Genomic DNA, 144,179 nt, shown 5'->3' on the forward strand with positions numbered 1-144,179 from the left:
AACAGTAAGTCAAAACCAAACCTGGTATGCTCTAATTCATAATTTGATTTTCCTGTGGTACTTTATTTAAAATACCACGTTATGCCCTTTTGGCGGTATCGCAGAACACACTTACCAGGTAATCTGAATACTGACATTCATATAAACAACCCCTGAGAAGGTACCCAATTCATAGTAACCAATTTTGTTTTGTATTTTACTACATGTGATAAAGTGTTACCGTCTGCAGTAAAATGAGTTTACAACCTGTTCTGCATCGGTCTGTATGCCAATCCAAGAAACCAGAATACATCATAAGTACTCTAAGGCTAATTCAAATTTCTCTTTTGTTCTTTATAGAAAATTAGAATTATGCAAAATATCAACAAAACATGCAATGCACAGTGTTTGCACATACCATTTTCTGTGACTCAAAAATTTAAATTAAACATTCACAAATACAACTCATCTGCAGTTGCTTTCCCCACGATAAATGAGCTTTTTCACAATGGACTTCGAAACACTCTCTTGCGATAGATGCCAACATTTCAAAATGTTGTTATCACAGACTTTGAAAGATAGCAATTACTCTATGCAGCTCACTGCTTTCAGTTATATTTACAACTTGCTACTAGGCAGTGAAAAACACACGGAACAACTAGCCATGTTTGTATGAAACACAAAATTCCCCAGTCTGCAATTGGCTGTAAACTATCCTTGTAAAAATCATTCATACACTTGCACCTCAATTTACTAGAAGCTTACCAAGGATAATGTTTGATTCTTGGTGCCCCCGTAAAGCAAAGCCAGGATCCCACTCAGCTGCCAGGACCCCTGCACGGCAAGGTTCCTTTTCTGGATCACTCCTCTCTCAGTAAATCTGTCAGAACTTCACAAAGTCATTTCCCCAGCCGGCCTGACTGCGGTTGCAGTAGACTTCTCGCAAGGGAAGAGGGCTCAAGCTAGTGAGGGCCAGCCTTCTGAGACAATGCATCGCCAGAGAGCCAGCCTTCCGAGACAATCCTTTTTAAGCCCTCTGACTATCACCCCCCATAACGTATATCTGGCCTACATAAAATATAAGAAGCCACTTCCTCATTTTGTGATGTCATGTGTCAAAACCACCATCCTTTGTCAATCAGCAAACCCTCTAGAAATTTCTGGTGACACGTGTTCATCTTGTCACCTCTGCACAGGGATTCAGGCAGGCAACGGATGCAAATTGCTACAATTCTCTGTGCATTTTCCTGTCCTGAATATTTTAGACAATAAGCTCACTTTGAGTGAAACAGGCTATATGTTCCCAGCTCGTATTCCTCACTGCAAAGAAACTTTTATTATGCACATTTTATTCTGCACAATGTATTCACTTTTAAATAATCAGCTGGCTTGTAATCAACATTTTGCATCACAGGGCTCTGAATTGCAGGGCTGAACTGAAGAAGTTCCAGCCCTTTAAGATGAGGTAGCAATATTCAGGGATGAATGCAGAGATTACTAAAACATCAATAATCAAAATGACTCAGAAAGTAGGCAAAAAAGATAAGTGTTTTAATGTCAATTATCTAAAACAGGGAGTACTACGAATGCCATCGGAAGTATCATATCACGGTCTCAACGAACTTCACAAAAAAGCACACTTTTATACTAAAATCTTGTCATAGATGACGTACAACCTGCGTATTACAAACGTCATCCTACGTGGCAAACTACAAAACCTACTAGAAAGCATGATTGGGTCTAAGGGAATATTTACGTATATGTTCCACACTAGTCTAATGGGAATAAGAGAGGTGATAGGTTTCTCAACATCAGGTGGGGCAACTAAGACCTTCCCTTAAAACAGGTCACTATCAACGTCACTAAATACACAACGTCCAATTGGCTACTTAACTATAGGGCTCCTAATCATGCAGCCCTCTATCATTGGGTGATTTCTAACCTCCGACAGCCCCCTTCCACCCACGCTAGCAGCACGCAGGCCAAATTGCCAGGTACTTGGTGAGCTGGTCATCACCATAGCTTCTCACCAATAAGAACATCATCCATCATCACCTCAGTGGTCTGCTGTCACTTAGGCCTTTTGAACTTGTCCTTGAAAATGTTCTCTGTTCCTGCAGAATACAGGGGAGTAGATATACACTCATCTCACGTGCGTAGGTGTGACCATCATGCTCGTCCGACTCCTTCCCTCCACATAACTGAAGACCACAAAATTGAGCTAAGGCATATTAAAAAGGACTATTTTCAAATGAGCCTCTGAAGTCTTCTTTGTGAGTATCCGAGCCTTCAGAACAGGCGGTTCATGCCTTCACAGATTGCAACTAATTCTTGTTCCTTCCAGCCGGAAACAACCTTGGCTTCTTGGCTCGTTCAATCTCGCCTTTCTGAATTTCTCCTGTATTTCACTTATTTTCTTATGGCAACGCACTTGGAAAAGAACATCTTTTCTTCTTTTGGTCCGGGTCTGCTATAACGCGCGGTGGACGACTCCATTTCTCACTCGTACTTTATACATATATACATATACATTGGCGCTTGCCACAATCTATTTTACTATAAAGCTAGCCTCATGAAAACTTTGTCTGCTTGCATTACTTTGCATCTTTACACGTGTGAACTGGGTTTACTAATTTCATCTTTTCCGTAGCATAAGCTTCTTCATATTGAGCCCAAGATGTTGTTTATCTTTGATAAGTTCTTGATGCCTTATAGAATATCCACATTCTCTCATCTCTGCATCTCTTCTATGTACGTCATCCCGACTCTCGCATGACATCAGCAATCTGCTCTCTGTGCATTCGTCCTTTTCCTTCTGGGTTTTTATTCAAATAGCCATCATACTGTCTTAAATGCAGGTATGGTTTTATCAACAAGAACCTTACCTCCAGGATTCTCTTGGGTATATGCACTTCCCCTGGTACTGCTCGAGTTTCACACTGCGGTATCCAACATATAGGCAATATGAGCGAGGTGGTTGTGATGGGGTACATAGCTCCTTCTCTACACTCATCGACCACTCTCCCCTCACCCTTCATATCCAGACATCCTTGTTTGAAGAAATGCTTCTTTTGGACCCATATCTTTATGACTCCCCTCAGGCATCCAGCTGTCTTCACATGCTCGCTCATCCTTGTTCCAGGTCATAAGCATGCACTGTCCACTTGGACTGGAGTAGATCCATATTCCCACATACTTCCTATGGTCTTTTGGATACAGGAATTTCATTCCCTCAGGTGTATGAATACAGGCCTTCACAAAGTCTCTGATTTCTTCATCTGTCAAGTCCTTGAATTTACATCCTGACTCAACATTGATCATGATATTCATCCCTATGGCTTTCTTTGCTGTCTTCTTGCACTGTGTGATTATTATCTTGATCACACACAATCCTAGCAACACCAACAAGATCAGTGCTCCAAGAAACTGGAACATATCTGCCATTCATTGTGGAATCCAAGAAAAGAATGCTCCAAACCAGCTATCATCAGCAATATCTTCTACATCCTCTATCATCTGGCCATGCAGTTTTGTCAGAATGTCTATGCCCTCTGTCAAGATGCTATTTTTGTCATCATGGGAAGGTATGAATGTGAAACATTATTCTCCAATTTCTGCACAAACACCTCCATCCATAGCTGTAATCGTATCCAGGACACATCTGTTCTGAAGAGCCATCAGTCTTACAGCTCCCAATTCTTCCTTGACAGCATTGAATCCTTTTATGGTCATGTTGATCGTCTGCAGCAATTCACATCTGGTAATCTGCAGCCATTTGGTATTTGTTCCAACCTGGATTCTCGGCATGAAGATCATTGTAAATACTGACAAAGTCTGACTGAATAGTCTGTGCTCATAAGGAATAGAGTCAAAAGATTCTATTGATTTAGCTGAAAAATAGTTCTCTCGCTTCATTCTTCTTATCAGATCTACAGATCTCTTCTTCCTCAGGTGAGCATCTGCTTTTGGTAAACTGTCAATGCTCAAATCACTTTTTGGAATCACTAATTCTGGAACATGAACATGTACTATGGAACATTGTCCTCCCCAATCCTTGGGCAGCTTCATATAAGCCTTGGCTCTACAAGCCCAATAGTGATCCATGATCACTGCTGTCCCGATGTTCATTCATGTTGCTTCAAAGGTTTGCCCACATTTCTAATTCTCTCCAACCTTTCTGGTGCCATTATTTCTGAAACACAGCTTTGCACTCTCCAAGGGCTCTATCTGCAAGGGTCCTCCTCTGTCAGGTCCGTAGTTTAGCAAGTGTTGGCCACAGTGACTTGCATGCCACTTGTGCATTCCAAACAGTCGATTTAGGATGGTTAGTTATCATCCAGGCTCTGCAGATAACTACCCCTTCTTCACTGATCCCCAGACCTGCATTTGGCCTCTTTTTTTCCATATCCGAACGTCTTCAGCAGTCTTTCCTTGACTCTCAAGTCTTCGATTTACTTCCCATCTGATTCTTGCTCCTTTCACTCCAGGCTCTTCATACCTTATTACATGATTCTTGGTATGGGCCCTATTTCTTGTCTTCATATCCTGGACATAATTGTCTTCATCCGGATCTGTCTTTTCAGTTGCCCTTTTGAGATAGGCATCTCGACCCCTAAACTGGCCTCTTGTATGACAGAAAGCAAGGTGTGATAGACAGTGTGCAGCCAGAACGTCTTCCTCTATGGCTATTAAGATGTTAGACTTTCCTATACTATAAGGCAGGAGTGCACATACAAAGCATTCCTCCTTTGAGGTACTCCTTCCTACTTCTTTCATATGCTGATACCATATGCTATTCACACAATGCACTGCACTGTCCAGATAATCATTTAGTTTGGTATCATCCCCCCTAATGCTTCTTTTAGGTCTCATTTTTCTCCCATGAGCCTTTGTAATCAAATTGTGAAGTATTTCAGTATATGTTCTTCTTACTGGACCAATTCTAGTATCATTTGTCAGCAAGCTAGGTGTGTCTACAAGTGCCACCTGTGTAGGAGAAAGTTCTAAAAGCTTCTGCCTACTTTAATACCATCTCCTGGCATCAGCAAAAATGGCCATATATAGTCTATTAAAGCCTACGTACGCGACCTTTCTTAGATCAGGCTTAACTACCTGCAAATCTGCGTTTACAGTAGGGATAATCACATATGGTCTTGGTTGTTTAGTAGTTGCCACATTCGTACCTTCCTTGGGCACAAGATGAACAGGACCTTTTGCTTTATTGGGATCAAAATAATATGCAGTGCGTACTGTAAGCGAAAGAAGTACCACTATGAACAAAATGCATGAATAAATCAAATACAAATAGGTCCACTTCTTGCAGCAATGCCTCTTGCCCATCGTGGTCATCTATCGATGTCATTCACTATGTTGGTACTACTGCTGCCGCCCATTCTTACTCTTTTTATGGCAGGAAAAAATGACATTTATTGGGGCAGCATCATAAAGTACTCAGGAAGCTCTTCGATCTTCTCTACAAGCTCCTCGATCAGCTGGCTGATTACTGGACAATTTACTGATTCCTGACATACACAAAGGCATTATCTCTTTACTAAACATAATGTGGATATTTCTCCAGCAGGTAGTAGAAGACAAAACAGTATTTTCTCCATGTCCACACTCAGAAGCTTCATCCAGGTCTCGGTGTCCTCTCGGAATAGCAATTCACCTGCACAACAATGTCCCTTAGTAACTGATTAAATGATGCATTATTGGTTGGGTCTCTCAGAAAAGTCTGGTCATCAGTCGATCACTCAACGAGATGTGGGCATTCCTCTATAAGATAATAGAAGACCATACCTGTTACTCACCAGTCGGGGGGAGTACGTAAGCCAGGGAGCCAGGACCTCCAAGACGAGAAGAAGTTGATTGAAGAACTCGGTATGGAGCCTCCAACCGAGCCTCCTCTCTGTGAGGGAAAAAAGACCTTTTCAATGATATGACACCTCGCTGTATAATATAGCAGCCAAGGTGACTGATCACTTAAAAGAGTGGGGAGAACGCACCGCCACGGACCCAGCTGAAAGAATAAAGACAGCAGGTAAGTAACAAAGACACCAATATGAATCACCCTAAAACCCACACTAGATGAATACCTGAATTAATATATCCAGACTCCCATAGAGTATTCTGGAGGCCACCCAGTGATGTAATGAAGAGTGTCCAAAGTTAATTAACAAAACAACGAAAGTGTAAAACAAAAAATTGGGAAGGTTAGTAAAGGGTACTATACCCGGGCGGCACGAGGAGCGCACAATTTACGGGAAGGTGCACCTGCTGCAGAGCGTCCGGAGTGCACTTGTTATCGGGAAGCAGTCCAAAGATTAGCAACAGAAGCGAATAGAGGCAAAGTACAAAGTTATGCAGTGCGTAGCAATGGACTCAATATCTTACCACTGCGTGAGGAGTGCAGAAAAGGCCGGCAGCAGGCGGAATGCTGGTAAATGGGCAGTCTCCTAACAGGCAAGCGGGTCCAGTACACAGGTGAGCAGCGACGAGGCAGAACAGTAGGCAGGCAATCCAGGAGCAGGCAATGAGGTTGTGTTGACGGGCAGACAGTAGCAAAGCAATGGAGGTCCAAATCAGTCCGTTTTCAAAGCAAAAGGTCCTGGTACACGGGAACGACAAGTTAAAGGAATAACCCAAGAAGGAGTCCGTAAACGGGAGCTAGGGTCTGGTACACAGGAAGGCAATAGTCAGGGAATAGCAAGGACTTCAAAAAGATGCCGAAGTAACTGTAATCAGAAGCCGCGAGCAACGGGTTACTGCTCCTCATATTCCCAAAAGGGGCGTGCCCGAATGAAAGTGAGGCACCATGTTTTGATTCTGAACTACACTGAAGGGGTAGGTATCATGGGTAATGTAGTTCACTTTACGAACCGTAGATGCTGTTGCAGCAATCTTCCAAGGCAGCTGCCAGCAAGAATAGAAAGGAGCCACAAAGCGCCGCACACCCTTAGGGAGAGCTATTATTCTCCTCACAGATCTGGTTGATTGATCCGGCGTAATACCAGGCACGTGTGGTGGAGCCCTTAGGTGTGACAGCATCCACCCCCAAAGGCGGCGTGGACCCCCTACGGGCATGGAAGCGAAGCAGGAGCACCGGGGAGTGTATATTGCATAGAGGTTCCCAAGATCGATCCTCAGGACCATAGCCCTTCCAATCCACCAGATAGTATGGACGACCCTTGCGGGACTGAAAATCGAGGATATCTGCCACTTCATATTCATCATCGCCATCCACCCGAACCGGGGAAGGCCGGACGAGCAGACCAGCAGAAGGCGGGCAAGGCTTTAACAGACAAACATGGAACACTGGATGCTGCTTCCAGGAAGAAGGCAACAAGAGATGCATTGTCACAGGATTCACAACTTCGGAAATAGCAAAGGGGCCCACGAATCTTGGTAGCAACATTCGCTTTCCGGGAATCTTTGAATTGCGTGTGGAAAGCCAGACCTTCATGCCCACCTTGTAATGGGGTGCAGTGAGCCGATGCCGATCCGCATATTTCTTAGCTCTTGCTTGAGCATGCACCAGGTGAGCATGGACGGACCTGCGAACGGACTTGAGATCCCTTACACATGTCCGAGCTGCAGGGTTGTCAATGGGAAGAGCAGGATCCAAGGGCAAAGACAGCGGATGAAAACCGTATTGAGCAAAAAAAGGTGACACACCCGCAGCAGTATGCAATGAATTGTTATACGCAAACTCGGCGGCCGGAAGCATCGACAACCAGGAGGATTGGAAGTGAAGGCAGAGACAACGAAGCTACTGCTCTGGAGTAGCGTTGACTCTTTCCGTTTGTCCATCAGTTTGAGGATGGTAGGCAGAACTATACCTGTCGACAATGCAGTGGGCCGCCGTTAATGCTTTCCAAAAGCGAGAGGTGAACTGGGGACCGCGGTCAGAGACCATTATAGAAGGTAAACCAAAAAAACAAAAAACATTTTGAGGAAGAGTGAAGCCAAGACCGATGCCGAAGGCAGTCCTGCACAAGGCACGAAAACTGCCATTTTGGAGAAATAGTCAATGACTTCCCAAATGGTATCAAACCCGCTCACTGGGGGTAGTTCCACAATAAAATCCATGGATACCATATACCACGGTTTATGAGGCACATGAAGGGGTTGTAATAGGCCCACAGGTTTCGTTCTGGAGATCTTGCATTGGGAACACACTGAACAAGATGCCAAATAATCGATCACGTCTCTGGACATAGAGGGCCACCAAGCCCAATGACGCAATGCCTCCAGCGTCTTTTGTTGCCCGGGATGAGCTGCCATCAGAGAATGGTGAGACCATGCCAAAGCCTGATGTCGTGCCTCCCCTGGCGGGAGAAACAAACAACCCTGAATGTAGGGCAGGCCATGTACCACATCCAGGTTGAGGGACTCCCAATCCTCCATATGCGAGGAAACCCAAGTAGAAACCAGGGACCAGAGAGAAGGCTGAGGAGTACAGCTACAGACAATTCTGCCAGGTAACAAGAGGGGGTGTTCTGACGTGGCAGGGCATTGATCTGTAGGCAGATGCGATAAAGCATCCGCACAAGTGTTGAGACGAGCTGGACGGTATGTAATGGAGAAATGGAATTGAGAAAAGAAAAGATGCTAACGAGCCTGTCTGACTATTGATTTAAATGCCAATAAACTTCGGTGATCCGAAAAGACGGTGACCGGATGACGGGTACCTAGCAAATGATGCCGCCATTTGGTAAAAGCATCTTTTATGGCCAGCAATTCTCTTTCCGTGATGGGATAGTTGCGTCCGTACTGAGTCAGTTTCCTTGAAAAGTATGCCACGGGGTGGGTCTCCCCTGAATTGGGGCACTATTGCAGGAGCACAGCCCCGACAGCCGAACCTGAAGCATCTGCTTCTACAAGAAAAGGCAGGAGGGGGTCGGCATGCTGTAGCACGGGAGCCATAGAGAAGGCTGTTTTTAGAGATTCTAAGGCGTTTTGCGCCTGCGGATTCCATTGAAAGGGAGTCCTGGAACTGGTAGGGCTGTCAAAGGAGCTGCAATGAAGGAAAACGAATGGATGAAGCGCCTGTAAAAATTTGAAAATCCCAGAAAAGATTTAGGGCCTTCACAGAGGTGGGAACAGGCCAATCCAGAACGGTCTTGACCTTGTAGCGGCTCTTCCTGATGCCCTGATTGGTAAGGTCATACCCCAAGAATTCGACAGCAATTGCATTGAAAACACATTTTTCTGCCTTGACGAATAGACGTTTTTCCCTCAACCTTTGTAAAACAAAACATACATGTTCCATGTGCTTCTCTTTAGAGGTGGAGTAAATGAGAATATCGTCTAGATAGACGATCACATATTGATCAAGGCAGTCATGAAAAATGTCATTCATAAAGGCTTGAAACGTGGCAGGGGCGTTACATAACCCGAAGGGCATTACTAAATATTCGAATAACCCGTATCGGGTTTTGAAAGCCGTCTTCCACTCATCCCCTCTTTTTATTCGAACAAGATTATAAGCCCCACAGAGATCCAGTTTAGTGAAAATGACCGATGAGCCAAGTTGGTCCAAAAGAACGGATATCAACGGAAGGGGATATTGGTTCTTCACAGTGATAGAGTTTAACGCCCGATAGTCGATACAAGGGCGGAGGTCACCCTCCTTCTTAGGAACAAAAAAGAGTGGTGACGCTGCGGGAGATCTTGATGGTCTTATAAAACCAGTAGCCAAGGCTTTGTCGATATACTCTTTTCAGATTTTATCCTCAGGCAGGGTAAGCGAATAGATTCTACCGGACGGAATCTTGGCCCCCGGCAATAAGTCTATAGGACAGTCATAGGGTCTATGTGGCGGTAGCTGTTCTGCACCTCCTTTATCGAATACATCTCTAAAGGACGCGTTTTCTGGAGGTATAAGAGTTTCTGTGGTGTTAGTCACAGCTCCTACCATAGCTATGGATGCCACCAAAGCCTGAGAGGACAAATCTGGGCATATGCTAGTATTCAGAAAGCAGTTTTCGTTACACTCTGGAGAGGGAAACTGCACAGTTTTCTTTGTCCAGTCAATTGCAGGATTATGGTGTTGAAGCCACGGAATACCCAAAAAGACCTGGAATTGTGGGGCCTTGATTAAATCAAAAGAGATGGTCTCCACGTGTCCCTCCGCCGTTTGCATATGGACAAGAGAAGGATTTTGAGTGACTAAGCCTGATAATAAAGAGGTACCATCCACTGCATGATCGGTCTCGGGCTGTGCCTTAGACAGAAAAGGGACATTGTGGCTTTTTGCGTACTCAATGTCCATGCAATTCCCTGTAGCACCGGAATCAATGATAGCCCGAGAAGGGAATGAAGAGTCAGTAGACGTGGTAAAGACCACTGGTAAACTGACGGGAGCAGAGGACGAACCACATGAGTCCAAAGAAAGTATCCCCGGTGTAGGGACTCCAACTATCGCTGGGTTTTGGCATTTCCCGTCTTTTTAACGGGTTTTTTCAGGCAGTCCTGCAACTTATGTTCGGCTGAACCGCAATACATACATAAATTATGGGACCTTCTGTACTCACGTTGAGCATGGGTTAGAGGACCACTGTCTGCCCCCACCTGCATAGGTTCAGGGGCAGAAAAAGAAGGTCCAGCCGCGTCTTTGGGAATGGATACAGCTGCTACTGGTGGTTTACGTTCCCCTTTTCGTTCAGATTTCCTAGCGTCAATCTGTAACACTAAGTCCAGTAACTCTCCGAACGCGGTAGGAACAACCGGGACCGTAGGCAACACATCCTTCAATTCCTCTTATAAACCCTTGTAAAATACGGCTGATTTCTTTTCCTCTGGCCAGTCCGTCTCAGTCGCCAGTTGATTGAATCGAGTAAGATATGTGAACAGAGAAGAGGTCCCCTGCCGTAGGTTCAAAATTTCCAAGTCCGTAGCCTGTGATTTGTAGCGGGTATCGAAGACCCTGTTCATGGCTGTGATGAGATCATCGCAGTCATACAAGACATAGCTATTGGACTCAAGTAATGGGTTGGCCCAAGCTGCTGCCATTCCACCAAGATGGGAAAGGACAAACGCAGCTTTTGTAGTTGAATTCGGAAAAGCAGTGGGATGACACAAGAAGTGCAATTTGCACTGATTGATGAATGTCCGATACTGTTTTGGGTCCCCGGTAAAACGTTCTGGAGGTGCCAACGGGAACTGCGTAGCCATGAGAACAGGAGCAGCAGTAAACCCCGGAGACGGTGCGGTAGTCGCCTGCGAACCTGATGCAGTGGCCCCAGACTGGTCAATCCCCAGTGTTTGCGGAGCTGGAAAACTGCGCAAGGTTTCGATCCTTTGATGAAGGACATTATGTACCTCGGTCATGTCTGACCGGAGTTCAGAGACCAACTGAACGAATACGGCCAAAGGATCTGTTTCTTCCATGGCTTCTGATTTTGTTACTCACCAGTCGGGGGAGTACATAAGCCAGGAAGCCAGGACCTCCAAGACGAGAAGAAGTTGATTGAAGAACTCGGTATGGAGCCTCCAACCGAGCCTCCTCTCTGTGAGGGAAAATAGACCTTTTCAATGATATGAAACCTTGCTGTATAATATAGCAGCCAAGGCGACTGATCACTTAAAAGAGCGGGGAGAACGCACCGCCACGGACTCAGCTGAAAGAATAAAGACAGCAGGTAAGTAACACAGACACCAATATGAACCACCCTAAAACCCACACTAGATGAATACCTGAATTAATATATCCAGACTCCCATAGAGTATGCTGGAGGCCACCCAGTGATGGAATGAAGAGTGTCCAAAGTTGATTAACAAAACAACGAAAGTGTAAAACAGAAAATTGGGAAGGTTAGTAAAGGGTACGAGGAGCGCACTAGTTACGGGAAGGTGCACCTGCTGCAGAGCGTCCGGAGTGCACTTGTTATCGGGAAGCAGTCCAAAGATTAGCAACAGAAGCGAATAGAGGAAAAGTACAAAGTTATGCAGTGCGTAGCAATGGACTCAATATCTTACCACTGCATGAGGAGTGCAGAAATGGCCGGCAGCAGGCGGAATACTGGTAAATGGGCAGTCTCCTAACAGGCAAGCGGGTCCAGTACACAGGTGAGCAGCGACGAGGCAGAACAGTAGGCAGGCAATCCAGGAGCAGGCAATGAGGTCGGGTTGATGGGTGGACAATAGCGAAGCAATGGAGGTCCAAATCAGTCCGTTTTCAAAGCAAAAGGTCCTGGTACACGGGAACGACAAGTTAAAGGAGTAACCCAAGAAGGAGTCCGTAAACAGGAGCTAGGGTCTGGTACACGGGAAGGCAATAGTCAGGGAATAGCAAAGACTTCAAAAAGATGCCGAAGTAACGGTAATCAGAAGCCGCAAGCAACGGGTTACTGCTGCTCATATTCCCACAATGGGTGTGCCCGAATGAAAGTGAGGCACCATGTTTTGATTCCGAACTACACTGAAGGGGTAGGTTTCATGGGTAATGTAGTTCACTTTACGAACCGTAGATACTGTTGCAGCAATCTTCCAAGGCAGCTGCCAGCAAGAATAGAAAGGAGCCACAAAGTGCCGCACACCCTTAGGGAGAGCTATTATTCTCCTCACAGATCTGGTTGATTGATCCGGCGTAATACCAGGCGCTTGTGGTGGAGCTCTGGGCCGGCCCTTAGGTGTGACAGCACCAACCAGTCTCTGCGCATTGTCCTCAGAAGGGGCTTCTGTACCGTTTTTCTAACGATATTCATGAAGCTGGAGCACTTCCTCTATAATAGCCGCGAGTAGTATCCTCACGATTGGGCCATTCTTCTTCCCATGAGTGAAGGGTAGGAGCGCAAAATGTAGATAAATATAGCTAGAACTATCTGGTGTGCATTGTCATTGGGTACCACCATGGGCCCCTTCAAAGAGAGTTTCAATGGGAAAGGAATCATGGTACTGTACCCTATCCCAGTCGTCGAAAAGGTAGTTTCTTCAATTTTGGCAAACTTTCCTTCTCAATCAAGACGTAAGCATGGTTAAGTCCAATGTTGGCAAGCTCCTATGGCTCAAGAACGAATAACTTTCCTTACTCTCTTTAATGTTGTAGCTTAAAAGAGAGTCATGCCAAAAGACATAGTCCAATGTACTCCTTGAATTTATTTAGCTGCTTCTGCGTCCCTCTTTCTCGTCATAGATCTAGTCTGCACGTGCTGAGGTTCTTCCCTGATGTTTACTATCATTGGGGGTGCGGGTGACAGGGGTTCTCCAGTGCAGATTTTTGTGTAGCCAAGGAAGATCCAAGTGCATCTGCCTTGTACTTTGACTACAGACGGTGTGGCATCTTTCACAATAAAAGGCCTGGTGAAGTGCGGTTCATGCCACTTCCTCGTGAAGTTGTGCATCAGAATTTCATCTCCAGGAAAGAGTTTTAGAAGACACTGTCCTTTAACTGTTGGTGGTTGGATCATCTTCTTCTGTGTTCTGTGCTGCCCTACACCCCTGTCACTTGAGCTGATCTCTAATGATAAAGATACTTGCAGTCATACATGTAAGATACTCATGTAGCTCCTTTCCTAACAATTCTTCAGTTGACTGGGCATCACTTCTAGTTCTAGATGGAGGTGTGAGGGGTGTCCCAATTCGCCTCCCTGTCACTATCTCATGGGGGATCAGATGGTGGTCTGACCCTGGTTGATTTCTCAATGCATACAATGCCAGTGGTAGACAATGCAACCATCCTTTCTTCAGGATGAGCTTCAATTTGGCTATTCTTTCCATAAGCAAGCCATTGAGTCTCTCACTGATTCCATGTGCTTGTGGGTGATAAGCAGATGAGAACTTATGATTTATGGCAAGTAAATAGCTTATCTGCTCAAACACTTCATTAACAAAATGAGGGTCATTATCTGATCTTAATATTTCACATATTCCCCATCTAGGAAACACTTCTCGTACTAAAAATGTAACAACACAGGTGGCATCTGGGTGAGAACACGGTCCGGCTTTGATCCACCTAGAAAAGGAACAAACTACTACAATCATGTATCGGTATCCATTACAGACGTGCAGCATGTCGACATAGTCAACATGTAACTGCTGAAAGGGGCAACTAGGTCTCTGAATAACTTCCCTAACTGTGCGCAGTGTGTACCCACTGGTAAACCTTTGACATACGATGCAGTTTACTATATAAAATGCAATGTATTCTACCAAATTTGGAATGAACCATTCCTCTGCAATACTTGCGGCAAGGCTCTCTCTAGTCAGACCATCCACCTTATGGCGATTTTGCGATTTGCAAAAAAATCGCAAAATTTGCCATTTGCCGCAATTGCCGCTATAAATCATTAAATGAGCGCGTGTCTTTTTTTGCACTCATTTAATGATTTAGAGCGAACACAGCTGACTGCTGATTGCAGCAGCTTTAGGGTTAACACCTCCTGCTCTGCGTTGCAGGCCCAGGATTGGGGGAGGATCACGCTGGCCTGGGAGATGCACAGCATTTGGCTGTGACCCCAGGCACCACCAAGGCTCTTTGAGTGCCCGCCCTGCCGAGCTGACAGAGTTGGTGAAGCGTAGCCAGGTAAGCACTGGCCTGTCTGCTCATCTGCCCCCAACTCAGAGCACCCAAAGAGGCCACTGGACTGTTTTCATTACTGGCGCTCAACAGGAAAGTAAATTACTTTCCTGTCGAGTGCCGGAAAAGAAAGCATAAACTTAATGCTTTCTGACGCTCGTCTACAATTGGTATCATGCAGCCCAGCCTCAAGGCTGGGCTGCATGATACCAATTGAAGACTCTCGTAGCTGTATTAATTTCAAATTGCTTTACAATTATTGTAAAGCATTTTGAAACAAATACAGCTACGAGAGTCTTCAATTGTAAAGCAATTTGAAAACAAATACAGCTACAAGCGTTTGTATCATGCAGCCCAGCCTTGAATCAAGGCTGGGCTGCATGATTCCAATTGAAGACTCTCGTAGCTGTATTCGTTTCAAATTGCTTTACAATAATTGTAAAGCAATTTGAAACGAATACAGTTACGAGCATTTGTATCATGCAGCCCAGCCTTCAATCAAGGCTGGGCTGTATGACACCAATTACGCACAAAATTGGGTGTTTAAATTTATGAAAGGCAAATGCCATTCGTCCTGTGCAATTTTGGTGGTTATACAAAGCCAATTTAATGATATATGCATATTTCACCTTGATATGCTAGTTTCTGATGACATCACATGCCATTGCATTTGTTGATGAGTCCCCCCACTTTAATTTGTAGGACTTGACCCCTGGTAGTGTTGTGATGTTTCATTTCTGTTTGTGGGTGTGTTAAGTCACCATGTGTGGGTGGCATAACCAAGGAATGATGACCACCCAAGAGAGTTCATTGTTTGGCTAGGTATTATGGGCATGCAGTTACTGCCACTGCATTGCCCCTGTGTCTTGGGCCTCATGGATTCCTTCCATGGAGAAGTGTAGAGTTGTTCTCCCTCTCTCCTGGGGTCATAGGACAAGCGAAAAGCAAACCTATGGCTTCAACCAGGGTTATAATTTTGAATTCAAGCCTATCTGTTTATTTGCTTTCCACTTGTCTGCTGGAAGTAGTGGCGCAGCACCATTTCCATGGAGCTGATCAGGCAATATCCCCCCTCCTCCACCACAATCCAAAATGTTAGGCTGTGGTGACTCGACCTGGTTGTACTACAGAGCGTGGCCAGACAGAACACAACATTTTGTTCCTCTCTAACAAAAGCCTTGCAATTACTTGGTTTTAGGCTAAAAAAGATGTTAAATGAAATATTTTTCAATGTTAGAAAATGCCGCAAAAAACGCAGTTGTGTGCCGCAATTGTTTTCATGTTTTCCATTTCATGCCGCAATTTTCTGGAGCAGGGTCTGTCTAGTGACCAATGCAGGGTAATGCAGCTGTTCCAATGCTACCCTTAATAAGGCTCCAGGCATCACCGGTTTACCAATGCTGTTCTGTCGCCATAGTGCTTAGGAAGGGGATAAAGAACACCCCTTCCACATCCACAGGTCTTTCTCAACCTGAGGCACTTCACCTTGGACCTCCATAAACTGAGTGTTAGACAAATTATCATAGCACTCAGGCACACTCATCATTACCACCATTCGTTCATTCACATCAGGTGAGAACACGGTCCAGCTTTGATCCACCTAGAAAAGGAACAATCTACTACAATCATGTATCGGTATCCATTACAGACGTGCAGCATGTGAACATCAGGTGTTTCAAAAGTCATTACATCATCTGTACATGCAATATGTTTAGCTACCTCATCTGCTTTTTGATTGCCACATGAAGTACAATCTGCTCCTTTATTGTGTGCGGCACATTTAACCACTGCGATAGCTGCTGGCAGTTGCAGCGCTTTAATGAGCCTATCCAATAAAGCTGCGTGTTGCACTGGAGTGCTGTCCACTCAGAGGTAGGCCCTCCTTTTCCAACGCGCTAGCCCTGCGTTCACTGTCGACGTCATATAGGCGGAGTCACTGTACACTGTTATTTCCTGGTCTGCATGTTTCTCAAGAGTGACAATCACTGCTACTAATTTTGCAGCCTGTGCCGAATAGTGAGACGGTAGTCGTACACTTATCAATACTTCAAATTTACGATTGGCCGCGTGCCTTACCACGGAGGCACCTGTATAACTTTGCCCATCATTCGGATCGATTTGTGAAGAACTGCCAATAAAGAGAAACTCCCCAGCAGCCAAGCCAATGCATTCTCTTTTATCCTCAGAAGCTCATCATAGAATTCTTCATAATTCAAATAATCATGTGCCTGTTCACCTTCTGCAAGTGGTTCTGCTACATAAATGGCAGGGTTCACAATCTTACATCTAACCACTTTGATCGCTGATTCAATATGACCACCTCATAGGCCGAAGCCCTTTAAGATATCAATGTACCTTTAGGTTTTTCCAAAATAGCAAACAATGCATGTTCCACAAATAACGTCATAGAACATCCCATTAGCTTGCTGGCAGCCTCCTCAATGGCAATACCGATGGCTATTGCCAAAGATTGTTTGCATGGAAAATAACCCCTCATTACTGGATCTAAGATTCCACTGTAATAAGCCAGGCTTGTACTCCAACGTAGTTCTCTGCGTAAGCACAGCTGTCATCACTGTACCATTTGTATGCAAGAATAAAAATAATTCCTCTGCATAGTTGGGAATCCCTAAAACTGGGGCTGTGCAGATTGCCTTTTTCAACTCATCAAACGCTCCTTCCATTTCCTCAGTCCAGATAATTCTGTCTCCATTTGCTTGTGGTTTCTTTAAATCTTGCAACAAATGTATGTACTGTGGTAAAATACCCAAGTTCAGACATAATTACACAGTCCCAAACTTTTCTGCATGTGCTTTATCGTGTGTCACTTTGCTGTTTTCAAAATAGCCTCAGCCCTCTCTGGAGTAATCTTCTTTCCATCATGTGAGATTAACTGCCCTATACACAGCACTTCCTCCTGACAGTACTGCCATTTCTCCTTGTCTACTTTATATACTTTTTCTGCTAGAATAATCATTAGTTGAATCGAATCATGTCTGAACCCTTCCTCTGTGGGGCTACAGACCAGTATGTAATTTACATACTGCAAAACAACACTTTCTAAGTCAATATTGCTCAAGTCCATCTGCAGGACTCTATTGAAAATCGATGGAGACTCACAGTACCCTTGAGGCAAGCAAGTGCTTTTCAGTTTAGTCTGTCTAAACGTAAATGATGTCAGATCCTGTGAGTCCTTATGCAAAGGGATTGAGAAAAACAAATTTTACAAGTCAATCACAGTGAAATACCATGCCTCAACAGAGATATTACATAAAATCGTGGCAGGATTAGGAACTAGAGGGAACTCGGCCTCTACAATCTGGTTAATCGGTCTTAAATCTTGTATTAGACACCACAACCCTCCTTTGATTTCTTAATCAGTTAAACTGTGGTATTACACTGTGACTCTGACGTCACTAAGATACCTTGTTCCATCATGGCAGATATGGTCTTAAAGATACCTTTGTCCACCTCTCGAGACATAGGATAGTATCGTGCTCGCACTAAAATTGCTCCTGATTTCAATTTAATCTTTACTTCTCCAACCCCCTTCAATAGGCCTATGGAATACTGGCCTGTGGTCCATAATGAAATTGCCACTTTCGCCATGTCTTCATCAAAATACTCAGGACGTTTCCGCACTATCATCATTTTCTGAGGGACCTCTCGTCCGATGGCTTTTACCCAATAAGTAATATCCAGTTCTAACTCAAATAATACTTCATCATTTGCCGAGTGGTCACCGAACATATCCTCATCAGTGACATCGATTCATCTGTAACCTTCCCCTATGGCAATTACTGCGCACCACTGTCTGCCCTCATAATCAACTCCATCGAGCATAGCTAGTTCTCCCCATACTATAGCTTCTTCAATATCTAAAGGAAAGACTTGTCCTTCCTCTTCATCCATGGGTATCATTAGCCTGAATAAAATTTCATCAGGAATCCTCACAGTTTTACCCACTAATCCTGGAAACCATGTTAACAAAATGCATACTGCACGGAGAAAAACGTCTGATTCTAGTGGTATGGCTCGCCTGGCCATTCGTCCTGTAAATGCCTTGATAATTTCACATCTGTTTAAATAATGCATTCCTGGTGTTGAACACACTATACCCTCATCAGTAAATGAAATAATCATATTCAACTTAGTCATTGAATCTCAACCTAAAATATTGACAGGTGTCTGCCTTGAATATAACAAGGGTGCAGACATGTCACACTCTCCTATAGAAATCGGCAAGTTTTCAGTAAAAGGAACTCTATTTATAGCTCCTGTGAAACCATGGGCATTCATGGCATTTCCAAACATAGAAAATGTACTCTCTCTTATACACAAGCATGTTGCCCTGTGTCCCCTAGAAACTAAAAAGATTTTCCCCCTAGTTTAACGTCCACCCTGGGTTCCTCTTGAGGATTTGGCGTCAATGATAGCACTGAACACATCAAGCCTCCCAGTGATCTGTCCTATTGTGGATACAGTCTCATCTATGTACCTGTGAAAGGGTTCCCTTCTTTGACAGTGACACCCCCTAGTCTAGGAATCATTAACTGTCCTGTGCTCTGCTGTATCTACATGGGTGACTGCTGCAACTGCCCTTGTGGCGGATTTACTGCTGACTGCTGTGTTTGAAATCCTTGTTGCACTCTCGGTGCTTGTGGTTGCTGGGCTGTTTGATCCTGAACAAACCCATCTCCATTCTATGCAAATATGCAGGCAGGTTTGATGTCCCCCCTCTTGAGAACTGCCCATTTTGCACGTATCCCTGACCTCTACACAATGTGAGCAAGGTGCCCTGACATACCACTCATCCATTATATAGGAGAAAGTCTTCTAACTTGCACCTCCTGCATGTTTTGATCATTATTCTGAAAGTTTTGAAACCCACCTTGATTATTCTGGAAGTTTCCCTGATTATTCAGGAAGCCTATGCCTCAAAAGCCTCCCATTCCTCATTGAATACATCCATTATTTCCTTGGTCAAACTGCCTTTAGTTATTCATCTGGGGCATATCTGCTACTTGCTGTGAATTCGGTCCATTCTCACTAGTCAACATTTCCCTTTCAATGGCATAATTAGATAACTTTTTCTGCATTAATTTTGCTTCTTCACCCTTTCTAACATCGTCTTTCTTTTGGTTCTTTTCTTTCAAAAGCCTGCAATACTGTGCAATGGTCAGCTGTATTTCTCACCATTGTTTTGCCTCCATGCCCACTAACTTCTTGAGCTGCTATTGTACTGCTTCTGGCAGCCCTTGGCACAAGATATGATAAAACACAGGTATATATTTCCCCCAAGCTTCTCGTGTCTCCAAGGCCCATGCCTCTTGGAATTTCTGAGTGTAAACAAGAGGATCGTCCTCTTCCTGCATCTTTTTTGTCATTATAGCTCCCATATCGGACGTGTCTGGATACAATACTGTTAGCGCTTTCCAGACTGCCGCCCTATAGTTATTTAACGGTGCTCCATCATGAGCTGTATTAACCATAGTAACACTAGAATATCCTGCTCTCGACCGAACATCATCAGCTCGTTTCCCCAAGATTGGCAATTATAAGACCCTTAATGTCCCCTATAGCTAGCGTGTTTCCTCCAGCCATTTTCTCTAACTCATTTATGCACTTCCCAGCACCAGAAGTTAAACTCAGGAGTTTGCACCTCAAATTATCCTTATCCATTTGTGGCCATGTTATATACTGTGGCCAAGCCCAATCCTTTTCTAGTAAAGGAACTTGAGGAATTCCAAACTCGCATTCACCCCTTCAGTTAATCTTTCCAAAACAGGGAGAGTGGTTCCACATTGCCTTCTACCTGACAGTGATCAAAAGCTGCTCACACATGGTGGAAAATCTCCCCTCTCACCATGAGAACGCCCTCAAGGTCAACCCAGATGTGTCGAGGACCTTGATGCATGAGAGATAGGAAGGCCTGGATCTGACCATCTAACTTCCTTACCATAGATAAACATCCTTCAGAACTTCCTGTGTTACCTTCCTTTCTCCCATGGATGTCTTCCGCATCTTCATCTGACATATCCTCGCCCAAACTTGTGTAACATCTTTCTTCTTCATCTCTATTCAAAGTCAGTTTAAAGATAGCTCTTTAGGCTCAAAACTACATGAGCCTCCCTCTTTGTCGTATAGCTGCTTACTCTCGAGTCAATCGTTATTGTCCTTCCCTTTGAAATCCTTCTTCGCCCTCATCTGATGATACACTTTATCCATTGCATCCCCAAGACTCCTAGAGTCGAACTTGTCCTCCAGAATTACTCCAGGCGGACCTGGTATCAGTTCTTGTGTTGGGAAGAACTCTTCTAAATATTCCTATGATACATCTGGATCAGCATTCATTAATTCCTTTTCCAAGCGATCAATGTTGCGTGTTCTCTGCCTTCTCTTTCGTTCTATGTCATCATCAATTTTTCTTTGCTTTCATGCTTCCTCTCTTGCTTTTTCCTCCTCTTTTCTTTTCAGTTCTGTTCTCTCATTCGCCCTTCGTATCTCCTCATCTCTCCGCTTTTGTATCCGTTTCTCTCTTAATCTTTGTTCCTCTTGTTCTTCTCTTTTTCTTTCTATCTTTTCTTGTTCTGTAACTTCCCTCTGTCTGTTATCATATTTCTTCTGCTCTTCTGCCTTTTCCCTTTCTCCCTGTTACTTGTCTTGGTACAGTTGTTCCCGTCTCTGTCTATCCTTCCTTTTTATCCTTTCCTCTATTAGCTGCTCTTCCCTTTCTCTATCTTTTTTGTCTTGCTCATCACAATCTTCCCTTTGCCTTATGTCATTGATGATCTTACCATTGAGTTTGAATAAAATCTGACCTCCCATCCATTCATTCTGTAAAAGCGCTATCTCATCAACCTTATCCTTTTCCATCTTTTTATCTCTCTTCCTATATTTAGAGATGTACTTGGTTGATCGCTTGTCTCCTTGTCACATCTCTCCTTGTCACTCGGTAACTTTAGAGATGACATTTTTCTCAATATTTTTCTCTGGACCCTCGTCGCTGCTTTGCACAGGTGACTCATATGCCGGGTTACTATACCATGTTGCTGCCTTGAGCTCCCTTAGTGGGTACAGCCCGTCGTCTTTCTTACTATTGCCGTCTGCTTCAGGTGTGGCGGGTGAAGCGGAAGACTCTTCACCACCCCCTCTGTGCATACAATAAGTATCCAATCTATACGAGGAGCCTCTTCTCTCTCCTCCTGGTACATTTTCCAGAGCTCTAAGCTCGCTAGTCATTTGTCTAACATTTTCTCAGTGTATGCAGCATGCAAATATGTTGTCATATGCCGCAAAACCGCTTCCGATAATGATCCCCCTTGTGGCCACGGCATAAACATTTTGGGGGTAATTCATAGAATTTTGCGCACAAGTAGCGCACGTGGCTGGTGCACAGTGTGCGCGTGCGAATGCCTGCGCCAGCTGCGTGCGCTAAAATCGATTTCCGCAAACAGTGTATTCATGGATTTTAGGCTCCAAAACCAGCCGTGGTGCAGAGTGGCGCAGCGACCCTGCAGCAGCACCAGTTACGCCCCCAAGAATGCCCTCGCGCAAGGAAAAGCAATCAAAATCCCCAATCCAGCACTAACCCTGGACCAGTTTACAGGGCTTGCGAAACAGCAAACGCCAAGCAGGGAACGTGTATTACTGGGGTTCGCGTGAAGTTTCACACGCGAAAGGGCCTGTGCGAGTGGGATACGTGTATAACTGGGGTTCGTGGGAAGTTTCACACGCGATTGGAGCAGGGTACGTGTATTACGGGGTTTCCCGGGAAGTCTCACAAGCGATTGGAGCAGGGTATGTGTATTACGGGGGTTCGCGGGAAGTCTCACAGGTGATTGGATCCGGGTACGTGTATTTCGGGGGTGCACAGGAAGTTTCACACGCGAAAAGGCCTGTGCGAGTGGGGTATGTGTATAACTGGGGTTCGCGGGAAGTTTCACATGCGATAGGCCCTGTGCGAGCGGGGTACGTGTATTACTGGGGTTCGCGGGAAGTTTCACACGCGATCGGCCCTGTGCGAGTGGGGTACGTGTATTACTGGGGTTCGCGGGGAGTTTCACATGCAATTGGAGCAGAGCACATGTATTACAGGGTTCGCGGGAAGTTTCACACGCAAAAGGGCCTGTGCGAGTGGGGTACGTGTATAACTGGGGTTCGCGGGAAGTCTCACACGCGATTTCAGCAAGGTACGTGTATTACAGGGGTGCGCGGGAAGTTTCACACGCGAAAGGGCCTGTGCAAGTGGGGTACGTGTATTCCTGGGGTTCGCGTGAAGTTTTATATTCGAAAGGCAACGCCCGTGCGTGATACGTCACAGACACGCTTACGCGGTAATGACCTTTGGTCCAATGAAATCGCATACGTGTGCTGACCCGCTTATGCGCTTAGGGCCTTTCCTCGAATTACACGCTGACGCGCAATTTTTTCACGTGCCAAATCACTCCGTATCAAGCTGGCCACGCATACACACACGGAAGACCACGCTCCTGCCCTGCAGGCCATTTTCCTGCCCCCCAGACCCCTGAGCACGCTCCCGCCTGTCATCTGCTGCTGCCTGACTGTCTGCTGCCCACATGCCCTGCTATTTGGTGCCTGCACATCAGCCATCTGCAGGGGTCCAGTTGCTGTGTCCACCCCTGCTGGAACAGAAGACTCCCGACTGGGATACGATCGCTCCACAGCCCAGCCCCAGGATCCAGTTGCCCACCCACTCCTGCCTCTGGGGTTTCCATGTTGGGCACATCTCCATCTGGCACCACTGGCAACCCCCAGCCAGAGAGGCAGAGGGCCACCAGCTTCACTGCCACCAAAGTTGGTGTCCTGGTGGAGCATGTCCTGGGGCATTATGATGTCCTCTTCGGAACATCATGCGCCAACAAGGAAGGACGGGAGAGGATCTGGGACGACGTAGTGGTTGCCATCAACGCGGAGGGGGTGGCAACCCGCGACATCAAGCACGTCAAGAAGCGCTGGGAGGACTTCAGGTCCAGGACCCTCAACAAGGCCCGGCGCCTCGCAGAAGGGGGCCGGGCACACATGAGTAACATCCAGATGAGGGTCCTGGAACGCGTAGGCCCAGCGCTCCACGCCCAGATCCTTCGGAGGCAGACCCGTCTGGAGTTGAGCGGTAAGTGGCCAAGCATTGCTGTGTGAGACAGGGCATGTTGCAGTGTGCTGGTAGTCTGATGCTTGCCTTTATGTGTGACATAGGCCATGTATGGATGTGTGTCTGCAGGGACATCATGGTCATGCATGTGAGACCAGTTATGTGTGAACCACATGGTTGGTGCATGTGTTTTAATGCAACATGGGGAGCTCTATGCGGAATGCACACATGAAAGCATGGCTGTCTCTGTTCCTGGACATGAAGGGGGAGTGAGGAATGGGTGCTGATGTCATGCACGTGTATGGTGCACATGTGTGTGTGTGTGTGCCTGAGAAGTGTGTGTGTGACTTTGAAACGCCATGGATGCATGTGACTTTGAAGGCAACATCTTGGTTTATGGGGGCCCTTCTACATGGATGTTGATGTTGATTGCAGGCGCCAGGACTGTTTCTGCATGTGTGTTGTGCGCATTCACCCATGTGTTGTGGAATGACAGGATGGAAGTGACATTTGACAGTGCCACTCATGTGTTATTGCTTCCTGTCTAGGGTATTTTGTACTGTACCCTGATGCTTGTGTTCTATGTCTCCCTCTACGCAGCGTCAAGTGAAGAAGAGGGCGGAGATGGCGCTGTGGAGCCAAGCGGTGGGGATGCCTCCACTGGGCGGCGACGCAAGGCCCAACCACCCTCCCAGGAATTACCATCATCCGGGAGCGAGGGGGCTGGTGCTGCGTCTGCCACAACGGCTGTGGCGGAAGGGCCGGGTGAGCCCCCACAGGGGCTTCCAATGGTGGAAGATGGTGTGGAGACATCCAGGTTGGTGGTCTACACAGAGGAGGAGGAGCCCGCTACTGAGCCGCACATGGGGCCTGGTGGGGGTAGTACCACTGGTGCAAGTGGTTTCCAGGGCCAGGGTCAGGAGGCAGCACAGGTCACCGTGGAGGGGCCTGTGCATGTTGCTGTCCCTGACCCTGTGACTGCACCACCATGCACCAGCAGGGAGGCCCCGTCCCAGGCCCGTCCGCAGGTAGGGGAGAGTGCCATGTCATCTGCCTCTCCACTACCTGTGGACGAGGGGTCCCATGAACGTATGGGCTCCGTCCTGGTTGGTGGGTTCCTACATGTGTCGCGCACTCTGGCGGACCTCTCGTCCTCTGTGGAGACTATGCGCCAGTCGTTCTCCACACCGCCTTCAGGCCCAGATTCCACCAGGGCCCCCTGCGGACCTGGCCCGACCAACACAGCCAGCTTGGTGGAGCTCACATCCCTGCCACAGTCGGGAGTCGGCGGCCCATCAGGGTTGGACACCACAACTGGAGACCAGCTGATGGAGGATGTGCAGGCACCATCAGACACGGCACATGGACAGCAGCAGCAGGAGCAGGCTCTAGGTGGGAAAAATGATGGCTCGGGGCCATCAACATCGGAGGGGCAGGCATCGGCCAGAGGGCAGGAGGACCCAGGAATGGGAATGTCTTCCGTGTGGCACCGGTTGGACCAGCAGATAGGTGCGGAGCGGCGGCGGGCAGAAGAGGTGCGGCTCACCATGGTCAGAGCGGAGTTCTCCATGTGTCGGGCTTTGAGGCGGGCAGAGTGCCTCGAGGCAACTCGCAGGGAGTTGGAACAGGCCATGAGTGCCTCCCTGCGAGACCTCAGGGCCAGGACAGAGGCCCGCCTCTGGCAAATAGACATGGAGTTCGATGATGCCCTGGCCCAGGACACCACAGAGTGAGCCGCTGGACTTACCCGCCGCCATTGTATATAGTTAGATAGTGTTAGGTTTCCTTTCATTTTTTCTTTATTTTGGTTGCGCTTGGACAATGCACCACGTTTTTGTATATAGTTTTTTATTAGGTAGTATTTTTGATAGGTTTCATTTCATCAGTTGGGCTCATGGACCCTGGATTGTTCATCTGTACATAGTTCACCATTGGATTGTACTCTTTTTTTTTATTTTCACCATGGAGCAATGGTTTCCACTTTCTTTTTTCCCTTGGATTTGCTTTGTTGGACTGTGACTTTGGACACCATTTCTTTTGGATTTCTTTGGATTATGATTTCTTGTTTTTTATTCTTTTACGGACATGCAGCTTTTCTTTTATTATTCCCATTGTTGTGTGATGGATTTAGATAACATTCATGTTGTGTTTAATACATTTTTTTCTTCATACTTCGATGTGTGGTATTATCTCATTGGTTTCATGCATGTCATGATATGGGTTTTCACATTCACTTGCACCCATTGTGTGTGTGTGACGGACATATGTTCATTTACATACTAGCCATTGGGGTTGTATCATGTAATTGCCTTTTCTATGTGGGTGGACGCAATACTTGGCTGGGTCTTTGGGCTGGGGAGGCTGGCCATAAGGGCCATGATTGAGGATCGTCATGACCTGGGGGCAAGGGGACATGAGTGTGGGCCTGCTGGCAGGTGCCCCGCACTGCTGGGGGGTGGGGGTGCAAGGGGACATAAGTGGGGGCCTGCTGGCAGGTGCCCCTCAGTTCTGGGGGTTGGGGGTGCAGGGGGACATGAGTGGGGGCCTGCTGGCAGGTGCCCTGCACTGCTGGGGGGGTGGGGGTGCAGGGGGACATGAGTGGGGGCCTGCTGGCAGGTACCCTGCACTGCTGGGGGTGGGGGTGCAGGGGGTCATGTGTTGGTGATCAGTAGTGCAAGCTGACATGTGGCTTGGCTGGGGGGCATGCCCATGGTGGATGGGCTGCCTGCGGGACATGACCAGGGGTGCAGGGTAGGCCCCTGTGGTGTGGGCTGCCTGCAGGGGCAGTGGAGGGTATAGAGGGAACACCTGGGAGGACCCACACTGCCAATTCACGTGTAGGACTCCCCGGCACCCCCGAAATACACGTACCCTGCTGAAATCGCGTGTGAAACTTCCTGCGAACCCCAGGAATATTGGCCCTGTGCGAGTGGGGTACGTCTATTCCTGGAGTTCGCGTGAAGTTTTACACGCAAAAGGGCCCTGTGCGAGCGGGGTACGTGTATTACTGGGGTTCGCATGAAGTTTTACATGCGAAAGGGCCCTGTGCGAGCGGGGTACGTGTATAATTGGGGTTCGCGGGAAGTCTCACACGCGATTGGAGCCAGGTATGTGTATTCCTGTGGTGCGTGGGAAGTTTCACACACGATTTTGCTGTCAGAGCGGAGTACGTGAATTTCGGGGGTGCGCAGGGAGTCCTACATGTGAATTGGCAGTGTGGGTCCTCCCAGTGTTCCCTCTACACCCTCCACGGCCCCTGCAGGCAGCCCACACCACAGGGGGCTACCCTGCACCCCTGGTCATGTCCCACAGGCAGCCCATCCACCATGGGCATGCCCCCCAGCCAAGCCACATGTCACCTTGCACTACAGATCACCAACTCATGTCCCCCTGTACCCCCACCCCCCAGCACTGAGGGGCGCCTGCCAGCAGGCCCCCACTCATGTTCCCTTGCACCCCCACCCCCAGCAGTGCAAGGCACCTGCCAGGAGGCCCCCACTCATGTCCCACTCATGTCCCCCTGCGCCCCCACCCCCCAGCACTGAGAGGCACCTGCCAGCAGGCCCCCACTCATGTCCCCTTGCACCCCCACCCCCCAGCAGTGCAGGGCACCTGCCAGCAGGCCCCCATTCATGTCCTACTCATGTCCCCCTGCACCCCCACCCCCCAGCACTGAGGGGCACCTGCCAGCAGGCCCCCACTCATGTCCCCCTGCACCCCCACCCCGCAGCACTGTGGGGCACGTGCCAGCATGCCCCCACTCATGTCCCACTCATGTCCCCCTGCACCCCCACCCCCCAGCACTGAGGGGCACCTGCCAGCAGGCCCCCACTCATGTCCAACTCATGTCCCCCTGCACCCCCATCCCCCAGCACTGAGGGGCACCTGCCAGAAGGCCCCCACTCATGTCCCCCTGCACCCCCACCCCCCAGCAGTGAAATGCCGATCTCATGACACAAACCATGTACATCAACACATGTCCGTCACACACATACACTGGTTGGCATTGCTTGTGTAAACCCACATTTTCACATGCATCAACCCAATGAGTGAATCCCACACATGGAACTAAAAAATGAAAATGTATTATCTACATAAAATCAAAAATAAAATGAAAGCATACCAAAATATGAAACATGAAATGAAAAGCATGTGAAAAAGATGAGTGAATGAAAATGATAACCAATCTAAAAAAATAGAAAGAAAAACAGTCCAAAGACACCCTCCAACAACGCAAATCCAAAGGAAATGTAAAAAGAAAATCTCCATTGCTTCATGTTCATAATTAAAAAAAAAGAGAAATCAATCCATAGTCCAACTATTTACAATCCATTGTCCGGAAAAAATAAATCCATTGCTCATTGTCCATAATGCAAAAAAAAAAAAAAAAATGAATACATGATGACACTATATACAATCCATTGTCCAATGATGCAAAGAGTCCATGATCCCAATCAAACAAATGAAACCTACCTAACAAACTACCTAAAAATATAACTATATACAAATTTGTGTGGCATTGTCCATTGACCACAAATAAAAGGAAAACGAAAAGGAAACCTAACTCTAAAAACTATTTACAAGGGCACTAGTCCGACGGCTCACTTTTGGATGTCCCGGGCCAGGGCAGAATCGAACTCCTGCTCAATGTCCTGGAGGCGGTCCTCTTCCATGGCCCCGAGGGTTCGCAGGGACGACGACATGTTCTCCTCCGCCTCCCTGCAAATTGCCTGGAGGCACTCGGCCCGCCTCAGGGCCCTCCGCATGGAGTTCTCCGCCCTGACAATCGTGAGCTGTGCCTCTTCTGCCCGCTGCCGCTCCGCATCTAAAGCATGGCCTAACCGCTGCCACACGGAAGACACTTCCAGTCCTGGGTCCTCCTGCCCTCTGGCCGATGCCTGCCCCTCCGATGTCGAAGGCCCCGAGCCATGATGGCTCCCACCTTGTTGCTGCTGCGCCTCTGCCTGTGCCCTGGCTCTTGCTGCCTGCACATCCTCCTCCGGCTGGGGTGCAGTTGTTGAGATGGCCACCCCTGATGGACGTCCGACTCCCGACTGTGACAGGGATGTGTCCTCCACCAGCCTGCCCGCAGGGTCAGAGGCAGCTCCACAGGCTACCCCGGAGATACATGGGTGGGAAGATGGCATGGAGGATGACTGGCGCATAGGGGGTTCAGGTGAGGAGGGGGGTCACAAGGAGGTCCAGCACACGGAGGAATCCAGCACTGGTGACCCGTCCCAGCAGGTCAACGCGGTCAAAGAGGCACCCGAGATGACGTGCAGTCTCTTCACAAAAAACTGCACGTCACCTCGCATGCCCCGTTGACGCAACGCTATCCCGTCCAGGACAGGCTCAACACGGCCCTGGATAGCCATGTCCGCAGGGAGAGGAAGGCCAGTTGTTGTGCGCTCATCCCCTCCCTGAAAACGGGTCTGGACTTAGGCATCCCTGCTGCTGCCAGATGATGCAGTGACAGGATCAGGGATAGGATTGCACACAGGCACCTTCGCGGCGGCCTGTGCTGCCTCCTGTCCCTGGTCCTGCACTCCGCCACTAGCACCAGTGGAATACCCACCTCCAGACCCCGTGTGTGTCCCTTCCACAGCCTCCTCCTCCACCAAACCCCCCACCAACCTGGATGACTCCATGCCATCTTCCTCCGTCGGACCCTGTGGAGTCTCAGCTGACCCTTCTGCTGCCGAGGAGTCCACCTCCAACCTCTGCCTCTTGGACCTACCCTCGGCAGCTGCGGCCTGGGACGCGGCACCAGACTCCTCACTCCCCGACGAGATGACAATCTGGGAGGGGAGCCGGGCCTTGCATCTCCGGCTGGCGGGACGATCCCTGCCGCTGTGCTCCACAGCACCCTCTCCACCCTCTTCTTCAGTTGATGCTGCAGACAGGTAGAGATAAAACACAGGCATCAGGGCACTTTACAATGGACTGATACACACATGACAGTTGCACATGAGTGGCAATGTTTAACTTCAGACACGGCATGACACTTCATGAGACACATGTCATTTTAACTCACACACATGAACATTTCAACAGCAATATTGCACCAGGCAGCACCATCCATACACATACAACAGCATAAGCAGCCAAAGGTGAGCCTGACATCACATGAAACACAAGGAGTGCACTAGACATGCACACATGCCACCACACTTACATGCATGTCTACATCTCCTCCAACTGTTGCAGTGATGAGATCGCCATGCATGTCACATCTGCCATTCATCCTTCTACTTATCAGTGTCACTTGCATCCATGTTGCATCACAGTTGCACACTTGTCAGATACACATACATGCACATGTACACAGTGCAGATACATGCATTATGAACCACATCCATGCCACAACCATGCCAATGTACATACACAGAAATTCAAACATGTGTGCTCCCACACCTGCATTTGCCCAGCATGCTTATCAACACATACACCATCAATGTGTCTCACAACTGAGAGGACAAACATGTGGCAGCCTCACACCCATGTTCATACACATCCCTACATGGCCCTAGATAAACAGATGTGCAACCTGCACACTACTGGCACACCACGACACGCACAGCGTACTATCAACATGCATTTACACTTACCGCTCGACTCCAGAAGGGTCTGCCTCTCAAGGATCTGGACGTAGAGCGCTGGGCATATGCGTTCCAGGACCCTCATTTGATGGTTCGACAACTGGCCCCGGTGCCCCTTGGCATCCGCTGCCTTAGCGAGGCGCCGGGCCTTGTTGAGGGTCCTGGACCTGAAGTCCTCCCAGCGCTTCTTGACATGATGTAAGTCGCGGACTGCCACCCCCTCCGTGTTGATGGCAGTCACGATATTCATCCAGATCCTGGTCCGTCCTTCATTGTCGGCGCGCGAACTTCCAAAGAGGGCATCATACTGCCCCACGACTTGCTCCACCAGGACACCAACTTCGGTGGCAGTGAAGCTGGTGGCCCTCTGCCTCTCTGGCTGGGTGGTGCCAGTGCTGCCAGATGGTGTTGTGCTGGACATGGCAACCCCAGAGGCAGGAGTGGGTGGGGAACTGGGTCCTGGGGATGGGCTGTGGAGCGATGGAATCCCAGTCGGGAGTCTTCGGTTCCAGCAGGGGTGGTCACAGCAACTACACCCCTGGCTGACATGCAGGCAGCAAATGGCAGGGCATGTAGGCAGCAGGCAGCAGCAGATGGCAGGTGGGAGCGTGCTCGGGGATCTGGGGGGCAGTAATTCAGCCTTCTGGGCAGGAGCGTGGTCTTCCGTGTGTTTTCGCGTGGCCAGTTGATACGGAGTGATTTGGCACGTGAAAAAATTGCACGTCAGCGTGTAATTCAAGGAAAGGGCCTTAGCGCGTAAGTGCGTCAGCACATGCACGCGATTTCATTGGACCAAAGGCCTTTAGCACGTAAGCGCATAAATTACATTATGCGTGCAGCGTTTCCCTCATAGCACGTGATGACAGAGCATGCGTGGAAAAACTGCACGTCCGAGTGTCATCGCGTCTCATTGGAGGAAAGAGCCTGCGTACACGCTTATCTGACGTGTACGTGTGTGCCGGTTTAAAATCTATGTGTAAGACGCCATTTCCTTGTACGTGCTTTTCGTGGAGAGCGAGTGGGTGAAATCTGTACTTCTTGCCGGTTCACACGCGATTACTTCACAGCGTTTCTAGTTCGTACTCCCTGTTACCTCTGACAGCTCTTTTCTGAATTTTTGTTGGGCCTGTTTCCTCAAACAGAGTTCACTTCTCTTTTGTCCTGTCTCCTCAGACAGCGTACAATCCTTCTTTTGGTGGGGGTGTTGCCAACACGCACATGCGTGTATTTTTCCCATTCCTTTTCCAGGCAGACGGTGAGTTCCGCACGTACTTAGCAACTGTGCTTGCCCCGTGTGTCGTGTTCCCCTTCAGAGGTCATTGGAGGCTGTGTGTATTATGCGTACGCTTAGTTTTGTGTTTCTGGGTGCCACAGCGTAGTGCGGGTTCATTTTTTCACGCACGTGGTCTACGAGGGGTTGCGTGCACGTTAATTTTTGATTTTGGGCTGCCTGTGCATTGCGTGACGCGTCATCTTCCACCAGGGGTCACAGACTGCCTTGTTAGAGCACTAGGGCACAAATTCCATCTAGTATCCTACCCCTTTGACCCCCAATTGCCCAGGACAATAGTTTACTGCAACTCCCATACGCACAACAACATCAGTGCCATGGTTGGGAGGTGACCAAGCTGTAAGGGAGGCAAAGGTAGCTGACCTTCAAAAGGTGGGCGTGGTGTGCGAGGTAGGGGACGTGGCCGGGATTTGCAGGGTGCCTGTACCCCCATGTGTGGAGGAACAATCAGGGACACCCATGCCCCCCCTATGGTTGAGGGAAACGTGGCTGACACCATCCCAGATCAGCCCCTGTTGGACCAGCCCATTGTGGCACCTGACCTGGCACAGGATGACTCTCTGGCTGACTTCCAGGTCAGCAAGTCTAGGCCACGTGTGGCGGTGCAAGTTGTTGTCACCAAGCCACGTGGATCTGGGGCAGCTATGTCATCTGCTGTCCCAAGTATGCAGGGTGGGGAGGCTGCAGGGGCAGCTGCTGCTCCATCCGCCCCAGCTCTGACTCTCCCAGCCAGGACAGTGTCAGTCCAGGTCCATCAAACTGACATTCCCCCATCCAACATTTCCCTGCAACCAATGCCTGCATCAAGATCTATGATCATTGTGCATTCCCACACTCCTACTACCCAGTCCACCGGTGATTCTGCCCCTACTGACCAGAGCGGCGTAAGCCACTCTGGCTCTGCTCCACCTTTAAAGAAGAGGAAGAAGGGTGCTCTGGCACGACAGGCTCACTCCGGTACCTCAAGGAAGCCTAGCTTTAATGATCCGCAACTTGATGCACTTGTGGCCTATGTGTCAGCACATAGCCACGAAATGGTGGTGACTGCAGGGTGCAAGACCACACCTGGTCAACATAGGGCACACTGGCAGACCATCGCGGACTGCATAAGTGCCCTTAGATTTGTGAGGCGCACAGCTGATGATTGCTACAAGCGGTGGAATAACCTGAAACGCAGAGCAAAGAACAAGCTGGCCTCAAATCATGCCACTACTCTGGTGACTGGCGGTGGGTCTCCACAAGAGGACAACAAACTCACTGAACATGAGTCTGTTGCTGGGGCCTTCGTCACAGAGGAACAGATCCAAGGTGTGGGAGAACTACCTGATTATGATGCATTGTCCGGTGAGTGCCCATGCATGTGTGTGTAATGCATGTGTATGTTGTTTGGGTGACGAGTTCTGATTGAGTGCCAGGTGAGGGGGTGTGTGCCTGAGTGGTATGGGTCACCCATGTGCTTCATCCAAAACATTCAACGGCCTTGGATTTGGGTGTGACAGTATCCCTTCTGCCCACAGTAGTAATTTAGTGCAACATTACGGCAGTTGCCCTTGAAGTGGCATCTTGCAACAACATTGTTTGTATTTTTCAGTGTTCGTTCAGGCTGATTGTTTCAATTCTCCAACTTTTGCCACGCATTCCTCAGCCCTATTGTCACATTTGTGACATGCTTCTGTCACTGATGAATCCCACATTGGCCCACATGTGTTACCTTGTTAGGTGAATGATTTGACCATTCAGGCTGATTGAGTATTGGCCCGATCACATACATTTTTGGGGCCTGTTTGAATGTGGAACATGATAGTTATTTCCTGTCATGATGAAGTGCACAACCATTGATGTGTACATCGGCCTGCAATCACTGTGTTTTTGTACACTAGATGTGTTGCAGTGTGTGGCACATGCCTATTTTGTCACACTATGTAGCATTTTTCATCTCATCGTGTCCATCTCACATGGATGGCTGACAGTATTCATTCACTGACATTTGGATGTACTTGTGGAATGTACCATGGCTATGGTACATGCCATCTGTGTGATGGCATGTGTCATGTATGTGTATTGGACATGCCACTCACAGGCCAATGTGTGATGTCAGTGCTACCCAGCATGCAGCAAATGTGTTGCTCTTCCATCTTGGCGTCATCAGTGTCTGCCTTTTGCCTCCCCTTCCAACTCAGTGACAGTGCATGCATGGGAGGGTTATAGTCATGTGCGACATGTGTAAATCATGTACTGTTTCTGTAGCTTGTCAGGCCTATTTGTGTGCTATGGTGCTAATGCCTGTTTCCATTTTTTGTCTTTCATGTTTTTGCAGGGGATGACGCACTTGATGCTGTTGAGGTTGAGGAGATGGTGCAGACCCAGGAGGGATCTCAGGCATGACCGGGCACCAGTGGGGGACGTGGTGTGGTGGTGGGTGAGAACCCAATCTTGCTGCAGACCATTCTGTCCAGGGGTGTCTCTGGGTTCACCTCCCCAGACCTCTATTCAGGTGCTGATTCGGATGATGAGACCTATGTGCTGTCGCAGGTAAGTGTTTCTGGCAGGGATTCTGTTCTGTCCAACCCACCTGCACCAGCGGTAGAACCCTCTATGGGGATGTCAGTGTTGGTAAGTCCGCCTTTGGCAGTTACAGATGCAGGGTCACACTCCACAACATCTGATCCTGTTCCTGGGCCAGCAGATCAGAGGGGGAATGCAGTCCTGCAGCCTCAGGCAGTGCCGGCACAGCAAGGCGCAGATCGCCTTGCCCCAAACAGGTGTGGTGCCCGCCGATGCGGTGGCCGTACGCCACCAGGCAATACCGCATGGGAACAATCCATGTACGGTATGGCAACCCAACAGGCAGCATCAGTTGAGATGATGGCTCAAGCAATGGAGAGGGTGGCCACTTCCATTGTCCCCCTGAAAGGCAGATGGAGCAACTACAGCAGGCAACAGACTCCATTTGCCAATCACACATGGAGGACATGTTGGCGTCCAACAGGGACAGACGGGCAGCACTGGAGACTCTACGTCAATCGATATCAATAGAGTCCAAGGGCCACAGGGAAGCCCTGAGGGTAGAACTCCATCACCTCAGGGAGACTCTTGTTGACCTTGAGGCTTCCACTAACTTGAGGACAGAACAGCAGCTGGAGCGGCTCACAAGTTCGCTCTCAGCTGAGATGCAGGCAACTCAGGAGGAGATCCGGGCATCACGTCAGGTGGTGCATGGGGATCCCCGCACTATAATCCTCCAGAACGAGACCTTCCACACCCGCATGCTTGCTGCAATGGAGGACCATACCAGGGCTTTGCGTGGGCTGCCTCCCATAGCACCACCACCTCCTGTGGCATCCACTGTATTCCAGCTGAGCACATGCAGGCTTGTCCTGAATTTGGGTTAGATGCTTGGGTTCGTGAGACACACACCCCTCCTGCTTCCCATTTCCATGGGCTTGCAAAGGGTGTGCCCAAGTGACAGTGACTTACACAGTGACGTTGGACTCCAATGAGCTGTGTGGGCAGTCTGTAGTCAATACTGTGTATACATTCCTAGTGGATATTGTTGTTGTATTGTACACTGCATGGTGTATGTGCTTGTGCATCCATGTCTTCCTCCTTATTTGCAGGTTCATTCCTCATGTCTTCACAAGGCCGTCTACTTTGGAGATAGAGTTCATGTTGTAAGTAGTGCACTTACACATTTGCATGGCAGCAGCACTGTACAGTTGGAAGTGGTCGATGTGCTGCCATAATCAGGTTGTAAGACTACCACTACTTTAACTTAGTACTGTCATGTTTATGCTATGTTTGAGGTTGTGTAGCTGCATTGTATTGTTGGTAAGTATTTGGTCATGTGTGTTGTTAGTTCTACATTACTGGGAGCATATTGTGTGTGGCCAGTTTTCATTAGGGACACTGTACTTTGTGTCACTTGTGTCATGTTTTGGGGATTGCTTTGTTTGCTGTCACATAGCATGACATGCCATGGTGTGTTGGGTGGCGGTGTTGGGGAGGGGTTGGGTGACATGGCACTGTTGTCATGTTGTATTTCGAAGGGGGTAATGAATTTAGCAGCATAGAATTGTGTCTTTTGATGACACAGCATTGGTGGTGTTTGTGTAGGTAGGGATGCACACAATGTAACACTTCCAGGTGACCAATCTCAGGCTGGTATGGTTGTGATAGTTGACTGTCCCTTATGTCATCATCATTGATTGTCAGATGGTATGTGCCAGGGCTGTGTTCACTCCACAGGGGTGTGATTTTAGGTGGTGTAATTAGCCACCAGCTGCGTACGGGCTGCCTCACCCCTGGCCCTTTCCCCTCCCATGCGCAGCGGCCGTGCATGTGGTTGGGGATGTGGCGGCACCACCATGTCCATGGGCAGATCCGGCGTGTTGCAACGTTGTGCAGGACATATGTTGCCACTATGATCTTGCACACTACTGGGGGAGCATATAACAGCTGTCTGCCAGAACGGTCAAGGGAGCGAAAGCGTGACTTGAGCACTCCGAATGTGCGCTCCACTATGCCCCGGGTTGCAATGTGGGCTGTGTTGTATCTTACCTCGGGTGGCGTGGTGGGGTTCCGAATTGGCGTCATCATGTAGGTGCTCAGAGGGTAGGCACTGTCCCCTGGGGAGGTGGTGATGGGTATAATTAGTGGGGTTGTGACATTACTCAGTATCTGACATGCATGCATGTGCTGTGGCATTTATACTCACCGAGCAGCCATGTATCGCCATGCCGCCCAGCTTCTAGGTCCCGGTTTAGGGTTGACATTCTGTAAATAAAACTGTCGTGGGTGGACCCTGGATTGTTGGCATATACTGAGGTGATGATTCCCTTGGCATCACATACTACCTGGACGTTGATGGAATGCCAGTGCTTGCGGTTTTTATAGATGTGCTCTGATGCCCTGGGGGGACTTAGAGCCACATGGGTGCAATCAATGGCACCTAGGACTTTGGGGAATTGTGCCACCCCGTAGAAATCCTGGACAGCAGCCTGCCTTTCTGCAGGTGTTCTGGGCAGGTATATGTGCCTGGGGACTGATGGGCGTGCAGTCGTGATGGCCAAGACCTGGTGTAGGCAGCGTGACTGCGTGGTGTGACACCCCCCCCCCACTATAGCACTTGTCCGCTGAAATGATCCAGTGGCCAAGAAGTGCAGTACATTGAGGACCTTCTCCAGGGGGCTGAGTGCTTGGGAGCACAGGGTGGGTGATGTGAGGTCATCCTCCCACTCACTCACCAGGTCGAGTATTATGTGAGGTGGAAACCTGTACCTCCCATACACCTGGTCATCAGGCATCCCAAAAAGGCTGGTTCTGGGTGTGAACATTCTGGGCCTGACTATCCTCCTCCTCCTCCTGCGGTATCCCACGACCACTGCTGCTAGGAATGGTATATTCATCCTGGCGTCTGAGCTTGTTTGTTATTTGTGCGCACTTTTATGCTGCGCGGGTCCACGTACGCCTGCTTCCTGCTGGCGTACGTGTTTCCGGATTAGTGGGTCTTTTTTAGCGCACGCGTTAGCCCTGTTCGAATCCACGAAAACGTGTTTTGAACGTGCGTGTGGGCGTTCCGCGCATTTGCCTCCTGTACTTCCCCGTGACCCCCATATTTTCACGCGTTGTTCCCCATTCCGCGTGTCATGCCCTCTGTTCCTCCTACTTTTGTTGTGTGCGCCGCTCTATGTATGATTTCGCTGTGCGCGTAGCGCACTCTGTTTGGAGACGTGTGCGCCAGCACGCGCCACGCAGAAATTTGGAGCACATCCTGGGATTTACACGCGCACGGACTTCCATGAATCGCTGTGCGCAGGTTTTGCTGCGATTTTCGCACTGGCACTGCGATTCGCACGCTTTTGCATGCTTTCGCACCCTTGCGCTGAAAGTTTCAGCGCACATTAATTCCATGAATTGGCCTGTAAATCTGCCGTGCCTTTAACCCATTCTGCACTATACTGTCTAAGCTTGGGTGCATGCTTTGGAAGCTGTTTGCAGAGAAATATCCTCCATGTTGACGCGTCAGACTTGACGGTCAATATTCACCCATTAAACTTTGCAATTTTTATTCAAAAAGGTACTTTTTCAGAAAAATAATACAATATGAGCTTGCACCAATCATCGCTTGCCCAAAGCCCTCTATATCACTTTTTCCTTATTTTAATCTGTTTTTGCTAAATTACAATAAATAAATAGTCCAATTTTTTTCAACTCTCGTCTTTCCTTTCCATGTTTACCAATTCCTCTAAATTTTCGTCATCATTACACACTCACATAAAACAAGCAGACAAACGGACATACTGAACTGGTCACATATATCAGTCTATAGTTCAAGACTCAACCTCTTTATACCGCTAAGAAATACTCCGGGTTAGTGTGATCTTCCCTCTTTAAACTGTTTTTTAAAACAAGATTGTCTCCTACGTCACTTGTAATAGGTCTCTAGGGAATAGATTCTGCTGACATTCTTCAAAACTCAGGAAACTGGGTGTATCCCACTGTGATGCTCCTCATCTCACAGGGTTAGTTGCTTGATGCTCTTCATCTCAAGTCAACCTCCTTAAATTACTTGACGCTCATCGTCTCAAGTCAATTATCACAATTAAATTTGACGTTCATCGTCTCGAGTGGACATCCCTCCCAACACACCGTTACTTATTTGTCTCTTTTTACTATCTTCCATTATTGCCCATTCACACTTGTTGCCAACTCACTCAGTTTGTACTCACCATTTCTGTTATTCCTTTTTCAGCTCTCGACCCTCATGATTGTGTGCCTTTTTGTTTGTCTCTTCAATATTTTGTCTGATCAGCTTTTCAAAGGTGTGGGAGGGGTATCTGACTGAAAACAGGGGACCTGTCTACCTTAGCTTGCAAGCATTATGCATTTATTCTAATCCGCTATCTATAGGGATCCTCACGTCCTTTTAGCCGAATGACAGAGGGCGTCCGATATTGCTGGGAACCTCAAATCTTACTTATCTCAATGGAACTTAAACCATCCTCTCTGCTACCACGTGAACTGGAGGACTTCCAGCCCTTTAAGACAAGGTAGCAATACTTTGAGTTGAATGGGGATGCAGAGATTACTCAAAACATCAATAATCAAAATGACTCAGAAAGTAGGCAAAAAGATAACGGTTTTAATGTCAATTATCTAAAACAGGGAGTACAACGAACGTCATCGGACGTATCATAGCACGCTCTCAACGAAATTCACAAAAAAGCATATTTTTATACTAAAATCTCATCATAGGTGACGTACGACCTGCGTATTACTAAGGTCATCCTACGTGACAAACTACAAAACCTACTAGAAAGTGTGATTGGGTCTAAGGAAATATCTTTGTATATGTTCCATACTAGTCTAATGGGCATAAGAGAGGTGATAGGTTTCTCAGCATCAGGTGGGGCAACTAAGCCCTTCCCTTAAAACTAGTCACTATGAACGTCACTAAATACTCAACTTTCCATTGTTTACATAACTATAGGGCTCCTAATTATGCGGCCCTCTGTCATTGGCTGATTTAACACCTCCGTCAGCCCCCTTCCACCCATGCTAGCAGCATGCATGCCAGACTGCCAGGTACTTGGCGAGATGGTCATCTCACCAATTAGAACATCAACCATCATCACCTCAGTGATCTTCTGTCAATTAGGCCTTATGAACTTCTTCTGTTCCTGCAGAATACATAGGACTAGAGATACATTCATCTCTCGTGCGTAGGTGTGATCATCTGCCTCGTCCGACTTCTTCCCTCATGTGAATGGAGACCACAAAATCAAGCTAAGGCGCATTAAAAAGGACTATTTTCCAATGAGCCTCTGACTTCTTCTTTGTTCTTATCCATGACTTCAGAACAGGTGGTTCATTCCTTCACAGATTGCAACTGATTCCTGTTACTTCCAGCCGGAAATGACCTTGGCTTCTTGGCTCGTTCAACCTCTCCTTTCTGAATTTTGACTGTATTTCACTAATTTTCTTACTGCGACACACTTGGAAAAGAACGTCTTTTCTTCTTTTGATCCGGCTCTGCTGTAATGCGTGGTGGACGACTCCATTTCTCACTATTACTTTATACAAATATATATACATATATATATATAAAAAGAGAAGGAAAAAAGAAAGCGGAATATCGCTTCCTGGACGGCACTCTTCCTTAGTCATTAAAAATCATCCAGACACGTCAGAAAAAAGGATCTCCATCAAACGTCCTTTATTTGTAAATCATAGTGGACAAGTTGCACAGGAGAGAACAAAAACAACTACGCGTTTCACCCGAAAGGGCTTCGTCTGGTTGTAAACATAAAAGACAGGCTTCCCATTTAAACACTCGTGCATGCAAGAAAGAAGACCTTCTTTACTTTCCATTATGTTTCCTTCTCAAACCCAATGTATGTTTCTCTGGGTGACATCTTGGAATGATAAAAAGCATATACATGTATGTTCTGCATCCAATACGTTACTTCTAAAATGTTATAAAAATGTTACAAAAAAGCCCATCAAATAATCATGGGCCACCCCTGCAACATCTTCAGAACATCTATATTATTATTTTGTCACATTTGTATTATCCCCATATCAATAAAGTGCATTGTGCAGTTTGATAATATGTGTTTCCACATATTTTAAAACGTTTATATTGCCACAGGTCATATATTCCCAAATTCTTCAAAATATGACCAAACATTCTTTTGAGAGTAATCCATTTCCATTTAAGTTACCACAGCAAAAATCTAGAATGTCATTACCAAAAGTGCAAAGCGCATTATAGCTGCCAATGTTTCCAATTTTTCAAGTTTTTAATATCTTAAATAAAGTGCTCAGTGCACCAAAGCATCGATTAAAATGCTTTTTTTGGGGCAACCCAATTATCTCTCAGTATTGCAGGTTGTAAAACATGGTTATTTTTCATCCTTAAGAATATAGTGCAATGGCCAGTTAAATAATCAATATTTCATCCTCTCTGCTGTTGCTTCAATACAAGATAAAGTGCAATATGCATGATAGCAGCAAAAATTCTATATCATATAAATAACTAATGATACAGATAAAGTGCTAAGTGCCATATAGCAATCTTGCCAAAATTTACACTAATTATAAAAATGGTGTTCCTATTTAAATAAAGTGCTTAATGCATTTTGTATATAACTTAACTAGGATGTTTATGGATACATTCTACTTAATCACAGTAAATATTCTGTGTTTATATGTATGGCAAGCATTGCAGATAAAGTATTTAGTGCAATCTTACACTTTTGACAGGGTTTATGAAAAATGGTATTCTTATTTAAGTAAGGTGCTTAGTGCATTTTTTTAGGGGACAGGGGAGAAAGGAAACGATAAAAAATAATGCATTTACCAAGTGTTTAAAAAATGAGAGCCTATAATGGAATGAAAATACAATTGTATTTCAACAATTATTTATGTGATAAATTTTAAAAAAAAGCCTCCTACATGTTAAAAAATGTAAGGACTGTTGTGTAAAACAGTGTGTTAAAAGAAAGCATATGTCAAGGAAAAACAGACCTGCAATGGCCACATAGTCTAGAAAAAAGGATTCATATACTAATATACAGGTATAAAACAGATAATTCAAAAAACATCACAAAATTCTAGGAACCACTTCTAATTTCCCACAAAAGTGTAGAGTTCCTCGTCCTTGTTGTGACCATCTGGGTATTTTGTTTGATAATCCACAATATATTTACATTCAGTTTGTCTCAATCTCAGTTCTCGATTACCCCCTCTTGGATTTGGTAAGATTTTATCTATGCCATAATATTTAAACGTGGAAACATCAGCATTGTGTTTTTCCTCAAAATGCTTGGCTAGCGGGTAGGTTGGATCTTTGTTTTTAATCGCACGAAGATGTTGCAAGATCCGTAATTTTACTTCTAATTTCGTACTGCCTATGTACCATAAATTACATCCACATGTTATTACATAAACCACATAAGTTGTTACACAGGTAATATGTTTCTTGATAGTCACTTCCTTCTTAGTTCGAGGATGTATGTAGTTCTTCAAGGACATATATATATATATATTGGCGCTTGCCACAATCTATTTTACTATAAAGCTAGCCTCAGGAAAACTTTGTCTGCTTGCGTGACTTTGCATTTGTACACGTGTGAACTGGGTTTACTAATTTCATCATTTCTGTAGCATAAACCTCTTCATCTTGAGCCCAAGATGTTGCTTAACTTTGATATATTCTTGATGCCTTATAGAATATCCGCATTCTCTCGTCTCTGCATCTCTTCTATGTACGTCAGCTCGACTCTCGCATGACGTCACCAATCTGGTCTCTTATGAATTCGTCCTTTTCCTTCTGGGTTTTCATTCAAATAGCCATCATACTGTCTTTTATGCAGGTATAATTTTCTCAACGGGATCCTTGCCTCCAGGATTCTCTTGGGTATTGGCACTTCCCCTGGTACTGCTCGAGTTTCACACTCCGGTATCCAACATAAAGGAAATATGGGCAAGGTGGTTGTGATGGGGATACTTAGCTCCTTCTCTACAGGGCTACAATATGAGTTGCCTTTAACATTAGCATGGGGATATATATATTAGTAATTTGGTTTTGTTAGTGAGTAAGTACATTGTTAGTTTATATTTTATTGCAACTCAGTTCATAGTGAACAGTGGTGCAGTATACAAATGAAAATACCAGTTTTTATGGTAGTGAATTCAACATCCCACTTTTTAACTTCCATATATAATGTATGTTTGAAATGTACTCATAGTGCTGACTCACACCAAATTTAGTCCAGAACCTCACCTGAGCCTCACACTCTTGTTGACGAGGTGGGTCAGTTTTCATCTATGTTGAAATTCAGAGCCTTTGTTAACATTCAAAACCTTGGCTGAAATTCAGAGCCCTCTCTTCCTACATACTTCCTCCTTTTTTCTGCTGTGCCCAACCAAAGAGTCACTGCAGAAACAACGTAATCCTTGCTAAAACCTATGTGTGATCTTGGGCACAAATAAATAAAATTTCATATTTTGACTTCTGACTGTTATATGCCAAATCCATCAATTAAAACATTAAACAAAATGCAATTGGTGACCACATTTCTTTTACTTATCTCGGAATGTATGCATTACACGGCCTACGGTAGTGGGCGGGTAGTTATGGTTAAGTTGCTCAAAGCATAGGAAGAGCAGTTTGTGGGTGGCTTATAACTTTTCCCCCCCGGACAAATCCTCACAAAACATTGCAAAAAAAGTATATGGCCCTGTCAAATTGATCCTGCAAATTTTGTTTGCAGTTGCTTGCAGGAGGGGCAAAGTTAAAGGGGGTGGTCCCAAAGGTTGTGGTTTTTCCCATAGATGCAATAGAAAACAAATGTTTCTCATGCCTACAGCCCAAACCGCTGCACAGATATTCACCAAATTTGCGGCTTGGTCCCAAATGTGTACTTTTGTAATGTTGGTGTACATCTGTCCAGTAGTTTTTCTTTTCAATGACCAAAATGTAGGTCCACAAACATTTGTGATATCTGGGTTTGGTCCACAGACTTACTTCCCTGTTTGGTCCACGGACAGGCCTCCGATTGGCCCAGAGGACAGTGTGATGTCCGTGGACATCGGACGTGTCCACTGATTTGATGGTGAAAAGCATGAGAAGCATCAGATTTATGGAAAAGCCCACCATGTTGGATTCGCGGACATCGGCCTATTTTGGCAGACATCACAGTAAAAACATTTTTTTTAAAAAACAACATTGCACTTGTCAAACTAATTAAACAATCTCTGGAGAGGAGAAGGGTGATGAGGATGGGATGATATATGGCTTTAAAAAGCACAAACAATGGGTGGTTTTTCAACTGTGATGTCTGCGAACAGGCCGTAGGCCCGGGGCAGTCCTGTGATGTTCGCGAACATCTGAGATGTTCGGGGACATAAATGCCTATTTCTGCATTACAGGGTTGGTGAGAAGCAGTTTTTGGATGGCTTATAACTTTGGTGCCACTCAATGAAACTGCATGAAACTTTGGAATTTCATTTTAGACCTGACTCTGAATGGTTCTGCAAAGGGTGGTGCTGTTTTGTCAAGAAGGAACACAATTAGAGGGGGGTGGGGCAAAGTATTTTAAAGGCTTATAAATGCGGTGCCATTTGACACCTCTACAAAAAGAATTAGAAGAAATATTTTAGACCTAGATATTAATATTCTTGGTGGGATTTTGTCAAGAGGGGCAAAATTAGAGGGGAGAATCAACATTTTTATATGGCTTATAACTTTGTTGCCGTTTGACAATTGTGGACACATGTTTTCAGAAAGATTATAGACCCAGCCTTGAATATTTGGGCAAAGTCTGAATAGGTTTTGTCAACTGTGGGGCTAAGTTATATGACTATTTTATGTACATACATTTTGACACTTTTCAAAAAATTAAAGATGGCGGATTTGCAGCAAACTCGTGTAAGGAGCATTGGCAAGAACCTGAAAGCATGATTTTGCAAATGTGCCCTTGTTTAATTTTTTGAAAATTATCATCTGTAGGTACAAAAAATAGTGATATACCTTTGGTGACTGAGGTATAGCCTGTGGCCATGGACAGTGGCCAGATTGTCCGGGTCATGGCCAAAAGCCATGACACGGACAATATGGCTACATGCACGAAGGACCAGCAATGGGGTTAAAGTGTTCATGGCCATCAGGGACCGGCTATGTGGTAAAGTTTTTCAAAATTGGCATAGGTTTGAATGGGAAAAGAAATCTGCTTGTGGGTACAGGTTGAAATGCTGGATGGGATTGCAGCAAACATGCATGAGGAGGGTCAGCAAGAACTTCAAAACATTGATTTGCAAATATATCCAGTGTTTTATATTTTTGAAAGTGTGAAAATGTAAGTACACAACACAGTGATATAACATTGGTGTCTGGGCAATGGGCCTGGCTATCAGCAAGGAGAAATGTGTACTGTAATTTGCTTATTGGCGCTTGCAGCATGGCCGAAGCTGTAGGTTTGAATGGGAACAAATATTCTGCTTGCGGTTGCAACCAGAAGTGGTGGACTAGATTACAACAAATCTACGCAATGGTCATTAGCAAGGACCTTGTGAAAATGTGTTTTCGATAAAACCGCCTGATAGTAAAAATTGGCCTAAACACATTCGCATTGCACTGTAATATCGCATTGAATGAACCTGAAACAGGCTGACTAGGCCTTCATTTTTAGTTGTCCACCATTTTGATCACCTCCTGCTTTCTGTTCCATGTTCAGAACTTGTGTTTTCGGCTTCAACAGAGCAAGATTAACTTTGTGCTGTTTTATGATATTAACTTAGATAAGAATGTTGAAGCTGCTAAGGTGGATTGTTTATCCTGTACTGAAGAACCTTGAAGCTAAACAAACGCTGTACTAATCAGTAATTTAGATACCATCTGTCCCAATAGTGCCTTCCCTGTTCAAACAGTACAGTAGAATAATGAATAGCTGAACGTGCTCTTCTGCAGGAATCTTTGTTTTCTCTAGTTGGAACTAAATGACTTTAAGCTCAAAGAACAAATGGTAGACAGATATAAGCAAATAAAATGAGGAATGTTACCTTGTGTATTGTAATTGAAAAACACGTGAATTGTTTGATGGAAAACAGAAAACTATGCTATGATGTTTAAATATGAATTAGTTGTGTAGTTAAGTCATGAACCCTAGGTTATGTATTATGTGAAGAGGGCTGGACGATGTGTCCAAGGTTGTGAAGAATTTGTATAAATATGTGTACTTTTGGAATGTTCAGTCTCTCCTCTCACAGTGTCTGCTTGCACCCATTGTGGGGTGTTGAGAACCAAGATGCCACTTGCTAATAAATAGAATTGTAACTTTGACCTCGTGACTGGCGTATTTCTATTATGAGGTAGTAAGCCTTGATATTTTGTAATCTTTCAGATGGCGCCCAAATTGGGACCCTCAGGATTGATGCCACATTGCTTGGATGAAGACAAGGCCACTGGACCGGGATCGGAGAGTGACGGGGTGCCCTGGAAAGTGAGACGTTATTCCTCTGCAGGACTGCACGCCCGATCCCTGGACGGTGGGCAGCATTTAGAGGGCATCACAACAAGGGTACCGATGTCGAGGCTTGACAGCCACGACGACTGATGTCCATTTGGACCTTTGTTAGTTGAAATCAGGTGAGTCGTGCGCCGATTCATAAAATTCCTGATATTTGTTTGGTTGTAATTGTTGTGTTTGCGAATACAAACGTTGCCAGGTAAGATTGTGATTTAACTATGCCTAGGAAATTGTCATCCTGCTTCGTGGTATTTTTCTGCAGGGAAAGACATTCTTTCAAACATGGCCAGCCGGCGCCACCCAAAGAGTCGCCGTCTTATCAAATGTATTGTAAGTATGGCCTGGGAGCTATCATATTTAATGCTATTTGGCACAGACAGACCAGGCATGTTCCCGAGCTTCAGTGACCAGATTATGGTAGATTTGAAATTGCCTGCTTAGAGCATTTGGAATCTGTATTGTTGAGAAAAAAAGGCTCGGCCTGCAGCATTTGGCACTGTTAGGAATTGGAGGAAGGAAGCTATGCTATGCAGTGACTCAAAAGTAGAAAAAAGCATTTGCGTAGACACATGATGAATGCTGAGAAAGCATTGTTGGATGATCAGCAGTAACAGTCAGAATCCATTAGAGGTATGGATAGGGCTTTCCAAATAGAAATGCAAAAGATATATCCCTCTCAGGATTTACATGCATCAGACGAGTTAATTAATAAATTATTGAATGAGCGTATAACTGATTCAACTGCACCACCTCCTTATGTGCCTCCTCCCGTTCTTGTTCCTCTCCCTCCCGTTGTTGTTCCTCTTCCTGCACCTGCACCCGTGCCAACAGTTGCTATTCCCATAGTTTTGTCTGTACCAGCAGTGGTATTTCCTCTGCCGCCTACTGAACAAGATTTGCATGAACTCACTTTGCCAGGTGGTTCTGCTCCACCTGTAGTGGTTGAAGGGGCGGGAGATGATTCAAGAATAGTGACTCGTAGCACAATAACTAAAGACAGAAAGAAAGAATTGTATATGTGTGCTGAGAAGTACATGGAAGAGGGTGATGAATCGGCTGCTTTGGTTGCTATTTCTGACCAAGGGGGTGTTCCTGAACCAAATATTTTGATAGAACGGATGGGAAAGTATTTAGTTGATATATGGAGTGTTTGGACAGACATGAATGTACTACAGGGGTTGTGGGATTTGAATGCCCTTGCCCTCAGGACACTGCGGCAAAAGTATATGAGCATATAGTGAAGGTATTTGAGTTTAAAAGGGATCTAGATCAGTTACAGAAAGATGAGATGGATGAAAATGGACAGCAGGCTTCATATGTGCAGAAGCGATTTCTTCCTCCATTGGAACCAATGAGTGAAGAAATGCGCATTTGCACAAGAGACACTCTTAGATGGATTTTGGATGTTTCAATTTCTCCCATTGAAGTGCATGACATGTTTAGTCAGTATGCTCCGGCAATGCAAAGGAAAGTGTTACAGGTGATGGTTGAGTATTTACAGGATGAATGCATGAAGAAAACGGTATGTTGTCCCACAGATTTGATGGTTATTTATAAAAGAGCATACTCACCCGATACTGCATTGACTTCTTTGTCACTTGATTTGGCCTTACTGCTTAATAGACGTTCAGATTTGCCTTCTTTACAATTGCCAATAAGAGAGGTTCCTCTGACATTTGTTCCAAAAGCAGAGATTCCTGCTGACGCCGGAGCAGGAACACCTGCCACCACTATTGCGGCACATTATATCTCACAGTGTGTCCATGTCCCGTTTCTAGACAGGTTGTGAATACTATTAAGTAATCAGTTCCAGGCATTAGGAAGAATCCAGCAGGATTTTACAAAGAAATTAAATCTGTCTTGCATTTGTCAGTTTTTACATGGAGCGATATAGATTTGTTGTTTCCCGTGATCTTTCCTGCTGACTTATGGAAGCAAATTAGAACTGTAGATGATCAGGCAGTGATGGGTGATACATGGGATGCCTTAGTACAAGAAGATGAGGAAAGAGAAGCTGGCGAGAAACCGCCACAGGTGATACTGAAGTTGCCAGATACAATAGTGACTAAATTAAAACTCTGGTACCCTAAAAGAGAATTATATGGGATAAGCTTACAGCTTGCATGCAAGGGAAGTCAGAGGGTGCAACAGAGTATTTTAGCAGATTTGAGCAAGTATTTTCAGATTTTAGTGGTCAAAACTTAAGTACGGAGCCAGGAAAGAGGTTGTTTGTTGGCACGTTTGAGCGTGGATTGTTTCCTGAAATCAAATCAAAGATTATGACTTCTGAGAATGCATGGCAAGCAAAATCACAAACTGAAGTGTTACATATTACCCAGTATTATGAAAACAGGGTTAATACAGAGAAGGAGCAGATGGAAAAGAAGAAGGGCTATTTGAAAACTAGAGTGTCATTCGAACAAATAGCAAGAGGAGCGAGAGGTGGGAATACACATTTTAGAGGCCAATTTACACCACATGGTGGTGCACAAATGGGTCCCGTGCATATAAACCAATGTGCATACTGTAGACAAGAGGGTCATGTGCGAGTACAATGCCCGTTCCTTCAGCAGTGATCGAATAGCACATATGGTGCCATGGGTAGATCCAGAGGCCGTCCTGGGATCGGTGGTCCAAGTAGAAATCAGTTTGCACAGAACCAACAGGCACCACCACAAGATAATCAGCAACTGAATGTTAATAGTGGGACTATTTTTGATAATCCTTCGAATGCCTATTTTTCTGAAGATTTTATATCTGACAATATACTGTTCCGTCAGGACAGCCCAAAGCAGGGTCTGGAACCAATACCTATTCCCGTTGTTCAGAAAGGGCCGTATGTTGATATGAAAGTGGGGAATAGGGAACATCTCTTCTTGATAGATACAGGATCACAGAAGTGTTCTATTGATCATCCATGGGTTCCAGATATTCCACTGCTAGGGCAGAGAAACATTTCTGTAGGGTTCTCTGGTACGCCAGTAGTTAGTACGGTCTCTTGGCCACTATCGATTTCACTGGGACCATTCACTGATTCTTGTCCATTTCTATTGATGGCAAATTGTGGTGAAAACTTGTTGGGTTTGAATTTGTTGAAGAAATTGAATTCTGTTATTTACAGTTCTCTGGATGGAGTGTACTTAACGATTTTGCCCCAACAAAATTCTGTTTCACAATTTTTGTCTATGCCTTTACCAACTGAATTAAATAAGAAACCCACATGTTTATGGGCAGTTAATGACAATGACATTGGGATTTTACAGGTTGAGCCAGTTAAAACATTTTTGAAACCAGGTGTTAAATTGCGACGTATTCCGCAGTACAAGATTTTGGTCGAAGGTGAACAGGCCTTGAAATGTATTGTTTCAAATTTTATGCACTGAGGGGTGGTTGAAGAAATTGCATTGAGTGTATGCAATAGCCTGATTTTACCAGTCTACAAGAAAGGGTATAATGCGATTCCTTTCTGTTACATTATTGATTTGCGCGCAATTAATAAGGTGGTTGCTCCTCAGTTACCGATTGTGCCCGATGTCACCACTATTCTGACTATGATTCCAGCCACGGCTACATATTTTAGTGTCATGGATTTGAAAAAAGCTTTCTTTAGTATTCCTGTACATGTTGACAGCAGATATTTGTTCGCGTTCACCCTAGGGGGGCGGTCGTTCACGTTCACTCGTGTCCAGCAAGGATACACTGAGAGTTTAAATATTAATTAGTTATGTAGTTAGTTCACAAACGCTAGGTTATGTATTATGTGAAGAGGGGCTGGACGATGTGTCCAAGGCTGTGAAGAATTTGTATAAATATGTCTACTTTTGGAATGTTCAGTAGCCTCTCATTTCACAGTGTCTGCTTGCACACATTGTGGGGTGTTGAGAACCAAGTGGCCATTTGTTAATAAATACAATTGTAACTTTGACCTCATGACTGGTGTATTTCTATTATGTGGTAGTAAGCCTTGATATTTTTTTATCTTTTAACCTGAAACCATGTTTTTGGAAATTTGCCTGTGTTTTATTTTTCTAAAGTGTAAGACTGTAAGTAGAAAAACTAGTGATATACATTTGGTGTCTGGGTATTGGGACTGCCCCTAAGCAAATGCAAAAGTGTACTCTGATTTGATTATTGGGGGATGCTGTATGGCCAAAGCCCATGCCCCACCAATATTGAGACTGGCATGGCTCAAGCCATGAGCACTGGCTATTGGTTACATTATTAGGGTATAGTGGACACAGAGCTAGGATGCAGGGTATATTCAGTGAATAATAGGGGTGGTTTGGTTGTTCTGGGGTCATGGTTGAGCCTCATGCAGTAGGCAACTGAACAATGATTTGCATCCCAAGCATGTGCTGCTGATAATGACAGACATGAGTGTGTGTTGCAAAATATATGTTTATTAACGGAGGTTTATGGTTCTTTCATATATATGAAAATAGGAATTATTAATAACTTATATACAGTGATGTAATACCATGAAACATTTTCACTTATGAAAATCCATTATAAATTGACAGAAAAAACTTTGATAAAGGGATGTTACAGTTAAGATGCATCCCACCCTTGGGACTCCTCTGCTACAGTAGTTAGCCAGTGGTGTCCCACCTTGGCATACTTTGGCATTTCCCTCCTGGGTTCTCATGAGCACTTGACCATCCGTACTGCCCATTCTATTTATGCACTTTTCTCACTGCATAATGCATATGTGCATTTATAGGAGAACTGTGTACAATTGTTTTGCATAAGTAAGGGAAATGCAGATGAAAAAGATTTGTAGAAGAAAGTTAAGTGGCAGTTTGTGTGAGAAGCTTCATATGGTCATAGGGTTATATGTACCGTTTTTGGAAGTGATTGGTGGATGGATGTGTGACTGTTTGAAAGCAAGATTTGAGAGAGTGTTGCAAATATAAAATTAAAAAGGATAGAAGGGCTGTCTTGTGTGATGGTGTGCACGTGCCATCCAGGTCTTTTAATGATCCATGGCCTAGAAGGGGGACTGAGAAGACTAAAGATAGTTATACAGGTCATTGATTATGGTGCTTATTGTATGCTAGAGAAAAGTATTTGGGACAGAAAATAGTTTCTGCCCTTTTATATTTTTCTCTGGTATACAATTGTGCATTATTTCATTAGCATAACACAAAATGCTAATGGAAATGTTGGAGAATCTTATTGAGTCTAACTACTTTACTGAGGAATGTAAAGTAGGTGGAGTCTATAGGATTATTTTATATATTACTATTTTTGTTATGTGAAAGGTGGTTCCTAAAGGAACCTTTTTTCTGATGTGTGTCGATTTTTCTTTTTTGCAGGAGAGGCCAGAAATTAAGGTGGGGATAAAAATGAGGGAAGAGGCACCAACCACAAATATGGAGGGGCAGGTGGACAGGGGAAGATATTGCGCGTGTGTTGCATAAAAGTTAGGGGGCAGTGTTTGTCATGCTCCTTGATTACAGCTTAAAAAGCATTTTGAAAATTGCTCTCCCCTCCACAGTGGTGTGTGGAATTATATACAGAGTACTTTTGTCTTCGAAAGATATGGATCAACAGCCTCTTTTATCGCTTGCAAGGTGGCTGGTTAGATTTTGTCTCCCACAGAAGTAGGCTCTGTGGTTACAGTATTGGTTGAGGAAGATGAGGTGGTGGAAGATAGCCTAGTACGTCCTAAGAAAGGAGCAACCCTTCTGAGAGCATTGCAGTGGTTGGATTTGGTGTGGCGGTGCATGGAGGTTGTCCCCTAGGAGTTCTGTCCAGGTAGTCCGCGACTGAGCACAATGTTGCACTCAGTGCATTTCACTTTGGTAGCTTTAGCCTTTGGTACATTCCCAACAGTGGTAAAGAACTGCCACACCCATGATTCTCTCTGGGTGCACGAGGTAGGCACTTCCTCTACGTCATCTTCTTGGTCCACTTTATTGCCTTTTGAAGTACTGCGCTTTTTTTGTTGTGTGGGTCGTCCAGCTGGTGGTGGCTCTTGGGAGGAGGGATGGAAATTTGCTGATGGCATTTTGAAGATAAATAGCTGTTTTGCTAATATTCTTCCAAGTATGTGCTGTGTGCTAGATTGTTACTGGATAATGAGTAAGAATAGCTGTAGGAGCAGTGCAAGGGTAAATGTTGAGCTTCAAAGTTCCTAGATGAACTGAAAAGCGGAGTTCCGAACTGTTCGCCAAGCACGGATCGTTCGCAAAGTGCGGACTCATTCGCGGACATGTCATCATGGCTTTCCTTAACTGTTGATTTTCTGGGGGTTTTCGGTTTTACTTGTAAGCATAACCTTTAACAGTTTTTTCATTGAATTTCATAGGTTTTGAATAGTGCAACTTAACCATTACATCCCTTTAACAAAGTTTTTTCAGTGAATATATATTTATATATATATATATTGTGATGTAATTTATTTGGGGGCACATTTTCAAATGTTTATAAATAAATCATTACAAAGTAAATAACATCAATATTGTCATCCAAAAAAAAAAAGAAATGTTCAAATGCCCAAATATTCAATATACGTGTGCTTCATTCAATTACGTTTTTCCTTTCCCCATTGTCACTAATGCACACATCATCATATGCATTTTAACTGTAAGCCTAATCAACTACACCAGAATGATTGCCATTGTTATCGCCACAATTACTAAACCTCTTTCTGTCCAGGTTCCCCAAGTGAATACATTTGTCTCTGTAAGGCCTAAATCACTCATAGTAATATTATTCTTTTTTAAATTCCTCCTAATCATTTGTATGCTTGTATGTTTCAGTAAGTATTGAATGTCAGGATCAATAGGAAATTTAGTTTTCTGAAAGAATCAATGTTCTCAACTTTCTCTTTCCATAAATCGCCATCTGCATGCAATAACATCAACACACAAACTGACACTACCGTATCTTTGGGGACAGATATGTAGAACACATTATGCTGCAACTGCTTGACAATAAAAGAACCATGATTGAGATGTGTGATTGTATAATTTGTTACCACAGCACTCACCAACCACCTATGTTTAATCTAGCATGGGTTAACTCCTCATTCCTTGGGTTACTTATAGACACTCCACATTCTTCTGAGACACCATGGTCGGCCTTCAAACTGCAAATGGAACTCACTGCATCAGGCATACATGGCTTCTCTGGACATATACAGTTATGTTCTTTGAATCTCACACAGGGATCAAATACAAGTCAGGTTCTCAGACCACCATTTCATCAGTCACAATTTTGACATATTGTCTTCTTTCCAGAAACCTACATTATGTACCAACTTCGTTTGATGAATCAACTCTGTAGTAACAAATGGGATGCAGAGTAGAAAACCTATTTCCATTCTTTCTATGTCAATATACAATGGGATTGCACACCCCATTTCAAATGCAATCTTTTCTTGATTCATTTCCACCTCTCTTTATGTGATCTGTGCTATCGTTTGACAAATTACATCAGATTACACAAAATACAGGGGTATATGGCTTTGAATCAATAGGGACACAGCATTTTGAACTTCTCTTAGAAACTTTGTCAGAACATTTTCTAATGGATTTACCATATTCAAAGTGGCATGCAGCAGTTGATCATGTTTTACAACAATATTGGTACTATGTCCTAATATCGTGGCCTGCTCATTGAGGATCAAAATTGATTCACATAACAAATCACTTCACTCTGTTCACCCTTAAGACCATGTAAGGCTTGTTGTAACATTTTTAAAACATGTTCCAATTCATGTGCTTTGCTTCCTAATGTATTTACAGATACAGCGTTAGCTGTTGATATTGTCGTTCCCACCACAGCGGCAATTATAGTTGTTACAATTGTTGCACCAAAAGACTGGCCACTCTTTTTCCCCTCCTTTTCTTGGCGCTAGATGAACTCATACAAGTTTTCTCTAATTGTGACATCACCACCTTAATTGAACTTTGAGCATCCTCTTTGCTGGTCCGGACCCATTCCACCACTTGCATGGATTTTATTTCTGTTCCATTAAGAAAAATTTCAATGACCAAATATGGGTATAAGCTGGTATAAATATTTTGATACAAAAGTCTTCCATTCCCCAATATTAAACCTGATGCTTCCTCCACTGCAATTCCTGAAACTGCTCCTAGTCCTCTCAGAACGTATCCTTCCACTAAAGTGATGCATGGATTGTTTATCATAACTATCAGTACCAAAAAGGACCAGCGAAAGTGCTGTCTCCTTCCGCCATAATTGGAACACAGCCACTTCATCTTTCCTTTAAAAGTGAGGACTCCTTTAGGGGTTACCACCTTCCCCCCTCCTTTGGTCCATGGGGTGTTATCCTGTGGTATTTTGTTCATCCAGTGGCCTCCAGGGGATCCGGAATCTCCACATCCTGGAGTGCTGGCTGGAAAACAGTTCATATCTAGATCAAAGAGAAAAAAACAAATTAAGAACCACGTACAGCAGTTCATTGACTTTTCCCTTTTCTCTGAAACCCCCTTGGATATCATCTGAAATGAAAAGGTAGATTATGTACATAAATATACAATATAAAAGAAAGTAAGAATGTTTGGATTATATACATACATACACAATAGAAAAGCAATCAAGAATACTTTCTCAGGACCTGCAAATAATACATGCATTGATTACAAAAGATACAATGGCAATTGTAATTGGCAATGGCAATTGACTGTAAAAATGCAGATTAACATAACACTTCAAAAGACAATTCCCTATGTCATTGCAGTCACACATTGCTCTGGGATACTTAGCATTCTATCTATGTATTCAATGAAAAAACTTTGTTAAAGGGACGTTATGGTTAGGTTGCACTAATAAAAACCTATGAAATTCAGTAAAAAAAGTTGTTAAAAGGACGTTATGGTTACAAGTAAAATCGAAAAACCCCTGAAATTCACCAGTTATGGTAAGCTAAGCAACCATAACTCGCGCCACCACCGTGCACTGCTAAGACTAACACCCAGGACATCAAAGATGACACCATATGTCTGGCTCCCTCTTTTTTCCTTTGCTGACATATCTAGGCCAGTAACAGTCAGGAACTAAAAGAAAAGTAGTGTATTTGTACACTTATTCTTCAAATATGTTCTTAAAGTAATTCACTCTGGTTCACTCACAGCATATAAAACATATACATAGGGGAAAACACAGACATGGAAGACAACAATGTTTTCTATGTATAAAGATGATCAGTAAGGTTATCAACACTTTCTTATAGGTCTGTTGTTTTTTATTACTGTACTTTCCATAGATATGCTCATATGTGTATACATTGTACTCACACTACTTACCTTAGGTTGCAGTCACATTATTTGATAGTTATACATAGGGAAATAGTAGCTTTGAAGCAGAGCAATAATTTCTGTGCATAAAGATAATCAGTTAGATTATGAAGATTGTCTGGTAATACTGCTGTTTTTTGTTTATTTCATTTTCCCTGTATATGCTCATATTTGTATGTGTTGTTATCTGTTTGTGTTTTGTTTGCAATAATGCAATTATGTAGAAAGTGGGTTTTATTAGCTACTTAATAAATGTTTCACAGTAGGCAAAACTGTAATCAGAAAGCATTTATCATTTTACTATTCAACAATGCAAGATTATTAATATTGCACCTCCATCATGTATGCTGCACAAAATGTCTGTTTCTACATAAGTAGCTTAGTATACTGGAAAGAACTTCATAATAGAATGCTATTTGAATCAATGCATTGCTTAATGCAGTACGCACCTCATGATATTTATTCCAATGATCCTTGACACTTTTTTATCAACATTACAATAAGAATCCCTTGTACAGATTTTTCATGAAAAGTAAATGCACAGTGATGTCATCAATGACATTTGCGATGTCTTCTTTGATGTCCTGGGTGTTAGTATTAGCAGTGCACAGTGGTGGCGCGAGTTATGGTTGCTTAGCTTACCATAACTGGCGAATTTCCAGGGTTTTTTGGTTTTACTTGGAACCATAACGTCTCTGTAACAAAGTTTTTTTCACTGAATTTCATAGGTTTTTAGTAGCGCAACTTAAAAACTAAGTTTATTCATAAATATAGATAATGTAAATGTGATAAATGTTTACTAAGACTCCCTTACCTTACATTTATATAACATAGAATATACTAAACCCCCTGTCCCGCTACTGATTCTGATGTCCGCGGACCGTGCACATGTCCGCCGGCAGACGCGGTCACCATCAGCACTATCCAAAAACTCAGGGGGTATCTTACATTATTGTATCGTACAATAAAAACACCAAACATATTCAAAAAGCACCACATAAAATAATACATTACATTTAATAATAAATAAGAAGTGGAAACTGTATATGTAAGACACCAACCATCCACTGAAGTAGCAATTCCAATATAATATAATGGAATATACCAAAACAAAATAAATATGCCTCGAACTGAATTACCTCACAGAAACTGCACAGCAAGAAGCAAGAACATACTAACACAGCAGTAACAGCAAACGTTTATAAAAAAAGTAGTAAGTACACTACAGTTATTTCATATATTTTTACATTTTCTGTATTATGTACACTAAAACTAATATTTATTTTTTTAACACAGAAATGTCCAGTACTTTGGAATGGCTGGAAGAAAATTTCCCATGAGAGGAAATGAGTGAAGACAGTGATAATATTGATAGACACAACATTTCTCTATATAAGCCAATTCATAACCATTACTTTATGTGTACCTAACAATTTTTTTTTTTAACAGACCATACAACCAATAAAAATAATGTACCAAAAGAGATATTAGAAGATCCTCTGAAACGAATGGAACTAGAAATGGATTTGTTAATGCAAGACTTCAATCAACTAAAAGAGTGTATTGTGGACCACATTAAAGAAAACATTAAATATCACTGTCCCACATGTACCTGTTCCCCCTCTCCATGTCCCAGCCAACTATCCCCAAACCCTCCACACCAAGAAAAACGATACAATGAGACTTCCATCCCTTCCTCCCCTCCCATACATCATATCCAAACCCCTAACTGCCCTGCATTTGTTTCAGTTTCTGCTTCCCCTTCTCTTTACTAATTTTTCTACTGTTAAACAATAATAACATTTTAAGTGTGGATGTGTCCTTAGAACACACAAGATGTCCGTCTGTCCGTAATTAACCAAAATGGGGGTGTCCTAAGAACAATATACCTGTTCGTACTGTCCGTAATTAAAATGGAGGTGTCCTTAGAACACACAAGATGTCCGCCTCTCACAATCACCCAAAATGGGGGTGTCCTAATAACACCCCCGCTGTTCGTAATAGCCGCAACCAGAATGAATATATGCGTAGAACACATATCCCATCCGCCTGTCTGCAATCTTTTGACGCACATTTATTTTATTCGGGGATTTCAACAATGTTTGTAGGACACCCACACACATGCACATCACACACTTGGGTCCTACGAACATTGCGCCTATCCACAACTGTCTGCTGCATGTGTCTCGCACTTTTAATTAGTTCGGTAGACCCGAACACTGTCCGTAGAACACCCGCGCGCATGCGCACAACCGTCATTGCGCATTTGGTGTCCTGCGTACAGCTGTCCCATTTGCGAACATGTCCACAACGTCATCATGTGGTCACACCCACGCTGAGCTTGTGTCCTTATTTGCGGACACTGTCCAGGCCCCCACTCATTTAAAAACTGCTTTTTTGAGCAATCTATTTTACAGTAAAAGTTCACCATTGCACATGTCCCAGACAATGTTCCTGCCGATCTACATACTTTTTGGAACTTTTTGTGCTCGTTCTTGGTGTTCTAAGTGTTCAGGGATGGCGCAGGTTTCCGCGAAGCATGCCCCAGCACCCCTATAAAAGGCCACACCTCAGAGCTGATCCTCATTCTGCTTTTGGATTTCCAAGATTTACAACAGGACAATTGTGCAGGTTGCTGTTCTTGGTTCCTTGTTCCTAGTTCCTGGTTATTTACCTTCCAGATGGCATCCCAAAATGCTTCTGCTGCTACTGCCTCGGCATCAGCACCCCCACCCCCTCCACCACCACCACGTCCCCAAGGGCCTGCAGAGGGGAACAGGCTTGAGGATGCAGAGGAGATGGATGAAGAGGATGAAGAAGATGAGGTAGTGGAAGTCCCTTCTACTAGAACTCATCATGAGTCTTATGTGTGGCGGTTATTTACCACCGTTGATGGAAAGTCAAAAGCTCAAGTGAACAAGATGATCTGCAGTCAGTGCCACATGGTGCTGAGTTATGGCCAGGCTGGTTCGTATAGCTTTGGTACTACATCAATGAAGCGACACCTAAAGTCATTCCACGGTGGGGCTATTCGTAAGGTTGTACCTTGGGATAAACGTAGTAGGTTGAGTTCCTCTGCAGCATCCTCCGTTTCCGCTCCTGTCACCACAAAAGACACTCCTCTGGGACAGTGCATCCCTCCAGCTGACTCACAGGCCATTCTTGATGCTGTTGACCCTTACCTTTCAAGGGTCACAATATTGTACATGTACTGCGACGCAGTACCCTGCAGGAAGGAGAACCTTCAGATTGCTTTCGAGACTGCGGTCAAGGAGCATCAGAAGGTGTGCGACCTACCTGAATAAGGCCCACGCTACATCTTCTTCTCTTCACCTGCCCTTAATTATCCCCGTGGTTGGTGTCCCTTCATTACCCTCCTTTCCCCTCATTTCCTTGTGTGTGGTATTTAAAACACCCCAAAAAATATAAAACAACTAAAACAAAAAAAACAAAGACTCTTTTCAGAGCCGCCTTTCACAGTTTAAAAACAGAAGTGGCAAATAAATAGTGCAGGGCGCTGTCCATTTTTTAGAAGTCCGCAGACTTTTTGTGGTTTTTTTTGTGTTTCAAAAACTTCAAATGCTCAACACCTACTGCAAAAATGATTGCTTTAATTCCAAAAAAGGTTGCAATACATTTTGTTTATTTTGCAGAAAAATCTGAATGCCGGCATAAGTAAGATGTACTCCATCTCTGCGAAAAATGTGTGTGCTAGAAAACATAATATTTTCATTCTGAAAAGAGGACATACCAACATCTTCCAAAAAGGCACAAACAGCCTTGTTAACATTACGCCTTACTTTCTCCATTTGGGGACCAAATGAAAAAGAACGCAGCCACATTTGTCTCTGCGCAATACAGGAAAAAATTACTCTGGAGTTTGGATACATGTCCATGACTTTCCCAAGTCCTTCTTTCATTGAAAATTGCAAAGAGATTCCAGACACATGTCCTAAACTGTTCCCTCCACAATTAATAATAATAATGTCTGGATGACGCTGTGTCACCAAAGAAGAACAGAGAGGTACCAAATCCACTCACTTCATTCCACGCACTCCAGGCCAGTGCATTTCCACAGGAGAGAATCCAAGATGTGCAGCCACTCCACAGTGATCTGCAAGCACCTCCAACCAATGTATCCACGAATCTCCCAAAATCCAAACAATTGGCTTTCTGAAACACACAGCCATAGCTATTGGCTCTTCTCAGGCAAAACACCTAGTGACAAACTCTCTCCTTATACAACACACCCAGTATACCTTATTGACTAATCCCTTCTCTGCTCAGTCTCATTTGCATGCCTCACAACCCCAAAATCCCTGTATGTAATACGCGCTGCCCGCGAACAACCGCACTGTCCGTGGACAAATTGAAAAATCTGAGCGTAGGGAATGAAAATTTAAATAGTGTGCCCAATTTCCCCTTTGAGGTTGGCTTTGAAAGGAGCCTTTTTTTTGCAGATGCTTCAGAAACAACTTTTATTTTGTATTTTTGTTTTTTTTCTTCTTAGTTTCCTCCGAAAATCGTCACATTAGCTTCTCCAAAGCAATACTTATGTTCCAAAACAGCATGGCATTTCCCATAAAAGATAAAGAAATGTCATCTCCTTTAAAATAAACAACATTACCAAAATCAATGTTCTCATTATTACAAAAGAACATACCAGCTCTAAACATGAAAGCAAACATGCCTCGGTTGTTTGCACACCTAGCAATATTTTGCTGAGGACAAAAACACAACTATTGTCCCATACATCTCTAGGTAACGAAGCAGAAAAAATAACCTTGTCATTTGGAAGGACTTTCATGATTACCTGAACCAAGTTTTGCCGATCTTGCAACAAAGTAGGGGCACTGACATAGTCCAAAAGCACAGAACCACAGTGTAGGACAACTACATGTGGACTATGAAACCTATATCCCGACAAACTACTAGAATTGCCTGCAAATTCAAATCAGGCACAGTGCTCCACACCACATCCACTCCTTTTGTGTCAAAATGGTTAGCCACATTCCTAGATTCAGCATACTGCTCCAAACCATTCAAAAACATATCTCCAACCACCAGCACCCTGACTTTCTGCACCTCCACCATCTTCACTAACCACAGCCCCTCTCAATATGAAACAGAACCTCAACACCTGATTGGCTAATCCTCAAAATACACTCCCACTTCATGCTCGGAAACCCCGGATGTGGCATGTCCTGTATGCGAACAACCGTGCTGTCTCTGGAGTGCATAAATAACACTGGGGCAGCCCTTCTACCCTTTCCACTACACTCTCTGCACCACTTCCTCATTGGCTACTGTTAAGCAGTCACACAATCATCCACCAATCACATCCAAGAACTCTACATCTAACTCTGTCATCACAGATCAGCACTTTAAATGTACTATTCATCACTCTCAGTACAATTCGGCTGTGACTGCAAAGGACTTACAGCAACAACTACTATAAAACTCCCCAAGATGTCTACTTGCAGATTCATACACATTCACATGAATGAACACAGACTACAGGTATGAATATTTCCTACACAGTACATGTACAGCTCTTCTAGTAATACAATACATCCCGAGAGCATGGCTCAGCAGCAACGTGCGCGCCTTGAAAGCAAAATGACACGAAGCAACACAGATTCGATCCCCGGGTCCGTGCTTAGAAACCTCTGGGTGTTTAAGTGCGTTATAAATACTCAACTAAGACAAAATAATTACGCAACTAAAAAACAACCAATTCCTGTATCAGCGCCTCAATGCCCGCGGGCTGCATAAGCGCTTTAAAAATGTAAAATAAAATAAATAAAAACATGAACAGAGTAACTGCCACTTACCCTGTATAAACTGTAAAATGAACTTACTGGGCCTCATTACGAGTCCGGCGGTAACCGCGGTGGTAATACCGCCTGGTTACCACCGGACTCGTATTACCATTCTGCCTCTGTGACTCCCGGAATTACCAGGGCATTACAGCCCCGGTGTCCCGGGAGTCGCGGAGGCGGAATGGTGTTAATCCCCATTCCCATTGAGTCCCATAGGACTCAATGGGAGTAGGGAAGTGGAAACATCGGCACCATCTCGTGATGGTGCTGGTGTTTCCACGTCTGCCTGCAGGCGGGAGGTGTTCAACCCGCCAGGTCAGACCTGGCAGGAAGATCACCTCCCGCCTGCAGAACTCGGGATCGGGCGGACTGGAATTAACAGTGGCAGCGGGTTTACCGCCACTGTTAATTCCGGACCGCCCGACCCGTAATGAGGCCCACTGTCATTTCTCCCATCTGCTATGATGAAGTGTCAATTGCAAACCTTTCAGCTCCCCAAATTTTTGTTTACACACACACCTATCTAACAAAATATTGTTTCATATTATAAGATGGGAAAAATAACAGTATAATTATGAAAAAGACTGTCCAGTGTATTATAAAATTACACACAGCCAGGATGAGTAGATTACATACATCTTCATTCAAGCACACACGCAGACAATATCATCAGAAAGGCTCCCAGATCAAAGAACACCACTGCCTCTATATGAAATCCTTCTGCTTTATTTCCCACACCTTCAGAAAGCCATACATTGAATGCTTTTATGTACAATCTCTACCATTTACCCTGTAAAAATAGCAAACAATGCATATGATTATTTCTTCTATCTCTTAACAGCCATTAACATAACATTAAAAAAATACAAGTGTGCTCTATACGTTTATTATTATACTCATTTGAAAAACATATTCAACTAACAGATTCTAATTAAAATATACAGGATGCACATAGGCAAAGGAAAGTGCAAAAAAATGTTTACATGAACAAAAGTGTTATAAACACACATATTCACAAACGCCTTTCTTTTACAAAATCAGTGAAGACCACTCTCCTGAAAAGCAGCAGCGTCTGAAGTACGAACAAGGACTTAGAAGAACCTACTCTTTCCATACAAAAAAGTAAGTACAAAACTAACATAATGTTCTAATTGTTACTCAAACACACTAGCATTTAGTATTGTAGAAGAAACAAATATATTAATCCTTTACCATTAGATGTAGTATTAGTGCTTCCCCTTACCAGTTGCATACTTTGTATTGTCAACTGAAGCCCAGTATAGTAACACACAAATACAAGAATAGCCTTCCCAACTTGATGTAGCTTCCCATTGCACACCTCCACAATCATACTTACCATCATACTCAGACACTTATGCACAAAGCACGCATACACTGCACAACAGGCCAACCCATACTTTCTTTTTTTTTTTCTCCAACAGACCCCAAAGAATACCTACCAAAAATCAATTCCGTAGAAAGCAACGCAGAAGTAGAGCAAATCAAAATAAAAGTGTCCAAAATAAGCATCCACATCTAGCAGATTTTGTACAAACAGTTCAAACAAAACAGCTAATGCAGTCATTAAGCGAAACAAAACAAGCTTTCATTACAGAAACCTTCTTTCCTCTATCAAAATGTAAAACCAAACAGAAAGTGATTAACAAGACTTCATCTACCTCTACTGCTACCGCTGCACCTATAAATCTTGATATAGTGGCAAGTAAGCATACCAAAAATAGGTTTAACAAAAAGTGTTCCGCCACAGAGTCCTTCAGAACCTTTTTAAAAACAGGAGAGAAATCATGCACAACCCTTAAAACCTACCATAGAAAATTAATCCTAGAAGCTCTCGTAGACAGTGCAATCCTTCTCAAAAGGAAGTTATTTATTTTAGATTTAAACAGGATGAAACCACTAACAAAACTAACTACTAAAGTACAGAAAAGACTTTTCAATAAATGGATTATCAACAAAAATAGCTTCTTAAACATCTGTGGAGGTGAATGGATTCACACCACGACCGCCGAACCATATTTTAATGAAGAAGCGTATAAACAAATGCAAACAAACCCAATTGCCATACATAAGTGGACGAGGGTATGAGAAACTTAATAACAGCATTATGGAACAAGAAACTCTGCTCACAAAAATATCCCCAGAAAACTCAGAATCACCTCCCCATTCTACTCAACCTGAACGTCCAGTCTAAAAAATGGCCGTGCACATCAATTGCCAAAAAATCTTTTTCAAATCTTTACGCCAGTTCCTCAATCAGTATGTAAAAAGCAAAGACAAAATCAAAATGAAACTACTACAAAATATGGATGCCTGTCCATTGCGCAAATACACAGGCTACAAGGACATTCATTAGCCTGCATTTCAGGACCTATTTGCAAAAGCACCTTCCATCATATCAAAATGATATCAACACATCATTCAACTATAAGACATCTAGTCCAAAAACTCTACTATGCTAAAAGTCCTGCTTTAGCACTAGCCAATTTCAATAACCATCTTCTACATGATACAGTCAAGCAACTACTCGAAGAAATAGAGCATATCCAGAGAAAATATTTTGGAATTGAAAGCCACTAACAAAATGAAATCAATGTACAACAAACTAGCAACTACTGTACAAACAGCAATCTTCTATTAAACATATACAAAAAAGAAACACTAAAGTTTAAAAGTACCTCCGCTGAAGTACCAAACCATGTGCTTGTGTGTTGGCGCAGGACTTCTTATAAAAGTACCACAAAAACTATAGACAAAATGTACAAAATAGAAGACAATGAAGATTCGAAATGGTTCCAATTAGCTCTCTACCTCATAGCAGAAAACAAATACGACATTACTGACCACTTAATACTTTGCAATTACTGCACTGCAAAACTTGACAACAACCAAACACCACCACATCATGTGCTATCACAAACAAGAGTACCAACAGCAACCCCATACACGTGTTTCAGCCTTGTTGGGCCTCATCAGTGAGGTGAAGCTGTGCCTCTCTGAGCACAGTCAGCAGGGAGTCCACGTCTGGTTGCCCCCAGGTAACTCAGGGTGACCAACCCCAAGTTCCTTGCAAATATTTCAAAAAAGGTAGCAGGCACTCCTCTCCAGAAAGAACATGGCATGATAACCTGCTCTGAGATGAGAGTTTGCAGCACACGCTTTTTGCTCACTGTACCTTTCACAGATGGCAATATATCCATTTGCATATCAGTCTTTGCCCCGCCCCCATTGGGCAGTCCAGCACCAAAATGCTATGGCAATTCCTCTCTGAACAAGAGTACCAACAGCAACCCCATACACATGTTTCAGCCTTGTTGGGCCTCATCAGTGAGATGAAGCTGTGCCTCTCTGAGCACAGTGAGCACGGAGTCCACGTCTGGTTGCACCCAGGTAACTCAGGGTGACCAACCCCAAGTTCCTTGCAAATATTTCAAAAAAAAGTAGGAGGCGCTCCTCCCCAGAAAGAACATGGCATGATAACCTGTTCTGAGATGAGAGTTTGCAGCACACACTTTTTGCTCACTGTACCTTTCACAGATGGGAAATATCCATTTGCATATCAGTCTTTGTCCTGCCCCCATTGGGCAGCCCAGCACCGAAAATGGCAATTCCTCTCTGAACAAGAGTACCAACAGCAACCCCATGCTACCTTTTTTTGAAATATGTGTATGGAACTGGGGGTTGGTCACCCTGAGTTACCTGTGAAAATACAGTGAGCAAAAAGCGTGTACTGCAAACTCTCATCTCAGAACAGGTTATCATGCCATGGTCCTTCTGAAGAGGCGCGCCTGCTACCTTTTTTTGAAATAGATATAAAAACACAAGGAGGACTGTGCTCTCTAGATCCTCTAAATGTATCAAGATATTTCCATCATCGCTTCATTGCTATGTTACACTTTATTTGTAATAAGACTGTTCCTCCCCTCGGAGAAGTTCAACACTTCTTTTGGATAAAGGAATACCAAGCCAGAGGAGCACCACACATCCACATGCTATTATGGATTAAATATGCTCCTAAATTTGGTCAGGACAGTGATGCCACTGTTTTGCAGTTCATCCAAAAATATGTCACTTGTGAAATCCCTTCACAAACAACACATAGTGACCTTCATGCACAAATTTTACAATTTCAAAGACACAAATGTGGGAAATATCGTCGTCGCAAATATAAAAAAAAAAGGGAAATACTACACCAAATGCTGCTTTGGTTTCCCTAGACCAGTTTCAGCAACAGGTCAAGTAAACAACTTCATGTCTTCAGTCAGACATAGTGTCAAAGGTAAATCATCTAAGAACACATATTACATAAAAAGAACACAAGAATTAAAATGCATCAATGATTGCAATGCTATCATTGCCCTCCTATGGAATGCAAACATAGATGTGCAGTACATTGCAGACAATTCCACTGCAGTTGCACGATATGTCACAGCCTACTTAACCAAAGCAGAGAAAACAGAGCTTCAGGACCTATAGGATGACATATCATCTGACAAAACACTATCATAGAAATTGCACAGTTTAGGCATAAAAATGCTCTCTCATAGAGAATGTGGTTGCTATGAAACTACAGACCATTTAACCGGTACTGCCTTGTATGGAAAATCTGACAATATAGTATGGCTAACTCTTGGTCCTGCTAAATCTAGAAAAAGAGTTCTCAAATCATATGATCCCAACAGCCAAGACATTTTGAAAAACAATTTACTAGACACATACTACCCAAACAGGAGTACCACTGTGGAAACCATGTGTCTCTACCATGTAGCCCAAAATTTCACATGCACAAATAATGTTAAACCAGATGAAAAGAAAGGTAGATACAGAGCAGTAAATTGTGAAGGCAGCTTAGTGAAACTTACCAAACACAGCTTAATTAATCATATCAAATTGTCATTAAAAGCTCCTCAACATAAAGAACTGTATTACATGTCCCTGCTACAACTTTTTAAACCATGGAGAAAAGAAGAAGAGTTACTGGACACATATGACTCCTATGAAGATGCTTTGAAAGCAAATGAAAGCACTACAACAGACATAAACTTTACACAGTATCAAACAATGTTGCACAATGAACAGCAACACGAAGAAGAACTCCAGACCCAACTACAAGTGGGCACGCCTGACAGTAGTCAACCTTCTGTAACAGGAAGCCAAGAACCACTTGGATAGCCACTAATAGCAAATGATGCAGAATTAGCCATGATAGATTTAGAAAACACCATGTGTCAGTATGAACAAGCTACAGAAGACTTTGCTGTACTAAAATCACAACTGAACAATGAGCAGCGTAGCATTTTCCAAGAAATAACAAAACAAATTGAACATGGTGTGGAACATGAAAATAAAAACTGTACCTGCCAAGACTACAAACCTATACTGCTATATATGAGTGGTGAAGCTGGTTCAGGCAAAACATTCTTAATCAAAATCATCAGAAAGTTCTTCAACAATTGACAAATAACAAACTGTCAGCTGATGTAACTGCCCCCACAGGTTTAGCTGCCTACAACATAGGTGATGTCACTTTACACTAATTACTACTCCTTCCAGTAGAACACCAAAACAAATTATACTCTTACAAACTTTCCACAAAAGCTGAAATGGATCTACGCAGAGTGTTCAAACAAATGAAAATGCTGCTAATAGATGAGGTGAGCATGGTCTCCAACCGAAATGGATCTACGCAGAGTGTTCAAACAAATGAAAATGCTGCTAATAGATGAGGTGAGCATGGTCTCCAACCTAATGTTGGCTTTGATTCACCTCAGATTACAGGAGGTCCTCAAAACAGACTACGAACAGCTCTTTGGAGGAAAACACATTATTGTTTTCGGAGATCTTCTTCAATTGATACCAGTGAAAGCTGAACCTATTTTTAAAACATTAGGGCACAAACTGGGCTGTAAAACCATTGGCAGCATAGGAAATGTCAACCTTTGGCAACATTTCCAATTCAGAGAATTAACAGAAAACATGCACCAGTCTGCAGAACTCACATATGCCAACATTTTTAAAAGTATTAGAGTTGGTGTACTATCTCAAGAAGCACAAGCAATATTAAACACCAGGCACATCCATGCACTCTATGGCCATAACTCATGTGCTACTGATGTCATGGAACAATTAGCACACAAAAATGTCAATTGTGTTTCCTTGATGCCAACTCTTGCAAGCTGTTCAAAATTCAATGAAACAATGTTGAAAAAAGAAATGCAACTAATAATTGAAATTTGCTCCACAGATAAACTGGACAAACATGGTATGACACTACCCATGTGTCAACAAGCCACAACAAGACTAAATACCCTAGAAAACTCCATCTCCAACACATCTGGTTTTGAGAAAATATTAAAATTATCTTTAAACTGTAGAGTAATGATTAAACGTAAGCTTGACGTGGAGCAAGGACTAGTTAATGGAGCACTTGGCACAGTTGTTGGCTTTCAAACATACCCACGTGACAACAACATTCAATTTGTCAATATTTTCTTTGATAAACTATCAGAAGTTAAAAGGATAGGACACTAAACAGCCCGCTTCCTTCTTTTCAAAGACATGTATGTACGCAGAGAACAATTTTCACTAACTCTAGCATACGCAGTTACCATTCACAAATCACAAGGTCTTACCCTAGATAAAGCACTAATAGATATTGGTAGGACAGTCTTTAAAGAAGGCATGAGCTATGCAGCAATATCACGCTTACATACACTTGACGGGCTATTTCTAATCAACTTTGATGCAGGTAAAGTAAATGTAGATATTCCTTGCATTCTAGAATACAATAGACTGTGTTCACTCCACACCCCCATCTAAAAACCTACTCTGTTCCACAAAAAGCAAAACGCTGTAAAAGAAAACTACTTCAAACTGAAACGATACAGGATATCACTACAATTCCTCCAAAAAAAAAAATACATCGAGTACCACAGCAAAAGAAGAATCTACTGGTCAAAGTAACTCAACTACTTCTTCAAAGAAGCAACACACACTCCGAACAAATGACTTCGACACAGAACTGTCAGGTTCATTCAAATGTTCAAATATAACTGCTGTAAATTGCTACGCAAATGTAGCAATACATGTTCTATTCCAATTGCCACCAATTATTGAGAACATTTACTTACACAGTACAGACTAATTGTATTTGCAAATATTAGTCCTTCATAGAAATGCAACCAACAATCCTGACAACACTACAGTATTCATGGAATAAGACAAGAATTGGACGACTGTGCTGGAGTTGTCAAATTCACTATAAACTCACAATGAGATCCACAAGAATGTCTAATGTACTTACTACAAGTACTGGAAAACAAACACATACCTATCAATGAAATCTTTCTGATTTCATACATGTGGAAACATACATGCACTCTCTGTAACCATGTGGCACAGGAAGATGTCCCTAATGAACGCTTTGTGTATGTATCCATACCTAACTGTGAATCCATTCCATTTCAGCAACTTGTACAAAATGCAAACCATGGCAGATTATGTACTACATGCAATTCAGATAATCACTCCATAGTAAATACGTAATAGTAATGCTTTTACATTACAATGCAGATGGTACCAAAAACAACTGTAAGCTGACTGGATTCACACATGGTCAAGTATCACTGGGTAAGAAAACCTTCACAACAATAGGTATAATCTTCCACGCAGGAGCCACAACCAATGCAGGTCACTACACTGCATATATAAAAAAGAATTGTGGATGGTTTGAATGTAATGATAGTACCATTACTCTAAAGCAGAGATTGCTAGCAAATCTTGTAAATGCTTACTTAATATTCTTAAAACCAAAATTTAATACATATTCTGTGTATGAACATAAGCAAAACTTCAACTTCAAAACTGTTCTCAGTTAGAGTAGGCCAACAGGTATCTAACTGCCCCAAGATTCTGCAACAAGCAAACACATACATAAATACCACTAAAATCAAACAAGGAATATACAATTAGAATATGCCACCAGGTATCTAACTGCCCCAAAAAATCTAAAACAAGCAAACAGATAAACAAATACTACAAAAATCAAACAATAAATATCCAGTTAAAATATGCCAACAGGTACCTAACTTCCCCAAAAAATCTGCAAAAACCCAACAGATAGATGAATAGCATAAAAGTAGAAATAAATAATTATAATACGCCAACAAGTATCTAATGCCCCAAAAATATCTGCAACAAGCCAACGATAGAAGATTAGCAAGAAACAAGAAAGAAACAGTAAAACAATGAAAGATATATATTGTACCACAACATAGAAGATTGTTTTTTAAACCCGCATGGATTTTTTTTCCCACAGACCCAATGATTTAGAAAACAAACACAGAAACTGAGCAAATTGCACAGTACACTGGTTTGAACTATAGTACTTGTAAAGTACTAAATATGCGGGTAAAAAAAATAGAGAAATGTCTAATATGCAATGTAATAACTAATAATGAACTACCTGCTCTAACATATGATCTTTTCTTTTATCAGAGAGATCAAAAAAGTATGTCTGGTCCAGTTACCCATGTCATGAAAAAACTGCATACAACCACAAAAAACTCAACCAGTAAGTATACAATAAACTCACAAACACTGCACTTGTTACAAACTCCACAATCTTAACTGCATAGCCTAGCCAAAACTTGACTTACAAAATCTACAATTGAAACAGTACACAAACCTTTGGGTTCTGGACATTTGATGGGTGTTTGATTCTATGGGTGTGCTATGCTGAGGTGGTTGTGGCCAGGGCCTAGACTCTTGGGTGCATGGCCTATGGCCTTTGGCCAGGCACCCAAGACTCTAGGCCGTGGCCACAACCACCACAGCATAACACACCTATAACCAAATATTTTGACTGTGGTATGTAAGCTGCTTATAGGGGATATTAATTACAATCAATCATTTGCTAACAACCCAAAACCAACATCATAATAAAGTAAAATAGGCAGTAGTGCATTTATTATGTCAGCGGACAACAGCAATGACCGCGGACATGTCAAACACATCAAGGGCACCTGCCACCTAAACAAATACAGTATTTGACCCATCTCCTACTCCCCAATCCTCCCCAAGCACTTCAGCACACCAACACACTCCCCAAAATTGCACTTTGCCTCTGTTCGCCGTCGCCCTGTCAGCGGATCCAAGATGGCGGGCGCATCAAAACAATGTGACGCACCTCACGCCTCATCACAGCCAATCAAAGAAAACATTGCATGTCAGCGGACATGATGCAAGCCGATTAGCCAATCAGTGTTCTATCCGCGGAGTGAACAGGGAAGTGTGTCCTCAGAGCGGACATAGATATCAGTAATTTTTTTGCCTTACATTTTGGCTATAAAAAAAAAATACTGGTTGGATTCACACCAAATTAACAAAAGCACGCTTTCGTGACTAAGCCGCCGCTCCTGCCGCAAATTTGGTGGAAATCTATCCAGCGGTTTGAGCAGTAGGCATTCGCAAAGTTTTTTCTCATTATGTCTCTGGGAAAAAAAGAAATTTTGGGACCCCCTCTATAACTTTGCCTATAACTTTGAACCCCCCCCCCCCGGACCAAACCTCACAAACATTCTGAGTGGGCCACATACTTTGCAAAGTTTGGTGAGGATTCGTCCAGAGGGAGCGAAGTTGTAAGCCGCCCAAAAAGTGCTCTTCCTAAGGGATTAGCAACTTAACCATAACTACACAGCCACTACCGTGGGCTGTGTAATATTACAGGGTCTGCATTAGTGGCTCCTATACACTTCAAGTTGATATTTTTATATAATTCACACCTACTTGCTTGCTATGGTGAATCTCCTAGGATGCAAATGCTTCAGTTTCAGGATACAAGTGTATCATTTACTCCCAACTAGCTTCTTCAATCTGTTCAATCCTCGTCACCTCATGTTTCGGGTAGACCGGCTTAATCTGAATAACATGAACAAATTGTTCCACAGTTAACTGACCCTCCTTTATGGCTATTCTGTAGACTACAGGTGAAACCTTCTCTACAATTCTGAATGGACCGTGCCGTGATTCAAGGAATTTAGAATTTTTATGTTTACCTTTCCCAAATTTGAATTTATATAGCTCATCACTTAACTCATATTCTCTCATAGAAGTTTTCTTGTCATGGAGCCGCTTTTTTCCAAATTGTGCTGTGCATGTAAAAGCATGTTGCAAATGCTTTCTCAGCTCTTCCACATATTTGTGGACTGTGGATGCATTTACAAGGGCTTGTTCATTTGTTCAGTAAAGCAGATGCTGTGGCAAAACCATCTTCCTACCTGTCAAAATTTCACGTGGGCTGAGGTTTTTTTATCTAGATGGTTTTGACCTAATAGCCATTAACACCAAAGAGATTCACAGATCCCAACTAGATCCTGCTTCAGCTACATATTTCTTTAACATATGAATGATTGACCTGCTATACTACTCCACTCCCCTTGAAGAGGGGGGCTAGAATGAAATATGTAACTACCTCTTCACACCCAAGATATGCCACATTTTTGTCATAACTGCGAAGTGGGAGTCCCAGGGGTCCCGAGACCACCCCTATGCCCACCGTAATTCATGGTGAGGTGAAAGGCCAGAAACGTTTCAGCCATTCATCTTATTTTGGACAGATCGCGAGTGCACCAATGATTGACAACTACACTGAAAGGTATCCTGTCAGCCAGCCATACAGACCGAATACAATGCAGATCTTTCCATGTGTGGGAGAAGAGCCTGTGAACGTGGACGCGGAAGCCTATGTGGACAGCCTCGACTGAACACCAACATACCATGGTACTGACATCATTAGTGACATCACAACATAGCAGTGTTAGACATGAAGCATGAAGACATGAAGCACACTTGCAGTCCACACTACACCACATAAACACACACTCATATACATGAAGAACATGAGTGCACAGTTCTATAGCTAGAGGTCAGATACATATACATACTGTCAGTGCTTTTATTATTTTGTCATTAGCCAAATGCAGTAACACAGAACTGCAAGGCAAAAGAGATCCTGAGCAAGCTTGCTGATGCTTAAAGCCAATACTCATGTGGACATACAAGAGTTTATATGGACCCTAATTGAACCACATATAGCTAACCCATAGGGAACATAGCACAACCGCATTATAAGGTTTATGAAAATTACAGCAGGCTTCAGGCCACTGAGCAGGAGACGAGCTGAGCTGATTCAGGCAGCACAGAGAGCATGGCATGTGAGACAGGCCCAAAACCAAGGTCAGAGATATGAAGACACTTTCCAATCCCCAGACAGCAAAGGGACCAGCTGCAGAGAAGCTTAATAAAACCTCATAATTTTGAGCTGCAGAGCTCAAATTCATGGTCTCTAAACACGTGATGCAGCCAAGCAAGACAATGGACAGTCATTCACGGTGAGAAAGCGGAGCTGGTCACAGCAAACCAGGCGCACACTGCAACAAGTGTTTCAAAAGCAAGAAGAATATTCTCATAGGCAAAGGTGGTGTATACGAGTTACAATACAGACACATAGTCCTTCACATCACCTTGAAGAGGTGCACAGTGAGCTCAGAACTCAACCGATTCCCAGGCCTGGGGAGTTCATCTCTAACCAATCACAGTTTAGTATTCCAGGGGTGGATGGCAAGAGGCATAAAGCAATGGTAAGCCCACTACTATTCCACAATTCATCAGATAGTTCTTCTGGGATGGCCAGAATGCAGTTAGCAGTAGGATAGCACCTATAAGGTCCACTATAGGCAGTAGAGGCTCTCAGTAGCCAATCCCTCATGGCAATAGGTTTTTATGGAAAGGGCCCGAGTGATGACGCAGCAGTGCTAGAAAACCAGCCTGCGCACTGGGGAGCCTCGAGCTGTGCCTGAATGTATCTGTGTTCTCATACTGATCCCTGTTGGTTTTGTGTGTAATAAACTGCAGTTTGTATTTGCCATTGACTGAGCCCGCTGTTTTTCCTGGGGAGGGTGTTGTGCCCTCCAAGTTCACAGACTCGCAGCATCGCTCTGGCAATCCTGGGAGTTTCCCCCAACAACTGCACTAGTGAAATGACGTCCATGGCGTGACTCTGTTCTCTGAGGTAAACCAAATCTTGAAAAAATATATTTGACTAGCAAAGTTGCTGCTGTTTTCGCACTGCAGTCTGGCGCTGGAATGCACGCAACCCATTTGGACATTAAACAGGTGACCGTCAACATATACCTGTTTCCCCACTCTAACCTTTGCACTGGCCCTACAAAATCGATTCGCAAATCCGACCATGGGAGTGTTAAACCTCTTTTCATTAATTGCGTCCTGTGGGTTGGGGAGGTAGGTTGAAATTGTGGACACATTAACCATCCCCTGGAGTTCAATATCCTGTGACATGTGTGGCCAATAGGACTAATCTTTTAAAATGTATAAAGTTTTATGGGGACCTCTTTGGCCTGCAGTTATGGCATTGTGGGCATGATGTAACATCAATCCCCAAAATGACAAAGGTACTACCTATTGGATTTGGCCTGAAAGGTATCCCTGAATCATCAGCCCATCTTGTAACCAAATTCGCTTTTTGTTTTTTAACAACACCCTTAGTTTCTCTTTCCCTTTGCAGTCCTCTTCAGTCAGAGGATTCTGTTCTGCATCTAGCATGTGGTTGTAAAATGGGCCTAAAATAAGATCCTCTTTTTGTGCCTTAATCAAGTCTTGATCAGGAGTAACAAAGATCCACTGTGCCACAGGCTGTTTAACTGTTTTTGGAGTTTTGGAGGGTATTAGCGCTTCCACCTGGATTTCATACTGCAGGAGTTCAATGGGAGATAACTCCCCCATTACAGCTCCAATTCCGGCTAATTGATCTGCCTTCTCATTTCCTTCCTTGTTTTCCCCATGTGTTTTCAAATGACCATGTATCTTCCTCCAATGGATGATCATGTCATTTTCCGAAAGAGGTTTGCCTATGTCTTGGATCATTTTGCCATGTTTAAGTGGTTTCTTGTTATACGTGAGCATTCCTCTCACTTTCCAGCCAGGCAAACATTCCACAAAACTATTTTGTGCATAATGAGAATCTGTGACTATTACTATTTCTTTAAGTTTATTTTCTACTCATGTTGATATTGCCTTATATATAGCAGCCAAGTCTGCAACTTGACATCTTTCAGAACCTAGCCTCATGATTATCCTAGGGATACCCATCGCATTTAACCCACTAGTTTCCGATTCATGCCACTAGCTCTTTTTCAGAATCATCCCCCACATGATGCACATCTATCTACTTAAACAGTTGGGAGATCCTTAGATGTCTCTTCATTGAAAGCCTTGTGTGGGGATTACTCATTTGCTTCTAATTCTGTGTCTTCAGACAGCTGCACAATCATGTAAATCTGCTAGCCCATGAGCAACTGGGCTTTTTTGGTCTGTCCAAATTTCACCTCTGCTGGGAATCCCTGCAGCGTTAACATCCGTGAAGTGATCCTTGACTGTGCCAAATTCCCATATCTGATCTGTTCACTTTGCAAGAATTGTAGAGCCTGGTGATTTGTTTCAACAATCACCCGTTCCCCTTGAATTGTGGGACGGAAATGTTGCAATGTCCACACAGTGGTTAAAAGTGTCATCTCACATTCACTAAATTTGGTCTCTACCTGTGACAATGTCTTGCTGGAATATGTTAATGGTGTTGTTATTAGCATCATGTTTCTGTAATAGCACTGCTGACATACATTAATCTGTGAATCTTATTTCTACAAGGAAATCCATTTATTTATGGGATATGCCAACCATGGTGCCTTCATCAAACAGCTTCCTTAATTGGTCACTGACTCACTTTGTTCCTTCTCCCATTTCCAAGGGACAACCTGCTTCAGCAATCTGATCAAAGGTTGTGTAATCTCTGCATGATTTTCAATAAATGTCCTATTGTTACCTATCATTCCTAGAAAACTCTTTAGACTTTTTAAATGGTGGAATATTTTAGTTTCTGAATTGATTCCACTTATTTCTTTTGTGGGTTTAACCCATGTTCTGTTACTTCATAGCCCAGAAAGTTTATTATTTTTCTACACCACTGTACTTTCTGTAAAGATACATTTGGCCCAGCCTTCTGTAACTGACCGAGCACATGTCTAATTTCATTGAAATTACTTTCTAAATCTTCATTTTTTATTAGCACATCATCCACGTAAACTATGTTTCCTATCTGAGCTGGATCTGGAAGTGCCTTGTTCAGGAATATTCTTCAGCTAGTGGTACACACAATGTCCAGCTGTAAGATCCAAGGTGGAAAATAACTTTGATCCCTGAACCTGTGCAATGCCCTGTTCAATAAATTAAAGGGGCCACATTGAAACAGGTACTCTCTTGTTCCATTCTCTCAAATCTGCAAACAAGCACCATTGGCCATTGGGCTTTAGCACACCTAATATGGGAGTATTTGTTGTACTATGAATAGGCCTAATAATGCGTCTAGATACCAAATGGTCAATTATTTCAACCAGTGACTCCAGACATACCACGGGTAACCTATATTATCGCACAGATACTGGCTCCCTACCATGACCTTTTGGTAGTGTGGCAAAATGTAAATCGGTCAGCCCACAATCATAGGCATCATTGGTAAAAACCTGTATGAATTCCATACATGTTTTCTTCAATTGATCTCTCTTCTTCATTTGTGCAAGCATATACCACTTCAATTTGCTCTTCTACCATTTTAGAAAATTCTGGGAAATCATCCAAAGGATGAACCTCTGTACTTTCCTCTAATTGTGTTGTAGTGTCTCTTTGAAGAGCCCTACCATCAAATATTTTGGAATATTGACCTCCACTTCAATATGCTGCTTTTCTCTTTCAGATTCACCCAATTCAAATAGAGCACAATTATCCTAATGACAGAATATCACTTCATTTGGTGCATAAATGTACACTGCCATCTCTGCCCGTTTTTCTTAGGGTCCAAATAAATCTCCAAGAATTGCTTCTGTTTTTCTCCTTGCAGTTCATCCTAACACATGAGAATGACAGTAAAGCTAGGCACACAGCCATTCTAAAGATATACTTCCATTGCACAATTATATTATTTATTTCATATAATGTTTCTATCCAACAGTGATACAAGCATAATATCTATCTTCAAATTCTTCTAGTATACATAGAAAGTGTTAATTGCTATTGATCTTGGGACTTACTTTTCTCAGACCAGCCTGACTTTTTACTAGGCAAAGGGGCATATAAAATGACATCTTACCCCCCTTTTTACCCATTTCTTTTTGAATTTCTTTGTCTATTCTCCTAGACTCGGCACCCATTTTAAGTGTAGCCACTGACTGACCCTCTGACTTCCGACCACTAGTGTCCACTTCCCAATCCCTCATTTTTCTTTCCCCATTGTCTGGGTCCTTTCCACTTACCTCCACTCTGGAAACTATTGACTGTGTATTTTCACAAGTGTCAGGGGACAGAATGTCAGTTTCTGGTGTTTGACACTTACCTGCATTTTGCACAGTACCTGTCATTTCTGTCTCTTGGAATACCTGTGGTTCAACATAGTCCTCAGGTGACAGATCTGTATCTGTCTTTTTGGGAAGTTTCACTTTTGTGGGGGTATAAACGGTATTTTGGCTATCAAGTAAGGATATACTATCTGTTGACCCTGACTTTTCATTGTGTGTTTAATTTTCATATTGCAAATTCTTTTTAAATTGCCATCTAGGGCGCTGCTCTTTTGTTTTTTCCTGTTCATTTCTTTATTCCTGCTCCTCATTTCCACATACCTGAATGGCTTGAATCTAAGTTAAACCACACTCCTTTTTTGTGTGTGTTACTATTCCCTATCTTACTTTCATTCATTTGTTTTATTGGTCTTAATTTGTTAGATAACTAAGAGTTTTTATTCAAACACGATTCATGGGCATCTGTGTTCACATCATGACAAAAATGACTAACAACTGACACTGGTCACTTGTTGTCGCTATGTGCAAGGTCACTCCTATGACCTTCTGCACCTTCATTTGGTTGTTGTTTTTGAACTGCACATAGTTTCCCTATTTGCTCAGACATCATTTTAATCTGGGCCTCTAAGCAGGGTAACCTGTTTATAGGCCTCTTTACAAGTCCAGTGGTAGCCGTACAGGTAAAACTGGCAGGCTGCCAGACTCGTGAATTTTTCCAGTGTCTGTCTTCACAGAAACAGCAGTGTTTACAACCTTGGTGTTCCTGGAAGTCAGGCGCCGTAAAAGTGTTAATCCCCATTCCCATTTGAGTCCCATAGAACTCAATGGGAATGGGGATGATGGAAACACCGGCACCGTTCATAATGGTGCCGGAGCTTCTGTGAAAGTCTGCGGGTGGGGGCGGGACAGTACCTGCCCACAGACTCAGAGTGCTCTGGCCCGCTAACAATGGTGCCACTAGGCTTACTGGCACCATTGTTACCGGACCGGCACACTCGTAATGAGGCCCTATGTCTCTGAATTCAACCCTTTGTGGTTTGGACCGATAATGGTTGAATTCACTGTGATTAGGCCTGTTCTGGTACCTTTCAGGAGATTTATTTCTGTTCGTGTTTGGTGTAGTGTTCTCTGTTGAACCACATACCTTTGAATGTGTTAAGTGTCATTGCTTGCCTGGGTATGAGCTGATTCTAATGGCATATTCACAGAATTCACTTCTCGATTTGCTGGTGTGGATTCTTTAGACTTTGATTTTGTTTCTTTATTCTTAGCTGTCTCCTAATTTTTCTCACTAGATATTACCTCATAAATCATAGTTGCGTCCTCAATTATCCATTCTAGTGGTTTTTCCAGAATCTTCCAAAATGACCCGAAATTAAATGACCGAATGGGAGATTTGGCTGAATGTCAGCCGTTTGAAAATACTGAATGGCCAAAAAGTTCCACCAGGTGCCCCATTCGGTAGCGGGAGATGCAGGGGTGTTGCCCGAACCCTTGCTCACTATATTGTAAGTGGGGGTTGCAGGGATGTCCCCAGCAGCCGGTCCAGAAAAAAAAATAAAGGACCGTGCAGTGCTGGTTCCCGATCACAGAAATTAAAGGGAACAGGCGTTGCAGGAATACAGCATGTCGGCAGCATGGTAAATAGGGAGGGTGGGGGTGTGGATGGGGGTGAGGGCTAAATCAGAAATGTTAGGGGAGAAAAGACTGAAGGTTATTTCAGAAAAATAATCTTCTGTCTTTTCTCCCTCGAACATTTCCATCTCGGGCTTTCAACAACGATCCATGTTTCCCTGTCAAAATCCCAGATTAGCTGAGAGACAATTTCTTTTTGAAGCCTATAGAAATATGCAGTTTTTATTTTTACCGCATTGGGGTTAAAGTTCAGAGCAAAATGCGTGAATGCCCTTTTTAAATTTTTAAATAATTGGAGAGGGGATTCATTTGGTAGTGCAGACATGCTATAAGCATCTTTCTTGGCTTGCTGTATAGACTGATAGGGAGAGAATTGGTGTCTAATTTCCTTCTGAAAATCCGCCCATGGCATCTTTTCCTGTTCATTTAGGACACAGACAACACTTGCAGAAGCTGCATTTAAAGTGAGGTGTAAGTACAGCCCATATTGTTCCCTAGCGATCTGAAAGGTTTTAAATATATCATAGACCACCTGAATATGATCTTCGATAGTGCTATCTCCTCTTTTTTTAATGGTCCGATCAAAGTTTTGATGGATTTCATTTAATGGACTACATGGTGCGCTCTGGGTTGTGTCATTTTGTCCTTCACTCTGTTCTTTTGTGGATGAGCACGTGTGTTAGCAGTTGTGTGTGATTTATATCATAGCTAGGCCTTGTCAGGTGGACAGATGCTGCCAGTTTTCCCTGGCTAGGACTGATTCAATTCAGTTTAGGTGAGTGTAGTGCATTGGTGCTTTTTTTTTTTAGATTGAAATTAGAGATTTGGGCCCTCATTACAACTCAGGCATTAAGGGTTAACGCCACTGTTAACCCTTAACGCCTGATTCCCACCTTAACTCCTGCTTTTTGCAGGCGTTAAGTTCCATGGTGCTAAGGCACCTTGGTGCTAATTACGGCACCGTAATTTACGGTGCCGTAATTAGCGCCTTCCCCACTCCCATTATGCCCTATGGGGCAAAAATGGGAATGGGGAAGGGAAAATGGGAAATGGGGATTTACCGCCCCACTCACCTTGTAATGGGGCGGTAAATCCGCCATCCACCATGGTGTAAACGTAGTTTACACCATGGTGGTAAAGTTGGTGCACTTAGCACCTCAGTTGTAATGAGGGCCTTGCTGTTCAATTTCTTTGCATTGTGCATAGAGCTGCTGTGCCTCATGGCAAAGAGCACAATTCCCATTCCTGATTGTAGTGATTATTCCTTGCAACTGATTTATTTGTGCCTGATAATGGTCAACCGTTTAGTTTTTATCTTCATTCTCATTCAATATTTCGCTTTTCATTGCATGCAATTCCTTCGCTTTCTCACCTCTATCCTTTCTAAGTGTCTGAATTACTGAAATTGTGTCATCACTATCCTATCGTACCTTGTCAAACATAGTTTTAAAATGAATTAATACTTGCTCACTTTCAGCAAATTATTGGTCTCCCTGAGCCAAAGGTGTATCAAGGTCGCTACATTTGGCTTGGATTCCTGTGTCTAGCTCTCTATGTTTAACTCTGCCTTCATCTGTTCTACTCATTTACATTCTGCTTCTAAATTACACAGGAATTTACTAATGATCTCAATGCCTTTTGCCCATAGCTTGATGAACCTATGTAGTAGAAACCACAGCTTGGCACACAATCTGATAATATAACCTCTCTCTTCCTTACACTCTGAAGCTTGGAATAGTCTAAGGAGACACGTTTTTACAATGCTTCTTTCACCAAAAATCTTTTCAAGGACCTCTTTCTCACCTTCAGTACTAAGCCTGTGTTTCCATGTTACTATGTTTTCAGATGACCAGTTTGCCAAAGCAAAGAGTTTTGTTTCGAGATAAGCCGATCATTTAGAAAAAAATCTCAGGCATGGTGGCTCACTGCCAATAACAAGATAACAAAATTCAATGTGCACACAATACAGTTGCTACCACTTTCCTCATTGATCTAGATCAGAGAATGAGTGCACAATATGATTATGCTATATTATGCAAGTCCACGCCCAGTAATTAGTTAACTGCTTTCCCAGACAATTCACCACAAATCTGTCAGTGGTATTTTGCAATATTTTTTGGGTAGGTTTGTTGAGGTATTTCTTGGTATAGTGATGTGCCCAAAATACACGAGGCTGCCTGATATTGTTCTTATACCGGCACCATAAACAGTAAGTCAAAACCAGACGTGGTACGCTCTAACTCATAATTTGATTTTGCTGTGGTATTTTATTTACAATACCTCACTATCCCTTTTGGTGGTATCTCAGAAAACACTTATCACGTAATCTGAATACTGACATTCATATAAACAACCCCTGAGAAGGACCCAATTCACGGTAACCAGTTTTGTTTTGTATTTTACCACATGTGATAAAGTGAACTACGGCCTGCGGTAAAAATGAGTTTACAGCCCATTCTGCACGAGTCTGTATGCCAACCCAAGAAACCAGAACACACAATAAGTACTCTGAGACAATTCAACTCTCTCTTTTGTTCTTTATAGAAAATTAGGATAATGCAAAATATCAACAAAAAATGCAATGCACAGCGTTTGCCCATTACATTTTCTGTGACTCAAAAATGAAAATGAAACATTCACAAATACAGCTCATCTGCATTTCCTTCCCACATGATAAATTAGCTTTTCCACAATGGACTTCAAAACACTCTCTTGCGATAGATGTTAACAGTTCAAAACGTAATTATCACAGACCTTGAAAGATAGCAATTACTCTGTGCAGCTCACTTCCTTCAGGTATATTTACAACTTGCTACTTGGCAACAAAAAATATGGAACAATTAGCCACGTTTGTATGAAACTCAACATTCCTTAGTCTGAAATTGCCTGTAAAATTTACTAGAAACTTTCCAAGAACAATGTTTGGTTCTGGGTGCCGCCGTACAGCAAAGCCAGGATCGTACTCAGCTGCCAGGAACCCCTGCACAGCAAGTTTCCTTATATGGTTCACTCCTCTCTAAGTAATTTCGTCAGAACTTCGCAAAGTCTTTTCCCCAGCCTGCCTGCCTGCTTGCTTGCGGGTGCAGTACACTTCTCCCCAGGGACAGTTAGCGTGGGCTAGCCTTCTGAGACAAAGCACCGGCCAGAGAGGCAGCCTTCTGAGACAATCCTTTTTATGCCCTTTGACTTTCACCTCCCATGATGTATGTCTGGCCTGCATAAAATATAAGAAGCCACTGCCTCATTTTGCAATGTAATTTGTAAGAACCACCTTCCTTTGTCAATCACTCAACAAGCTAGACATTTCTGGTGACACGTGTTTATCTTGTCACCTCTACACAGAGTTTTAGGTAGGCAATGGATGCAAATTGTTACATTTCTCTGCGCTATTTTCCTGTCCTGAACATTTTAGGCAATAAGCTCACTTTGAGTGAAACAGCCTCTACATTCCCAGCTCTCATTCCTCACCGAAAAGCAACTTTAATTCTACACGTTTTATTCTCTTTTCAAATAAGCCGGCTTGTCATCAATATTTTGCATCACAGGCTACGAATTGAATTGTCTTTAACATTAACATGGGGATATATATATATTAGTAATTTGGATATGTTAGTGAGTACATTGTTAGTGAGTACCAGTTTAAGTATTTAATTGCAGCTCAGTTCATAGTGAACTGTGGTGTAGTGTTCAAATGAAAATACCAGCTTTTATAGTAGTGAATTCAACCCCCTCCCCCTTTATACCTTACATATAATGTTGGTTTGAAATGCACTCACAATACTGACTCACACCATATTTAGTCCAGAGCCATACCTGAATCTCACACCCTTGTTCACAAGTGGGGTTCATTTTTATCCATGTTGAAATTCAGAGCCTAAGTTAACATTCAAAACCTTGGCTGAAATTCAGAATCCTCTCTTCCTACAAAACATGTAACAATTTGAACAAATGTTAGATCATTTTCGGAGCCAACAATATCAAGAGACCACATTTACTATAGCTAAACAGAAAGTAGAAGGCTTGAGATGTGAAACCTTGTATCAGAAACATCCTAAAAGTGAAACATTAGATCTAGTTTGTGGGCAACCTTTTCCAGAGTTTGAGAATTATTGGCAGACAATGGAATACATTATAATTTGATTGGTTACAGGTGATATGTTTACATCTTTGCATATGGGAATGTGACCTCATTAAGGAATTAAGTACATGCTGAATGTGGTGACATGCCTCAACTGATTACATCTAAGTTAGGCACTTACCCCTGTTGTAATGGTCAACATTGTAACAATTTGGTTAAGGGTCCTTGCATTAGGCAGCCATACACTGGGAATGACATAAGATTGTTTTGCAACATGTGAGACCTCAAATGTGATTTATAATTTACGATGTCCATGTGAACTGTACAATGTGGGCTGACAGGAAAACAAAACTCCAATGGACGGAACACAAGTCCCAGATACAAAATAAGAAATCCGAGATCGCCGGTGGTTTGTCATTTTGAGGAACAGAGACACCTTAGAGCAGGTGTCCTTGCCAAAAAAGAGGTGGTAACATTGTGCAATAATTAACATCAACATGAAATACACTGGATTGAAACATTATCCCCAATGAAAGCATGAATATTGATTTTGATTGAATTGCTTCATTTAACTCTGTGATCAGATCTTCTTCACATGGGCTTGATGTCGCTGTGAGATTTTGGCATTTTTCTTTTTCACTTTGGGGGTTCACTCTAGAGTTTTGGTGATATATTGAAATTAACAAGATATGCCCCTATTTCTTTTACACTTTGTGATACTGTAACATCACAGGAATTGAGATATTTGTGCTGTCTAGGTGGGCTCCCAAATATTTATTGGTGACACATTTTAGCGAAAGAATATTTTTTAATGCATACCAACCTTCATACTTTTATTTTGGATTCTTTTTTTAGTTTTGTTTATTTCTTTTTTTCAAGCTTTTTCTTACTCTCTATGTGAACTGGCTTATATTTTCTTTTTTTTGCTTTATGGTATGTCTTTCGTGTTCTATGTGATGTTACCAATATTTTCAGAGACCAACCGGTCCACACAGGCTTTCTGCTGCTCTTACAAGCCCTATGAAAGTTATGATTCCACTAAGTATTGATGCTTTCCAAGATAACTCTGGTAATGTTTCTGACCGCCACCTCATCTGCACGCGGTGACACAAGAAACCCTTCTCATTGTCTATGTAGAAGGGCACCCATCGCTTTCACTCAAGGATAGTTGCAGTTCTGAAACATGAAAGATATTACTTAATAACATCACGGTGTAAGTGCATGACCTTTTGGTATAAAAGTATATAGGAGTGGACCTATGTGCATTGTGGGAATTGAGAGTCATTATTTGCTTTTTAGTTATTTTTACAGTGTCCCTGTTTTAGAATGAGAACGAGTGGTATGATCACAATACAATGGTACATGGACTTTATGGGACAGTTGGGTATTTTGCTGATGCAGAATTTTTGACAGATGATTGTCTGATTACTATCAGGTTGGCAATTGCCTGTTGCTTGTTGGGAAGCAAAGTTGTGTGCAAAAGTTTTCAGTACTGTTCAGGTTTGAACACGATATATGTGGTTTAGTTTTTTTGTAGGAACATAATAAGGGTGTACCCTTAAAGAAGGGACTTAGTCCAGAAACGCGCAGGGTTTACTTTTAGAACTCTTCTCCGGGGATACAAATATTTTATTTAGATTTGATTGCCAGCTTTGCTTTTTTTGGATAAATTGATGATGGACAATTCCGACTAGGCATAGACGGAATGTTTTGGGTCTGTAGTGTGCTTACTATGTCTATTTAACTCAAAATGCCACAAACCCACTAGCTGGATTTGACAAATAAAAAAATCTGTATTAGAAATTATTTAGTAATGACTTAATCGGAGTTGTAAACCTGCTACTGTCGTAATTAAAAGGTCTTAAACTCCAGCCACCCGTGTTATAAGCACTCTGCATGTCTTTCACTGAAGTCCTGTTCAAAACGAGCATTGGCAACACCAATAGTTTTGGCTTGTGTATAAGTATTAGGCATTTGCCAGCTACTGATAAAAGATGCCCAGGTAATCGCACGATTTTCCACCTGCTAACATCAATGGCCAGTTAACACCACTACGGCTGTGCCTGGCAAGTGCCTTTCTCATGCTTACACAAAAGCCCAAACTGTTGGCATTGCTGATGTCTCCTTTTTTGCACATTCTGTAAATAGGAGGGGAACATATTAATGTTCCAGGCTTGGCGGTGCTGTTTCATTAGATTTTAAGGACTGATATATTGCTCTTGGATTTCTTGTCCCATGTTTGATCTGGCCAAATGTGCATGAGCAAATCCAGTTTTGAATTAAGTCCAAAAGCTCATTTTGTGCACCAACCTGTCTCTCAAGCAGACCATCGCAATATCATGCTTCCCCCAATACCTTATTACTGGCTTAGTTGCACATGGCTGCACCCCCTCTACTAAAGGATCTCGATTCGCTACAGAATTCTGAGCAGAACAAAGCTCTTACTCGCAGCAATCAGGCAGTCTGTATTGTGCAACATTTGTTATTATTCAGCACAAGAATGGCATATGTTTTGCTCTTTGTCAGCTAGTTAAACACATGCATTTGCATAGAATGGGTACACATAATTGGATAATAAAACATGTATTATCTTTCTTAATATGCATTTAAGTCATAAAGGTACTCGGTTCTAACCTTTGAATATGTGATTTGACACCCTGTTAGATAGGAAGGAAACGTCCGACATGTGGCATGAGTGTCCATCATGCACTGATAGCAGCAAAGTATTTACAATTCGCTTTTTGAAGGTTATTTTGGCATTGGTTTCATGACATCTAGTGACAAAAATGTTTCCCCGTTGATATAATTAACATAAACATCAAGTATTAGTCCAAATATACATTTGGAAAAATAGAAACTACATTGTCTAACTTGCTAGTTACAGATAGCCTTGATTTTCATTTAGATTGATGTTAAATTGTATTCAATTATCTATACAAATCTTTCTATTTTGAATACACATAATCGTTTTAATGTATAGTAATTATGGCACATGTGCAAGTTGTTTTGTTTTAATATACAGAGTGAGAGCTGTAAAATATTCAGAATATATGTTTGAATGTGTGTAGTGCAAGAATTGTTAATACTTAACCAGTGACCCAATGTCATGACCACTTTTCGTGCGTTTGTTCTCTCTCCCTCTGAGTGTCACTCTCTGCGCCCGTATGCCTCTGGGCTGGTTTGGTTCGTGCAGTACAAATGAATAAAAGTAAAAGTGAAGTGTATGCCTCTGAACTTCCTGAGATGCATCAAGTCAATCTCAGAGATGATGTTATAAGTGAGTTAGACTTGGTGAAATGAATTTTACTGTCAATGTTTCTCTCTTATGTATAATCATAACTTATCCTCTGAAAAAAAAATATCTGCCCACCCATATGATGCAGTTCAAAGGACACATTAACTTTTGTGTGTTTTGGAGAGGTTTAGCAAAATTCAGTTGAAGTAGCCAGCAATACAATCATTTCTTTATCAATTAAAATCAGCCTACAATGGACAGTATGTCACAGTTTGTTAGTTCATAAAATGGATTTCTACAATCTGGCCCAGTAGACAAATTTTAGGAGGCCACCCTAGTTATAGTGGACAGGGAACTCTGATAGGTTAGATACAACTCAATCAAGGTAAACGTGGAGAGTAGTCAATGCTATTCTCAGGTTATCAGGGGCCAGGGATCCTTAATGAGTCCTCACGATGTAAATCACAATTATTCAATTTAGGCAGGAATGTATAAAAATACAAATATTTATTCTAGGCCTTCTACACACACAGAAAAATGAAACTAGTAGGTGATATCATCACACAGTACTCAATCATAAACAAATATACATTCACCATGGGTTCATAAAATGCATTTCAAATGACTTAATCAACAAAAGAGATAAGCAAAATAATTATAGAACCAATTCACCACTGATTTCCCTAGCTTAAGCAGTCCAATCTCTAAGAAGAATGGGGCCTTGTGCCCAAAGGTCACAGGAGACACTATGCTTCTCACCAGAAGAAGCCTTTTCAGGTAAGTGATAATTGGTGAGGGGATGAAATATTTTTCTACAATATTGCTAAGGTATGTATAGAGTCTTACTTATTTCAGAAGGTACTGCCCAGGTTTGATGACCATTTTCAATGGAATAGAAGGTTTAGAAGACAAAGAGACTTGTTCCCAAAGTTATGCTATGGAGGACAAATGCACTGTGTTTACTTGCCCCCCCTGACTCAGCATATCACGTGGTGTGAGACACTGGTGCGAGAGAGGAAATTGAACAACCAGGATGACATTTAAGATGTCTATTGTATCTGGGGAATATGTTTGGATTTCATGATTTTTTGTATTTTTTGTATTTTTGTACTTATGTGATGGTGGTTTTTGAAGATGTGTAAATATTTCTGTACCCCTGGAGGGGTCATGTATAGATATATGTATGCTTTTAACCTGTCATGTTGCAACCTTTATGGACATGTATATCAGAATAAAGTGTTGTTGTTGTTGGATAGGTAGATATGAGAGATGTATAGAGGGTGCGGGATGCGTGTCGACATACAGAGATTAATGTAGATTGAGTGATTGATAGAGGGAGAAGTATGGATAGAAGTAGATGTAAAGATTCCTATATCTATGGAAAGTTTGCTAGAGATGGAGACAGAGAGAAGGATGGAGCTAGATGGAACTATTCATAGAGAGAGATGCAAAGACAGGTCAGCATGGAGAGAGCTAGAGAGATGGATACAGTGTTATATAGAGATGCAAAGATAGAGATGGATTAAAAAAGATATATGGATATAGACAGATGGATTGATATGGATTGATATAGAGAGAGACCATTATATATAGACAAGAGGAAGTAGTTGGTGTATTGAAGAAGATTGGCGTCAGTGTATAGTCCTTCAATCACTTCGGAAGTGATTGAAGCACTATACACTGACTGAAATCTTGCATGCATCTAGGTATTGCATGCCAGTTCTTCCTCATCAAATGGAGACTCTGAAACTGTAAATTATTTCTCTATGATTCAATCCTGCAGTAGTACAATAGTGGTCACAGCTACACATACACAATCCTTCTCTTCATTTGACCAGTCCTCATCTCTCCCCAATATAGAACCCCTTTGCATCATGAAATTCTTCTCCAGCTGAACACAAAACTAGGCAACTGAGAAGATGGAGTGACAGACTTGTCTCAATTTCAGAAATGTGGCCAGTTTATTCTCTAGCTTCTTCACTCATTTCCATTGGTCTACATGCAAAGATGTAATGCTATTGAGTCAGATGGACGGACATGCAGCCTGCTGTGAAATAGCAAAATGGGACATGAGGACACGTAATGTATCATCTTTCAGATATTTAACTAATCCAATGTCCAGGTGACATATTTGTACTACTTTTGACTTTTGATATGTAGGGAATGTTGTCTGTGGCCCTTGTCTGTAAAGAAAATAATACATTACTGAAAGATATGTTGTTGAAAATAAAGTAATGTCAATGAAATTGACTACATGTTATACTTCGTAATGTGAGCATGGTGTAGAGTTTGTTACTGAGTGGAGTTTTTATGGAGGTTTAGGAGGCTGCAGTGTCCGTCTTGTGCCACTGCACCATATTGCAGAGTATTATACTAGCACCACAGGCCAAAAGTATCAAGTTCTCCCCTGTGCAAATGGTTTAAGATGTATTTATTTATTTATTTACTATACTTGCAGCCACACGGCTTTGTATATACAACATAAAACAAAAACATACATATGGATATAATAACAAACATACATCATAGAATTGAACACCTTAAATTACTTCTGGTAATCTTTTACATAAACCTTTAAATATACACACTATACATTTCCAGTAAACTTTCACCATAAAAAATATAAAATTCATATCTTCACCCTTCATAAAATTGATCCAAACCATGGATACATCATTAGAATCATACTGGTTAGAATAAGATTTCAAGAATCGTGTTCTAATGACAATTAAACTCACACATTATGCTAACAGATGCTGCAGATATTTTCCACATAAGTGGCACATTTTGTCTATGCGTATTATGCCAAGCTTTGCTCCTTTGATCGTCAGTATGTCACATATATTGAATTTTAATAGTACATACTGTCGGAATATCTGGGGACATGGGTATACCAGAATATATAATGGAGTTGAGTTGTGTTCCATTCTATAGCAAAGATAGCCACCGCTGCTGCTATGTGTTGACAACTGAACCAAATTGTGTTCTTCACTTACTCTTTAATTTTAAGTCCCAGACATCTTTCAAATCCAGAACCATGCCTTGACACACCATTATTTTCATAACCTGCTGAACTTTTCCTGTGAGGAGACAAGATTTTTCCCAAGGTGCCCCTCTTGTTACATTGATCAGTCCTTTGGAATGAATGGGTATAGTTAACAATGATGGTTGTATTATCTAACTTCATCAGTTTTTCCCAGCACATCACAGTTCTATAATTAACATCTGCTACTATTCCATGTAGGTCAAATTCTAATAAAAAGAATTCAACAGGAACATTGTTTGGCATTTTGAAATGTTTTAACAAAATAATTGCATCAAACTTCTTCAGCTCCGGCAAATAATTGCGACCCCAAATCTCAGTACCATATTGGAGCAGTGTCGATATTTTTGCCGTATATTCAGCAAAATTGTTTTCACTGATAGCCCACATTCTTGCCTATAAATACACATATTGCATTTACTGCTTTCCTGCACTTTACTTTGGGTTCACTCCAGTGGTTTTGTCATTTTAGTTTTTCGTCAACATAAGCACCATGGTATTTGTAAACTTGCGCTTGTTCAAGAGAGGGCTTCTCAAAGGACCACTGTATCTGTTTTGGAATTGTATGTTGACCAGAGAAAACCATAATTTAGCTTTTTTCTATGTTTACAGTCAACCCATTTGATCTCCCCTAATATCCCCTGCGTTAAGCATGATTTGTAAACAATTAGGGGTATGGTCTAAGAGCAGCAGGTCATCCGCATAAACTAGCCCACTTAGAGTATTGGAGCCCACTTAAACCGGGCTAGTGTGTAAATTCATGAACTGGTTATCCAAGTCGGCTAGATACAGATTGAAGAGCGTTGCCGCTACAATATATCCCTGTTTTACCCCTCAATGGGTAGGTAACAATTTTGATCATTTCCCTTTACCATCCAGGCAGACAAGTACCCATGATTCTGTGTACAGGAGCATTAACATTACAAGGACCCCCAATGGGATATGCCATGCTAACCATTTGTTCCAAAGCTTATGTTGGTTTACAGAGTCGAAAGCTTTGCTGAAATCTATATATATGTACAATATACTTTCGTTTGACGTCACTTCCATGCATATTCAACAGCCGACGTTAATATCAAGATGTTATGCAAAGTATTCGATTTTGGCCTAAAACCTGTCTGGTTTGGAGTGAGGATGTTATTCGTGACAAAATCACTACATCCAGGTGCTTCATTCTGCAAGCAAGACCCTAGCAAAGATGTTGGCCGGGATGTCATGCATCGCTAACATGCAGTAATTAGATGGATTATTCCAGGCTCCTTTTTTATATACTGGTAAGAAGTTACTCATACGCCAGGTATCTGGCAGATTGCCATGTTGTTCAATTTCATTAAATAAAATGTGGAGAGTGTGGGCCCAGATCACAGGTGACAGTTTTAGCAGATTTTTACAAACCCCATCTGGGCCCGCCACCCGTGAGTTATTCAAATGCTCAATAATAATAACAATATCAAGTATTGATGCCCTACTTTCCTAGATATTCGATGGTAGTGCAACAACAACCTGGATGAGGTCTCTAACTCCCAGTGTCAATGCGATGTGCTTTGCCCATACTAATTCAGAGAAGAAATTCATCGACAGGTCTCATTTATTTGTGCCTAGTATAACATTCCATAGCTCATTGTTGTTACACATTCTCGCTAGGGTTGCAATTGTGAGCCAATTCTCTTTGCCACAGCTAATTTTATGTTCTTTTAAACATTAATGGTAGGCTTTTTTAATGCTTTTATTTTATGCAATATGCCCCGAGTGGCGGGGGCATTACTGAGTCATGTAATGCCCCGGGGCCCATAGTTATAGGCCCGAGCAAAGCAAGAGCCTTAACCAAGGACCCGGGGCATTACCTGACTCGGAAATGCCCCACCGCAAGGAGCATATTGCTATTAGTACCCCGGCCAGCAAGATGTGCATGACTGGGGCCCTAAAAGCATATTTTCTGTCCCGAACCACTGCAGCATTTCGGGACAGAAAAAAATAAAATGACCAAGAAAATGTCCGCTGGCAAAGGGAAAACAGAGTCCCTTTTCCCTTTACTTGGCGGCCATCGGAGTAGAAGGTAAGTGGGTTGGGGAGGGCAGGAAGGTGGGAGGAAAGGGGAAGAAAAAGAAAACTTACCTGAGTCCCCGGCGGCAGCCGTGGGGAGGCTCAGAGCAGGATGGCCCCGCTTTGAGCCTCCTCATTGGGTGAGGGGCTGCCACGCCCCCCACCGTGGAAAAGGCATCTGGAATCCCGGCCAAGAACCGAGGGATTCTCAGCCGGGTAATGACCCGGTGTGAGCGAATAAGAATGCATGTTGCATTCTGCTTGACTTTCGCCGGGTACTAATATGAGTTAATTTCATACGAGGCTTTTTTCAGGGCAGCTATCTTAAGTCACAACAGTTTTTTCTCATCTGCTATCTTTCTATCATAGGAATGGCTATTATTAACAAACTTATTGGACCGCTCAATAGCAGTTTTATGAGATTGTCTAGTAGCAAAATCTCTCTTATTCTAGACATCAATGAAGCTAAGGCTGGAACTAGCTCAATCACCACATGCACTGTAGATACCTCACACCGTTGAATAAATGCAGGAACTAGGCTTAATATGGCTTGATTGGCTTAGTTAAGTTCTTCCCCTGCCATTGTATAAGATTATTACCTTCATTATGATAAATATTACCATTTTCATCATATTCATTAGGTTCGCATTGAACATTAAACGGTTTAAGAAGGACACACAGAGGGAGATGGTCAATTTCATCCTGTGTAACAATGGCCATATCTGCAATCAATGAGAGCCCATAGCTGTTTGAAAACACGCAATCTATAGTAGATGCACTTTTCCCATTAACATGTGTACATGCCACATGAGCATCGCCTGGGCAATTACCATTTTTATCTAGTGAACCAATGTTGACCTAATAGCTTGGCCCAGGGTTTACCTTGGTTATTAGTTCTAAGAAAGATAACTGGTGTCAAAGTCACATATACATTAGGGTCTAAATTTGGGACATGTATTACCACGTTAAAGTCACCCATGAGACAAATAGGAAGGCAATGAGAATATAATGTCATACTTTTTGCCACTGTCTTCACATTTGCTACTCTTGCTACATAATTAGGGGGATCAATAATATTTACCAATAGCACACTCAGCCGCAAATGTGAAAGAATCACTGCTTGTATTGTTTTAGTAGTCTCCTTGAGGACTTCAATATTCCATGGCTGCTTTACAGATATCAGGAGACCACCCTTTGCGCCGCCTCTAGGGCCCTTCGATGCTGGTTGTTGAACCATATTGCGACCATCAAATTGGACATCCTCTATGATCCAAGTTTTCAGAAGTGCGATGACAATGAATGTATCAATGTGGGCAACCAGTCCATACTCCTCAAATAGATGGACAATCCCATGCATGTTCCAGCAACATACAAAATTAACATCATCGACACTGAGAAGTAAAATGTTGTCTACATGCAGACGGCAACCATTGCCAATAGCCGTCCCCTGGATTGTCCATAATACCACCTCTCGCCAAGTCTGTCGGATTGCTTGGTGGTCAGCCAACATCACACTCCACTATAAATTTTCCATCTTGACTGGAGGTTAAACTGCCACCCCACTGGATTAAACTATGGGCAGTCACAGTGGCAGTTCTGCCAGACAGATTTGTACTACTCTTTGAAGCAGCAATAATGGTCTGAGGCTTAACTTGAAGGATCAACATTATTTTGCAGGCATAGCCTGGCCTATATAGTTCGTCCTCATATCTGAGTACATAGTCAAGTGTGGCCTCAAGATTGAACCACACATTGGTAATGTACTCTTGAGTATGTTCGGCCTGATCGAAAATCTGAATATCTTCAGTTGATATCCCTCTCAAAGGTACAACTGTATGAATAATGGACAGCAATGCTGCTCTATTCAGAGGTGGTAAAGTATCATTATGGGACACCGGTTGGAGTCGTAATGCCTTAAATAAACCAGCATTTCCAGTATCAACTAGTATAGGAATAGGTATAATAGGATTCACAATGTTAGCTGTCCAGATATCCGATAGCTTAATTTTTGTCTGTGGGCGCATTGTGGTTGTACATTTACATTGCATTGCAGAGCGATCCACAATGCAAGTTACAGCCATATCTGCTTGAGTGGACTTAGTATTTGATAGACCATTTGCTGTTGTGCCTATGCTGCTTAAAGGTATAGGGACATCAGGTATTGTAGACATAGCACTGACCGGACTAGCAGAGATCAGAGTCACGGATTCATTGCTCGAAGGTTCATGCAGGATCTATTAATCACCACACCTACATTCTTACGAGCTCTCAGGGGTTTAGTGTACATAAATGCTTGGGAGGTAGGTTTTGCTTTGTTCTTTCCAAAAAGAACTTTCTTTATTTTCCCACTTTTTGCCCTAGTCACAATCACAGCCACTGATAAATTTAGGTTATGAGACATCTTCTGTGCCTCAAATGTGTTGACCATAGTTTCTATCGGGTCCGTGCATGTGCTTGGGTCTTTTACCATTTTTCTATTCCAATTAATGCTCTTAAGAACGAGCACGGATTCAAAATTCAATTCATTTTCAAGGTGCTCACATTTAGTGATTAGTGTTGACAACAAGTTGTCAAGTGCCCAAAACATATCATTTTACGTCATACTGATCGAACTATTATCATTGACAGTTTTACTGGGCATGTCAAATATACAGCAGGAACTTAATTCATGCCAGCACTCTCATCCATATGCATTTTTTCGAGCACTCAACACCTATCATATTTCCATCAATACAATCCACAGGGCCTTGTTGCTCAAAGAAAGTACTTGGGTCAATAACTAGTTGACAAGGTGTGGATGAAGTTTCTCTAATATCACCCATATTTTTGGCTACAGATATGTCAATGGATAAATCTAATTTATTTGCAGGATTTAAACAAATGTCAACACCATCATTCACACACCTGTATACCATTGCGGTGACAAGGGCGTTCTCATGCTTTTTGCCATCGGTTGCTAGCAATGAGAAGGCAATTTTTGTTTTATTTTCACCATGGGAATGTTCTATTATTAACTAATTGGCATGTAAATCAGTGTCATTTATTATAATTAACCCGGTATCATCACAGTTGGTCATGTCTTTATTTGGTAATGAGATCACTGATTCTAATAATTTGACACCCAAACAATCTAACGGTATGCTCAGTTGATCAACAATTCCTTTTAAGAACGTAGTCACTTATTTTGTTTTAATCCCCATACTGGGCTTGGTAATGGTTTTAGGAGAACATGTCCGACGGTAGCGCTGCATAGGTCGCTGCAGGCGGCTAGCTGCCCCTGGGTCTCAGCTTCTCAGGTCGATTACGTCACTGACACAGCCTAACTCTGCCATAACCTCTATTGGCACCCGAATATAAGTTATATGCCGACAGAGAACAAGTGCCACAATAGAGGGGCTTACTTGTGGCACTCTTCTGAAACAGCGGATAGATGGATGAAATTAAGTGAACTACCACGTAACCACATGCAGCCCAGTAATGTGCCGCTGTACTGTAGATGTTTACATCAGGTTCAGTTGCTTGTCAAATACGGGCTACAACACCTTTCTTATGTACTAATCAGCTAATCAGCACGCAGACATGCGAAATGGCAGCAATCACAGCAACGGCTGACAGAACTAATGGTGTGCTCCACCTGTGCTTGATCTTATGTCAGTTAACCGGGATCACTCCAGTCATGAGGGATGTTACATTAGTGCCAATAGAATACAAGGCATGAATCAAACAACTGTAGTTCTAACTATTACATTTGAAAACACAAAGAAATCACTTATCCCTCAGACACAACAAGCACAAGATAATTACTGCAACCAAATAACTTACAAGTCTTCAGAATACTTACTTATTTTACAACACAAAGCACACATCACACAAACAGCGAACAGCACTTGACACTGCAAATGCGCAAGCGTATACGAACGCGTGTCGCTGTATTTCTAGTGCTTCTGGGTAATGGGGAGGGGCTTACAGCAAACATTCCTCAAGGAACAAAGAAAAGCAAATATAAATATCTGCAATGACTTAGTAAATGAGCTAACACTAGTTTGCCAGTCTAAAGCCAGTTACGGTATCCATATTATTCCATTTTAGTCCATATAACGGTCCATACCATGGTTTTTCTTTCCAACAGGGTTAAGTATCATGAGCTAGCAGGTCCAGCGAACAGCACTTCACAAATGCACTTTGCAAATGTATGTATATGTTGTCAGGTGGGAAACACAATTTCCGGCCTTCTTTACACATGCATTATGCAAATAACACGAACAATGTAAAGTCACTTCTGTCACCCGTGTGAGTCTAATGCTACAAATGTGTCAGTGATTTCCTTGACATCTATGTGCTTTTTTCATTTTTGACTATTGAAAAGAAACAATAAAAATGTTAAAATAAAACAATACACAAATGCATGTTTCATGTTAATAATATACCCTGTAATGAGTGTGACCAAGAAGCACATAAAAACATATATTTCATTAACATTTGGTCTTAAAAATTAAATAATTATTTTAGAGGAATAATATGTAAAATTCATAAAAATATACATTGACTACTAAACATAGACTCAAATTCATTTGACAAAAATAAATACAATTTGAAACAAAACATGTTGTAATTTTAAACTAAAATAGGAAGACATTGTAAAGACCACACCACTTCACATGAATCGTGATGTCACATTTTCCACCATTTCAGATTTTGTAGGACAAACCAGGACAAACCACATTTAATGTGTACATGTACTTTAGGCATCTATTATGGAAAATCTCCAAACACCCAGTGTGGCAAAATTCAGTTAGGCCCTTCAAATCTTTGGCAAGAAATGTGTTGCACACAGTCTTTTGAAAGGCTATGTGAGGATGGGAGCCCTGCAACAACCACTTTTTCTTACAATCCTGCTCTTCACTCAATGCTCAATATACACATATGTGCTAATGTTTGGTATCCAGCCATAAGTGCACGTTTGAACTATGCTAAATCAGAGAGCGCCACTTATCAACCAGAATCTGGACTGAAGCCTGACAAGTTTTTAACACCACCATGGATGGTTGCAGATGGACTGTGGGTATACTGAAAAATCTGTCCAGAGGGTTTTTTTATTTTATAAAGGTATCAAATTTTATTTACTAAGATACATTATTTTTTCAATGAATTAATCATCTATTAATATACACATTAAATTACATAAATGTTGCAGGAGAGCATGGTACACCAGATTCTAAAACAACCTAACACAACCAACATTCTTCAACAGTCAAACCATCATTTGTCCCTCAAATCAATCAACCTCATTCATTCACAATAAAAATTTGGACCAAACAATTGGTGCAATATATATGTGTAGTAGCACTTCATTGATTAGCCCCACATAATCTTTGACATTTAATTTCATCCACATTCAGTGTGTATTAGCACAATAATTGTCCAAAATGTGCTCTATTCCGCGGAGTGGGTGCATTCAACAAAAAATGACAGATCCCATCCCCGGATGTTCTTCTACCGGTTTCGACGTTTGAGGATAATTAAACCAACGTCTTCATCAGGAAAATCAATTATTGCAATATTACAACTGAAAAAAACAAAACAAAAATACAACAATTATATGCAACTGCCTAAAAATCTTTAACCTTGCTAGTAAGAGTCATTGCACTAGGAGTCTGTGTGGGCACAAATGAGAGACCCCGTTTGAGAATTCAGGTTCTGTGAGTGTTCGTGATGATAAGTTGAACACGGGTAATGGTTCATCTACCATCGATACGCCCGATTCCGTGTTTGAAATTCTCGGTGGGTCAACCCTTGTGGGGGGGCATTCTGCATTTGCATATTGCGGTTTGCCCTGCCGTGTCGGAAACTTCGGCAGCCTCTCCGGCCGCCCCTTCCTCGAAAAGGATGGTCTCCCATGGTGGAACTGGGGGCTTCCTCACTGCTTGAATTGCTAGATGAAGTGTCCGAAAAAGTGACCCATCTTTTTTGACCCAAGTCGTGATTCTGACTATTGTTCTGTTTCCAAAAGGTCTGTGGATTAAAATCATCCATCAAATACGGATATACTATTTGAGCAATATCTTTCTTCAATTTATTTGTCTTTTTTTCAATAGTCAGTTTTTTAAATTCTTGAAAAGATTTATCTATTATTTCAAGTTTTTGTTTAGTTTCAGTTATCAACACATTATTCAAGAACTGTTTTTCCTTTTCCACCAATATTTCTTTAATTTTTGCACTTATTCTTTGAGCTGTAGTTATTGTGAGTACTAATAGATCTCTGCTGCACTTAGTTGCCACCTGACTAAATGCCACCTTATACTCTGTGTCATCTAAAAATAAACATGGAATGATCTTAACTTGTAGCCCTTGCGGTGTTATACTGGACTTTAGGTATTCTTTTAATACGTGTCCATGCATTTCCGTACGGAATTGTTTTTTCTTTAACCTAAGTAGTGCTTCGGATGAAGTGCTACTATCTTGATTGGGTAATTCTAGATTCTCAAAAAATGACGGGCCTTCGATAAGTTCAGCTATTTGGGCCTCTGTAAAAGAGATGGTGTCTGATTCTGCCATGGTGTGGATAAATCCCACAGAAATAACTACAGTGTAAACTCTGGAACACCAACTAAGTGAATTAAAACCCTCACAATAAGGGGACTAATGCTAATATCACTAAACAAGCTAACACCTGCACAGCCAAGGGCTGAATATATGCGTACTGAAAGGCGCAGGAACACCCCACACCCTGGACCAGGGTATTAGGTAACAGGGTATACTGAAACATTTGTCCAGAGGTTTTTTTTTTATTTTATAAAGGTATCAAATTTTATTTACTAAGATACATTATTTTTTCAATGAATTAATCATCTATTAATATACACATTAAATTACATAAATGTTGCAGGAGAGCATGGTACACCAGATTCTAAAACAACCTAACACAACCAACATTCTTCAACAGTCAAACCATCATGTGTACCTCAAATCAATCAACCTCATTCATTCACAATAAAAATTTGGACCAAACAATTGGTGCAATATATATGTGTAGTAGCACTTCATTGATTAGCCCCATTGAAACAATAAGACAAAGTACAAATACTGCTATTCATGGTTCACAAAAAAGGGTCATATTGAAGTGAAACTTTTGTGTATACAAAGATGTTGAATATATTCAAGTTCTAAAATTATTAAAATAATTGTCAATAAAAAATATGAAACAATATTTTGAAGTGAAAATGTTGCCTACCATCCCACCAGAAATTGGCACAGATGTTCAAGAGATTGTGTGATCTCTTGATAAGCATATGTATAGATGTGTATACATACTCACTGAATAATCATTCATGGTTACTTCTCACTTGACTGTGTGTGATGAAACACAGTTCAACAGCATTTGGAACTAATTTACGAGTGAATCTGGGGCCACTCTTTTTAGTGTATTTCCAATCTTTCATACATATCTTCTGAGAAGTGCATGCTGCAGACATGGAATCGATTGCCCCTCAAGTCCTGCAAGATATCCTTGACTCTGCTGTCAATCTCAGATACTAGAAAGTCACCGCTGAGCAACCATGTTCATCAATGACATATCCTTAGGGAAAATGTGCATCACTGTACCAGAAGTCTTATCATGGCTGATATTAGGGCAACCCAAAACAATCCACAAAGGCATTGTTTAATGATCAGGATGATCTACTAAAAAAAAATATATTATTATTATTATTATTATTATTATTATTATTATTATTATTATTATTATTATTATTATTAATAATAATAAAGCTGACAGTGATTTTTACAACAATAAAAATCTCTGAAACACAAAGTGCTTTAGAGTCTGACCCACCAAGCTAACCACTCCCTTATATGCCAATGCTCTGTCACACAAAGAAAAGTGTTTCTGGTTCTTCGATCATCCATAGTACCACAAAAAGGTAAGAATGAGGACAGCACATCAAACATTGAAAAAATACACTATCACGTAATGTAGGACTTCAAGATATAATAATACATTGAAAGGTTGAACACTGAGAAATAATTGAGATATATAAAAAGAAAATTTGGATTTAAGTTGAAAACGGGTAAATTGTAAGAAGCAAGAGTTAAATGACATAGAGTTGGGAAAATCTATGAGGAGATTCAGAATTTAATTTAACAAGCTGTGTCATGATGATAGCCATAACCAGGCTCCTGAGCTGGATGAATAAGGGTCTTTCATCCATGTTGATGCTTTTGGACTTGTCGGCCGCATTTGATCTGGTCGACCACTCAAAACTGGTCACCAGGTTGGAGGAAGTGGCCAATTTCTCCCCAGCAGTGGTGTGATGGATTGCTTCTTTTTTGAATAACAGAAAAAGTAGAATTTTCTTTGAGGAGGCCGAGGCCTTCCCTGTGTCTGTTGAATATGGCGTCCCACAGGGAACCTGCATCTCCCCCTGTCTCTATAATATATTCATGGCTCCCTTATTTGACTTGCTGGAACAGGAAGGGATCATGTTTACCAACTACGCGGATGATACGCAATGTGTCGTCCCCATGGTTGGTGATCATCCTCGGGACGAAGAAGAATTGAATAGAGTATATGCCACCATCGAGAATTGAATGCTATGGAACAAGGTTTATGGTCATAAGACCGAAAAAAAAATCGCGAAAAAAAATCTCGAAAAAAAGGCCGAAAAAAATCTCAAAAAAAAAATCTCGAAAAAAAAATCTCGAAAAAAAAGGCCAAATTTTTTTTTATGATGTTTTTTATTCGAAATGGGGGGGTTCCCCCCCAACCCCCCTTTTTTTAACCATTTTTATTTAAATCCCGGACCCCAAAATAAATATATAATTAAAAAAAGAGAAATTTGACTTTTTTTTCTGTCTTTTTTTTTCAACCTTATTGTTAGTCGAGATTTTTTTCTGAGATTTTGACCGACCACCATAGAACACTATGGCCTTTAATAGGGGAACGAGAGAGTTGTTGATTATTGGTTTACAGTCTATGCTATCTAAGCCTGGGCCTGTGTATTATAGTTTTCAGCTAGGTGGTGTCATGATAACAGCCCCAAAAGAAGGTTAAAACTCTCTTGTCATCTTTGACCAGCAGCTTACCCTGAAGGCCCACGTCGGGAGCCTGGTCTCTGTGGCTGCCTATTATATTAAGCTCCTAGCTCACCTTAGACCCCTCATCACACAAGTTAATGCAGAGACAATAGCTAAAGCTATTGAAGGTGCAAAAATAGACTGCCTATTATATTAAGCTCCTAGCTCACCTTAGACCCCTCATCACACAAGTTAATGCAGAGACAATAGCTAAAGCTATTGAAGGTGCAAAAATAGACTATTGTTGCAGCCTCTTAACGGGACTGAGCAAATCAGAAAATAACAGACCACAAGTTATTCAAAATGGTACAGTAAGGGTGGTCATGGGTCTCTCTCGACAAGACCACATTTCGAACACCAGAAGAGGATTGCATTGGCTCCCCGTGGAGGCTCGAATACGCTTCTGCCTTCTGGTGATCACATTTAAATGCACACTTGGCATTATGCCTAAATATCTGCAGGATCTAATTACGGAAAGAGTTCACAGCAGATCCCTAAAATCAAGTAATCAGAAACCCTTATTGATTCCTAGAGACAGAACTAGGAGCATAGAAAAGGGAGCTTTTAACATTGCTGCACCTAAAGCATGGAATGACCTCCCTCTTGAACTTAGATGACAGAATAAGTTGGAATCTTTCAAGAAAAAGCTAAAAACATGGATGTTTAAATGATCTCCTCTTCTGGTTTACCCGCTCTGAGCTCCCTTGTCGGTCATTACTACTGCATTGCTTTTTGTTTGTTAGCGCCCCAATGCCTACAGGTCCATGGTCTGTGCTTTATAAATGTTTGAAGTAAAGTAAAGTAGACTGTACAGAAGTTTTCTTGCTAAGTATTTGAAGTCGTTCATAAATACTTTGAAAAGTGGGTGTGTATTTGAATTTGTTGTGTGGAAGGACTGCCCTTAAATTCCGTTGGGTGTTCTATTTTATGGGCATGATAGTCTATCAGAACATAGTCTTATTTGGGTATGTCAAAAGATTGAGGAAGCTGAAGGATTGATGACGTGAAATTTCATTAAGAAACATGGGCACATACCAACAACCATTGCGAGTGCATGGCTCAAGTGAGAACAGCTATTGTTCAGGAATGGGGCGAATAAGGATGAAGTAAGGGGAAAAGGTCCAGGGCCTCGTAAATGGTCACATAAATATCTTGATTTCAGGGTAGGGGCCTTCAAAGGGGATTACCGAGATTTGGGTCTAGGGTCCCCATGTGAAGACCTCATTGAGTTGTACATAGCGTTCTGCACCTTGTGCATTCCCATCCGTCCACCCGTCGCTTTGGGAGCACATGGTCCAAGTGAGAACTGCCTTTGATAAGGGAAGAGGGTGGATCTGAATGTAGGGAGTGGAATAGGTCCAGAACCTTCTCAAAGACATGCAGATATGTTGATTGCAGGAACAGGGTCTTCAAAGGGGAGTGTGGAGACACCGGGACTGGGTTGGCCCTGTTGTGTTGCACATGGTATTAAGCACCTTGTGTGTTCCCATCTACCCAGCCCCATTGTGAGCACATTTCCCAAGTGAGGACTGCCTTTGATAAGGGAGAGGGTAGATCTGGATGTAGCGAGCCAAAAAGGACCAGCACCTCATCAAAGAATACACAGATATCATGATTGTAGGTTCAGGGTCTTCAAAGGGGAGTAGGGAGTTGGCGGGTCTGGCTTGACCATGTGGCCAATAGTCGTGAGTTAAAATACCTCTTAGAGTTATACGTGGTATTCGGCACCTTGTGCCTTCCCATAGACTCATCTCAATTGTGAGCACATGGGCCAAGTGAGAACTGCATTCAATAAGGGAGGGGGATAGATCTGGATATAGCAAGCGGAATATGCCTGGCACCTTGTCAAAGGACACACTGATATGTTGATTGCAGGGACGGGGTCGTCAAAGGGGATTATGGAGACATGGTATGGTATGGGGTGGCCATGTGGCCAATGGTCCCTATGCGAAAGACCCCTTTGAGTAGTACATGGTATTCTGCACTTTGTGCATTACCATCCACCCAACTCCCTTGCGAGTGCATGGCCCAAGTGATTACTGCCTTGATAAGGGAGGGGGTGGATCTGAATGTAGCAAGCAGAATAGGTCATGCACCTTGTCAATGGACACACAGATATCATGATTGCAGGGACAGGCTCTTCAAAGGGGAGAAAGGAGACATTGGGTATTAGGTGGACACATGTTGAGAGATGCAAGAACAAGTTGAGTTGTACATTCAACTACACTCTTGTACGGAAAGTCCCATGCTTAGTAATAAAAATCAATCCAAAGTGCCAAAAAATAATGCACGAATATGAGAAAAACAAAAATGTATTATAACACATCCTATACCAGGAATTATCAAAAAGACATTGTTACAGGTTATTTACATTTTCCTGGCCTCTGATTGTATATCATCATTTGCACTCTAGGTTAATCTATACACTGCCTAACTCTATTGACCTGTACTATCCTTGAGACCAGATCAAGATGTCAGTTTATTAATTAATGAACTTTGAGATCATCTCCTTTCTCATGGTGCGGATTGGCTAGTACTCTTATAATTGTGTATCAGCTAAACGTGACATTGGATTGGCAGTTTCAAGAAGAATATGCGTGGAGTGAGTGACTGAGCAAGTTTCAACCAATCCCTATATGAGAAGTGACAGTGTGATAATGAAATGTGTACTTTTACATCCCCTTCCCATTGACCTAATCTGTTGTCACCGTTTTACCATTCCCATCATTGTGAACTGGTCATCGCCAGTTCAACCTTGCAACTCTTCGTTGGAAACATTACTTACTTCTCCTTCCTTTCTCATAATTCCATTTGCCCTGCTTCTGACCTCATGAGCTGGGGTTTATTCGCTGATGTAATGCATTCCCTTATAGTAACATGAATATATATATATATATTTATTTAGACAGCATATAATAATATACATTAACATTTTACTAACAATGGGTACTGTGAAGGTTAGTTGTGAGTTTTCATAAATGTCGCTGATACCTAATTGTATTCTATTCTATGCATATTGCTGTAGTTTGTGCAACCCAATCCTAAGCATTTGGGACTTTTTTCATTGGGATTTTTTCTGCAGAGGGCAGTGTTACGTCTTACTTATTCTGTCTGGACAGGCATACTCTTTACTGTGCATTGTTCTATTCTTACTGGCTTGTGGCCTTCAATATGATATGCTTTGATGTTCTGTCTAGGAACATACGTAGCTATATGTCTTTTGAACCGAGGCTTGGGAATTCAGCTAAGCTGATATGTCTTGACCAATCGATGTGCAATGTTTGTCTATTAGCTCTGGAGTCCAATATTTTCTTTGTTGCTTTTTCATGTCCGCAATATCGCATTTCAGGCCTGGGAAGATGTTTGCGCGCCTTGCCTTAACCAATCCATGTGCAGCATCCAGTCATGCTATGGGAAGTTGTTACTTGGTATGTGCGTGCCTCTCTGCAAAGGCCTGCCTGATATTTTCTGCTCATGGGGTGAGGGGTTTTCATGCTTCGAAGATAGCTAACTAGGACATACTGCCTACATGTGCTTGTACTCAGTTAGTGTATAAGGTTGTTAGCATTCACTATCATTTTGAGTGCCCCTCTAGGTTTCCCTGACTAATGTTAAATGTGGCTGTATCTATTAAGGACACAAGGGATCTCATTATAAGTTTGCCGGTCCAGATACAAGGGTGCTGGTAAGCTCACCGGCACCCTTGTTTCCAGACCGGCAAACTACAAGTCTGCCTGCCAGAGCTGCTGTGCTTGACAGGTCTGACCCTGCCGGGCACAGCAGTCATGGTAGGCAGACTTGTCACAGGAGCACAGGTACCATTAGCAACAGAGCTGCTGCTCCTGTGTCCCCACTCCCATAGAGTTCCATAGGACCCTTTGGGAATGGGGATTTACAAATATTCTCGCCCGCCGGACTCGGAATGAGCCGGTCGCACCGGGAAGTCAGGTGCCGGTAAATCATTCCAGTCTGACGGCAACCCGCCGGTATCACTGACAGGGTTACCGCCGGAATCAGAATGGGACCCAAGGTTATGTTCTTGTGTAACATGTGTTCATTGAAGTTCACTGAAGCATGGCTACTGGCGTCTCATGGCCTACATTTGGGAAGTTTCTACGTGCACGGCTGATCTCTTTTTAATTTGTGCTGTCATACAATGACTTTCAATGCATGTATTTTCATGCATGTTTGGGGCGTTGGATGTATTCTCCAACATTTCTATACTTCCCAACACTCTGGTGTACCTGCTGCCCCAAACCACAACCAAAACAAAAAAAGGCATGGACAAAGTGATAACGGTGCATTGATAAGGGAGAAATGTTTGAATAGATCATGATCAAGTGTGATTAACATTGTAAAGGTATTCAGGGCAGTCCCAATAACCTTTGTTGATCTTGCTGGTTTAGCATACAATTTGTATTAGTAGACTTGATGGTGTTGGTGACTTGGACACACACTTCCATTCACTTGTCATCATGTTACGTCATTGCTTTTATTTCCTATGACTGTCAAAGTGTGTGGATTGTTAACATTTAATTAAAGACTTGGTTATTCCTAAATAAAATTCAATGAAATTTAGAGTATTTGAAACAAAGAAGTAACATGTGAAGAAATAATAGGAATAACAAATGGAATCCCTCTTATAATCCAAGTTTATTTTTTTATGAAACAACTACAGAGTATTTGGTTTTGTGACTTTAGGGTTTGCGCTTTGTATGTTGTTTGGGAACATACAATTTGTTAGGAAAACTAAAAACCTGAAATTAAATACTTGTATGTTGAGAGGGGTAGGATTGCGCTTAACACCATTGAAGTACAGAAATCAACAATCTGGGTACAGTATTTTAATGAATATATATATATATATATATTATTTATATATATATATAAATCTGGATTTGTCCTGTTATACTTGAATCTCACTCGATTTGTCGAGCTATATATTTTTGCCGGCCAATGTGGCATCTTGTCTTCTGTTTTCTTTCACTCGTAATATGTCCTGATTGACGGGAACCACTCAGCGTATACAATCGGATATCGCCATTGAACTGACTATTTGTAGCTTTGTGTGCCTTGAAGACGACCCAAGTGTCGAAACACGTGTCGGCTATTCTCCAATATATTTTCATTAAAATACTGTACCCATATTGTTGATTTCTGTACTTCAATGGTGTTAAGCACAATCCTACCCCTTTCAACATTCAACTGTTAATTTAGCACCAGCCTTTGTGGATTGGTTGGTGGGTACTGGACTGATGCTAACACCCTTTTCACTGATATTGTGCTTCACGGAATTAGTAGTGATAAATAGCGCACAAGTACTTTGTTTGTGACTCCACACCTCTGGTTACTGAAATTAAATACACTAACCTGAAATAATTAGAAAGTAAACCATTCTAAATGGTTAGAGACATATTTATTTACTGAAAGTAAAATATTTTAATAAAAACGAAAGGTATATACAAACTGCAAATTGTACAGACCTGGTAGCGGTACCATCTGTAACAATCCTGTGTATTGTCCAGAGGCACTGGGAAATTGTTCACATATGGATAGAACGAATGACACAGGCAGGCTGAACGTGGAATCCCAGTCTTCCCTGAATCCCCACGTTAATGCTTGATAGGCCACAAGCTTGTACCAGCACTGTAAAAGATAGAATAATAGTTTTGTTGAACGGGTCTAATAATTGCATTTATCTTTTTTGGCATATCTTGGAAAGAACAATACAACAAAACCATACATTGTGAGTAAAGTACAAAAAAGAAGGTGAGTGAGGCGCGCACTCCCGGTCCTGGTCAATTGAACCTGTTACAAAAAATAAGTAGCTGGGTCACATCCCAAAATGGACAAATATTCACAGGGTTAGATCCCTTCTGCTGCAAATCAGGTACTCAGTATTAACAGGGTTAGATCCCTTGCTGCAAATCAGGTACTCAGTAATAACAGGGTTAGATCCCTCAGCTGCAGTTCTGTGGTCTGTAGTTGTTCTCCTCCTAGCGCTTTCTTATCTCAAATAATCATCAGGGAGGCTGTTGAGCAGGTGTGTCTAATTAGACTCAAAGGATTCTGGTAGCTGTAGTGAAAACGTTTTTTTCTGTTCAGGTGACCAGCAACCGACACCCCTCCAAAGCAAAAGTCCTTCCCAAATTTGGGGGAGGGGAGAGAACCATCTTTATGATTCTCCAAAGTGGGGCACAGTCACCCCGTGGCGCTGCCTCTGGAGCCCGGGACTCCCATAGCATTCAGTACAAAAAAGAAGGTGGGTGAGGCGCACACTCCCGGTCCTGGTCAATTGAACCTGTTGCAAAAAATAAGTAGCTGGGTCACATCCCAAAATGGACAAATATTCACAGGGTTAGATCCCTTCTGCTGCAAATCAGGTACTCAGTATTAACAGGGTTAGATCCCTTGCTGCAAATCAGGTACTCAGTAATAACAGGGTTAGATCCCTCAGCTGCAGTTCTGTGGTCTGTAGTTGTTCTCCTCCTAGCGCTTTCTTATCTCAAATAATCATCAGGGAGGCTGTTGAGCAGGTGTGTCTAATTAGACTCAAAGGATTCTGGTAGCTGTAGTGAAAAGCGCTAGGAGGAGAACAACCACAGACCACAGAACTGCAGCTGAGGGATCTAACCCTGTTAATACTGACTACCTGATTTGCAGCAAGGGATCTAACCCTGTTAATACTGACTAACTGATTTGCAGCAAGGGATCTAACCCTGTTAATACTGAGTACCTGATTTTCAGCAGAAGGGATCTAACCCTGTGAATATTTGTCCATTTTTGAATGTGACCCAGCTACCTATTTTTTGCAACAGGTTTAATTGACCAGGACCGGGAGTGCGCGCCTCACCCACCTTCTTTTTTGTACTGAATGCTATGGGAGTCCCGGGCTCCAGAGGCAGCGCCACGGGGTGACTGTGCCCCACTTTGGAGAATCATAAAGATGGTTCTCTCCCCTCCCTCAAATTTGGGAAGGACTTGTGCTTTGGAGGGGTGTCGGTTGCTGGCAACCTGAACAGAAAAAAACTTTTTTCACTACAGCTACCAGAATCCTTTGAGTCTAATTAGACACACCTGCTTAACAGCCTCCCTGATGATTATTTGAGATAAGAAAGCGCTAGGAGGAGAACAACCACAGACCACAGAACTGCAGCTGAGGGATCTAACCCTGTTAATACTGACTACCTGATTTGCAGCAAGGGATCTAACCCTGTTAATACTGACTACCTGATTTGCAGCAAGGGATCTAACCCTGTTAATACTGAGTACCTGATGTTCAGCAGAAGGGATCTAACCCTGTGAATATTTGTCCATTTTGGGATGTGACCCAGCTACCTATTTTTTGCAACAGGTTTAATTGACCAGGACCGGGAGTGCGCGCCTCACCCACCTTCTTTTTTGTACTGAATGCTATGGGAGTCCCGGGCTCCAGAGGCAGCGCCACGGGGTGACTGTGCCCCACTTTGGAGAATCATAAAGATGGTTCTCTCCCCTCCCCCAAATTTGGGAAGGACTTGTGCTTTGGAGGGGTGTCGGTTGCTGGCAACCTGAACAGAAAAAAACTTTTTTCACTACAGCTACCAGAATCCTTTGAGTCTAATTAGACACACCTGCTTAACAGCCTCCCTGATGATTATTTGAGATAAGAAAGCGCTAGGAGGAGAACAACCACAGACCACAGAACTGCAGCTGAGGGATCTAACCCTGTTAATACTGACTACCTGATTTGCAGCAAGGGATCTAACCCTGTTAATACTGAGTACCTGATTTTCAGCAGAAGGGATCTAACCCTGTGAATATTTGTCCATTTTGGGATGTGACCCAGCTACCTATTTTTTGCAACAGGTTTAATTGACCAGGACCGGGAGTGCGCGCCTCACCCACCTTCTTTTTTGTACTGAATGCTATGGGAGTCCCGGGCTCCAGAGGCAGCACCACGGGGTGACTGTGCCCCACTTTGGAGAATCATAAAGATGGTTCTCTCCCCTCCCCCAAATTTGGGAAGGACTTGTGCTTTGGAGGGGTGTCGGTTGCTGGCAAGCTGAACAGAAAAAAACTTTTTTCACTACAGCTACCAGAATCCTTTGAGTCTAATTAGACACACCTGCTTAACAGCCTCCCTGATGATTATTTGAGATAAGAAAGCGCTAGGAGGAGAACAACCACAGACCACAGAACTGCAGCTGAGGGATCTAACCCTGTTAATACTGACTACCTGATTTGCAGCAAGGGATCTAACCCTGTTAATACTGACTACCTGATTTGCAGCAAGGGATCTAACCCTGTTAATACTGAGTACCTGATTTTCAGCAGAAGGGATCTAACCCTGTGAATATTTGTCCATTTTTGAATGTGACCCAGCTACCTATTTTTTGCAACAGGTTTAATTGACCAGGACCGGGAGTGCGCGCCTCACCCACCTTCTTTTTTGTACCTTGTGAGTAAAGTAGTCACAGTTCAATATTTTTGAAATAATGGTATTTTTCAAAAGTATACACACGTTGGAAAAGAAAAACAAGATCGGAAGACCATTTGGCCAAAGCTTGTAATTGACAAAAATAATATTGGTCCTTCTCAAAATAGAAGATAGAAATGTTTAGCATGAACAAAGAACAATACATGTTTCAAAACATCTAAATATATTTTGTGAGTGAACCCATGATATCACAATGGGCTTAAAGAACAACATAAAAGGCTATAGTGCAAGGTTGACACAGATAAAAACAGATAAACACAATACTTACTCATTACTATGAACATACAGGGAAACTGTTTGCACCATCAGCATTCTCAACACGGATCTTGTAAGGCAGGCTCCCCTGACGTCTTGCAGCGGTGTCACGCAGAGTGGTGGAGGTTCTTCGGCTATGTAGACCAAGTAGTCACAGATTTCTTGGCAAGCATTCTCCACCAAAGTTGGCATTATTTCATATCGATGGCACATACATCAAATGGAAATATATTCAATGCGATGAGGATCAGCATCCTGTGACCGATCATCACCACTTTCACTCGATTCACCATCTTTTCACAAATTTCTCTCACGCATTTCCTCTTCACTATAATCAGGCTTGTAAAGGAATGGTTGAATTGAGGCCATAATTATTGAGGATTGCAGGAGAAAATCAACTGTTGAGAAAACAAATATGTAATTTATATAAACAAATACATTGAAGTTTTATTTAAAAAAGGCATGTATAAGAAAAGTAAGGAGGGTAGACACATGCATGTTACAAAAAAATCACAGTGCAAAGAAAACAGGAATAGGCCTACATTTGGAACATTCCCTTTAGGACATGAAAACAAAAAAAAAATGATCTAAGAATACACTTTATATCGGGTTTAGCAAAGACAGTTGTTATTTATGTAATAATTATTGAAAGTCAATGCACTTGTAGAGAAAAGTCATTAGAGCTAGTGTAAGTACCTTTTTTGTTCTATTCATCGTAGTTAGGTTGCTGAACAGAGCAAAAAGGAGAAACTCCAATGTTCTCTGATCAAAATGGGTTTGTTGATATTTAGCGAGCAAAGAGGCGTCCGTCTTGGAATTTCCATGGGGACACGTCAACAGATTGCACACGGTGGACATGCGAATGAGACATGCACTTGCATGGTGACAAGGGGTGTAAGCTTAAAGTTAGCGTCTGCTGATGTCAGCTTGAGGGGTATGTGTTATGATTTACTGCACTCAGGTCACTTAAACTTTGAGTGCGATTGCTGAACGGATAAAATTATCACAAGATGGCGGTTTCCGACCCGTGTGGTTCGCGTGTCTAAATGTCAGAAAATAGAAGGACGGATGTAATGGAAAAAAAATGTGATTGATCGATTCATGCACAGAAATTCCTGAGAGAGCTTCTCCTTTAAGGTATGTTTGCATTTATGAGAGGCCATGGAATGCTAAGAATCCCTTATTTTGGCATCCATAGCAAAGTTAAGGGGAATACTTCATGCTGATGAAGAAGTCCGTTTAATAAATTACAGCAACCCCTTTAAATTGGGAATCATCATTTTAGCAATAACTTGTATCACACTCTGTCATGTTTTCAAAGGGCATCATCTACTTAGTAAATTTATATGTGGGTGCACATGTGTGCGTACATGCTGTCGTGATCAAACGTGTGCTTCCTGCAATTCTAATCACACGCTCAGTGTGCATGATCAATAAAAGATAGATACATTTTTCAGCAGAAATAGGAATATCTTGAGTTTAACTTACTAGATATCGAAAATGTGGCACAGGCTATCTATGCATGTGGCCAAAATTGCAGCGGACGATCTCAAGATATTCACACCGAAAGCATGTTTTAGGGGAAACCTGATAAAAACATTCTTTTTCTACATGAAACTTTCAGCTACAATTCATCCACTTCCTTAGAAAAACAAGGTCAAAGGTAATAGAGGAAATCATTGTTTTCCTTTTCCCATGGAAAGTGTCTGGTAACCCTAAATACAAGTATCATGATATAAATCATTAGTAGGATACAAGTAGCATTATACATATAATTCTTTATGAAATAAACAGTAGGGCGTTTTTGCATGTACACACATGATGTATTGGGCCAAGGCAGCATTAGTGCCCGTCTTCCATAAATGCTATGGTCAGGATGGCATCTGTAGCTGATAGGCTGTGTAAGGCTGGAGTAAAATCGTTATCTCATTTCACAGATTCGCGGCATGATGAGCAGCCCTGACTTGTGCTTAACAGGACAAACTGAAGTGAGCCTGTTCCTTAAAATTAAGAGAGACACATGCACACAAATCACTACTTGAAAATGGAAGTGCATTGCTTGCATAGCCACTTTTCTGCCCCCCTTTACGATCCCTCCATGATTATCCACTCACCACAGTGAGAGCATTACAGTAAGAGCCAGGTGGACCTGTGCCAGTCTCTGCCAGACTTGATGCACGTCAGGACATGCTGATGTTTAGCGAAGCGGTTAAACTCCCTGGAAAATGGCTAGTGCCTGCAGCATCGCCCGAGGGGGGAGAGAAGAGCGAAGCCGAAAGACTATTCCCTGCTCTGGAATCTGTATGTGCACAGAAGACCCCTCCCCTCCCTCCACAATGGGCTCGCCTTCCTCCACACGGGCGTTGTTTTCGTGTGCTTTGCCCAAAGTCCTAGAACAACATCCCCTGGTGCTGACATCTGCGCTCCATGTGCACTAACATTTGAAGATACTTGATTCAGGTAGGTCCCTGCCATGCCCCACAGGGAACCTACTGCAGCCTTTCCAAGGATGCAGCACAGGGAACCCCATGCAAATTGAGCAACTATAAACAAATAATGTGACTTGGGGTGACTCAAGAGAGATCAGTTTAGATGGCTGCAGTTGTACAAATATTGGCACATATCTCACAAAACAAGAGTGCTAACTCTTATTTCTCGAGCCCCTGCTGACATATTTCTATACGGACCATATGTAAGCATGGTTGGAATCGAAAGGAATGTAAAGTGGCAGCAAAATCTAAGGTTTAAAGAAAGGGGAAAGGGAGAGTGTGTGGACAAAGGGATAGTTTGTGTGTGTGTCTGTGCGCGTTTGTGATTCTAACCTTGTCATTTGTGTGTGAGCATATGCCTGTGTGCAAAGTAGAAAGGCTCCCTTCAAATGAGCATAGCACTCTTACACATGCACACACAACACCTCACCAGCGCACTCAGTGGAGTAAATGAGTGCCACCAAGCCCAAGCACTAATGTATCAAAGAACCTTGGCCTAATCGGAACTACTTTGCAGCACCACATAAGCCCACATTGCTGCCCCTCAATGTGTTCCTGTGCACTGCATTCACTGCACTGGAGTCTACACAAGGGTCCGTAATCATAGCTGCTGTGAGTTCAAATTAGCGGTGTAGGGTCTCAATGAGCAAAGCCGTGTGCCACCGACTGTCTGCCATGCCTTATAAAATGCACATGCACACATGGTGCCATTTGTCAAGGTGTCACATACCTTTACTCACTCTATTCAAGACATGTCTTTATCACAGTGGCCACGTACCACAAGCCCAGGACAACAGAGTGCCCTAAATATAGAAGCAACACATTTCTGCAGTCCCACCAAACTCTGCCTTAAAACATGCACTTCAACACTAAGACACATCAGCACATCCCTCGGGTAGAACACATCCACATTTTTGCATCTGCGTGTGATGAAAAACGTGCTGTCGCCATCTTATTCTAATCAAGATGATGATTTTGTGCGTCCGAAAGCAACACAAATAAAACAAATGCATAACCACTTGAAAGAAAATATCTCAAAGTCGGGGACTCGCCAGGGCGGCTCGGTGTCCATGTGTCCAGGGGGGGGAGAAGAGCGATACACGAAACAGATGCTCCACACTCTGTGCGTTTGAGACTGTTAAGTGCCATGCGAAGGAAGTCCATGTGACCTACAGCCACTATCCTCTCTAGATAGCATGAGCACAGCTACCAATGCAGAAAATTAAAAGGGAAGGATACCTCCATCAATGCAGGCCGAAGGCACCAGACACATCAGGAGGCCAAGAGAAAATGCCACAATGCACCCTTTTTTTAATACACACACACACACACCACACGGGACTAACCATCCCATGTCAGCACCTCCGCACAACATCCTGCTTGTGTTGTTACTGGACATGTGTAGCAAAGTACTTCTTCTGTTAGAAATGATTTGATTGAAAGTAATGCTTTTTCATTAAACAATGTACATTTGGAATAGTTTTACATTGAAATATCAATTAAACCTAACAAAGCCCAGTTTTGTGTTCAAAAATGAAATGAGATAATGAAAAGCAGTTGCTGTATTTTATTTATTTTAATATGTTCCCTGTTAAGGGAATTCATTAAACGTTGCGATTTATATTTTAGTATTCTGCAAGGAAAGGACAGGTAGAGTGTTCAGTGCAGATGACGTGAGAGGTTTGGTATATTATGAACAGAACAATGCATTATTTATTATGGTAAATAAAAGCAAAGGTCCAGATTCTCATAAATAAGCGCACATGAAAGGAACACAGTGAATTCTTTTTCTATTGCCCTCACTTCTGAAATGCTCAGATCACATTAGTCACTCTAAAGGGTGATCTGAGCAATTCAGGAGAGCTGGACAACAGCAGAAAGATGCACTGACCAGCCCCCTTGCTTATAGTAATTTCAGGAGAGCGCTCCAGGCACTAATGTATGACAGACTCGCAGTGACCACATGGTTAATGGGCCTGTCTCAGTGAAATGCTTGAAAAGATTAAAAACATCTCCATCCCCGCTCGAAGAGGAGAGTTTTTGGGAAGATAGAAAAGGAAGTGGGCCTGTTCTACAAGAGAAAAACACAGATAAAGGGTTGCACCTGGATGTAGCTGATGGCAAATATTGAGCATAACCCACTTTCCCTGAATTACACTTCAACAATTTTCTCTTGCTGCACTGTTCAACATTCTTTTTTTACCGTGAACATGTAGTAAGTTGGGGTACTGTATATAAAAGGGTCTTGGGGGGAGTAATTGGGTCTGCTGGGGATCTCCCCTTGTATCATTTTACAGTGATAAATTGGTGAAATAGTTAAAGCAAATTAGCATAAAATGTAAGTTGGCAGAAACAAATTAGGAAACAACGATAGATCCAAATATTCTTAAGAATGCCTTTTCTAGATGTGACTGAATACAGAGACCTTTCCTCAGACAGAACCAGATGGCTTGAGAGAGGTTTTGGGAGCAGGTGGACAGTGGAAGGAAGAAATTGACTTTTGGAGTTGCCCTGCACTGGTGTATGTCGCTAACAGTCTTGAGCCTTTGGAAGACAAACCTGAAGTGAGTACAATAATCCCAGAGCATTTACAAAAATCCCAAGATTTATATAAATCCCAGCTAGTAATTAACAGTATTTTGGGAGAACCCTTTTTTATAAAGTATGTAACTGAAAGAGGGAATAGAGTACATGGGATATGTGCTTTGTTTTGGATAATTACAATTGAAACCTTGGATATTTCCACCTTAATAAGGGTTTTCTTTAGCTATTTTGGATCTCTGGAGCGCTTAGTCATCCAGAAGTAAAATGTGGAATGACAAACGTTTGCGACGGTTGGGTTACCTAGTCAAAAAATGTATTGAAATATATTTCTTAATGAACATATTGAACTGGGATGTTGAGGGTGGACCTGATTCCTAGAGAACAGTGAAGGAGTTAGACGTTACGGTCCCCACATTCTGAAAAGAAATACCATTTCTGAATGCAAGCTTTTAGGATAATTGTAACCAAGTAAATCCCACTCAACCTTCTTTTGTCTATGCCCAAGCTAGAAAACAATAGTGTGCCACAGTGCGTAACCTAAATTACAGAGTCGAATCAGTGATAGAAAAATTAAGTCATATATTAAGGCCATATTATCTCTGATGCAAACACTTACTGATGGTTTCAGATAAAACACGGTGAATTGTCCTGTTTTCAACTTTGACTCAAAAAGGCACATTAATTCTTGAAACAACCAAGTCAATCAACCAATGTCTGTGTCTATGTTTATATCGAGAGGATTTCATTTCTTTGCCTGGAATAGTCATTGATGTTTCCTTTAATACCTCTTGATGCTTGTGTGTATTGTCATTGTAAATGTAAACTTAAGTGAGGCAAATGTAGGCAGGCTGTGTTTCCTTTTCTATAGACAAGCTGCCTGTAATTATGTGGAATATTGTGGGTTACTTCCCCAGCATTAAACGCTACAGGACCATCTTTAGTTTTGTTATTTATTACTTTAAATAAAACAGATTTAGATTAAAAACATTTCGTTTTGTGTGCCAGTTTGTGTGTTGGGATGGCTGTGGTGGCAGTGGTATTGGGTTAGAGACATCTCTCTGTAAAATGAATAAAAGACTAGAAATGTAAATATATTGCATAGATTGAAATCATTGCACTTCCATGTCCATGATGCTAGGCATTCTGTGACTGACTAGTAGTCACAGAATTGTACATTTCCATAGGGATCAACATAACCAGGGAAGCCCATTTATGAAACAATCATGCACTCCTGTACCTCACAAGGACAATGGGCTAGGCCATATCATTAAACATAGCCCCATGCCATATGGCCATAGTGCTCTGCCTACGCACACCCCTTTGGAACACACTACAACATTCACTGCTCTCACCTCCATGTAACACTTGTGTGTGTTTGCTGGATGTCTTCCTTGCTGCAATTGTGGTCGCCTCATGCTCTGTTTTATAGTGAAGTATGTGTCTCCAAGACAAGACACATTCGGTCCCATTATGGGTTTGGCAGTAATTCTGCTTGAATTACTGCCTAATTCCATTACCATTTCAGCAACTAGTTCCCGTGAATCTGCTGCAAAATTACAAGTGGCAGTCTGGCAGTGCAATTCCCCACATAAAAAGTGCATATAACAACAGGGGGAAATCATCAGGTTTTTCGTCACCAGCAATTCTGCCATGATGAATATGACAGTTTTTGGCCTTGGTGTGGAGGATTTACCTCCAACAGTTTATAATTCAGCAGTGCGATAAAGGTTGTGGTGATCTAATTACTGCCAACAAAGTATTGCTGCCACTTTTATACTGCACCACTGAACTTCTAATGAGACTCATTTATTAAAATCACAGATATGGATGCCAGTGGGTATCGTACCAAGGTATGGAATCCTCGCAATGGATATAGCAACACATCCGAGAGAGGATAGAAAGCTGGAAAGTACAGCAGACACTTGGGTGTTGTGTTGGCTAGGGGGGCATGAACTGTGTGACTACAATGCCTGGAGGGTCTGGTTTTGAGACTGATCAAATGTGCTTGTAGAAGGTGAACGTGGACAACAATAGCACACTAGTTGCCTCGAGGCACCTGGCACACTTTTGTAGAACAGCAAAGTAAGCAACAGCGTGACCTTTTCTGAGCCATCCCCATTTGTTACCTCGTCTCTCGCTACATGCTAATGCAACACACAAGTGCACACTAGAACAATGAAGATCACAACATCAGATAATGACCACAATGTCTGGCATAAACAATCAAGATCATATAGTGGACCGCAAAGGAATGTGGCAATTATGTGTTGGAGCATAACTCACATGATGCCTACACAAAATAGGCAATTGTGAGGATTCATGGGGTTGTATCTCTGAACATCAGGTCAATAAAATGTTTAGACCCCATAGCCTTGATGTTCATGACATATTACACATCACAAACCCCTAGTGGACATGTACATATGCACCACATACAATCAATCATCACACACCTGCAAATGTACACTAAAATAAGTGTATCCAAGTTATCTAGGATAGTACCATACTCATACTCAGCAAGACAGACCACCATGGGATGAATGTCATACCACTATGTAAACTGTCTGCTCCCATAAGCAAATATACTGTAACAGCGCCACGATGCCCCAGGGCCGCTGTGCGCTTTATAAATTCAATAAATAAATAAATGTAGTTACTAAAAATGGAGCATATTGCAGATGCCCTATAAATGAAAACCCCAGGGGTGCAAGAAATGTCATAGAAACTATTATTATTATTATAGTTTTTATCAAGCATGGACCTACCTTCAAGAAGTAGCAGAACGCATTACAATCATAGGGGTAAGAACATGGTGAGGGGAGCAGATAAACAAGGCAGTGGGGAGCTAGCAGCACAGAAGGGGAAATGTGGGCAATTCGTCAGCAACGGATCTACAAGCAACCAGGGGAGGAAACAATGGGGATCAGATCACCCAGTCTCAGGCAGGGAGGGGAGTGAAGGACGTGTGGATGCAGGTGCTAGGGAGGAGCCATTACTTGAAGAGCAGGCTCTTGAAATCCTTCTTGAAATATAGCACAGAGAGGGCAAGTCTGATCTTGATGGGGAGGAAGTTCCAGAGTCTTGGGGCGTATGCAGAGACGGTCTGTCTTCTGGTTCTTTCCTTTTTGCACAGGCAGAGTTCAAGTCTGCACATGTCCTTATTTCTGGTGGATTGCAGGCCTCCAGAGATGCTGAGGTTCTCAGTGAGTTAGCTTAGGGACTGTATTCAAAAGGGGTATTTCTCCCCAGGCTCCAGCCCTTATTACCATAAATAACCCTATTTCAACCACTTACAGGTCCGATCATGCAACGCAATGAACTCATCACTAGAGAAATCACACCTTCAGCAGAAATGTAGCATTTATTAGACATAAAGCATAATATAACAGAATAGTAAATATAGTAGCAATTTGGGAAATGAATGATTAGAGAAAATCACAAAGCTCATTAGAGAAACACAGTCTTACGTCCCTTGGATGTTATCATTAGTGCTGGAGACCCAGGCCGTCTACAACAAACTGTTTGCTCAGCCAAAAGAAAATCCTGGTTCGGGAAGATATCTCGCGCTCACACCATACACTTGGTCAACATTTCTAATCAATATAAGTCCAACAACTGTATTGTTCTGTAATGAAGCAACGTCAATCCAAGAAGTCCATCCTTGTAATGTTTCTCAAAGAAAAATGTTTTTAATTTGTAAAGGAAAAACAGCCGACACGTGTTTCGACCAAAGGTCGTTTTCAAGGCCCCTGTATGGTTCACTGAGATTCACAAGTTTGAGATGTAAAAGGTAGCTCAGTATGCTTGATCTTGAATTCAGACATGTGTTTCGACCAAAGGTCGTTTTCAAGGCTGTGTAAAATTATACAATCAATCAATATAAATCAGTTTAGAAAAATTATAACAGAAAACCATACCATATAGTAGGTCAGTATTAGAGAAAAATCTGTGCCATAATCAAAGGTTTGAATCGATATGAAAGAGAAAAACATAAATTCAAAACCATAAATTTGTTTTTCCACAATAAAACCCACTCGTTATAACTACTCCAAATTGGACTAAGTTTGAAAGGAATAGCATTTGAAATTCTAAACTTTTAGCTTCATGCATAGTTAGTTATCCAGAGAGTAGAATTTTGGAAAGTCCCACATTCTCACCTTGTGAAACCATTCTAGCTATACCAAAATAAAAGTATTCAAAAATGAAATTGTGAATTTGTGAATATAACTCCATTCCCCTGTAAGTAATTAGGCATACACTGTTGCTGTAACTAAAGCTTAACCCCTGTATAGTTCACTGAGATTCACAAGTTTGAGATGTAAAAGGTAGCTCAGTGTGCTTGATCTTGAATTCACAATTCTATTCCTCAGATCTGTGTAAGAGATTCCTTTTTTAAGTTTTACATTTATTTTTTGTAATTGAATAAACATGTTCCCTAATGGGAAAAACTAAATCCCATGATATAATGTAGTGTAATATCATAGTTGTAAATGCTCACCCACTTTTTACGAAAGAGTCTGTTAAGACAGAAAATGTATAGCTGGAGGCTATAAGGTCATTATCTCTTTAACACATAAAATGTGCGGTTCCGCAATCAGAGTTCACCTACACAAATAAGAAGCTCAATTCAAAACATGTCACTATAATTTAATCGCCTCCATTGAAGCATTGTTTGTCTAAATAAGCAATTTTATACACTATGTTGTCCATTGATATCTGACTCTCTATGGTTACTCTCATCACTACTGCATAATCTAATTGGTCTATTATGTTGAATAAAGGGTTAAACTTAATATCATTATTATAGCAAAATACCACATATCTTGTTCTGATTTTTAATATTTTGTCAAAGGATATTAGATTCATCTCAAACAATAACTAGTGAACAAATGTGCCATATTTTCTACGATTGAAAAAACAGTTAATAATGGTTTAAGACTCACCAATAAAAGGGTTAGATCCCAGCGCCTCTGTTTATCACCCAAAGGGGATCCTGGAGCTTTTACAGAGTCTTATATACTTGCTAGCCCGCGATAAACGGGCCGCATTGTAATGACATCACGCGCACACGAACGCAATGACGTCACACACAGATTGTCGTGATGACGTCACGTGCGCGGTGATGTCATGCGTGCGTTCGTTGGCAGCAGATTTGTAACATGCTAATACCTGCATCCAATTATCTATTATTTTATGGAATTTACACTCTCACATACGATTATATATTCTTTAAGATCAACTATGAAGTATTAGATAAAACATTTTTCTGTTCTACTTCAATTAGTTAATTGAATGAGTTACTTTTAATAGCTTGTGTATTTGTTAACCCTCCTGATAAAAGTTGCTTATGCCTTGTAAAATGTATGTTATATACTTAATTAGTACCCTGACAAATTACTGAATTCCTATTATTAGGGATTTACTGTTGCAATTCACCCAGAAAGATGAGTGTACATTATTCATTTTAGTATAGGATAGAACAGTTTCACAAGTGACGAATACATCATGGGTATTCACAAAAGAAATGTTACCATATAGGTCTTGATTACATTTTATAAATTATAAAAACACATGCATCTCATGGTCATGATTGAGACCAAGTAAGGTGCTCCTGAAATAACAAATTAGCTTACATTCTTCTTTCTTTAATTTTAGCCTAAAGTAGCCACCTCGTTTCCCCATCTTAATCTGCATTAGTCCAATATATCTAATATTTTCTTGATTGTCAAGCTGATGGTATTGCTGCCAATGAATGGCAAGTGGTGACTTGGGATCAATACTCCTTAAGCTAACCAGATGTTCCCTTATTCGAAATCTTAATTGTCGAATAGTACTACCAATGTAAAGTTTCCCACATGTACAGATGATAGCATAAATTACATAACTGGTTTTACAGTTGATAAATTCCTTAATCTTAATGGTCATTCCATTGGCATCGGTAAAGGTATCACAATTCACATGAGCGTATTTACACTGGTTACAATTACCACATTTGAAGAAACCATTTTTTCTTTTTAGCCAAGTCTCATTAGTATTATCTTCTTTAATATTTAAAAAAGAAGGACTCAATTTTTGTTTAAATAGTATGTGCTCTTTTGAAGGTGAACTTGGGTTTTTCCGTCCCAATGTTTGGACACCATTTTATACAGATAAGATGAATCCTGTGAGAACTGTGTTATTATACAGATGTGTTCCTTCCCTGATTTCGTCTTCACATGATCACATAGAAGTTCCGCTTGAATTCATCCTTTGCACTTATCAGCTGCTTTCTTTATGCATCTCAAATTATAACCTCTATCTAAGAATCTGTCCATAAGCAGTTTAGATTCTTTATAGTAATCCAAATCCTGACTACAGTTTCTCCTAGCTTGATAGAAGTCCCCCGCCGAGATATTCTTTATTGTGGATCTTTGGTGACTGCTTTGTGTACAAAGTACAGAGTTAACCTCTGTTGGCTTACGATATGTTTTGGTCTCAATCCGCCCATTATTAACAAAAATATGTAAATCAAGAAAGTCAATGCTTTTCGGACTAGCTGAACCAGTAAAACTGATACCAAATTTATTATTATTAGTATGTACCACAAAAGTTTCAAATGATTCAAGAGACCCCTTCCATACAATTAAGACATCGTCTATAAACCTCCTCCATGCAATTAGATTGGTCTTGAATATTACTTGGTCATAGATATGTGCTTCCTCATATTGGGTCATGAACAGATTAGCAAGGACTGGGGCAAATTTGGCACCCATAGCCACCCCTTTGGCCTGTGCATAATATCGTTCATTAAAAATGAAAACATTGTTATTTAAAGTAAACTTCAAAAAACTCTTAAGCATGTCTATGTGTTGCAAATATGAAGCAGATGAATTTCCAAAAGTGTAGGTTAATGTCTGGATTGCCAATTCATGGTCTATACTAGTATAAAGTGCTGAAACATCCAAAGTAGCCGAAAGATAGTCTGGTTCCCATTTCAGATTCTTAAAAAATTGTAAAACATGTCCACTATCTCTAATATAGGATTTCATTTTGAGAACATGGGGTTTCAGTGCTTCATCCAGATATTGTGACATGCCCTCTATTACCCACCCTATACCACTCGTAATTGGCCTGACTGTTGGTAAAGTTTCATAGGTCTTATGTATCTTAGGTAGAAAATATAGGGTGGGCATGGTCAGTTCCTTGTTAGTCAAGAAAGACTTTTCATCATCTGTTAAGAAACCTTTGTCATACCATAACTGTATTAGTTCCAAATGTTCACTTACAATCTTCTTTGTTGGATTAGATTTTAAAGGGGTGTAACAATGTGGAGTATCTAAATGTGACATGGCCATAGTGATATAATCATTGGTATTCATCACCACAATGTTCCGCCCCTTGTCTGCTTCTTTGATGGTTATCATTTTGTCATTCATTAAAGCTACTAGGGCTTCCATCTCTTCTTTACTTAAATTGGATCTGCATCCCTTTCTCTTGTATACTTCGCTGTCCACATGCTTATGGATATCCTTTGCGATTGCCTTATGGAATGTTTCAATTACATTCTCTGTGCCCAAATGGGGAGTAAATTTCGATTTTGGCTTCAACTCTTTTAAATCTAGATGCCTGTATTAACACCCAATGTTTGACAAATTGATTCTGTTGTAACGCTCACCTGACTCCCACGGGGGCGCTGGCCTGGTTCGCGCTGCTGTGACCTCGTCTAAGGCGATGCGCAGGGTTCGGAAGACAGACTGGACCGGCCCCCATATCTGGCTTGTCTGACTCGCAGAAGTATCCTTCTGTAGGTGAGAATAAGGGGTTAACTGTCTGCGGGGTAATGCAATCGGCCTCCCACTTCCCCCTCTCACCCTCCTCAAACCCTTCTGTGCTTCCCCGTAGCGTCTCACCTTAGGGTCTGGAAGGACGAGCTCTCCATCCTGCTTCTGATGCAGGGGCGCGTTGGTATCCAGTTACGTCACTGGATTTTCGGATGGGTGAGAACCAAACTTGCTTGGCTTCCAGGTAAGTTTTTCTATAAGTGGTTCCCCTTGTGTCCATGCATTAATTTTCTAATGACCCGAGGTGAGCGGTGAAATCCTTCAGGAAATCAGGTAAGTCTTTAATGAGTGTTTTGGTAATGTCTTTTCATTCACTCATTAACGCTGATGTCTTTTTCCCCTTAGGGGCCGGGGTCTGAAAATGCCTGGATGCGGCGCGGACCCGAAATGAAAAGGGAATGACCCAACAGGCAAGTCTTGACATAGAGTTTTAGCTTCCCTTTTCCCTTCTTTCTCTCACCTTTGTTCTTGTCTTTTTCTCCCTATGCGCGGGGGCGTGACTGCGAATCCGGATGGTCGCTGCTGAACATGGAGGCGCCCTGTAAAGGTGAGTAGAATGCGGCGCTGCAGCGATCGATGCAATGTGCTTTTAAAAATAAATGTCTTCCTTTTCAGGATTGTCGGCGAAATGTCTCTGGGATGCAGATTTAGCAGGTGAGGCCTTTTCCTTCTTCTGTTCTCTTGTTCCCTTCCTTTGCAGGCGATTCAGGATGCTGGCAGGTGTGGCAGAAGTCAAGATGCAGGAGCAGACACGGTGAGCGTCCAGCTGCTAGATGCAGAACAACGCGAAGCACGTGTGGCTGATCGGGTGTGGTTTAAATAGCCTTGGAAGAAGTTCCTAGAATGTGTCCTTCCTCCAATCAGGTATGTATCCTTCCCCGACCACGCCCGGGTGGTAAATGAGTCCCACAGGTAAAGTAGTTCCTTTCAGGCCTCAAGGAGGCCGGGGTTCTGCAGCATGGTCTGCATCAGGTAAGTGCACCCAAACACTTTCATAATGAGCCTGGCGCCTATGGCGCCAGGACGCTGTCCAAAGGGCCCCTATAAGGGGTTGCTGGGACCTTCCCCGGGGACTTGATGTCCGCTTTCGGGGACGCAGGGCCTGAGCCGGCTCCCCGGGAGCGGGCATCGTGACAGCACTCCCCCCCAAGGCCCCTCCCAAGGTTGTTCCCTCCGGGGGTTTTGGTTTGTTTGGGAAGAGTCGGTGGAATTTCCTGACTAATCGAGGTGCATGCACATGGTCACTGGGTTCCCACGACCTCTCCTGAGGTCCGTACCCCTTCCAATCAATTAGGTAGAAAAGCTTTGACCTAAACATTTTTGAATCTAAAATGTTCTTCACTTCGAATTCGGGTTCCCCATCTATTTAAATAGGTTCTGGAGGTTTGAGTAGTCGGGTTCCGGGGACCACTGGTTTCAGAAGTGACACATGAAAAACAGGGTGAATTCGCATATTAGCTGGTAAATCAAGTTTAACCGCTACTGGGTTAATTATTGCTGTAATAGAATAAGGTCCCAGATATTTTGGGTTAAAAGTTCGAGGCCCTTTGAGCGGCAAATGTCTGGTAGCTAACCACACTTGATCCCCAATCTGATACGGAGGTGCTTCACTCCGATGTAGGTCAGCATTCTCCTTGTATTTTCTCTTGGCTTGTTGTAAATGCGCGGTTGCCTCTTTGAAGGCTCGGGTAATGGTAGAATGCAGATGTTCTACTGCGGGCACTCCGAGGTTCTGAGGTGAGTCGAGGTTTGAGGTTCGAGGGTGATGTCCAAACAAGGTATAAAAAGGACTATGGCCAGTTCCAGAGTGTACCGAATTATTATATGCGTATTCGGCTATCCAAAGAATGTCTTTCCAGTTGCTTTCAGATTGCTGTAACATACACCGTAAGTACTGCTCAAGGGTCTGATTTGTCCTCTCGGTCTGACCATCGGTCTGAGGGTGGTGACTGGTCGATAATCTTACGTCGATTTGTGCCATTTGACAACATTTGCGCCAGAAGTGGGAAATGAATTGGCTTCCCCGGTCAGAGATTAGTATAGATGGGAATCCATGTAGCCGAACAATATTTTCGAGGAATTCTTTGGCTAGGACAAAAGCTGAAGGTAAACCTTTCAAAGGAATGAAGTGGGCCATTTTGGAAAACAAATCCACAATTACCAGAATGGTATTGTATCCCGAACAAGGAGGCAAGTCCGTAATAAAATCCATTGATAGGGTGTGCCAGGGTGCTGGCGGTATGTCTAGAGGTTGAAGGAGACCGGCTGGTCTTTTCTTTTGACCTTCATTTTGGGCGCAAACACCACAGGACATCACAAAAGATTTAACATATTTTCGCCAAGAGGGCCACCAGAATTGTCGTTTCACCTTTTCCATTGTCCTGGCAATACCGGGGTGTCCCTCTATTAATGTATCATGACAACCTGAAATAACTAGTTTGTGTAAATCCTTGTGCGGCAGGAATAAGCGTCCTTGGTAATAAGGTAAACCATTATCTATGGTAAAGTCTGATCCCTTTTGTATCCAATCCTGTAGGACTGTAGGGTCCAGGAGTTGTTTCACTCTGACTTGAATGTCTTCAAGCGTCTGTAACGAAGTCATGCCTAGAATTCTCTGTTCGGGAATTATTGGTACTGGTTCTGAGTTTGTATCAGATTCTCCCATTCCAATTCGGGATAAGGCGTCTGCTTTGCCGTTCTTGCAGCCAGGTCGATAGGTAATCACGAAATCAAATTCAACGAAAAACAAAGCCCATCGGAGCTGCCGTGATGACTGAGCCTTGGTGGTTTTCAAATACTGTAAATTCCGGTGATCAGTGATCACCGTGATGGTATGTCGAGCGCCAAGCAGGTAATGCCACCAGGCTTTAAAAGCGGACTTTATGGCTAACAGTTCTTTGTCAGTGATTGCGTAATTAATCTCTGGTGCCGAGAATTTTCTGGACCAAAATGCTACGGGATGCAGTTGGTTGGTTTCAGGATCTCTTTGAGACAGAACTGCTCCCATGGCTAGGCTGGATGCGTCAGTTTCGACGACATACGGGAGATCTGGACGTGGGTGTTTCAATATAGGTGCGGAGGTAAACTTAGCATTTAAATCCTGGAAGGCCTGCTCGGCTTCTTCAGACCATTCAAAACGTTTATTTTTCCTCAAGAGTGCAGTAATGGGTTGTACTATGCGTGAAAATCCCGGGATAAACCTGCGATAGAAATTGGCAAAGCCGAGCATGCTTTGAACCCCTTTTACAGAGCTAGGTAATGGCCATTTGAGGATGGCATCCACTTTTCTTGAGTCCATTCGGACTCCTTTGGGTGTCAGGATGAAACCGAGAAACTCAACTTCTGTGGTATGGAAAACACATTTCTCCAGTTTAGCAAATAGTTTGTGTTGGCGCAGCTTTTCCAGAACTGCCCTAACGTGTTTTCTGTGATCAGATTCCGAAGAGGAGTACACTAGAATGTCATCGATATAGATGACAACACAAACATCGATGAGTTCCCGAAGGACATCATTCATGAAGAATTGGAAGGCAGCAGGCGCATTGCACAACCCGAAAGGCATTACCTGGTATTCGAATAATGCATATTTTGTACGGAAGGCTGTTTTCCATTCGTCGCCTTCTTTTACTCGCACCAGATGATATGCCCCCCGGAGATCTAACTTGGTGTATATGCAAGCGTCCTTCACCTGGTCAAGGTGTTCAGGAATCAGAGGTAGAGGATAACGGTTTTTAACCGTTATCTGGTTCAATGCGCGGTAATCGATACAAGTTCTAAGGTCGCCTTCTTTTTTAGGCACGAAGAACAAAGCCGAGGATGCCGGGGACTTTGACGGGCGAATAAAACCATTGGCGAGGTATTGATCCAAATATTGTCTCAAATGTAGGTTCTCAGGTTCGGTAAGGGCATAAATCCTGCTACAAGGGGGTTGTGCACCGGGCACCAGATCAATTTGGCAATCGTACGATCGGTGAGGAGGTAACGTGTTGGCCTGTTCCTTTTGGAAGACGTCCTGAAAGTCCTGGTATTCCGGAGGTAATTGCATGGAGGCAGAGGTTACAGATGCTAGATTAATCTTCAGGTTTTCTGGGTAGCATGTTTGTGCACAATCCGGGAAGGTTATTCTCTTAGCTCGCCAATCAATTCGAGGATTATGTGTCTCTAACCAAGGAATTCCAAGAATAACCTGAAACTCTGGAGCCTTGATTACATCAAACACAACTGCCTCCCGATGGCCGTCAGGACCAATAAGAGTCACCCCAGTAGTGGAATGTGTTACCGGTCCAGAGGCAATTTCAGTTCCATCGACTGTGGTGATGACATCTTTGCTGGTTTTAGGACAGAGAGGGAGGTTAATCCTAGAGGCCAATTCACGATCCACATAGTTTCCAATAGCCCCACTATCGATGTATGCCTTTATTGCATGCAATCGCTTAGGCTTTTCTGGATCTACGAGAACCATTGGCACAATGAAATGCGAGGTCTGAGAGTTAGTTTTCAAGCTCGGCAAGCGGACCCCTACGAGTTGTTTCCCGAAACAGAGTCTTCATGGTTTTTATCAGCGGCTCCTACCGCTTTTCGGGGCAGTTTTGCCGGGCAATCTCGTAGAAAGTGTCCAGAGTTCCCACAATAAAGACATAATTTTAACTGCCGCCTCCTTCTAACGTTCCTTTTGAGTTAAGGGTTCTTTAACCCCTCCAATTTGCATAGGTTCCGAGACATCAACTCCCTTGGGGTTAGCGTGGGTCTTGACCAACACCCGGGTCTCAAACCTGGACCGATCTGTTTTTCTGTTTTGAAGTCTGTGATCCAATTGGACCACTAAGTCTATATATTCTGTGCATTCTTGGGGCGGATTTACAACTTGGGCCAAGACATCTTTAAGTTCTCCGCGTAGACCTCGATAAAATAACGTGACTCTTTTATCCTCTGGCCATCCCGTTTCCACAATTAGTCGATTAAAGGTTGCAATATAGGATAGGAGGTCCTGATTGCCCTGTCGCAGGGATAGAAGTTCGTCATCCAGAGCCTGCCCCTGAGAGTGTCGAGCAAATAACCTTTCCATGCTTGCTTGAAATCCTTGAAAATCACGGAGAATCGGGTCATCTTGAGTAACCAGTGGAACTGACCAATCGGCAGCGCAGCAGCTGAGATATGACAATACAAAGGCTACTTTGGTCTGATCATTAGGGAAGGCCCCAGGTCTGCATAGGAAGTGCAAACGACACTGATTCATGAATACGGCAAATCGTTTGGGGTCCCCAGCAAAGCGTTCAGGTGGGGCCAGCGGCATGTTTCCAGGTAGATTAATCTGCACAGGGTTACTGGGAACCACAGGAGCGGGGTTCCCTCTGGAACAGGGTAGAGGAGTTTGTCCAGCTTGACCTTGCAAAAGCTGTCTGGCCAGGTCATCAGTTCTTTCCTTTGATATTATTAATTCCCTCGTGAGGGCATTAGTCTCTTGACGAGCGGCATGTACTTCGGCCCGTAATGCCCCCAGTAATAGGGCCAACTGATCAGTCTCAGAAGTTTCCATAGCGCCTGGGTGGGAATTTGTAGGAAGGCTTCGCGTTCTGTAACGCTCACCTGACTCCCATGGGGGCGCTGGCCTGGTTCGCGCTGCTGAGACCTCGTCTAAGGCGATGCGCAGGGTTCGGAAGACGGACTGGACCGGGCCCCAGATCTGGCTTGTCTGACTCGCAGAAGTATCCTTCTGTAGGTGAGAATAGGGGGTTAACTGTCTGCGGGGTAATGCAATCGGCCTCCCACTTCCCCCTCTCACCCTCCTCAAACCCTTCTGTGCTTCCCCGTAGCGTCTCACCTTAGGGTCTGGAAGGACAAGCTCTCCATCCTGCTTCTGATGCAGGGGCGCGTTGGTATCCAGTTACGTCACTGGATTTTCGGATGGGTGAGAACCAAACTTGCTTGGCTTCCAGGTAAGTTTTTCTATAAGTGGTTCCCCTTGTGTCCATGCATTAATGTTCTAATGCTAGTGTCTTTTTCCCCATAGGGGCCGGGGTACGGAATGCCGGGGAACAGGCACCGACCCGAGGTGAGCGGTGAAATCCTTGAGGAAATCAGGTAAGTCTTTAATGAGTGTTTTGGTAATGTCTTTTCATTCACTCATTAACGCTGATGTCTTTTTCCCCTTAGGGGCCGGGGTCCGAAAATGCCTGGATGCGGCGCGGACCCGAAATGAAAAGGGAATGACCCAACAGGTAAGTCTTGACATGGAGTTTTAGCTTCCCTTTTCCCTTCTTTCTCTCACCTTTGTTCTTGTCTTTTTCTCCCTAGGCGCGGGGGCGCGACTGCGAATCCGGATGGTCGCTGCTGAACATGGAGGCGCCCTGTAAAGGTGAGTAGAATGCGGCGCTGCAGCGATCGATGCGATGTGCTTTTAAAAATAAATGTCTTCCTTTTCAGGATTGTCGGCGAAATGTCTCTGGGATGCAGATTTAGCAGGTGAGGCCTTTTCCTTCTTCTGTTCTCTTGTTCCCTTCCTTTGCAGGTGATTCAGGATGCTGGCAGGTGTGGCAGAAGTCAAGATGCAGGAGCAGACACGGTGAGCGTCCAGCTGCTAGATGCAGAACAACGCGAAGCACGTGTGGCTGATCGGGTGTGGTTTAAATAGCCTTGGAAGAAGTTCCTAGAATGTGTCCTTCCTCCAATCAGGTATGTATCCTTCCCCGACCACGCCCGGGTGGTAAATGAGTCCCACAGGTAAAGTAGTTCCATTCAGGCCTCAAGGAGGCCGGGGTTCTGCAGCATGGTCTGCATCAGGTAAGTGCACCCAAACACTTCCATAATGAGCCTGGCGCCTATGGCGCCAGGACTGACGTTTTCTATGAGCCTGGCGCCATAGGCGCCAGGACGCTGTCCAAAGGGCCCCTATAAGGGGTTGCTGGGACCTTCCCCGGGACTTGATGTCCGCTTTCGGGGACGCAGGGCCTGAGCCGGCTCCCCGGGAGCGGGCATCGTGACATCTGTATCCACTGTAGTATCTTGATTGAGATTGGTCAGAGTAGTAATATTGTGAATATCAGAAATAGTATACAAGCTTAGCGGATTCAAGGTGGTCTTAGGCTGAAAAAACTGTACCTGAGTCGCAAAGTTTTTTTTAAAACTTCAATGTTCTTAAAAATTTAAAGATATGTATCTGAAAATTGACAAAATCTGTCTTTACAACTGGTGCAAAAGAAAATCCTTTATTGAACACTGAAATTTCCGCCTCTGAGAGGCGTTTATCTGACAAATTTATAACCAAATCACATTTCACTGGTTCCCCTGTCGTTTCTTGGTACTGGACCTCGTCAGAATTCCAGGACGACCCTGATCTTCGTCGGAGCTTCCACTCCCGCTTCCGCTTTCCCCCTCTCCTACCCCATGTGTGGAACCTGGTGTTGGTATAGATGCTGCTGGTGGTGTTGTGAATCTGACTTGTTTTTTATTTGTAAATCTTATATTTCCCTTTTTTTGTCTCCGTATCTGTTCTAAAAAACTTCACCCTCCACTATGTGTGGTGTCAATAACTTCTTTAGTACTATCAGCACTTTCACTGCTTTCTCTAACTTCTTCCTCTGAATCTGGATCTGAGCTGGCAGGTGTAGAATTAAATGAACTGGGTTGAGATCGAGGTGTTATATTGTCATACTTAGGTTGAAAGGTATATACTCGTTGCTGTCTATAATCCTTGTCATCGCCGAAAAACTTTCAAAATGTTCTTAATTTTATATCATCTTGGTATTCTCGCAAAATTTCATTCATTTTCTCATAATTCTTTTCTTTAGTGGTTTCTGCATTTGGCATACCCTTGATTTCTTCTTTAATTTTGTTGATTTGTTCTATAACACTCTTGTGTTCTCTTGTGGCATGTGCTATCAATAATTCTAGCATTATTTTGGAGCTCTGATTGAGATCCTTTTCCCAATTTTCTGCCCGATCAGCATCTTCATCATTATCAAAATTTGGGAATATCAATATTCTCAAACCTCGGGGAATAATGTTTCTATCTAAATAATTTGCTAAGGATGCATGTTCTCAGTACTTATTGATTTCCTTTTTCGACAGTCTCTCTAATTTAACAAATTTCTGTTTAAGAGTTTCTGTCGCAGTGTAACTACTTCTAAAGGGGTTGGATGTACTTCCCCTAGGTGCAAATAATGCAGCTCTATCTTCATCCCTGTTGCTCATATAGTTTGCCATTTCTGGTAGTGGATTTCAGCAAGCACAAGTGAGAAAAACAACAAATTGCCAGTAAATGTGGGATTGCTATTAGACTATGTGCGCTATTTACCACTCTAAAAGCTACAGAAATAGGTTGGTAGAAAGTGATATTTTGCCCTCAGACTTCCCACAAAGTTTGTAATAAGTAAACAAAAGAAAATTCTGGTTCGGGAAGATATCTCGCGCTCACATCATACACTTGATCAAAATTTCTAATCAATATAAGTCCAACAACTGTATTGTTCTGTAATGAAGCAACGTCAATCCAAGAAGTCCATCATTGTAATGTTTCTCAAAGAAAAATGTTTTTAATTTGTAAAAGAAAAACAGCCGACATGTGTTTCGACCAAAGGTCGTTTTCAAGGACCCTGTATAGTTCACTGAGATTCACAAGTTGAGATGTAAAAGGTAGCTCAGTATGCTTGATCTTGAATTCAGACACGTGTTTTGACTGAAGGTCGTTTTCAAGGCTGTGTAAAATTATACAATCAACCAATATAAAACAGTTTAGAAAAATTATAACTGAAAACCATACCATATAGTTACACATGTCAGGTCTGTATTAGAGAAAAATGTGTGCCATAATCAAAGGTTTGAATTGATATGAAAGAGAAAAACATAAATTCTGAGCAATAAATTAGTTTTTTCAAAATAAAACCCACTCGTTATAACTACTCCAAATTGGACTAAGTTTGAAAGGAATAGCATTTGAAATTCAAAACTTTTACCTTCATGCATAGTTAGTTATCCAGAGAGTAGAATTTTGGAAAGTCCCAAATTCTCACCTTGTGAAACAATTCTAGCCATACCAAAATAAAAGTATTCAAAAATAAATTGTGAATTTGTGAATATAACTCCATTCCCTTGTTAGTAATTAGGCATACACTGTTGCTGTAACTAAAGCTTACCCCCTGTATAGTTCACTGAGATTCCCATGTTTGAGATGTAAAAGGTAGCTCTGTATGCTTGATCTTGAATTCACAATTCGATTCCTCAGATCTGTGTAAGAGATTCCTTTTTTAAGTTTTAAATTTATTTTTTGTAATTGAATAAACATGTTCCCTAATGGGAAAAACTAAATTCCATGAAAAAATGTAGTGTAATATCATAGTTGTAAATGCTCACCCTCCTTTTTACGAAAGAGTCTGTTAAGACAAAAAATGTATACCTGGAGGCTATAAGGTCCCAATCTCTTTAACACATAAAATGTGTGGTTCCGCAATCAGAGTTCACCTACAAAAATAATAAGCTCAATTCAAAACATGTCACTATAATTTAATCGCCTCCATTGAAGCATTGTTTGGATAAATAAGCAATTTTATACACTATGTTGTCCATTGGTATCTGACTCTCTATGGTCACTCTCATCACTACTGCATAATCTAATTGGTCTATTTTGGTGAATAAAGGGTTAAACTTAATATCATTATTATAGCAAAATACCACATATCTTGTTCTGATTTTTAATATTTTGTCAGAGGATATTAGATTCATCTCAAACAATAACTAGTGAACAAATACACCATATTTTCTAAGATTGAAAAAACATTTAATAATGGTTTAAGACTCACCAATAAAAGGGTTAGATCCCAGCGCCTCTGTTTGTCACCAAAAGGGGATCCTGCAGCTTTCACAGAGACTTGTATTCTTGCTAGCCCGCGAAAAGCGTGCCGCATTGTAATAATGTCACGCGCACACGAACGCGATGACGTCACATGCAGATTGTCGTGATGACGTCACGCGCACGTGCGCACGGTGACGTCATGCATTCGTTCGTTGGCAGCAGATTTGTAACATGCTGTCAATTAATACCTGCATCCAATTATCTAATATTTTATGCAATTTACAATCTCACATACGATTATATATTCTTTAAGATCAACTATGAAGTATTAGATAAAACATTTTTCTGTTCTACTTCAATTAGTTAATTGAATGAGTCACTTTTAATAGCTTGTGTATTTGTGAACCCTCCTGATAAAAGTTGCTTATGCCTTGTAAAATATATCTTATATCCTTAATTAGTACCCTGACAAATTACTGAATTCCTATTATTAGGGATTTACTGTTGCAATTCACCCAGAAAGAGGAGTGTACATTATTCATTTTAGTATAGGATAGAACAGTTTTACAAGTGACGAATACATCATGGATATTCACAAAAGAAATGTTACCATATAGGTCTTGATTACATTTTATAAATTATAAAAAACACATGCATCTCATGGTCATGATTGAGACCAAGTAAGGTGCTCCTGAAATAACAAATTAGCTTACATTCTTCTTGCCTTAGTTTTAGCCTAAGGTTGCCACCTCGTTTCCCCATCTTAATCTGCATTAGTCCAATATATCTAATATTTTCTTGATTGTCAAGCTGATGGTATTGCTGCCAATGAATGGCAAGTGGTGACTTGGGATCAATTCTTCTTAAGCTAGCCAGATGTTCCCTTATTCGAAATCTTAATTGTCGAATAGTACTACCAATGTACATTTTCCCACATGTACATGTTATTTTGGTATAGCTAGAATGGTTTCATAAGGTGTGAATTTGGGACTTTCCAAAATTCTACTCTCTGGATAACTAACTATGCATGTAGCTAAAAGTTTTGAATTTCAAATGCTATTCCTTTCAAACTAAGTCCAATTTGGAGTAGTTATAACGAGTGGGTTTTATTGTGAAAAAACTAATTTATGGTTTTGAATTTATGTTTTTCTCTTTCATATTGATTCAAACCTTTGATTATGGCGCAAATATTTCTCTAATCCTGACCTGACATGTGGAACTATATGGTATGGTTTTCTGTTATAATTTTTCTAAACTGTTTTATATTGATTGATTGTATAATTTTACACAGCCTTGAAAACGACCTTTGGTCGAAACACGTGTCTGAATTCAAGATCAAGCATACTGAACTACCTTTTACATCTCAAACTTGTGAATCTTAGTGAACTATAAAGGGGCCTTGAAACGACCTTTGGTCGAAACACATGTCAGCTGTTTTTCTTTTACAAAATAAAAACATTTTTCTTTGAGAAACATTACAGTGATGGACTTCTTGGATTGACGTTGCTTCATTACAGAACAATACAGTTGTTGGACTTATATTGAATAGAAATTTTTATCAAGTGTATGGTGTGAGCGCGAGATATCTTCCCGAACCAGGATTTTCTTTTGTTTACTTATTACAAACTTTGTGGGAAGTTTGAGGGCAAGATATCACTTGCTGCCAACCTATTTCTGTAGCTTTTAGAGTGGTAAATAGCGCACATAGTATAATAGCGATCCCACATTTACTGGCAATTTGTTGTTTTGTTCGCTTGTGCTTGCTGAAATCCACTACCAGAAATGGCAAACTAAATGAGCAACAGGGATGAAAATACAGCTGCATTATTTGCACCTAGGGGAAGTACATCCAACCCCTTTAGAAGTAGTTAGACTGCGACAGAAACTCTTAAACAGAAATTTGTTAAATTGGAGGGACTGTCGAAAAAGGAAATCAATAAGTACTGCGAACATGCATCCTTAGCAAATTATTTAGAAAGTAACATTATTCCCCGAGGTTTGAGAATATTGATATTCCCAAATTTTGATAATGATGAAGATACTGATCTGGCAGAAAATTGGGAAAAGAATCTCAATCAGAGCTCCAAACTAATGCTAGAATTATTGATAACACATGCCACAAGAGAACACAAGAGTGTTATAGAACAAATCAACAAAATTAAAGAAGAAATCAAGGGTATGCCAAATGCAGAAACCATTAAAGAAAGGAATTATGAGAAAATTAATGACATTTTGCGAGAATACCAAGATGATATAAAATTAAGAAAATTTAGAAAGTTTTTCAGAGATGACAAGGATTATAGACAGCAACGAGTATATACCTTTCAACCTAAGTATGACAACATAGCACCTCGATCCAAACCCAGTTCATTTAATTCTACACGTGCCAGGTCAGATCCAGATTCAGAGGAAGAAGTTGGAGAAAGCACTGAAAATACTGATAGTACTAAAGAAGTTATTGACACCACACATAGTGGATGGAGAAGGTTTTTTGAACAGATACGGAGACACAAAAAGGGAAATATAAGATTTACAAATCAAAAACAAGTCAGATTCACAACACCACCAGCAGCATCTATACCAACACCAGGTTCCACACAAGGGGTAGGAGAGGGGATAAGCGGAAGCGGGAGTGGAAGCTCCGACGAAGATCAGCATCGTCCTGGAATTCTGACGAGGTCCAGTACCAAGAAATGACAGGGGAACCAGTGAAATGTGATTTGGTTATAAATTTGTCAGATAAACGCCTCTCAGAGGCAGAAATTGCTGTGTTGAATAAAGGATTTTCTATTGCACCAGGTGTAAAGACAGATTTTGTCAATTTTCAGATAGATATCTTTACATTTTTAAGGAAATAGAAATTAAAAAAATTCTTTGCGACTCAGGTAGAAGTTTTTCAGCCTAAGACCACCTTGAATCCGCTAAGCTCGTATACTATTTCTGATATTCACAATATTACTACTCTCAATCAAGATACTACAGTGGATACAGAATCAATTTGTCAAACATTGGGTGTTAATAACAGGCATCTAGATTTAAAAGAGTTGAAGCCAAAATCGAAATTTACTCCCCATTTGGGAACAGAGAATGTAATTGAAACGTTCCATAAGGCAATCACAAAGGATATCCATAAGCATATGGACAGCAGAATATACAAGAGAAAGGGATGCAGATCCAATTTAAGTAACGAAGAGTCGGAAGCCCTAGTGGCTTTAATGAATGACAAGATGATAACCATCAAAGAAGCAGACAAGGGGGGTAACATTGTGGTGATGAATACCAATGATTATATCACCATGGCCATGTCACATTTAGATACTCCACATTGTTACACCCCTTTAAAATCTAATCCAACAAAGAAGATTGTAAGTGAACATTTGGAACTAATACAGTTATGGTATGACAAAGGTTTCTTAACAGATGATGAAAAGGCTTTCTTGACTAACACGGAACCGACCATGCCCATCCTATATTTTCTACCTAAGATACATAAGACCTATGAAACTTTACCAACAGTCAGGCCTATTATGAGTGGTATAGGGTGGGTAACAGAGGGCATGTCACAATATCTGGATGAAGCACTGAAACCCCATGTTCTAAAAATGAAATCCTATATTAGAGATAGTGGACATGTTTTACAATTAATAAGAATCTGAAATGGGAACCAGACTATCTTTTGGCTACTTTGGATGTTTCAGCACTTTATACTAGTATAGACCATGAATTGGCAATCCAGACATTAGACTACACTTTTGGAAATGCATCTGCTTCATATATGCAACACATAGACATGCTTAAGAGTTTTTTGAAGTTTACTCTAAATAACAATGTTTTCATTTTTAATTAACGATATTATGCACAGGCCAAAGGGGTGGCTATGGGTGCAAAATTTGCCCCAGAACTTGCTAATCTGTTCATGGCCCAATATGAGGAAACACATATCTATGACCAAGTAATATTCAAGACCAATCTAATTGCATGGAGGAGGTTTATAGACAATGTCTTAATTGTATGGAAGGGGACTCTTGAATCATTTGAAACTTTTGTGGTACATACTAATAATAATAAATTTGGTATCAGTTTTACTGGTTCAGCTAGTCCGAAAAGCATTGACTTTCTTGACTTACATATTTTTGTTAATAATGGGCGGATTGAGACCAAAACATATCGTAAGCCAACAGAGGTTAACTCTGTACTTTGTGCACAAAGCAGTCACCAAAGAACCACAATAGAGAATATCCCGGTGGTGGAATTCTATCGAGCTAGGAGAAACTGTAGTCAGGATTCGGATTACTATAAAGAATCCAAACTGCTTATGGACAGATTCTTAGATAGAGGTTATAATTTGAGATGCATAAAAAAAGCAGCTGATAAGTACAAAGGATGTAGTCAAGCGGAACTTCTATGTGATCATGTGAAGACGAAATCAGGGAAGGACCACATCTCTATAATAACACAGTTCTCACAGGATTCATCTTATCTCTATAAAATGGTGTCCAAACATTGGGACATTCTGAGACTTGATAAGGATCTGCTACTTTTCTTGACGGAAAAACCCAAGTTCACCTTCAAAAGAGCGCATACTATTAAACAAAAATGGAGTCCTTCTTTTTTAAATATTAAAGAAGATAATACTAATGATACTTGGCTAAAAAGAAAAAAATGGTCTCTTCAAATGTGGTAATTGTAACCAGTGTAAATATGCTCATGTGAATTGTGATATCTTTACCGATGCCAATGGAATGACCATTCAGATTAAGGAATTTATCAACTCTAAAACCAGTTATGTCATTTATGCTATCATCTGTACATGTGGGAAACTTTACATTGGTAGTACTATTCGACAATTAAGATTTCGAATAAGGGAACATCTGGCTAGCTTAAGGAGTATTGATCCCAAGTCACCACTTGCCATTCATTGGCAGCAATACCATCAGCTTGACAATCAAGAAAATATTAGATATATTGGACTAATGCAGATTAAGATGGGGAAACGAGGTGGCAACCTTAGGCTAAAATTAAGGCAAGAAGAATATTTCAGGAGCAGATTACTTGGTCTCAATCATGACCATGAAATGCATGTATTTTTAGAATGTATAAAATGTAATCAAGACCTATATGGTAACATTTCTTTTGTGAATATCCATGATGTATTCGTCACTTGTGAAACTGTTCTATCCTGTTACTAAAATGAATAATGTACACTCATCTTTCTGGGTGAATTGCAACAGTAAATCACTAATAATAGGAATTCAGTAATTTGTCAGGGTACTAATTAAGTATATAACATACATTTTACAAGGCATAAGCAACTTTTATCAGGAGGGTTAACAAATACACAAGCTATTAAAAGTAACTCATTCAATTAACTAATTGAAGTAGAACAGAAAAATGTTTTATCTAACACTTCATAGTTGATCTTAAAGAATATATAATCATATGTGAGATTGTAAATTCCATAAAATAATAGATAATTGGGTGCGGGTATTAGTTGACAGCATGTTACAAATCTGCTGCAAACGAACGCACACATGACGTCACCGCACACACGTGACGTCATCACAACAATCTGCGTGTGACGTCATCGCGTTCGTGTGCACGTGACATCATTACAATGCGACCCGCTTTTCGCGGGCTAGCAAGTATATAAGACTCTGTGAAAGCTGCAAGATCCCCTTTTAGTGACAAACAGAGGCGCTGGGATCTAACCCTTTTATTGGTGAGTCTTAAACCATTATTAAATGTTTTTTCAATCTTAGAAAATATGGCGCATTTGTTCACTAGTTATTGTTTGAGATGAATCTAATATCCTTTGACAAAACATTAAAAATCAGAACAAGATATGTGGTATTTTGCTATAATAATGATATTAAGTTTAACCCTTTATTCAACATAATAGACCAATTAGATTATGCAGTAGTGATGAGAGTGACCATAAAGAGTCAGATACCAATGGACAACATAGTGTATAAAATTGCTTATTTAGCCAAAAAATGCTTCAATGGAGGCGATTAATATATAGTGACATGTTTTGAATTGAGCTTATTATTTTTGTAGGTGAACTCTGATTGCGGAACCGCACATTTCATCTGTTAAAGAGATTGGGACCTTATAGCCTCCAGCTATACATTTTTTGTCTTAACAGACTCTTTCGTAAAAAAGTGGGTGAGCATTTACAACTATGATATTACACTACATTATATCATGGAATTTAGTTTTTCCCATTAGGCAACATGTTTATTCAATTACAAAAAATAAATTTAAAACTTAAAAAAGGAATCTCTTACACAGATCTGAGGAATCGAATTGTGAATTCAAGATCAAGCATACTGAGCTACCTTTTACATCTCAAACTTGTGAATCTCAGTGAACTATACAGGGGTAAGCTTTAGTTACAGCAACAGTGTATGCCTAAGTACTGACAAGGGGATGGAGTTATATTCACAAATTCACAATTTCATTTTTGAATACTTTTATTTTGGTGTAGATAGAATGGTTTCAGAAGGTGAGAATTTGGGACTTTCCAAAATTCTACTCTCTGGATAACTAACTATGCATGAAGCTAAATGTTTTGAATTTCAAATGCTATTCCTTTCAAACTTAGTCCAATTTGGAGTAGTTATAACGAGTGGGTTTTATTGTGAAAAAACTAATTTATGGTTTTGAATTTATGTTTTTCTCTTTCATATCGATTCAAACCTTTGATTATGGTGCACATTTTTCTCTAATCCTGACCTGACATGTGGAACTATATGGTATGGTTTTCTGTTATAATTTTTCTAAACTGTTTTATATTGATTGATTGTATAATTTTACACAGCCTTGAAAACGACCTTTGGTCAAAACACGTGTCTGAATTCAAGATCAAGCATACTGAGCTACCTTTTACATCTCAAACTTGTGAATCTCAGTGAACTATACAGGGGCCTTGAAAACGACCTTTTGTCGAAACACGTGTCGGCTGTTTTTCTTTTACAAATTAAAAACATTTTTCTTTGAGAAACATTACAATGATGGACTTCTTGGATTGACGTTGCTTCATTACAGAACAATACAGTTGTTGGACATGTATTGATTAGGAATTTTGATCAAGTGTATGGTGTGAGCATGGGAAATCTTCCCGAACCAGGATTTTCTTTTGTTTACTTATTACAAACTTTGTTGGAAGTTTGAGGGCAAGATATCACTTGCTGCCGACCTACTTCTGTAGCTTTTAGAGTGGTAAATAGCACACATAGTCTAATAGCGATCCCACATTTACTGGCAGTTTGCTTGCTCAGCCAGCTCTGTAGATGACAACGCCACAAGTAGCCACCTAAGGTATCCTGCTCCCGGCACCGGCTCAAAGCGAGTCCGCGGATGTGTCTCCCTTTAGTCATGGGAGCTTGTGCATTTTGTAATCTCGTGCTGTCAGTCAACGTGATGCACTATTCCAGCACTTTCTCAGTGCCAAAACATGTCCACCAATGGAAAAACCCAACTTGATAACTCTCCAAGATGCTCCTTCCCCCAAAGCCCATCTGCAACTTCAGGAATGTTTGTTATCAGTTTGTGCGAGGCCGTATCATTCCTTCTCATGCAAAATAGGCTTTGTTTACCAAGCATAGCAGACCCACTGCAGTGAAGAGAGGAGCTGAAATAATATGCATCACAATTAACCCCTAGTGAGCAAGCTTTACCGGCCCTGTGCTTCACCAGCTAGTGTCATAGTGCCTTGACTTCAAAGCCTGGCTATCCAAGCCCTATAATGCTTTAAGCACTCAAATACAGGTCTCTATTAGCTACTAAACTTGAGCCTCTGCCCTGCCATTCTATGCACAATGCAACCTTCCTTTCCTTTGAGGCCTGCACCTTCAATGTAGCTCCTTAGGCGCTACTATCACAACACATTACTAATTCATCTATAAAGATCTGTTTCAGCATTTACACCTACTTTGAATAAACTATTAGTGTTAGCTGTTAATGTAGCCCTCTAATGGACCTAATTAAGCAATAGAACCCGAGCGTCGGGGGCATTACCCCGAGTCGGTAATGCCCCCGACGCAAGGGTTCTATTGCTATTAGTGCCCCGGCCCACAAAAATTGAGTGACCGGGGCACTAAAAGCTTTTTTTTTGTCCCGAAATGCTGCAGCGTTTCGGGATTAAAAAAAAGAAAATGCCCGCCACCATGGAAAGGGAAAACGGAGTCCGTTTTCCCTTCCCATGGCGGCCATCGGGAGCGGATGCGCTGGGAACCCAAGTTCCCAGCGCATCCGCTCCCGAAAAAGGATCAAAAAGAAGGTAAGTGGATTTGGGAGGGCGGAAGTTGGACAGGGGAAGAGAGGTGAAAAAAAATAAAATAATAAACGTACCTGCGTCCACCGTGGGGGACGAGGGAAGCCCCCAGCCGTGAGGAGGTGTCTTCACACGGCTGGAGGCTTCCCTCGCCCCCCACCCGGGAAGCAGGACCAAGAAGGTAAGTTGGGGGGGCAGGTGGGATGAAGGGAAGGGAATTTAAAAAAAAAAAAAATAATAAAGACTTACCCGAGTCCCCCGCGGGTGGCGAAGGCAGCCTCTCAGCCGCGGGGAGACTCGGAGCGGGGATGGCCCCGCTTTGAGTCTCCTCATTGGCCAAGGGGTTGCCACGCCCCCGCTGGGGACAAAGGCTGTGGGATCCCGACGGAGGGATTCCGGCCGGGTAGGGACCTGGCGAGAGGCAATCAGAATGCTTGTTGCATTCAGATTGTCTCTCGCCGGGTACTAATTTGTGATATGGTTAGCTCAGCCGGCTTTTGCACTTTCTATTCCACTACATTCCACCCCTTTTCAAAGTTTGGGCGACAATGCTGGCTTTTATCTATCAACTTTGTATGTAGCACAGTGACAAGTGAGGTAGTTAACAATCTTGGGGCTTTCCAAGAGGTTTATTTCTTTTCCTCCCAATCCACTTGGGTTGATCTACACAACATGCTTACCAACTAAGCATCTTTTAATTTTTTTACTTTCAACTCTTTCGCATGCCATTCACTTTCCAGACGTGAATCAGTGTTTCCTGACATGCGTTTGAGCTGTCCTTCAACGCATGTTAAACTTTCTCACGTTGTTTTCAATTTCGGCCGTCTGCTATTTGATTCAGCGTTTCTGCAGCAACCGGCTTAAGCGCGATTTAAGACCGCATACGTTTCCTTCTCTCTGGCGGCTCGTAAATGAGTCAGCATGCCGCTTTACACTAACTTGATTCCAGCACAGGCATGGTACTCTGCTCCTTCCGCGTCCTGCCCATTAACTCAGAAGTTACAGGAGCAGGCGTTACGAAAGGTTTTTACTTTCACTCTAGTGAATGACATGAAGGCACAATCTCCTTCAGCCAATCTGTGCGCTCTCCACACAACACTCCAATCAGATGAGGCCACACAGCCACACACCCCCTGCCGCCACCGATAGCGCGCCCGCGCACTTTCATAGCAACCTCTTAAGAGTCCCTGCAGCAGGCAGAGCAACAGGAGCTGCAGGGTTTCGCACATTCGCTTTTCAAGTGCTAATCAGGTAAGATTCCGTGAGCCACGACAATGTGTTTCACAGCAAACTACAACTGCTGACAAGTTAGCTGCATTTCTGCGGCCCAATCCATTCACAAATTTCCTTACGCCTCCATTTTTCTTTTCTTTTCTCAGCGGCAGTACCCAGCATTTTTTCTAATTTTCACAATGCTAATGCTGAGGTGATCTTCACAGACGTCTTCACCAGTATTCATGATTAAAGGTTTTTTTTGGCTGGCACCCTTCCGGTCATCGTGCCTGAGACCAGCCACTCTGTTTGATGGTTTGATCATAGTTCACGGACCCTACCAACCACTCTTTATGCCACTGTGAAGGCCCAACTGCCTTGGATACTCGATTGTGAGTATTCCTATACCTAAGATAGCGTTCCTTTCCCATATGCTACTCTTTCACTAAAACCCACTTTTGACATTATCCCTTTTCCATTCCCAGTGAGTGTTTGTTCCAATGTGACCCTAAACTCGACGCAGCTTCCCCCGTGGATTTTCGCCGGATCCACCCTTCAAGCGTTCATCATTGGGCTCCCGAGCCCTCATTACGCCTGTTCTACTTCATCTTACCCACAGCCCACTAACTAGGTAATTTCTTTTGCTGTTTTTTCTCTTTTAAAACAGCAAGGGCAATTTTACTTCATGAAATGGGGATTGCCCCTATCATGTTCTAATTAATCCTTTTATGTCTGGTTCCCCACAGGGTCAAGTTGCTGTGAGGTATCTCGCCCTGAGGAAGGCATTTTCTCTACTATGTTATGAACTTATGGCCAGACAGGTGGCACTCTTGCCGAAACGTTGTTTTGATGATGTCAATCTGAACCTTATTATCCTATTATTGTTTGTGACACGTACACGTAGGCAGACCTGTCATTGAAATACAGGAAACAGAGTATTCTTGGACTTGCCCAATTAGAGGAAAAGGAAATTCCAAAGACCCAATTTGTTGATCGACAATTAGGCTATTCCCCCTTTAATCTCAGTCCATGAATCTAGTTTCTATGAGTATTCCATCTTTTTGCAATCAAATGTGATAACTGATTTCTTTCTGTCTTTAGTTAACCAAACTGCATAATTGAATTGTTGTGTGTTTTTGTTCCCTTTGTGTTTTCTTGATGAATAACTCCGAACTTTGAAACTATTTATGTATGCAGCTATTTGCTTATTGCACCACTTTTTCCAACGTTTTTCATGCTTTTTATGCTTCTTATGCTTTTCACTATCGACACAATTTCCACATGTAAACCACTTTAATTTCTTTGTGTAAAATAAACACCCATTTGTTCTTTAGAAACTTGCCCTTTTTGTTTTCAGAGAATCCCAACAAATTGTGTGATACTGTTTCCGGTACAATTTCCAAATTATTTTTGACTAGAATCATTGTAATTATACTTCACAGCAGTAGGGACCCTCCTGTATATATTGGATTTTCTTTCCCCTCCCCAACTGCTTATGGGACATTCCCTCCCTTTTTCTTGTATTTTCCAAGAGGTTTAAGCAAACTGTCTTCTAGCTGTTAGTCAGCTCAGCATGCAAGGTTAATAAAAACCCTTCCTAAACAAAAATGTATAAAATTTGAATAGTGACATCTAACCTAGCCACAACCTGGCCTACACAAAAATACCTACACATTATCTTTTACCTAATCATCAGTTAATAAGCAGCATGTGGTTAACATAGCAATCGGGTGTTGGTTCATTCAAATGGGAAATTGCATTCATGTACGGTTACCAGTTCTAAACCTGGCATTCTTCCACTTTAAGGGCCTACCCACCCACCTGTTCCCAGAGGCCTACTAGTGTGACTATGGGCTGTGTGATTAGACACTTCCCCTATGTTTGTGGAACCCAACCGAAACCATCTAATTTTATGCGCAAGATTAAAACATGGGAACCAGGTTTCTAAAAAAAAGTTCTATTAATTTGCATCAAAACTCAATTATTGCACTAACAATAAAAAAAACAACAAATGGATTAATCTAAACATTTGCAGGTAAATGTAACTCTTCGTGTCAGTGTGCTGGAGCAGCCGTCCCCACGAAAAATGAAACTTGCTGGTTCAACAAAACCGTGTCATGAAATGTGCATCAAGTCTGTCATGGTTTCATTTACCCGCACTAAGGCTGCAAAAATATCCTCATACCTCAAATTCTGCAATCTCCAATTAGAGCTCATACTCTTCTCAGCATTTCTTCAAAGCAAAACTTTAACATACGCACAGATAGCTTGTGTGCACACTCACATTATCTCAACACATTTTACGCTCCTACTCACACAACCCTGCTGCCCCAACAATTCATAAATCATTCTCCTGGCTACATACAATGTAGTAATTGTCTAAAAAAAAACAACTCTGGTTAAAGCAATTGAGCTGGAAGAGCAAAACATTTTGTTTTTCACAGATTCATCTCAAAATGCATTTTACCAATAATAAAAACCCTTTTGCAGCATTTCGGCATGCAAGTTCTGTTGATTTCTCCACAGTCCTTTAGACAAAAAAGGCATTACATATCAAACAGGTTATTAAAACCACTCATTGAATCATTTGAGAATGTGCCTCATCAAGCGTCCGACAATATGCCAAGTCAGCACTGTGGCAGTTCTTTAAAAGTTATTACTCGGGCACTTCTCGCAGGTTGTAGTACAATCGCCATCACACACATCAGTAGCATTGAGTGCGGTGCAGGTCAAGTTCAGTGTTCACACGGCACCCTGCAGTGACCCGCTTTCTCTGAGACTGCGTCTGCTTGTCTGATCAGAAGAACCCCATAATTGCACACGTCTAACCCCAATCATGGCACGCTACTTTCTTGGTTTTTGCCTAGGCAAAAAACAAACAGAAATGTTAGAATTTCACAATATCAGTGTCATCCACCCCTTTCCTTAATACCACCCCCGCCTCCAGAAGTCTTATCAGGTGACTACACACTTTCATATTATTGCTACCATAACAATTTTTCACCCTTCTGTGTGGTGTTGGGGGCTTATTTGCCTTCAAACATTAGGGGTGTAACTGCCTGCTCACAACTCATTTGTGCAATGCGATCATAGTTGGTCAATGGTACCTCAGATGGACCTGTGTTCTCTGAAAAAGCATATTATAAGTATCCAGATCATACTTCTCAATAGATCACTGCTTTTCGTTTCACCAAAGCGTCCATAGGTGCCAGCTGGCAACTTGTTTCTAGTATCTCATGATCTCGATTTGGTTTGCCCTGCTGGCCTCACTCCATTTTCAAAGGTAAAGTCTTTCAGTCCAATACTGCCTGCAGTTCTTGCACAAGCAATCTTGCTTCTTTTTCCAGTTCTCCATACAGCTAGTGTCTTTAAAGCTGCTGTTTTTTCACTTGTCAATTTGCCAAAGGTTGTCTGCTGATTTCTTGAGCAACCCCTTGAGAGCGTTAGTCTGAGTCAGTTTCTTTATTTGCTTTAACCAATCACTCAATCCTGCCCTAATCCTTGAGGCTTCTGGATCATGGCTAATGTGCAGTGTTCATGTTATACTCTGAAGCCCAGGTCTGTATGTTATGTCTTGCAAAATGGCTACCTTTGTTAGATTTGATTCCATCTGGAACGCTATAATGTCTCATCAGTTACTCCAGCCCTCGCAATGTAGTTCGAATTTTGCTGGCTGCGTTTCTAGACTTCTCCAAAAAGCGCCTAGAGGTTTCTTTTCTCGTGCATAGCACTTTATTCCACAACATATGGGGCATTGGGATGCGGCTTGCATGACAATGTCTCCTGAAATGGGCAGCTGCCTTTTCTTAGCCCATTCACAGGTTCACAGTTTCCCCAAAAATGTCCAGATGTGTGATCCGCCCAGTCTGCTATTTCATGCAGCATTTCTTTTTCTTCCAGTGTTGTCACTGGGCAAATCCTTTTCCATCTGATCAGCTCCATTATTGCATGCTAGTGTCAGAAAGCATGCATGCATCGACATGCGCAAGGTAAATTGTGCTCTTTTTCACCTTCTCAATCACGGAAGATACCGCTTTCAGTTCAGCATACTGGCTTGCATCCCCCCACCCCTTTTTCTCTCACTGACAGTGTTTTCTCAATGGGGATGGAATGCAGCTGATGGCCAGTGTTTGTTCTTTCTTGTGCATAGCAGTG

Source organism: Ambystoma mexicanum, chromosome 2p (genome assembly GCF_040938575.1).
Source record: "Ambystoma mexicanum isolate Mex_15411 chromosome 2p, UKY_AmexF1_1, whole genome shotgun sequence".
Taxonomy (NCBI): Eukaryota; Metazoa; Chordata; class Amphibia; order Caudata; family Ambystomatidae; genus Ambystoma; species Ambystoma mexicanum.